The sequence below is a fragment of the Channa argus genome, chromosome 5 (assembly GCF_033026475.1).
Source record: "Channa argus isolate prfri chromosome 5, Channa argus male v1.0, whole genome shotgun sequence".
Classification (NCBI taxonomy): domain Eukaryota; kingdom Metazoa; phylum Chordata; class Actinopteri; order Anabantiformes; family Channidae; genus Channa; species Channa argus.
This window is the reverse complement of record NC_090201.1, coordinates 2377408-2480000: the sequence shown is the minus strand read 5'-3', so window position 1 is coordinate 2480000 and position 102593 is coordinate 2377408. Positions and strand designations below refer to the sequence as shown.

At 39.1% G+C, this 102593-nt stretch overlaps 7 protein-coding genes across 13 annotated transcripts in view; 6 read left to right on the top strand and 1 right to left on the bottom strand.

The window, feature by feature from the left end:
- cntn2 (contactin 2) overlaps window positions 1-19706 on the top strand; it is a 74163-nt gene extending 54457 nt beyond the window's left edge. For 2 of the 3 annotated variants that reach the window (XM_067503820.1, XM_067503821.1), the window contains 10 exons: window positions 1527-1647; window positions 3141-3299; window positions 3636-3785; window positions 4550-4620; window positions 5856-6090; window positions 6913-7028; window positions 7623-7809; window positions 8549-8661; window positions 10057-10225; window positions 14300-19706. In XM_067503820.1, the coding sequence (XP_067359921.1) occupies window positions 1527-1647; window positions 3141-3299; window positions 3636-3785; window positions 4550-4620; window positions 5856-6090; window positions 6913-7028; window positions 7623-7809; window positions 8549-8661; window positions 10057-10225; window positions 14300-14409 (1431 nt within the window). In that variant the 3' untranslated portion in view covers window positions 14410-19706. The remainder of the gene's footprint in view (window positions 1-1526; window positions 1648-3140; window positions 3300-3635; window positions 3786-4549; window positions 4621-5855; window positions 6091-6912; window positions 7029-7622; window positions 7810-8548; window positions 8662-10056; window positions 10226-14299) is intronic. The other variant, XM_067503822.1, reaches the window with a different exon arrangement.
- On the bottom strand, window positions 11495-14259 carry LOC137127197 (homeodomain-interacting protein kinase 2-like). Its single transcript, XM_067503851.1, has one exon. It carries the CDS (start codon window positions 13322-13324, stop codon window positions 12053-12055), a length of 1272 nt encoding a protein of 423 aa, XP_067359952.1. The 5' UTR covers window positions 13325-14259; the 3' UTR covers window positions 11495-12052.
- A 1329-nt stretch (window positions 19707-21035) lies between the features above and the next one.
- On the top strand, window positions 21036-25708 carry chia.1 (chitinase, acidic.1). The gene is made up of 12 exons (XM_067503849.1): window positions 21036-21165; window positions 21544-21583; window positions 21855-21884; window positions 21989-22193; window positions 22389-22445; window positions 22561-22726; window positions 23336-23460; window positions 23729-23852; window positions 23968-24150; window positions 24329-24445; window positions 24580-24706; window positions 25051-25708. Exons 2-12 carry the CDS (start codon window positions 21565-21567, stop codon window positions 25257-25259), a joined length of 1362 nt encoding a protein of 453 aa, XP_067359950.1. The 5' UTR covers window positions 21036-21165; window positions 21544-21564; the 3' UTR covers window positions 25260-25708.
- A 16690-nt stretch (window positions 25709-42398) lies between these two features.
- LOC137127194 (acidic mammalian chitinase-like) lies at window positions 42399-45984 on the top strand. 2 transcript variants are annotated; one of them, XM_067503847.1, is made up of 12 exons: window positions 42399-42456; window positions 42570-42618; window positions 42708-42734; window positions 42817-43021; window positions 43231-43287; window positions 43431-43596; window positions 43685-43809; window positions 43898-44021; window positions 44114-44296; window positions 44975-45091; window positions 45186-45318; window positions 45670-45984. In XM_067503847.1, the coding sequence occupies exons 2-12, from the start codon at window positions 42594-42596 to the stop codon at window positions 45915-45917; spliced, it is 1410 nt and encodes a 469-aa protein (XP_067359948.1). In that variant the 5' UTR covers window positions 42399-42456; window positions 42570-42593; the 3' UTR covers window positions 45918-45984. The 2 variants fall into 2 exon arrangements, with proteins under 2 accessions (XP_067359948.1, XP_067359949.1); XM_067503848.1 differs by lacking the exon at window positions 42399-42456 and having other exon boundaries at window positions 42546-42618.
- Window positions 45985-51700: 5716 nt separating this feature from the next.
- Window positions 51701-59276, top strand: arfrp1 (ADP-ribosylation factor related protein 1). Its single transcript, XM_067503869.1, has 7 exons — window positions 51701-52061; window positions 52951-53038; window positions 53143-53225; window positions 55266-55347; window positions 55565-55635; window positions 56806-56906; window positions 57828-59276. Exons 1-7 carry the CDS (start codon window positions 51969-51971, stop codon window positions 57913-57915), a joined length of 606 nt encoding a protein of 201 aa, XP_067359970.1. The 5' UTR covers window positions 51701-51968; the 3' UTR covers window positions 57916-59276.
- A 2176-nt stretch (window positions 59277-61452) lies between these two features.
- Window positions 61453-79870, top strand: stmn3 (stathmin-like 3). Of its 2 annotated transcripts, none has more exons than XM_067503870.1 (5): window positions 61453-61610; window positions 73443-73538; window positions 73649-73827; window positions 76322-76513; window positions 79562-79870. In XM_067503870.1, exons 1-5 carry the CDS (start codon window positions 61592-61594, stop codon window positions 79619-79621), a joined length of 546 nt encoding a protein of 181 aa, XP_067359971.1. In that variant the 5' UTR covers window positions 61453-61591; the 3' UTR covers window positions 79622-79870. The 2 variants fall into 2 exon arrangements, with proteins under 2 accessions (XP_067359971.1, XP_067359972.1); XM_067503871.1 differs by having other exon boundaries at window positions 76322-76517; window positions 79566-79870.
- Window positions 79871-82692: 2822 nt separating this feature from the next.
- Window positions 82693-100990, top strand: LOC137127184 (3'-5' exoribonuclease HELZ2-like). 3 transcript variants are annotated; one of them, XM_067503777.1, is made up of 19 exons: window positions 82693-82933; window positions 87403-87586; window positions 88130-88237; window positions 88756-89270; window positions 89385-90035; window positions 91337-92138; window positions 92270-92345; window positions 92495-95870; window positions 96008-96093; window positions 97067-97192; window positions 97265-97420; window positions 97504-97648; window positions 97738-97869; window positions 98196-98388; window positions 98666-98812; window positions 99104-99313; window positions 99410-99566; window positions 99866-100033; window positions 100127-100990. In XM_067503777.1, the coding sequence occupies exons 2-19, from the start codon at window positions 87473-87475 to the stop codon at window positions 100237-100239; spliced, it is 7275 nt and encodes a 2424-aa protein (XP_067359878.1). In that variant the 5' UTR covers window positions 82693-82933; window positions 87403-87472; the 3' UTR covers window positions 100240-100990. The 3 variants fall into 3 exon arrangements, with proteins under 3 accessions (XP_067359878.1, XP_067359876.1, XP_067359879.1); XM_067503775.1 differs by lacking the exon at window positions 82693-82933 and adding an exon at window positions 83005-85398; XM_067503778.1 differs by lacking the exon at window positions 82693-82933 and adding an exon at window positions 86046-87279.
- Window positions 100991-102593: the final 1603 nt, after the last annotated feature.

Sequence of the window (102593 nt, the reverse complement as noted above, 5' to 3'; positions counted from 1 at the left end):
ATTCTCACAAAAAGGGCTGTATTTAAATCACCATCTTCTTCTTCTTTTCCTTTCGGCTGCTCCCTTTCAGGGGTCGCCACAGCGAATCATGTGCCTCCATCTAACTCTATCCTCTGCATCCTCTTCACTCACACCAACTAACTTCATGTCCTCCCTCACTACATCCATAAATCTCCTCTTTGGTCTTCCTCTAGACCTCCTGCCTGGCAGCTCCAACCTCAGCATCCTTCTACCGATATATTCACAGTTTCTCCTCTGGACATGTCCAAACCACCTCAATCTGGCCTCTCTGACTTTATCTCCAAAACATCTAACAAGAGCTGTCCCTCTGATGTACTCATTCCTGATCCTGTCCATCCTCGTCACTCCCAAAGAGAACCTCAACGTAACCTTCATTTTACTGAATGTCTTGACGTAAAACTATTTCTCTTTGTTAAAGCCTCTAGATGGTCAAAGTCTTGACATTTTTCCAAAGTGACCATTTTGGGAGGTCTGCCCAATGTTTAGCTACTCTCCTGCTCGTCTCTCACACTTCAGACCTTAACAATACAGTTTCCTGATCATCTAGGCCTCCGCTCTCTCACTTTTAACAGTGTTTGTGTTACTTAGACTGTTTATTCTACTTCTAAAACTACGATTACTGTAACTTCTCAATGTCCCATCCCATTTGGAATTTCTGTGTGATGGTTCAGTATCTTCTTTTTTCATTCTCCTCATGATTTTGTTTCATACCTTCCAACACACACACATATGCCTTGTGAGTCCACCTTCAAAATAACATTCTCGTTTAAAATTAAGCCCTTTGACTCAGGACCTCACAGGAAAACCAAAAAATGGGATCAAAGCATGAGTCAGCAACAGGCTCTAGCCAGGTTGCTGAGAGACATGTCAACTTTTTAAAAATAAAAGCACCTGTCAAAAAATCCTTGTGAAAGCTTTTCTTATTTTTCTTCCTTTTTAGGTTTGGTTCTTTAAGCTTCTTTTTCTTTTTTACTATATTCTTTCTTCTTTGTCAATGTTTTACCTCCTCTTTGTTTGTTAATCTTAACTTCTTTTTGCTTTCTTCTTTTTTCATACCTACCATATCTTTCTTTCTTTCGTCTCTCCTTCTTTGCTCCTTATATGTTTCTGTCATCTTCTTCTGCTATCATTCAACTTTATTTTTGCTCCAATTTTACACCTTTAAATGTACAAACTCTTCATGCTTAGCAATGTCTGATCAATTGCTGTATTTAAGGTAGTGTATCAGCTCCCCTATGCAATTTCCACAGAAATTGCCTTTTCTAGCTCTGTAATCTGCACCTCAGCTTATGATGGTCTAGACTGTAAAGTTGTGCTGCAGTGTGTTTTAGTGTATTAAAAATTAATTTAGATGAAAGCTGTTGAACGTGTGATGAGGCCTCTCTGCTGAACTACAGTGGTAAAAAAGAGACATGGTCTTGTATTTTAACTTCCTCTAATAACTTATTGTGACTGTTGAACTAATTTGCTTGTTTCTGTCCATTGCTCTCTCTGTACCTTTTCAGAAGGAAAACATTGGGGATCTGTTGATTGTCAGTGCTCAGCTAAGTCAGGCAGGGATATACACCTGCACAGCTCAGACTGTGGTGGACAGTGCCTCTGCTTCAGCAAAACTAGTAGTTCGAGGTAAGATGAGCTAAAGCTTATATACTATCGCCTGACTAAAACATGACAGGATGCAAATTCATAGATACTGAACTAAATATGATTTTCTTTCTAATGCTACATTTCATTATTCCGAAACACAAAGTCCATGTAGATGTTGTCCAATGTGAATCCTTAGAACTCAGAGATCTTGGGCATGTGCTGTTGCCCGGTCATGGTACGAGGTACAAGGTCAACCACACGTTGTGGAATGAAGATACATGTCACCCAGTAGAGCATTATAATAAAATACACCATAATACTTAAAAATAATAAATACATTACAAACAGTAAAAACCACTATGACTAAATCTATAAAAACATTTACTAATAATGTAGACAATCAGAAAATATTTTCAGTCAAAGGCTGTGGAAAACATATGTTTTCTAGATTTAAATATATCCACATTTAGAGATAACAAATTCCAGTTACAGGCAGCTTGAAAATTAAAAGCAGATTCTCCGTGCCATCAGTTCACCATAACCCATCTCACTCCATGGGTCACTTGTTGTAAAACACACAAGTGTAGAGAGGTTTTGGAATATCAAAGCATATAAAAGTATATACAAATAACATAAGCAATCAGCTGATGGAAACACCAAAACACTTGATAGATTTGAATTGTGGAGGTAGTCAAAGATGTGCTGGGAAAATTCTGGGAAAGTCTAGAAAATGTCCATTTTCTGGCCCTTTGTGTGGAATGCTGGATACATGTTGGTCCTACGGAGCAGCAAAGGGCTGAAACTAGCTGGCAATCATAGTGGAGCTATAGCAACTAAAGGTTCAGCTATTTCCTTCAGAGCAAAAACTGAGCTAATACTCAGAGAGAATGCTGGACTTGTATATTTCTACTGTAGCTGCATATCTGCTGGATGTGGAAACTGTGGACCAGTTAATTTACTGACTCTACTTAAATGTTATGATACAGATGTAGTCATCTATTGTGCTGCCTGGTCTGTAAGTGGCCCTCAGCTCACACTCAGAGTTACAGCACCCTTTGCATGTGCAACTCATGCAATGTAATGTACCGTACCAGTCGAACTGTATTCGCACACCAATAAGATAATGTAGTAGATGATATATGTACAGTATAATGTTCAAGAAACATCAGAACAGTTACTTTTTTCTAAAGAATAAAGTTTCAAGGCAACAAATATGTAGCAATCCTACAGACAATTACTACTCAGACATGATGGCTCACTTTCAGTCTGAAGGTCGACTCCGGCCTGAAGTTGGCTCTAAAGTTGCATTTAAACTTAGTGTCTAGTTTTGCTGTCTGGGTGCACAATGCAGAGTTTCAGCCTCTATTTGTATTTTCTATGCATTTTACAGATTAAAATTAAATCTAGTACAGTCTTATTATACCCATGTAGTGACTCTCAATTCATTTGTACTGTTCTTAGCGTTAATCATCAGCACGGAGGTGCCCACTCAGCTTTTCTTGCAAACAGCTCCTTTTCCCATTTGTGTCCAGGCCCCCCAGGACCTCCTGGAGGTTTACTGGTGAAGAACGTGGCTGAGACATCGGTGGAACTCAGATGGAGTCGCGGCTATGACAACCACAGTCCCATCGGAAAATATGTCATCATGGGCCGATCATCACTGTCAGCAGAGTGGAAGAAGATGAGGACAGGTGTGTGTGTATGTGTGTGTAGAACTCCAGCAGCTGAAACTGAGTAAATTATAACTTCTCTACACATAAATAATTTTACCATATTAAAAAGAAATATTTATTAGTTAGATTTTTTAAAACCTGAATAATCTGACTTAATAAACACTAAGCACTAGCTTAAGTTGCACACTGTATCTTTAATATCTTTGTAAGTAAATATCACATGCTCTAAATGTGTCATGGACTTGTGGCATTATTATTGATATTTTAGAAACTGATTAATATTAGTGTATGCAGGGTATTGCTGATGCATTGCAGACATACAGTGACACCTGAATAAACACGTCTTCTCCCCAGACCCAGAGAACATCGAGGGGAACGCAGAGTCAGCTCGTGTTATAGGACTGATGCCCTGGATGGATTATGAATTCCAGGTCATTGCTAGCAACATTTTGGGCAGTGGAGAGCCCAGTATGTCCTCACACACCATCCGCACCCAACAAGCAGGTGAGGGGTCTCTCACACACACACAAGTGCACACACACATTTAAAGCCAAGTTTCCCTGTATGCAGCAGAGAGGGAGCAGACAGTACAGGTAAAAGTTACTCTTTAACTCAACCGGATCACATGAGTGCTCGTTCAGGTACCGGCGTAAAACACTCTGCAAATTAATGAGCTATGAGTATATTATCAAAACACTGAACAATGATCAGAAATCTGCAGAAAAGTAATAATTTCATCTCTGCCCACAGTTCCCCATCCAAGCCCGAAGTCACGAAAAGCTTGATGTGCTGCACTTAATGAACTAACTGTTCAACCTAATGTGCCACAGGTTCTGGTGGACACTGAGACAGTCACAGTCCAAAACCAGGAGGACAGGGATCAGTGATAGGGGCTGATTTCATGTTCATTCTTCTTTTCTGTTACAGTATTTAAACTAAACTGAATTGTTTCCTGAAGAAATGTAGATTGCACCACATTCCTTTAACTTGAATGGAACAAGCTTAAATTATATTGTAAAATGGTAAATGGTCTGCACTTATATAGCTCTTTTCTATGTATTGGTACCCAAAAGCATTTTACACTGCTTCCCATTCACCCATCCACACTCACAGTTGTGCATGTAAACACCCTGAATAACATGTCATTAACAAAACTTATGTGCCCTGTGGTGGAGCATCATTTGAGTGTTTTGTTGAATTCTACCTTTACACACAGCCTGTGGATCATATCATGTATATCATCTTGTGTCTATATATTTTGCTCTCAGCTCCCACAGTGGCCCCAAGTGGACTTGGAGGAGGAGGAGGAGACCACAATGAACTCATTATTACTTGGACAGTAAGTGGATGACTCAGAGTGGTTTGTGTGCAGCGTATGTGTGTTTTCTGCTTTCATAGTGTACGTTCATTCCTAGCATACAGAGCCACAGGTTAGCAAAAAGCCAAGTCAGTCTTAGTAACTGGAGTTTTTCAGTTAAGTGAAGGTACAGGGATTTTTGTTACACACATCACGGGTGAAACTAAAGTAGCAGAAACTCCCTGAAAAATCCCTGGATCCTACAGGTCCCACAGTGCATCTGTGAAGATTCTCAGACTACTTCCACAATAAGCCTGATACGTTCTAAAACCCTCAGAGAGTCGTTTCTGCATTTCCTGTACATCTACCACATTAAAATGCTATTAGACAGGAAAAAGGATAATTCCTTATACTGAGTACTGAGACTAACAACCAAGCCAGCCTCAGAAAAAATACGCTAGTTCCACAGTGCAGACAAAAACTTTCACAACATGGTTTTGTCATAGATCAAGCAGTGAATATTATTGAGTGCTAAGCAAACTTGGTCCATCCAGACCAAGCCTGCCTTTGAGATTAAAATGTGGCACTGCTGCCACCACCTGTTTGGGTACTGACATGCTGTAACAGGGTTTTCCCTGCACACACTGCAATGCCAAGGCAGCTGTCTTGAGATGCACTGGGAAAGCAAAGGCCCTTTTTAGTCTGGTTGGAAAGCCAGGTCCAGTAACAGATACTTTACATAATTCTGTCAATTATTTCTTTAATAACCTTTTGAATTCTAAGAGAATAACTTAAAAAATAAATAATGCAATAACAATAATAAGCCGAACTACAGACTGAGTAGTCGGAAATAAAATGTACAATAAATGACACGATTTTATTTTAAATGCTGACTGCAGCATTTTGATTTCTTTTGTTGTTCATTATTGATCAAAACTCAACTTTCTTGACTAACAGGCATATTAATATCATAAAATAAAAAGAAATTAAAGTAACCAAATAATAATAATAATTATAATAATAAAACAATATAATGAAAATAATAACACATTATTTGTATTTGGCTAGTTTGGTTTTGCAACATTAAATGTTTCTCAAGCTTGAAGTGATCCCAAATGTAGGCATTTTAGTAATTGGGTTACTCAGATTTCCTGAGTCCTAATACCCAATACACGAACTGACACTGGACATTTTATCATTCTGTCAGATTTTTGTTGGAACACACACATTTATCTTTTGAAAAGATCACATCTCGATTGTCTCCCTAATCCTACCAGCCCATGGCCAGAGAGTACCAGAATGGGGACAACTTTGGCTACGTCTTGGAATTCAGGAAGAAGGACACATCTTCATGGACAGTTGTGCGCATTCCTCACGTGGAGTCGTCCCGATACGTTTACTACAATGACAGCCTGACACCCTACAGTCCCTTTGAGGTGAAGATCAAAGCTTATAACCGCAGAGGAGAAGGACCATTCAGCCAGATCGCTGTGGTCCACTCTGCGGAGGAAGGTAAGTCTGTTTAACCACATTTCCCACTGAGCCACCCCTCAAAACACAGATGTCCTACACTGTCAACTGTCCCCGAACACCCCTAAACAGCACCCCATCACACATGAAATGTTGCTAAGAGTTGGCTAAGTTCATAGCTTCTGTGGAGGTGATGTGAAGCCTGTACACAAAGGAAAGCAAAAGACAGGAGGTGAGATATCTGACATTGTCATATAGAGACAATATAAGCTTTGTTTGATTTTATTTGATCGTGTTTCATTATTCCAGCTTTTTTAACTGGATAAGCTCACACACATTCAGGTGTCTCCAGGTTAACAGTGACAGCTTCCATTACTGCTGGTGTTTGAGTGATAAGACAGGAAGCCCTGATCTATTCTGTTGGTTTCAGGTAGTTTTCACATGTTCAAATACAAAAATTCAAATGAAGTGAATTAATGCTAATGATTTCCCACCACTAGCTACAATCCTGGTAAACTTTATACTACAAGGTACCTTGTGTATTTTAATATTTTAACATTTACAACAAAAGCCGGAGACATTTTATTTTGCTGTTGAAAATAAAATTATGATTTTTTTTTTGCAGAATATTAAAGAATATTAAATATTGAATTTGCTGCAAACCAACATTGAATTCAACCTCGTGCATTGGGATATGTAGTTAAGATTTGGTAGCAGACATGGTCTCTGTGTCCACCAGCAACATAATCTATCAACCACAAGTTTTGCTTAAAGTCAGCTCACATATTCCTTTAAGCCACTAGCAGACAGTCTGCGTAACATGTTGGATATTGTGACTTCTTGATCCTGGCTGTCTCCTCACAGAGCCAACAGTGGGACCATCAAGCATTAATGCCACAGCGCTGACTGCATTTGAGATCCAAGTTTCATGGGAGCCTGTCCAGCAACTCAGCGCCAACGGCATCCTCAGAGGATACGAGGTGACGAATTGCATTACTACACATCTGAATGTTTGTCCAACACAGTAGACTGTTCTTTACATTTAAACAGGGTAAATGACAGCTTTACCAATTTCCAAATGCCTTCCTGGGGCTCTAGTTTGGGGAGTTTCCCTCTGCATTCTCTATTAAAATAAATCTCTAATTCAGTCTGAAAACAGGTATTGTGACGACCAAGGTAGCATTTAGTAGTTTTATTACTGTTAGCACCTTGAACCTAATTGTTAGCATAGCAAGGCTCCACCCACTTATTTTTCACCTGAGTTTATTACTGTTTATTAGCAGTGTTTTTCTTTAGGGTTAGATTATACAACACTGTCAAACTTTGGTCTGAAAAACAAGGTTAGATAATTCACACACAGTCCTCTGACCTGTCATTAACGTTCTAATCTCTCAGTCCCAGCTCACCTCACCAATATGGATAGTTTTAATCCCCAAGCTCCTAACAAATGCAACTTTCTTTTTTGGTGCTGTGTTGGCTGATATGAGCCTTTTATTTTCCTATTGCTTCAGGGTTCACATACAGTGTTTCAGGTCAGGTTTTTAAATGTGTCTTGGCTTCACATCTGTCCTCAGATCCGGTACTGGCGGCAACATGAACGGGAAGCTGCAGCTGACCGAGTGAGGACAGCAGGATTGGAAACAACAGCTAGAGTGTCTGGACTCCGACCCAGCACTCGGTACCACGTCGCCGTACTGGCGTATAACAGTGCCGGCACTGGGCCGCCATCACCACGTGCTACCGTCACCACCAGAAAACCACGTACGGTCGCAGCATTCACACAGCATAATTCCCCCTATCACACACATTAACATGGGAGGGTTATTATTAACAAAAAATGCAGAGTATTATGCAAACTAACAGACTAAACCTTAAAGATTCAACAGGTTTGTTTCATTCATTTAGTCGGATGTGATTATCTAAAAAAAAACTTCTTTATTACTCTTTGCATATGTGAGCCACAGTGGTTCTTGAGAGATTCCCAATCCTTTAGAGTTGTTTCTATTTCTAGTCCCAAAACTAAATAAAGGAAATTTTTCCTCAATGGGTCCTTAGTACTACAAGATTTAATGACGATGGGTCACGTTACGTGAACTGCAGATGGGAAAAGAAACTGAACAAAGCACTGTGTGGTAAAGCCATTTGGTGAATCTTACTGTGCTCCAAATGTGGGGGATAAAATGTGGGTGTGAACATACCCTAATTCAGAGCAGCAGTCTCTCGTCTGACTGAAGCGACATCATCAAGTAGACACAGACCTGTCAAAATACATATCACACATCAATACACTGTGTTATAGTGTCACATGTAACTTCTCACTTGTTAGGCAGTCAGGTGGCTCAGTGGGTAGAGCATCAGGCTGGCATGTCTATGTAAATGACATCCATTCATGTTGGGTGTTTACCCACCTTTTAATAAAAAGCTTTTTATAAGAAAAACTCCCCTTCACGGTGCAGCTTGTCTGTTATTAGTTTTCAAATCATTTTTGTTTCTGTTTCAGCGCCTAATCGTCCCCCGGGCAATGTGTCATGGAAGACCGATGGCTCAGGGGTCACAGTGAGGTGGGACCATGTGAAGGCCATGCACAACGAGTCCGCTGTATTGGGCTACAAAGTGAGTGGTGTCTGACAGAAAATGCTATGTGCGTATTTGTTTTTAGTGTATTAGCAAAGCTTTACCAAAGCACTGACTTACAGCTGCAGTAACTAATAGGTTTGTCAATTTATCTCATTGTGGAAAGGTGCTGTTGACAAATCCTGCAAAGTCATCAAGAGTCATTGAACATCACTGACAGCAGTGCAGAGATATTTGCTTTTTGAGTGATGCTCATTCTTCTAACCAGTGAGAGAATTTTAGTGAGTTCTGCTGGATTATTAAGTTTATTTATTGTAATTTGATAATGACTAACACCTGAAAGGCTGTGCCAAGTGTGGCGGCGTGTAGCAGAAGGTGGGAGAGCATAAAAGAGCAGTTTAATGTAGTTTGGCACGGCAGAAGACATGTTACGGGTAAAAAGATCCTGCATTCAGAAAGTTACTTAAGTGAAAGTACAGTAGTCTTAGCTTAAGTACCAAAAGTAAAAGAACTTGTTATGCAGCTCATTTACTTCATCCCAACATTGCAGCTGGTAACAATGGAGCCAGTCTTTACAACCTCATATACTGATTATAAGTTTTGGATCTATTAATTATAATATGACTTTACATACAGCTGGGTAGCTGTACATACCACAGGCCAATAAGTCTTATCATACTGTATTTTGCTTTATTAATGTAAATTTGAAAAATAGCTTATAAGAAAAGCTTTCAAAATTTTTTATTGGAGTTTAAACACAACTTGAGGTGCGTGCTTCTCAGGTGTCCTGTTTTCCAGAGTTGTAATCAAATCTGAGGGCATTTGGCAGTTTGTCTTCTGCCAAGTCTGCTCATACCAAATCCACACAGCCCTGAAGAAGCAGGCTAACTGACTTTTACCTGGTCAACTGGTAAAATCTTAACAATACAAGAAAAACACAATGCAAAGGCCTTCTGTCACATCACACATCCAAGATTTATTGTTAGATTGATTAACTGAAGGACCTGCTCTTACTTATGTGAAAATTCTCATTTGAATGTTTGGCCTTCAGAGGCTTGAAGTACTTACAGAGTACTATGTAATGATTATGCTTAGTGGTTAAATAATCAAGATTCAATTTCATCTGTGTGCACATATAGCTGTCTCATAAAACATTTAATCTCATCTGTATGTGAGATATGGGAAGCAGTAAAAAGGCTGTATAACATTTTATAAACCTTGTACCAGCTTACATGAGGAAATCATGATAATCCAAAGATAAGTGCTGCAACAATGGTCCTTTCATTAGGACACAAACAGGACATTGCTGTATACTGATCAGTAAACAGCAACATTTTATATTGTGAGTATAATTCTCAGGTGATTACAACTGAAAATGTCTTGTACTGTAGAGGTCTGAACTAAACCCAGGGCTGGATGTGTTCTGTGCATCAGGTTCTTTACAAACATGAGGGTCAGACAGCCCTGAAAGTTCTGGACAAGACTAAGACATCAGTGGAGCTGCTGCTGCCAAAGGATAATGGTTACGTTGTGCTCGAGATTCGGTCCTGGGGAGAGGGTGGGGACGGCCCGGCACACGAGATCATTGTGTCCCGGGACTCAGGTGAGAAACCAGGCAACACACACCAGAGCCTTTTCTGTTTAAGAGTGATGTTTTAAAGTCAGTGACTGGAGGAAATGCACCAGATAGTGCTCGAGCTCAGCATCCACAACCCCATCATGGAACAGCCCTAAATCAATCCACTGCTCTCAGGCCACACTTGTAGTTGCCATTGGTGCCTGAGACATTTTTTACTTGGGCACCAACACAACCACTGTATCATTGGTTTGAAAAATCTTCAAATAATAGACAGATCAACAAATGCAGACAAATACAGCAGGAATTAAGAAGTCTACTGGTTTTAAAGATGCAGTGTGTAAGATGAAGTGGCATCTGGGGGTGAGGTTGCAATTTGCAACTACCCTGTTTCCCACAGGAGCCTCTGAGACTTGCTGCTCTCAGATAGGTGTCAGCTGAATGTTATGCAGTTCTCAGCTTTCTGTCAGCTCCCTTCCCCTGTTGCCTGATAGGGGGTGTATACATTCCAAAGTAACCACCCCCATTTAAGCCCAATTCATGCAATTCCAGGGCAGAGTATGGTTTTATTGTGATTATGTTCTAAAGCATAAATGGGGGCTTGGTGGCTCAAGGGGTAGAGCATTGGGTTGGGATATAGAAGGCAGCGGGATTGCAAAGACTTTGCGGGATTGCAAAGTCCAGCCACCAAGGGCAACCTTGGTGCCGGTCCCGAGCCTGAGCCTGGACGAAAATGGGACAAAAAAAAACAGACACAGAGCTAAGACCTGGATTCATGTAGCATTATTGTTCACAATGCGGATCACTGACATAAAAAAAAAAAGAGCTCCAGTACACTGAGCGTATATGATTTGACAGAAAGTTCAGATCATCACACACTCTGCAGTATTCTAACACTAATTACTTGTCCACCTGGGGCAATAACGAGGCGGAGGTTCACATTAGTAGAGGAGAGTCCAATACCTATAACATCTACACAGATTCTGTCGTGGATCACGCAGCAGTTTTAGGCTCCATCCTAAGCTCCTCCATCTGTACATATAATTTTTAACTTTGATCTCTGAACTTTTCACCTAAATGACTATTTCATTATAGAATAAAATTAGCACTTTCACTTTGTTGAATGTAACAACAAAAGGAACCAATCTTCTTCAATATGCATTTTTTTAAAAATATTTTTTTATTTTATGGAAAAATCCATCCATCCATCCATTTTCTGTCACCGCTTATCATATTTGGGTGGGGGGGGGTTGGGCTGGAGCATATCCCAGCTACTGTATCAAGCGAGAGGCGGAGTACACCCTGGACAGGTCTCCAGTCTACACTCACATATTTGCATTCACACTTACGGGCGCTTTCAGATTCACCAGTTTCACCAACATGCATGTTTTTGGACTGTGGGAGGAAACCGGAGTACCCGGAGGAAACCCACGCAAGCATGGGGACAACATGCAAACTCCACACAGAAAGGCCATGTGAACCTGCAACCTTCCAGCTACTTGTGAAAAATTAAAAGTTTAAATAAAAAAGCTAATTTCTGAAATTCACAGCCTGCAATAATATTACCAATAAGTTATTATATGTAGATGTTTTTTTTTTCTACCTATCATAAAGTCAAAGCTCTGCTGTGTCTGAGGTTCTATGTGCAGTGTTTGTGTCTGAACCGAGAAGAAGCTTGGTGGATTGAGTGAGTGGAGCTAATTTAAGGTGCATATTGCATGTTTCATGGAATTGATAATAGATAATTGCTATTGCAAAATGAATTGTCATTGAAATTATGAGCCCAGTACGATTCCTTATACAAAAACTCACCAAACTATAAGACCGATTATTAACTGGTCACTGAACCCGTCATCACAACTTTGTCACTGTTTTACTAGCTTTAAATGGACACCATAAGTGACACGGTCTGTAAGTTTGGAAATCACATACCGTATGGGGTGACTCTCGGTAACTTCTGCCTTGTACATTAGTTATATTGTCCCACGATTGATCCGCTGATTGATGCAAATTATACTGATTGGAAACCGTCATCAGCTGAGCAGCAATATCTAGGTATGAAGTAGTTTCACTTTTACCTGCTAGGTGAGCCAGTGTTATAAAGCTGTGATTCAGGGCCTCTCTGGGTCTAATTCTCTTGGAAGCGTTCACATTCAGAATGCACTTCAGGAGGTTTAGAAATGCTATCCTGTCTTCGAATTCGGGAGCGCTGGGTTTACTTGGGCCCGTTAGTACCACATCATCCAATGACTTCACCTTTTGGAAAAACTCGTGTGAAACTTGTGGGGTGTAACCAGTGAATGCTTGATATTCCTGCGGCGAGTTGAATCGGAAATTTGGATCAGCCAAGTCCCATTCCCAGGTAAAAAACATCCATGTGTAATCCCCCGCAGCCAGCAGATTCATATGTGGTTGCCCCAGCAGGTGGAGCATTACTTTTACCCAATTGTATTCACAGTTGTCCGGGAAGAGGAGGGCTGCAAAATACAGATTTGCCATAACACAGCCTAAGCTCCACATGTCAACTGCTGTAGATATAGGAAGGCCTAACGTTACCTCTGGCGCCCTGAATGGGAGAGGCTGCATAATTGTTCCAGGTTCCACTGTGCCCTCCGGACGAGCCAAACCAAAATCAATAAGTTTAATTTTGTATGGCTGTTGGCTGTGGTTGACTAGCATGATATTATCTAGTTTCAGGTCAGTATGAATAATTCCTAGATCTTTCAGGGCATCAAAGGCCACGAGGAGCTGGTGTGTTATTGGTCGTATTTCGTTCAGACTCATGGGCGCACGCTGTCTCTCCATCATCAGATCCCAGAGACTTTTGTCGAGCATTTCAAACACAAGACATGAGAAGTCCTCAAACCTGAAGCTCTCCATGAATTTCACAATGTTTTTTTTGTCCGGGTCAATAGTTTGGAGCTCTTTGAGTATTGCAATTTCATACGGTGTTTTGTTGTTAAAACTAGTTTTGTCGATTTTAACTGCAACGGTTGTGCAGGTTGCAAAGTCGAAACACTTAGCAACTTTACCGAAACAGCCTTCCCCAAGCACGTCCTTCACAAGGTAGCAAGAAGAATCACTACAAAGTGTCTGCACGTGAAATGGTGTCTGTACCTTTTCCATGTTCTTCTGTTGAGCTCTTCATAAAGTTGATGTATGATCTGAGGAAAGTAAAGCCATTAATTTTTTCCCCAAAAGCTGTAAAGGGAACTTGCCTTCTGTAATTTCATACAAATTGGGCAGTTGTGAAATGTCTCGTGGGCAATCATGCGACTAGGACAGTGTCTCAGCATACTATCTTATAAATGTGACTAAGATGATGTCTAAGGCCATGCGATGATGTCATCGTTCTATTTTGGGACATCAAAGTCACAATACAAACAAAGGCATCAAAGCAGAGATGACTAATTAGCTATATTTACAGCGTGACTTCTAATAAAATGTGTTTTTTGTTTGTTTGTTTTGTTTTTCTGGTGGCTGTGAGTTTTGTTTAGCTCCTGTCTACACAGTAAAGCAAGAAGCACCTTTGAAAATGAAAGTATTTTAAGTGCTCATACTGTAAACCTTTATCTATACTTTGTAAAAAGGTATTTTATGTTTTGTATGGACAGACTAAGACAGATCCAACATTCTGCTCCCAAAATAAGCTCTTATTGACTTCTCTTGCTTAAAGATGGGGCGAGAACTGAGAAGTGAGCTGACTCTCACCGCTTCTTATCGGGGGTTCAGTTTACACGCCAGGGTTGAGCACTGGTTTGACAGGAATTCAAATACCTAACAAGATGCTTTAGTGAAACCAATCAGGCGAGATGTTTCCCGCTAACTGCATTTTAAAAACAAGCCCTTCGTTTGGACACATGTTCAATGCAAGGAAAGGTGCTGAGTACATTGAAAACTTGATAGGGGTAATTACAGCGATTTTCCAATTGCAAACAGGCACCACTCAATACAGAAATACTCATCAAACCTCATTTGGCTGACAGGAGAAAGCTCCAGCCCTAGTTACATATGAACTATACAGAATCTGTAAATGTACCGAATGAGATGCAGATCATCACATTGTACATCACCAGTATTTTCTCTTTTTGTGTCTCACAGGAACTGGAATGATGGTGCAGAACGAGGCCTCGTCCACATTGTCCCATTACCCTCTGCACCTCCTCGCTGGCACGCTTCTCCTCACTCTTGTGTCTTTGTCAGGCCTGTGATCACAGCGCGTGACCTTTGGACTTTAAGACTAAAGCTCTCCTGTGTCTCAGTCAATGTAGTGGGTCGGGGTGGATTTCTGGTGAAGGGTTGTAAGCGCTGCAGGGATTGGAAGGGTGGGGGGAGGAAGGGTGGGGATTCACTTCACAAGTTTTTTATAATAAATACAAAGAAGGCCTTTTTTTAAAAGAAACATCTAGGGGGGTTGAAGGGCGGAGTGGGGGAGCCATATGTGGTGTCAGTAAAAACCCTGCCTTATGGGACCATCACATCTGTGGCTGACGCAGCTCAGACTGGTGTCCTCCAAGCTGTAGCTGGTGAAACACAGACTTCAGGTGTAAATTACTCATAGTATTAACAGTGTGTCTAACCTGTGTACATACAGTACAGTTGTACTTGTGGTGGTCTACCTGTTCACACTGAGAGCAACTGGACTGATGAGTCTGTGTGTTGAGCTGCACAGTTCATCTAGGATAATACAGCTCACCACTTCCTGTGGTATAGTCACAGTTCCCGCATCCTGAAAATGCAGATGTGACTTTACTTATGGAGTTTAATGAAGAACATTTTCATGTTTTTGTTCTTATCATTTCTTACTTTTTTCCTGTGTTTGCAAGTATACACATTTTGAAGTTGAATTTCACACAGTTTTAAGTGCTGCTGTAAGATGCAGATGTCATAGATGTACCAAAGGAGCACGGTGTGACAGACTGTGACAGACATGAAGAAAAAAATGCTTCCCATTTTGGTTAAGCAAACTGAGGTCGATGCAGATCCTGTGTTAGCTGTATGGTAAACATGCTAACTAGAGTTATGTTATAGACTTAGTTTAGGAAAAAAGCCATTACAGCTGAAAAGTGACTAATTTAATGCTCCTGTCCTAATGTCAGATACACACAACGCTGGTTAGTATGTACAGGCTGCCCCAGGACCACATGGCTCTCTGCTGTGGTGAAGAAGACAAAAGGCTTTGCTTTTAGCTAAAGGTAAAGGTTGTGAGAAACTGTGAGAAAAAAAACCACAGGACACACAGTTTAACGAACCGTGTAAAGTCATTCTCAGTACGACTGAGTGACCGTGAAGGTCCATCCAGTACAGTTTAAGGTTGACAATTCCAAAAAGCAAAAAACTAAAACAAAAAGCTTAAATATGTGGAATGTAATGATGTGGACATATTAAACAATTGCAGGGATATGATATTTAAAAAAAAAAAAACCCTTGTTACTAAAATTTGGACTCTGGATACGACATGCACGTAGAGGAAGCTCTTACTTAATAAACAAGATAGCAACAAAAAGCAATAACTAAACATAGGTAACATGCTGTAGTCAATGATAATCATCAGTGGAAGTGCTCAGACAGGATCATCAAATAAAGGTCTAATATTCAACGTGATGCATTAGAGCTTTAATGTCCATCGTTCAGCATCTTTATGCCTCACTGCATCACATGTTACAGTAGCTGTGTGGTCCAACGGTGCCAGAGAAGACAAACCCACATTTTCCCAAAATGTTAAGATACGTCCCTGTAAACTCTCCAGAAGAGCAGCGTTCACACGCGACAGTCATTCCAAAACTATACTGGACCTTTAAAACCACTTCAGAAATAGATGTTAAAAAATGTTACAGTGAGTCCCCCCCTGAGTGAAAAGGTCTTACAAGTCCTTGAAAATCATAATGAATGTTCAGTCATTAGACTCCTTCTGAGCATCTGCCCAGTTGAACTTCACAGTGTGAACACAGAGTACGAGTCACTCATTTCAGCTCCTGCTAGTGTCTGTGTGCTTGTGTGTGTTTTTACCTCAGCTGTAATTATAGCAAACTTACTGAACTGCATCACTGGTCCAAATGAATGTTTACGTTCTCAGATTTCCGCTTCATTCTGGGGGAGATGGGTGTAATTAGATATATGATTCTGTTTTTGCATTGGTTGTCTTCGAATAACTCTGACAAAAATGTCAAACTGTTTCTGTTTAGTGTTTACAGCATTTTACTGCAGCTGCTATTCCACTGATACGAAAAGGCCAAGGCAGCAGGAACAGATCGGTGGTAGAGATGAAAGAGTTGCTCACCACAGTTATCAGAGAGTACAGTGAACAGTGTCATATATCATGTCAGCGTGTATTAGCCCTTGTGTAACATGTGTAGTTGCAGTTTACAGGACAGGTGTGAGCTCCAGCAGACAGGCTAGTGGTCGTCTCCTTTCTACAAAGCAGGTCTGGTCAGCTTTTGTTGTCACGCCTTAAGGTGAATTTCCTCAGAACAATTTGCCGTCAAAAAACCCTTCCGCCTGGTTAAGTGGTTAAAGGGTTGATGGGGGATCTGATGCTTTGGGTTGGGCTTATCATCCAAGACTCAGGAACAACTGGAATACATGGTTGTGGTTTTCAGCAACTGCTGACGAAGTAGCTCGGTCCCACCGACGTCTGTGATAAATCTCCGTTGCAGATTTCCACTCTTCACCAGTGTGTGTGAGGTGCCACAAATTCAATTCGTGCCTGAATGTGTCCTTCACCAAGGGTCGAATTCTTTGCTCAAGTTGAAGTAAATATATGCTCTAAAATGTACAACTACTCCAAATACAACATAATTTAAACATTGTCGACCTCGATGCCGTTGACAAAATGAATGTACAATTCCAGTCCACATTTGTTCCACATGTGCCTGATATTTAAGGTTTCTTGTTAAGTTGAATTCATGTAGAGAAGCACATGTATCTTAGCACCTGTGAATAGATATAATTCCCATAGTACATTGCAAAGTAATACAGTTGCAGTCATGTCCAAATGACATATTAACCACCTCGTTAATATGTCATTTGAACTTTTGTTCTAGATCTTTGGGTTTTTTTTATTTAGCTCGTGCTTTAGTTGTGTCAGCTTTTCCCAATTCTTAACAATGTTAAAAAATAAATATAACAATAATTCCTCAACACTTTTCAGCACATGTAGTTTGATAACTTGGCAGGACGTTAGATTGTTTGCTAATCACCACGTTACCTGTTTGAAGCTACAACATGCAGCAGCTCCTTGCGAAAGAATTCGGGTTGAGCTGCACCAATAATTCAGAATAGGCAGTGTACTGCACATGAATAACAAGTCTGCAGTCAAAATCTCTTATCGATCATTGCTGCGTTTAGTCCCATCCCATGCTGCTCGACGAGCTCTCACCTGTATTCTAATCTGCCACTGTCCGATTTTACCTCACTACCCGATTTGACCACAGTTTGAAAAATTTGTCCCAACTCACAGCCATGTTTGGAGTTAACCTGCTTCTTGGATGGATTTGGGGCCAGGTGTCAAGTCCAAGAAAAAGCCAAAATCAGTGTGGGTTTTCAGAGAAATGTGTGAATAAGCTGGAGAGTTCTCTGTAAGCCATAAACTCTAGATACACGTTTCTTTAATACCATCATTCTTGTATATATTTATATTTGCATTTTGTATTTTGTTGCTACAGTATGTATTTAAATAATTTATTGGTCTGAAAAGCAACGTTTTTGTTTTACTCAGTATTGTTTCACGTTGCGAACCACTTGAATGAATGACGATTGTACAATGTTGTGCTTTATTTTATTAGGGAAATGTAACGTTTTATCATGTACCAAAACACTGCTCTTAGTCAACGACTGAACCTAACACCAGGGTGTAGGAAAAGCAGGCAAATGTAATTAAAGCTCAGCTTTAAGTTTTGCTTCTATTACTTGTGCTGTCAGTGTAGCCAACCTCTACAAAACTGTGGGTTTTGATTGAGTCGTCCATTATGATGTAAGTCTTGGTTCTGGGTTTGATCCCAGCTTCACTACTATATAACTAATATCAGCCATCGAAAACCAACCTGTATTTGTAAAATGGCTAAACATACAGGATAATGTTTTAATCTGTGGATGATTCATGTTCTGATGCAGTGGATGAATGAAGTGATACATTTTTGGCATAATCCAAGTTGCAATTGAATGATGGGCAAGTAAAGCCCCAGACTGTGATACAGCTAATCCAAGTTTGTCCTGCGTGTGTTTGGTAAAGTCACTAAAAGTGCTTCTGTTAAGGTTAGAAGACGACTGTGGTTTTAGGGTTAATGAACATGTTGTGTTGGACGTCACTGTTAACTTTTCTTAGTTAACCAGACCACAGTCCCTCTTTAACCTTAACCGAGTGCCGTGAGACTAAACACAAGGAAGTTCAGATATTTGCATCTACGTGGGAGCAGCTGCAGCTAGGTTGATAAGGCAGTTGTCCATGGACCACAGGGTCAGTGGTTCGATCCCTGGTTCCTGCTATATGTCAAAGTGTCTATGGGCTCACTATCAATATGTTTGCAACCTGCTATTTCCATTAATCAGTCCTTCCAGAACCTTTTTTTAAATTAATTTTTTTAATAGTTGCAGCTTAAAATGCTTAATTTTGCAACAGCTTTTCTAAAAAAATGTGACGCATGACAACATTTTTTACAACGCAAGGTCGGTGAAATTCCTGGAGGGACTTATTAACTATAAAAATATCTCCACTATATTATCTGAAAACATACTTTATAATTGTTTGCAGTTACGTCCTACATGAAAACATGTTCATTAACAGTTTTGTTTTATAGAAAGGTAATTTTTAGTAGACAAAGTTGCCAGAAACTAAACGTCTCAACCTGAATCTCTCTGAATCTACTTCGTTTGTCCACTGAGCTGTTGAACATTGTCCTGGTTTTTGTGCTTTACTTTGTACAAAAATATTTTCTCAATGCCTCTAGCGTTCATTGAAAAGCCATAAGTCATCTCTACGTGTGTCTGCACTGGCTGGTGTCATCGCTCACTTTCAGATGGTAACGGAGAGTCTGCGTGGTTTTTGCCTGGACTCAGATTCTTTGAACACTGTTGCCTTTGGGCCTTTTCAAAATTGTGATTGAATGGAAATGTGAGGGAGGGGTGGGAGGGGTGCCAATTGTAAATATGATTTAAAATAAATACACGGGATTGTATTTCAGCAGTGTGTGCATTTACTGTATTTACAGTTTTGTTTATTGATGTTGCCATATCCACAGTGTGACCAGTGGTATTGGATGGTGGATTGTATTATAGTGGTTGTGGAATGTTGTAGACAAAAGGTTCAAGAACCACAAATATACACAATTTATAGCAAAAGTAACAATAGTTTCATGAATGTATTTCTGTATGTTCACACTAGAAGAAACACTATGTGTTTAGCTTTTTAAAATGTTATTTTATACAAAAATATCCGTTTTTAGCCAACACACCATGCTTTATTTGTCAGGAGAGCTCTTCTTTAGATTAAATAAATTTAAAAGAAGCTTCATATTGTCTGGTTGTATAATTACAAATTCAGCCTGGCACTTTCGGAGTTAATCTAAAACCGGAGATTTTGCTATGCAGTGTCTGGTCTTATCTCAGTCATTCCAGCATCCAGACAACATTAACCAGTAATTGCTACAATGCTAAGTTTGAGCATCCAGACAAATGATCTACACAATCAAAAAATTGCCCACCACAACAGCACAAATGTCTTTTGGAAACAACACAGGCTCAGTGGACGGTTTACCCAAACCAATCTACTACTTACTGTGAGATGCTAATTTGCTTCATGTGTCTGATCAATTATAACACTAAACAAACTTGTCTTAGGCAAAAAAGTTAAGCAAACGTTTCTGTGAGGCTAAACCCTCCTCTGCAAGCTGTAACAATCTCCCATGTATTTCCTAATAGAAGAAAATAGGTTTGGTAAACTGTCTATTACTAGGATGCACCTCACTTGGTAGATTTAGAAATTTGCTGAACGATCTGAACAGCCTTGTAGTCTGTCACTAAATTTGTTGATTTTGCAGCACAAATTCAACATCTCATTAGTTTGAACATAACCCAGAACTTTTGTGACATTATCCTCCCTCACACCTGGTAGTATGTGTTCTGATTAAGCCCATCGTGGCTCCGTATAGACCACTGACTGACCAAAGCATCTCTCTGCATCTCTCAGATTTATTTTATTGGCATTTAGATCATTGCTGAAAATAAGCTTTGTAATAAACAGAAGTGTATGATTTATGATCATAGATAATTTATTATATTATAGTTGTTGTATTTCATGTCTTGCTAACTAAGCTTTACTGGTACGTAGCTGGACTTGATGACACACTGGTGAGCATGACACAATCAGTTCACAGCATAAGGGTTTATCCAGTATTCTGAAACCAGGGTACCAGGGAAACTTGCAAAACCTGCACAACAAACCGCAGATGTGTGTGCGTGTACACACACTTTATTACCAACAGCTGTTTGACTGCACACAAAACCGAAGAAATACAGTATACACACGGGATTAGTCAGCTTATATGAGTGTGTACGTCCAAAAATTAAAAACAGATATAAGCCCCATCATCCAACCTGAGGTCCTGAGGTTTGGCGTTCAGCAGGACCCAAAGCCAGATTCCCAGCAGGAAGCTGCAAGCTGACTTACAGTTACACCTTCATTATTCCTAATCATTATTTCCTGCAGTTGTGATTAGAGTTATTGCTGCTTGTGACTTTGACGTACGCTAGAAACTGAACTGATAGCTCAATTCCCAGCAAGTCTTGTCCTTACAAGGCTTTACTCATCAAACCTGGAAGTGGAGTGAGTAGGCACGTTGGCCAGACTCCCGCCATGCTGAGCTCTTATCGGCTGCACTTTGCCACCAGCTATTAGTTATTAATGAGTAAAATATAAATCCGACCAAACTCCACAAGGCTCTGGACTCTGCTTCTGTTCTTCTTGGAGAAAGGTAATGAGCTCATCACCACATCTAGATTTGTATCATATAACAGCATTAAACTTTTAAAAGTGGGCAGGAAGTGGTCGCGTTGTAATGGATTTACGAGCAGCTGCATGTAGACCTGCAGCTAAAATTTATTTCTGTATTACTCTTTCACTTTTTGTTAATCAGTGACTTGCATATATAAGTATGAACGGTTTCATTTAAAATACACAAAAGAATAAAGTGGCATCTTAAAATTATTTCGTTTTGACCTGAGAAGCTTTCACATAATTTACTGTTGACTAATTGATGTTAATTGAGTCGTTTCAGCAAACAGCTGCATGACAGATGTTCTTCCTCGTGTATTTGTATCATCTCATGTGAAACTATTTTATGATCATCCAGGGGTTCACTCCAGAGAGCACAATGGCAAGATTCCTCATAGGTAAATTCCTTCATTTAGATTTTAATGAATTCATCTTTTACTAAATCATTTATTACTCATTCATTTATTCATTCACCAATTTTAAATATATCCAGCTTCTTTGATGTTTTGTCACTAATTTAAGAATATATAGAATATTTAAAAGCAATTACAATTGTGCTGCTGTTGATAATATTGCTAATAAATATAAATGTAATGAATAAAATTGTCATGGGATGTAAATTGTCTAAATAACCCCTGTTTCTTTGTGTTTTATTTTTATTTTTTCCAGCACTGGGCGTTCTGCTTGTTCTGCAAATCGGTGAGCATCTGCTTTGAAACACAAGTGTTTTAGTCTTAGTCTTAGTTTCAGAGTAAAAGTACATTTAACATCTCATTGCTGCTGTGGCTTCTGTCCTCCGTCAGCCTCATCCAGTAAGCTGGTCTGCCATATGACCAACTGGGCCCAGTACAGGCCCGGCGGCGCCAAATTTACCTCAGAAAATGTCGACCCCTTCCTGTGCACCCACGTCATCTACTCTCTGGCCACCATCAACAGCTTCAACCAGATCGTTAACGTTGAGTGGAATGATGCGGAGCAGTACGGCAGACTCAACAGGCTTAAGAGTGTGTGAGTTGCCACCCAGGGTGTGAATAGTCAGCCAGTCTGGACTAGCTAGGCTTGACTCATCTATGGCTGTATTTTCTAAGTGAACACATTATTGGCACATAATTTAGACCATTAGAACCATTAATAAATAGGTGGTTCACAGTATGAGGATGAATAGACTCAATAAAGTTCAATGGAACTTTAACTGCCTTTCAGCAATCCTGATCTGAAGACCTTCCTGTCAGTTGGAGGCACAGTCAGTGGAATAAGCCCGTAAGTTCAAATGCGGAGCCAGTCTCCCCCCTCACATCCTTAATGCACACACTCGATTCAACATTGGTACTGAAACACCAGACCAGATGCCACAGTGGTTGCGCTGTCCCTCCAGGTTCATTGCTGTAGTTGCCAAGCCCGAGAGCCGTGCAGCCTTCATCAGGTCGGCCATCAGCTACCTGCGCACCCATAACTTTGATGGGCTGAACCTGGCCTGGGAGTATCCTGGACACAATGGCAGCCCACAGGGGGACAAGGAGAGGTTCACTCTGCTGGTCACGGTTAGTATGAGCCCCAGTTTGTAGTTTTTGTTTAAGTGGCTGCAAACATTCAGTATGGAACATACCATTTGCCAAAAGCATCTACATGTATCTGTAGAACATATTCTGTTAGCGTAGTAGCATTTTTTAGAACTGGAAACTATATTTTTTGTACAACAGTGGCTTTAATCAAAATAATGTGTTGGTTTCGGTGTTTCACTGGTGGATCCACGTACATTGCTAATGACCACAGTGCGACTGTAACTACCACCAGGCAGAGTAAATCCTACACTCGGTGCAGAGGCTTTCAAGAGCCTTCACCTGAAAAGTTCCTGCAGACTTCCATGGTCCCCACAAGCTGAATAAACCTACCAGACTGGTTATTCTTTGCTGTTTCCTCTATCGCCACCAGCACGTCGACATTTTTGTTTGATACTCTTATCAAGACATTCAAAGTCCGGTGGACGTAAACATGCCAACACACTAGACATGGTGAACACAGGAGGCCACACTACTCAACATACTACTAGTTCACCGGCACCAGTCAGTGTAATTAGAAACATAAACTCACTCAGTGTTTTGGTGATGGGGACAGACATAACCTGACAGGTGTGTCCTTCCTGCTTTCAGGAGCTGTCCAAGGCCTTTGAGGATGACGCCAAGGATAACAGGAAGACGCGGCTGCTGCTGTCAGCAAACGTTGCCGCAATTGTTCCCACCATTGACAGAGCCTATGAAGTCGACAAGATTTCACCGTAAGTTTCATTCCGCTGCACTTGGTGTGTGTTTACACTCAAACAAGTGAAGTATCTAGAAACTATCTTGCTCAAGGACACCTTGGAAGAAAATATGACAAGAAGTGAACATGGATTAACTCTGGTCACTAGACTATTTTCATCTGATATGTGTCTTGTTGTTTAGAGACAGAGAGGACTCTACCGTTACTGTTTAACCAAATCATATGTTCTTCACCAGTGGTAAAACATCTTCTGCTGCTAATCTCTAAAAAAAAATCTTCCACAGTCACTTTGACTTTATCAACATCCTGACGTATGACTTCCATGGAAGCTGGGAGGCTGTTACAGGACACAACAGTCCCTTGTACCGCAGCAGTGTGGACTCTGGCTCACACGTTCATCACAATATTGTAAGATGCACACAAAACTACACACGCTGGCAGTTTGTGCACGTAGGGGGTCACACCAAAACCCTTAAACTAAAAGTTCCACCTTCCTATTTTGTCTCCTTTACTTTGTCGTTAGAACTCTTCTGTGTCCCACTGGCTGAGTCTGGGAGCACCCGCTGAGAAGCTGCTGCTGGGTTTCCCCACCTATGGGCGAACCTACCGTCTTACCACAGGTGTTACCAGCGTGGGAGCACCAGCAAAGGGCCCTGCAGAAGCCGGACCCTACACTCGCACTGCCGGTTTTTGGGCCTATTATGAAGTAAAGCCATTCATTTAATGCTCATCTGCTGGAAGCCAGCGATTCCCTAAACAGATCCCAAATCATAAACGTATCTTGACATTGCGGTTGGAATAACGATGAACTCTAAATGTTTATATGAGTAGAACTGGTCCATCACACTTTGTGTCGTCTGAACAAACTGGTCTTGTGCTACCAGGTCTGTGACTTCATCCCCAGTGCTACCGTTGAATGGATCCCTGAGCAGAAGGTTCCATATGCCACATATGCCAGTTCCTGGGTGGGCTATGACGACAAGCGCAGCTTTTCTTCCAAGGTAAAGACGAGCTCCATTACTGCACCTATAACATAAGTCACACGCTTATGTAAAGTTCTTTTTTTCAGGATGAAACAATAGTAAGTTCCATAAACGGGTCAATAGCTACTGCAATTCATTAATTTTGTTTCTAGGTCCAGTGGATGACTGCAAACAACCTTGGTGGTGCTCATGTGTGGACTCTGGACATGGACGACTTCAGTGGATATTTCTGCTCTGCTGGAGCTTATCCTCTGATCAACCACCTTAGGATGTCCATGGGTAAATCACTGAAGCTCATCTCCACTGATGAAACTTCAAATAATACAAGTTGCCTTCCTGCATTTTATACATTGTTCATTTTAAAAGGAAGATTGTCTCTATCGTTGCAAGGTGCTGTAAAAGTTTTTATATTTTCTGGGGGAATCTTTGTTTCAATTCTGTTACAGTATGCAGTCAAACCCAGTGAATATTTTATATGCCTAGTCCTTATTTTCAGTGCTCATTTGTTTTTGAGTTTTGGGTTGTATGTGGTTGTGGCTGAAGTAGTCCGCTATGAAAGTTGCAAATGGCCCTGAGTATTTATGCTGTTCATAACATTTCTTTCACCACATCTGACCCTGCAGGCTTCCCCCCAAAGCCTACCACCACCCCAGGCCCCACCACCACCAGAGACCCTGCGGCAGACTTCTGCCGTGGCCGCCCTGATGGCCTGTATGCGAACTCCGCCGATAAGACCACCTACTTCCAGTGTTTCCAGGGAAACACCTTCCTGCACCACTGCCAGCCCGGCCTCATCTACTGGGACTCCTGCAAGTGCTGCGACTGGCCCTGAGTCACACAAACATGAACTACAACATACTTCAAACATCACTAAACTCAATCAACTGTACTGCTGTAAAATAGTTTCACTGCTTGCGCTGAGTAAGCTCATGGTGCTGGGTTCCATCAGGAACACAAATTAAACCAAAGAGAAATTTGTTGTGTCTTTGCAGCTGACTCACACGCTTTTCTAAACTAAATAAATACAATCAGATATTATTCTACAATCTGATGAAACACAAGTCTGAGGCCTGATTTCTTGTGCCTTTTTTCTTTTGTGTTGTATAACAAAGTGAATATTTTCTTTAAATTTTAAATGCAACTGCATAAATAGATTTTAAACTCAGCTCTCATGCATTTTGTTTATACTTTAAGTGAATGTGTAACTATTGCAAAAAGTGATGATGTAAACAAAATGGTCATATACTTAAACAAATAAAGATTTCTCACTTTCAACAATCACCTATACATTGTAAATTATTTGAAAATCATAACATTAATTTACATTTACTCCGTGTCCAAACGTTTTTTGTAAACGGGGTTTCTCTGTATTCACTACAAAATAAAACACTCAGCTGTGCTATTATTTTGAAAGAACCATAGTGGTACAGTAATGTATTTCACTTGCATCAGCTGCTTCGTTTACTCACCACAGTACCTGGCCTGTCACAAAGACATGATAACCTGTCTCTTCTCAGCCTATTTAAGCTGTGATACAATTTGTTTTGCATTTATTTATATTTCCTTTACATCAACGGTAAGTTCCTCCGTCAGCTAAATCATCGATCCAGTTGCAGCAGGCTTTGTTTTTCTGCACTACGGTACATTCACTTGGGGATTTCACCTGTATGTGCATATGTCACCAAACATGTACCTGTACATGGGTGAATGAACACATTCATATGAACATTATGAGCAGGTTAGTGTTGTTTGTAGTTTTCTCAGACTTGATTTTGAGAATGTCATTTACTAAGCAGGTAATGATTGGAAATAATAGCAATGTCAACAACATTGTTCCAAAAATGTGGCTGGACATTTGATCCTGCAGATGAAGGTGCACAGGTGTGGTGGACAAAGGTCAGCATGGGGAAAATGTCCACGCACAGAACGACGGCTTACTGAGGGTGGGGCTGTGCCGCTGCAGAACACACAGGCAGTGCTCATGCTGATCTTTGACCACCACACCCTTAAAAGTACCAGGTGGTGGATGTTCTGGATGATAGGCGACTATTTTAAAGCCGATTTGCTAAAGACTGAAGGTTCACGATCCATTTTTTTATTTTTTTTGCTGCTTGAGGAAACTGGAATCGTGACACGTGAAACACAATTTTATCATTCCGTTGTGTTCATCAGAGCCTATGAGCTGTACAAACACTTCACTTCCAGACACATTTGGATAAGACCCCATTTAACACCACAGCCATTTAAAGGCCTGTTGTATGAGGTACTGCAATGGGTGAATACAGAATATCATTAGGTAATGCATGGTTTTCGTGTACAACATGAAGGGTGTTGGTGGGTTGGTATAAAAGTTAAAGTGTTACCGAAAAGAGAAATGCTGGGGGTCTTTCTGACCAAGATTAGTTTGAGGCTTCTTTTGTGCTTAACTATTGAATACGGTACATCCATATATTAAAAAAGGAATTTTTAATTCATATTATTTAATTCAATTCACTCATATTTAATCTTTGGATTGAATTTTGCCCTTGTGTAATACATTTTTGGGGGGATTAGCAACAATCATTGTGCATTGTATCTGTGTAAAGTTCATCCTCTTTCAAATGCACAAAGACCTTGGATGATGGTACAGTTGATGATATAGTGATGAATGAATAAACTGAACCTTGAGCTTTTTATTCCATGTGATTCTGACTACTGAACTTTCCCTTGTCACATCACCCCACCAACCAAAACCCAACCCTACTGGGGAACCTACCAAAGTACACGCAGCCAAGTCAGGATATATAAGTAAAGGTATTTACTCAATCGAAACTAGTGTTATAACAACCATTATCTTGTTGGCCACTAGCCCCTGACCTTGAGACAGCTGATTCCTTTATAATTTAATTCAGACTAAGACAGCTCCTACAAAGTCTTTCCATAGGAGTCCGTCCCCTGCACAAGTAGATGTAGATACATGTGTGATCGACTAGATTTAAACAGGCTACAAACATTAGGGGCCTTGTTATTGGTGTAGAGGCAACTGTTTGGTTTAATTCCAAACTTAACACTGTTCTCTGACTCCAAAGTGGCCATGATGTGAATAGAAACTGAAATAATGATTTGTGTAGTTGCTTATGTCAGCTCCATGTTATTGGTCAATAAATTAGATGGTTGTGCAGAAACGATAGATCTATATCACCTGCACAGCTCACGCATGTTGCCTACTGCTGTTCACAAATGTCAGTTCACATAATACACATCAAATCCCAAATTAAAACTTATTCAATCAGAAAAATGAAAGATCTCCCAGACAAATCATGTCATCTAAATATTAACTAGAGGATAGTACATGGTAGTATTTAGCAGCATTCTTCCAACTGTCTGTCACACACTGTCAGGTCAGGAGTCAACAGCTGATCAGTCAATTAGCTTTCAGACATCACAGAAAAAACACGAACAGCTTTATCTAGATAAATGTTTATGAGGCACTGTGACTAACTGCTTTTGCAGCTCAGAGTGATAAGATCAGATCCTTCTTCTGTCTAAAGTGAAGAGATGTCCAGGACCTGGTGGCTGTTTTATTGTGAAACTGTTGTGGAAAATCCAAAACTTTACCCAGATACTGTCCAGCATCACACGCAAATCTGAGTTATATAAGTGTGTTATCAATTGAAAGATTAATCATTTATTTGTATTATCAAACAGGTTTTAATATTTACTAATTACAAGGCTTCTTAATGCTTATCTGCTTCAGCTTTTGATTATAAAGGGCAGATAAAGTAATGTAGATGTTAACAACACACACTTTGCACTTTTTTCTTGTTTCATTAAATCAAGTACATATTATTCCTACAGGAATCATCTTAAACATTTCACCGAGTGACTAACACCATTTCACTGTTATCTAGGTCCACAACTGTCTCCCATGTGTGTTGTATGTGTAAACAGCGTTATATGATGTTTATGATGTTCTGTAAAATTTTAATCCAATAAGAAGGCAGATTTGTGAATATATCTAAACCTGTATTTCACCCAAACCTTTATTTACACAAGTAACCATTATTATTATTATAATTATTATTATTATAACCATAATACACTTATTATTTTTATATTTTTATTTTATATATTATTTTTTTTTATTATTATTTTATTCATAATGCACGTTTCACACTAAAGTGCTGTTTAAAGACTGTTTAAACTGTTTTTGAAAATGTTTGCTTGTGTTAAATTTGAATCCAGCAACATGTTTCAAAGACGTTGGGACAGAACCACAACAGCTGTAGATGATGAAATTCCTATTGAATCCAATTTGACACTGACACCATTTCGTACAAGTTGTTAAACACAAATTTCTTCATAGAATGAAAATAATTTTTCTTGTTGCTGAGATGCTCTTTACTCAGGTAATTGGTCTGCACTTATATAGAAACTGTGGGACTGGTTTTCAAACAACTCTTCCAGTCTTTTGTTGCATGTTTTGAAAGGTGTTGCTCTATGAATTTCAAAATTAACAAAGATTTTTATGTTGTTTTTTTTTACATTTCTTTTTGGATAATTTGCAAAACATTGTATTTTGTTTTTATATACATTTTACACATTGGGAAGTCGCATTTCATTGACTAGCGACATAAAGCTTTATTTGTTGACTCCTATAGTAAAGGTGGAAACTAATTGTACATCTTGTACACTGGCCTGTGGCTTTTGTGATTGTGCATGTGATAAACGGAGGCTGTAGCTTGATTTTAATCTGTTCTAAAGCATATGACAATTAAAGCTTTAAATTGAAAATGCTGAGCTGTGTCTCTGTGGCAGTAATCAATAGTACAGAAGGTCACACTAACAGATGAGTGAGACACATTTGGTCTCGATGATCCTGCTGACTGACCTAATTACTGTGGAGGTGGTTCAGTAGCAAACACAGAGGTGGAATTATATTTTTAGACCTGATTACGAATATTGCCGTCCCAGCAAGAAAGTGTGCAGGTGTGTTTTTTGCTATAGTAGAACATTTCTCCAACGCACCTGTCACACACCCTGTTCATTTATTTTTAATTCAAAAATAGTTTCACTGTTGAATTTCCACACTAAATCCTTCTCTTTTGAATATATTTACAATGGACAGAACTTAGCAGCTTGAGTGACCTAATGACCTTTGACCTCATGTGAGACCCATATCTTATATTTTGGTTTGTTACACATATACCATACAGTAAACTGTAGCATATCACTATGAGGTCCAGTGTAACTTATCTTATTCCTTCGTGTACCTACAATATACTATACGTGTTATTACTGTCCCCCTTCCTTGGAGGACATCCTGTCCTGCTGATTGGAGTAATGCATATGATGTAAGACCCGGGAGGAACTAACACACATCGGTTCCCCTTTGTGATCCCGAGGTAAGTTAGAATACAGCAGTAACAGTTGTCTTCTTATTGATTGTAGAAATGTAGCACTTAAATGTTCGATTTGAGGGTGAAATTAAATAGACAAATCTGAATCAATGATTAAAAAAAATAGTACTTCCTGTATTTTCAGGGCTGCTTTTAGAGTTAGATTGTATGTAAAGGTTAAACTTGTGTGTCATCTGACATACACACTGTAAAAGTTGAGATTGGTGTGAAGTAATAGTTTTTAGAAATCTGAGTAAATGTTACATTACATTCATACATTAATATGATTCTGTCAGATTTGTCATTTGTCACATATGCGACCCTGAGATGCTCAAACACGTGTTGTCAATTGTATCTATATACAAACCCGATTCCAAAAAAGTTGGCACACTGTACAAATTGTGAATGAAAAAGGAATGCAATCATTTACAAATCTCATAAACTTATGTTTTATTCAGAATACAACATATTCAATGCCATTTTAATACCTGGATCCTTCTTCTACGCAGCCATGATGTTGTAATTGATGCAGTATGTGTACTGGCATTGTCATGTTGGAAAATGCAAAGTCTTCCCTGAAAGAGACGACGTCTGAATGGGAGCATGTGTTGTTCTAGAACTTGGATGTAGCTTTCAGCATTGATGGGGCCTTTCCAGATGTGGAAGCTGCCCTTGCTACACACACTCATGCAACCCCATACCATCAGAGATGCAGGATTCTGAACTGAGCGCTGATAACAACTTGGGTTGTCCTTGTCCTCTTTAGTCCGGATGACATGGCATCTCAGTTTTCCAAAAAGAACTTTTCCACAGAACAGTTTTCCACTTTGCCACAGTCCTTTTTAAATGAGCTTTGGCCCAGAGAAAACGCCTGAGCTTCTGGATCATGTTTAAATATGGCTTCTTTTTTGACCTATAGACTTTTAGCCGGCAACAGCAAATGTGACGGTGGATTGTGTTCACCGACAATGTTTTCTGGAAGTATTCTTGAGCCCATGTTGTGATTTCCATTCCACTAACTTTCCTGTATGTGATGCAGTGCCGTCTAAGGGCCCGAAGATCACGGGCATCCAAAATGGTTTTCTGGCCTTGACCCTTACGCACAGAGATTGTTCCAGATTCTCTGAATCTCTGGATGATATTATGCACTGTAGATGATGATAACTTCAAACTCTTTGCAACATTTCTCTGAGAAACTCCTTTCTGATATTGCTCCACTATTTTTCGCCACAGTATTGGGGGAATCTGTGATCCTCTGCCCATCTTGACTTCTGAGAGACACTGCCACTCTGAGAGGTTTTTTTTATTCCCAGTTTGTTCAGTGTGTCAACTTTTTTGGAATCCGGTTTGTATGTTAAATTATATATATTTTTAGCTGTGTAGCACCTGTGGTTAGTTAAATTTTTGAACTCTCGTTTGGTTTGAGCTCTTGTTTTGCATTGTGTTTTCACAGTGTGGCTATGCAGGATATTTTGGGGGCATGGTCACCAAGGCCTAATCGAAGGGAGTGTAACATTCATTTAGGTTTCATTTGTTTGTGATAATGCTACGATGCTAATTTGTAATTAACACAAGCAATTGTGTAGGAAAACTTGAATTATTGTTTGACCTGGTAAATGTAAGTCATATAGAAATGTTTGTTTAGTAAATGCAAACAGATTTTAACCACATCTTTATTAGACACAGACACTTAGAAAAAGAAAGCTTGTAAATTAAAGATGACTGTAGCATGACTTTATTATTGTAGCAAGTAAACTTCAGGCCTCAGTGCTTTATGACACCATGATGCTTCCACAACATGATACATTCAGTCTAAAAATGTTTAGTTTTTTACTTTCCTATTAGGCTTGTTCCTGGTAATGTGCCAGCTGGGTAAGTTATAACGGTCAGATGAACAGACTTATATTGACCCAATTTTAAACTGCAGTGTAAAATGTAATATTTAACATTTAGCTATATCTAATCTGTTTGATAAGCAACATTTTGTTAAGTCAAATATTCTATACTGTGTAAACATCTTAGCCTTAAAGAAGACGTTGGTGGCTGTTGGTGGATGGAACATAGCTCACTTAGTTTGCTTCTTTTAAAACATTTATATGATAGGAGCATGAAAATGAAATACTGTTAATTCACATATAAATGCCAGAACTTAAAAAAAAGTCTCAATATCAGCTGGAGGCAAACCCAGGAAAAACTAAGGTTAGGTATAAAGACTGATGGTATTGGAATTAGATCACATTGGAAACATGGTCCTCTGCTATGGTGTCCACCCCAGCCAACCATCAGACATTCATACAGTCTTCTATCAAATTCCCGAGGACTTGTGGGTACAATGGTGGGTCACAGACTTTTTATTTATTTGTTTATGTATTTAGATAAATTGTGATATTTTAACTTAATCTCAGTTTTTTTTTTTACTGAGTAGCTCAGTAAATAGTAATAATTTGTTTGGGGTCTGTAGAACTTGCAATAAATTCACTGGACACTTCAGGACTCTGTTTCACACTTCAAATGACAATGATGTCCTCATCCACTTTAACATGTTAAGGGTCACATCATCATGTTGGATTTTAGGCCCTTGTTTGTTGGACCATGAGACAAACAAGGGAATACAAACCAGAATATATTGGCCTCTGCTGTTACCTTTCACAGCATTGCTAACTTAATAGAAGTAGAAACCTTTACAACACACTGAAAACTCTTTTAGTAGATTAGAAGCACATGGGACAATCTGATGGCATGTTCATAATTATTTTTTCAGATCTTCACTGAGGTGCACTACCATTCACTGAATGAATAACCAGAAAGTTCTCTATGTCACCAAGATGAATGAGTGGGTGGGCTTTGACACCAGGGAGAGTTACAAGAACAAAGCAGGTGGGTTTGAGAGTATAGGCATAAAAGACATACAATTAATTGAACCATACTCTGGAGGGTATTTGTTTTCTGGGTCCATCCATAAGTCCAGTGCATGAAGGACGTGAAGTATGATAGTGTTTTTTTTTTTTTTTGGCCTTGAATCTGGATGACTTTAAAAGAGAGTTCTGTGGAAAAACAACACATGCTCTACTGTCCCACCCGCACAAGCTCATTGATGCTACTAGGTCTTCTGATTTTTTTTTATTAGCCAGTGGGGTCCCAGCTTACAGTGAAACAAAAATCATGTTGTTTAGACCTTAATGGGTTTGACATATTCTTGTCTTTCTATTTCTTTCATGTATCCCAGTGATATCTCCAGAAACCACAACTAAGAAACCTGGTGTTACTGCCACAGCACCCGTTTCTGCCAAACCTGTTGTTACCATTGCTGCAACAGCAGGAGGAGGATGGAGGGCTGTCCACCAAGTCCTCCATCCCTGTTCCAGGACATGACTTGTACAGACAATCCAAATCCAATCCAAACCAGCTTCTACCTGTGTGCAGGTGGACAAAGTAATCCGAAGAAGTCAGATGCCATGTATACGATGTAATTATTATCTCTAAGCATCTGCTTTAAAACATGGACAGGTGGAGGCACCTTCGCTGGGTCTTGCTCAGTGTGAGAGGCTGCTCTCAACTCCACTGGAAACAGAAACAGAGAAAGGGGAAGATGGTCGCTTCCTGGCTTATTTAGGGCCTGTCAATCACCGAGACTCTTAATTATACTCAGCGGGGATGTTCGGCATTTGTCAGCTGGATGCATTTTATGTTGCTCCTGCAAAAAGCACGAGATGCGTAGAGTGCTTCTCACTATGCAAAAGCATCATACAAAACACTTCACTCTCATTAAAAACAATTACAGAAAAGCTGCCTTAGACTGCTGTTGCACATTTTGTCTAATTAGGCCCTTAAACACCTCCTGGTTTGGAAATACACTCACTGCAGCTGACTCCACCCTATTTAGTGATGTCATTCTGTCCGGTACTATGAGGTAACGTCTGCTTTAAGTTGACATAATATGTAACAGCTAGACCAGTTCTTCAGGTTCTTCATCTTTATTGAAATAGTCCAAGTTAACCAACTCATTACCAAATACAAATCAAATCAAATTTTGGACAAGTAACTCAACACTCTACACAGTCAGTCACTTTAAAATCCAGGATTGAATATACTTTTTTTTTTTAACAAAACAATAATAACTGCACCATCACAGTAGAACATAGTATAAAGCATAGCAAAGAATAAATAGCACGTAATACATGACATTATATAATAATTGTAAATTAAATGGGTGTGTAAGTGCTAATAGTTCAGTATCTGACGGTTCTGCCAAAAGACAAGGAGGAAGTGGAGGTGGGACGACTGCTCGCCAGGTAGTGTTATCTCGCATTCATCATTCCCCGTCACCATATCACACATGCCCTTCAGCACTATATAAACAGCTTGGAAGAATGAAATGGGAGAAATAAAAACACTTTTGAATCAACATAACACTGACTTTAATGACTAAAGTAGGCCTGACTTCTGGAGAAAGTGATGCTAGTGCACATATGTTCCCAAGCAGTAAAATGTACATACATGTACCATATATTCATTTGATATTACAATTATCAAGTCAATAATACAATTTTTATTGAGGGAAATAAAAATCAATGATAAATGTGCACTCAAGTGGCAAGGTGCTAAATAATGCTTACAGCTAATACCAAACGGGTAGAAAATTAGTAGCCAATAGCCAATAATCTCACTTATTTTTTTGATAATGTAAAGCAGGTTTTTATCAGTAACAATTAGACAACGGCTAAAATCCTTAAACTCCAATAACACAGCAGTGCTCCACCTCAAACACCTCAAACATCTCAAACCAGAACCGCTTCAGTGCTCTGGCCAAATATTCTGTGAAGTGGTGCTGGAGCAGCTTGAGCAGCTTTCTTCAGGAGCATTTTCCCCATGTAGTGTGTTCTCTGATTGCATTATTTGCAACGTTCATCAAACCATTCAGGAAACCGTTTGCATTGCATTTAGTTATTCAGATTCTTACACTGACTGTCTGGTAGTAAACACCATGGCCGTAGCCATGAAGTCAGCCCTGGGCGGGGGAGCTGATGCACGTTAGACACTATTGTAAAAAATCTGCATCAGCCGCTCCAGGCCTGATTTTTAAACCCTTTCTATAACTATAACATCCGTAACAGAAAAACAGAATTCTATGCATTCTATCCTGTGATGAAGCTCCTCTTGCTACAGGCTATTTTTTAAGTTATTAAAAACAACTTGATCCTCTAAAAGTTGGACTCATATTATAGTAAATATAAAATATCAATTGCCTTTGATAAGCTGTTTTCCAACTGACTATAAACAAGAGGAGAAGAGAAGAAGGAAAAAAGTGTATTCAACCAGATCTTTTCTAAGTACAACTGTTTTTGATCATTTGAAAATTTCAAGCTTAATTTGCAAATTGAGGTCATATTCACACACATCATACTCCATCTTAATAGTTGCAAAAACATCCGTTAAGAAACAATCACACAGTAAACAGTGACCGATGTGCTATAATGACTTGAAGTAGGCTTCACAGCTTTCACCAGTACTGACTGGAAAAAAGTAAATATATTAGTGAACTGAAATTAACTTAAACTTCAGCTTTATTTTTTCAGACATTCTTGGAGCAGCAAAGCCGTCACTTTGAGAAGGTGGTGGAAAGCATAAAAACAACATTGTACCATGGTGAACAGAAGAATGTGAAAATGTAATAAACGCATGAATATAAAGCATGTGAAATGTTAAATAGAAAAAAAGAATCCTATTAAATGTCAAGGCTTCCAGGCTCATGCTGGAAAACAATAAAAAATATGCAAAAAAGACGTTTTGGAGAAAACTTCATAATTCAGTGGGAAGAGAAACAGAAATAGCTGAAGTTAAAATGTGTGATCAAAAGAATGAATGGAAAGGAAAAGGGACTATGGATGTCCTGTACTCAATGATACCAAAAATATGCAGTGACAGCTAAAAGGCAGAGATGTTGATACAAACGTGTTAAAGTTCATAGTTCTAATAGTGAGGAAGGCCAGCAGAGGATGTACACCCACCAGAGGAAGATGTAGAAAATATGTTAAACATTTACAAAAGCAGAACCCAAACATTTTCTGGGTAAAACCAAGAAATCAACTGACATTTTAGTTGAATTACTGTATATCATGAAGCTTGAGAGAAGGAAAAGTTGACACAGCTGGAAAAAAGCCACTGTACTTTCAATATACAAAACTAGAGAAAGACTGTACAGACCAAGGGAATTAAAGACTGTTTGCTTTCATTTTGCATATCTGCAAGATACTGGAGAAAAAGATCAATGAAACATTAACAGAATTGAATATAGATCAGAATATATCAGAATCGATTAAGCAGAGGCAGAAATACCACAGATCCTGCTTTATGTTTACAGCAGAAATAAGAAAGAAGTTCAGTGGCTATATATTTTTGTCATGCAGAAGATCTGTGAGGTGAAGGAAGAGGTATAAGGGGGAAGGGGCGACTGTGGCGCAGCAGGTAGAGCAGTCGTCCACTAATCTGGCAGTTGTTTGTTCGATCCCTGGTGTCACAGGTCAAAGTGTCCTTGAGCAAGCAATATTCATTTTCTTTTAGAAAAAGAATATTTTATTATGGAGGGTTTGTACATTTTCTGTTCAAAAACAATGGCCGTGTTTTTTCATGTTTTTTGGTGGCAAATTTAAACTTAGTATAGAATCAAAAAGAGGAAAGTGTGAAAGTGGCACTGTGGTGGGTGAAAGACGTTACATGCTTATAACCAGAAAATAAGTAACAAGTGTAAATAAGCATTAAACTTTAATTAATGAGATGTTTGTTGGATATAAAGAGGCTGCAATGAAAACAGCTTTGAGAACTATTTACAATATTTCAGATTAATAAAATCAATGGATATGTGGTGTTCAGTACCAGGCATTAAGATTAGGTTACGTTTCCATTCCATCAATTTCAACACCAACATTAGAAGTGGAAACGGGAGAATTTAACGAGGCTAATTTAAAGGGACTCAGTCAAGATCAAGAAACCCAAGATACAGTACAGTAAAACGCTGCTGGGGACAAAGCTTTGGATAGATAATAGATAAGAAAGTAAAAGAACTACAAACGTCTGATGCAACAGTACAATTATCTACAGTACAGCCTTGGATACTTCCTGACCCGACAGTAGACTTTAGCTTGCTTGATAAGAAAAACAAAGATAAGGATTTCATTTTATATCCAGAGACAAGAGGCTTATATAGAGAATAACTATTATAATGTTATATTATAATATAATATAATGTCAACTACTACTACTGGATTTACACAGGTACATAAAAGAATTCAGGTTATACATTTTTTATATAACATTATATATTTTAAGGGACCAGTTAGGGTTATCTGTACTAGGGAGATTCTGGCACTTTTATCAGCACTACAGTGAATTGAGGGAGCAAGACCTTTGAGGGTAATAATTTTTTTTTCTATATGTTGTTACTAGTAAGTCTGAAAGACAGAACAGATGGGAAAACAGCCTGATGGATCTGGAGTGTAACTTATGGATACCAGCAGATATAGGAAACCAACAAGATGATAAATATGCAATATGCCATGTTGACATAATATATTTGATTAAATCAGGAATGAAGCTTCATTTAGCAAAAACTAAAAGAAAGGTGGCAGAAACAGTGGAGGAGGCAAAAAAAATGTGAAAATGAATATACAAAATGAAAGGGAAAGTTGGTGAGAAGCACTGGGAGAAGCAGGGAAGAGGAGACCGGACAATTTGGGAAAAACCATCCTGAAAGGTGTAAAGAAAATCTGCAACGTGTGAAACAACACAGTACAAAATATGGTGATGAAATAGCAAAACTGATAAACAGTCTTAGGAAGATTAAGTTGAATTATGATTTACAAAATGTTTTAAAGCAGAATTCTGGAAAAAGATGTTATGTATGTTTACTTTGAACAATTAGAAGAATGAACTCAATAGAAGGAAGTTATGATCCACAGTCCATAGCAGTTGGTTGCAGTGATGCAGCGAAATGTTGAGAGCCAACTGCCATAAACTCAGGGAGAAGAAGAAGAAGAAGAAGAAGAAGAAGAAGAAGAAGAAGAAGAAGAAGAAGAAGAAGAAGAAGAAGAAGAAGAAGAAGAAGAAGAAGAAGAAGAAGAAGAAGAAGAAATAGAAGAGGAAGTTTCTGTAATATCTGTATTATACAGGAATGTACATGAAAATATGAAATATAATTGAACTAGATTGTTCCTGTCATGGAACAGTAAACGCATTAGTGTGAGATTTACTTTGTTGTGAAAGGAATTAACAACAAATTGTTATTTGTGAATACTTTTGCAGATTTGAAGCAGCCAATCGTGTGCTACAGATCAGGGCTCATAATTTTCCATACAGTACAGGTGTGTATATATGAATCATCCCTTAATTAACGGCGGGTGTGTTGACTTGTCACTTGTTTGTTCAACTAAACATTAAAATTACCTGCCTGAGAAATTCAACAACACACTACAGACGCATTGGCCATATTTTTTAATGTTTGGGAGGGAGGCGTGTTGTCCCTCACAGATTCAAAAGGATTGCACAGTAAGAGGCTTTTAATTTCTCAACAAAAGATCAAGTTCTGTTTTTCCATTATGTCAGTGAGCCAGTTTAATGCTTATGGGAGGAGAACGTTTGTTTTCTTTTAGCATTTGAAGGCAAAGCATCACTAGTCATAATAATAATTGGAGTAGGACACGTCCTCCGGGTCCTTGTGGCTGAAACGAAGATGAATCCAAACCAGATTTGCTGCTCCAAACAAAGCAGCAGTTTGAATAGTTGAACTCAACACTTTTGGGTGAGTGGGTGGGTCTCACATTCACATATTTGGAGACAGTGTAACTTAACTAACTCGCCGTCTGTGCAGAACTGAGTGCTGACTCCAAAAACCCCCAGCTAAGATGTGAACTTTAGAAGAGGCATTTCCTTCCATGTTTAGAAATGACATTAAGTTAATCTTCATTATTGGATGTCCTGAGTGTGAGTGTGTGACCCTGGCCATACGTTTGGCCCCTTCAGACTGACTGTACCACGTGGTTGCCATGGTACCACACTGCATGTGTTGGCTAATGCTGCACAGAAGGAAAGCGAATCATGTTCTTCATGTTCTAATTGAGCTGATTTTCACTAATAAACTTTTGGTTACATGTAGCTGCTGTTATAATATGGCACAATAATTGTGTCATAATCGCTTGCCAATAATTTGCCAATATGACAACGTAAAATTGACAGTTGAAGGCTATTTGAAAAGCAATGTATTTTAACAAAGTTCAAGTGATTTGAATCGTGCACAAAACATATAATTAATAAACTGATTGAAGAGAAAAGCTAATATTTTGGTGCATATCATGACCTGAATCAATACCCTACTAGTCAGCATAATATCATCTTAATACAAGCCTCAAATTTGTATTTTCTGTTTTCTAGGCCATGGTCCTTAAAAGCCACGTCAACACGCAAAAATCCCCAGATGATCAGAATCCCCAGGTAAACTGAACCACTGCCACGGTGCCAGCTTGGGCCAGGAAGCCAGGTTTCTCTTCAATTAAAATTGGGGCATAAAATGGTTCAGGCTGCTTGTGCCGTCAAGCAAGACAACAGGTGGAGTCTGGTACGACAACAAACAGAAAGTGATAAAACATTTAGGTGACAAGATATGATACAGAAATACATTGTTGAGCTTTAATTTGAATTTCTTGACCATTGTGTAAAACCAGGACAGTTAACAATTAACGGCAACATAACATCACACTTGACGTAGTGGTGGGCTGGTGTCAGGACTCTGTGGGCTATTTTTAAAAATGTCTTCCCTATTTGTACAACAAAGACAACTACAACCACTTCTCTCAGGTTAAACACATCTTACAGAAGCTCCTAGAAATAGGATTTATAGGTGGCTTCTTCTTTAAATATGCTTTAATAATAGAATTATTCCACCTCCACGTACCACATGTGTCGTCTATATCAATCTGTTCTATATGTCTTTGTATACTATAGTTCTCCGAGTGGTTTACCAGTGAATCCACGTATAATCAGCAAACAAACGTATAATGCACAGGATGAGAAATTAGGATAGAACTGCACAAGCTCCTGGAGCTGGAGTTCTGCCTGAAAATGTGAAATGTTTTGCTCCACAGGAGTTATTACAAGACGGTAATAAATGTGTTGCTACATCTGTGTTAGTCTTATCTCTTGGCACATACCAGAGAAAGATATAAAAACAATAACAGCTGATTACAGACATTCTATAAACATCTGTATGACTCAATTAAAGAAGCACGTTAAGTCTTTTCAGTTTTTAGTGTCCGTTTTCAGACCACATTCAATGGTGGCGTTGCATTTGATTTGTACGTGTATTTTACTGTACTATACTGTGCTGTATGTTCATTATTTAACATTTTACTGTTTTAATTCTGCATGTGCTGGCTACAATCTACTTAGTGAGAATTTGAACTGTTCTCTCTGCTTAGATCGAGCTCTAATTTCCTCATTGTGCTCCGCTCTGTGCAGCCCATCAGGGAGCCGTAGTCATCAAATTACAATAAATCAAATTGTTACAAAATCAAGCAGAACTTTGCTGGCCTTTTCTCTGATTGGTCAGAACGGTGAGCCTCCCTCAGAGCACTTTATAAGTAAATACCTTATGTGAACGTTTTGTAAATGTTGTGTCGTGCGAAGCTTCCACTGCACGTCTCCACATTACAATAAGCGTCGGTGCATATATCTATTACAGACATGCTGACTGTGTGATTAATGTGAAATGCTACTAGTTAATCAGCTGGTGCTTTTACTTTTACATCTCATACATTTCAGTGAATAAATGAAATAAGTGGGAAAGTATCCAGTGGAGCAAAATGTCCAAATTGTAAATGTATAAGTTTTAGTAACTAAAACATGAGCTTAAATAGTAATTACTGTACGTGCTAGCTACTGCGTATGACTGGTAAGACATCTCATTAGTTCTTCTATTTAATGATGTATGTGTCTTTTGTGTTCCATAAACAGAAATGCTATTTATATGTAGATTTGTTTCTTTGACAGAGAGCACACAGATACGTTTTTACCTACAACTGAGCGTAGCTTTTGGGATGACTGAGAATCTTCACAAATGGACAGATGGACAGATACATTTAGATACAAACTAGATTAAGAGAATCCCTTACGTATGGGATTGAAATGGATTATTTAACAATATTTTCTCACAGCTCTCTTCTGTCTGACCCTTTTCTAATAACATTTGAATTTACAATAATGGATTATACAGCAGTTAGGAATATATTTGAGTGTAGTTAAGTGTACTTATAGTTAAGTTAAGCTTCAGTGAAAAAGCTGTAAACAAATTTAAAGAAATTATTCTTTCATCATTTGCTTCATCATATGTTAATACAATGGAAAGTAGCCACCTTAATGTTTCTCCTGCACAAGTTGATTATCTTGTTGACAATTCTGCAGCTTCACTACATTCAATGGTCGACAGTGTTGCCCCTCTGAAAAAGAAGGCAGTAAACCAGAACAGGTGATCTCCATGGTATAGTTCACAAACACGCAACTGAAAACATGCAACGCAAAAGTTAGACAGGAAGTGAGATTCCAGGAATTTTCCAGAAACTGTGTTTCCAGTCTGCAGCTACTGGTCCTTCCAACCTGCCCGATGTTTTGTTGTTGCTTTTTGTTGCTCTTTTCTTTTCTCTCTCCACTTTCCACTCACCCCAACCGGTCGAGGCAGATGGCCGTCCACCCTGAGCCTGGTTCTGCTGGAGGTTTGTTCCGTTAAAGGGAGTTTTTCCTCTCCACTGTTGCCTAGTGCTTGCTCCAGGGGGAATTGTTGGGTTCTCTCTTTACATCGTTAACAAGAGATGCTAGTGAGGTTCTTAGTTCCTTAGAGGTCACCCTAAGGTTCCATATGAGCTCCTGGATACACATCTCTCTTTCTCTCTCATCTCTCTTTGCATGTCATGTGACACTAAGTGAATTATCATGAAAGTCGATTGTACATGTGTTGACTTTTTTTGTCTCCACTTCATTACGTGTGATTTTATTATTTGTGTCACACAGTGTTTTTGCCAGGATACACCATTCCCAGACTTATCTAATCCTAGAGGTCACTGATTATCGCTAAGCAAAAAAACAACAGCAACAAACCTGCATCTGGATGGCCAACGGTCATAGGCAGTGTTCAACAAAGGACAGATAATGAAATCAAAGGTGGTAACATGAGTCTGTAGCTGTTAGTTGCTGCATAGTACATCTCATTTATGTACATTTGCTTTTAATATACTTGTGTATAAATCAAATCCAGTTCATTGACAGCAGTAAAAATGTGACCCAATGGCATCAGTAACAATAAGATGCTCCTACAACTAGTAAAATATCATGACTATGATCCACAGTCATAGGTCATTTTTGCAGATTAATGACATGATAATGAGCAATGTGTCCACTGACCTAAATGTGTTACGTTCGGTCTGAGTAAATTATTGTCTACATATGGTTCAGACTGTGCATGATCTTATCAAAAGCGGCTCTAATAATTATCTCATTTATTGCCCATGTTCATCAAAGGCTGCTATACCTCCTCTTTTCTCTGTGCCACAGTCAGCTGTATAAAAGAGCAGACTTCGCAGCTGTTGCTTGGTCTCTCCATCCAGTCCCAAGGTGAGTTCACAAGAGAAAGTACTTCCTCATCATACAACTGTGAATGACTTTAGAAAGGTATTTTTTTAAAAACTGCTTTCATCACAGACTCTGGTGTTCATTTTGTCCTATAGCAAGCTGTGACAAGTCAAGTCAAGATGGCCAGGCTCACCATTCTAGCAGGTCTTTATTTTCATTTTACACTGCTTCTCTATGTCTTAGACTGATGTGTGCTTCTGTTTCTCTAACCCTTACTTTTTTAATCTCCTCAGGCTTATGTCTGCTGATATGTCACCTGGGTAAGCATAATTTAATCCGATGTCAAATTGCTCTGATCTCTAGAGAATCAATACTTTAAAAAACTTCTTTATTCCAACACAGGATCTGCAACCCAGATGGTGTGCTACTTCACCAACTGGTCCCAGTACAGACCTGGTGACGGCAAGTTTACACCCCAAGATGTGGACCCCTTCATTTGTACCACTCTTATCTATGCTTTCTCCATCATCAACCATAACAATGAGCTGGTTACCTATGAGTGGAATGATGACGTCCTCTACAAGTCTTTCAATTCTCTGAAGAACAAGTAAGTGGTGAGAGTTGAGTTGTCTTGTTATTGTGTGGATGTCAAGCAGTTGAACTAATCTGCAAAAGCTTAGTGCCTCAAAACTGAGGGTGTTACGTAGAGCAAAATGCAAATACACTACTTATACTTTACTTCACTAAGACTTACTTACAAGCAACTGCAAGGTTTTAGAACGTGTGGTAACTTTCTACTCTCCCCGGCGTTTGCAGGAATCCTCATTTGAAGACTCTGCTGGCTGTTGGTGGTTGGAACTTTGGCTCACCACAGTGAGTAACATTTTAAACCATAAACCATTTATCACTTTTTATGTTGTTTTCCAAAAACTGTGGGCTGCTAAAGGCTAAAGGCTGCGAGCCTACTTTATTTACAATACCCACATAGATTATTACATAGGTCAATGTCCCTGCAGGTTCTCTATCATGGTGTCTTCTTCAGCCAACCGTCAGAGATTCATCCAGTCTTCAATCAAATTTCTGAGGACTCATGGGTTTGATGGTCTGGATCTAGACTGGGAGTACCCTGGTTCCCGTGGAAGCCCCCCAGAGGACAAACAGAGGTTCACTCTGCTCTGCAGGGTGGGTGCAGATTTATTTCGCAGGTCACTGCTACGTAATGGTTTATCTCATGATCTTGAAAGTTTTGACTCTTTGGTGTGTTTTTCAGGAACTTGTTGCAGCCTTTGCAGAGGAGGCCAAGGCCACTGGAAACGCACAGCTTATGCTGACCGCTGCAGTGTCTGCTGGAAAGGGAACAATCGATGGTGGATATGAGATTGCAGAGATTGCCAAGTAAGTTTACTTTCTTGGGTAAATCTTGAAAAAGAAATTGGTTTTGCAATAATTGAAGCAATAAAATTTATATTTTCTCCATCTCTAGGGAACTGGACTTCATCAATGTGATGACCTATGACTTCCATGGAACTTGGGAACAGTTCACTGGACACAACAGCCCCCTGTTCCGTGGTTCCAAGGACTATGGTGACTTGATCTATTTTAATACAGTAAGTAGACCATTGGAACTGATTAAATGGAACTTGGAGAGTACATTTTAGATTTTGACTATACTTAACCTCTTCCTTTATTGTGTTTTTAGGACTATGCCATGAGGTATTGGAGAGACAACGGCACCCCAGTGGAGAAGCTCAGGATGGGTTTTGCCTCTTATGGTCGTACCTTTCGTCTGACCTCATCGAACTCTAGTGTTGGAGCCCCAGCTAGCGGCCCTGCATCAGCTGGTCCATACACACGTGAGGCTGGATTCTGGTCCTACTACGAGGTAAAGTTTGAATGAGGCTGGGGTAAGTCCGGTATGATATGGTGTACAGTATGCAGTGGGTTTAAAAAGTGTTTAGAAGGGATCAAATTACATTTCTTTCCAATAATCTACTTTTAAACCCATATAGTCAAAGTGATGACCCACTGCACATTTATAAAAAGAAAAGTTCCACTGGCTCAAATCTTCCTGGTGGATCCTTTCAAGCTCCATTACACTGGCTGGGAAGCATCTATGAACATCTGTTATTTACATGTCTTTCTATAGATGATCCCTGGGGTTTAAATCTAGTCTTTGGCTGGGCAACTGATCGACAGTCCGAGATTTTTTCCCAAATTCTCCCAAGAACAATCACAGATTTGTATTTATAGTTTGGTCACTTTATACTATCAAGATCTAGCTTAGAGAGATCCTTGCTGTTTTTAAAGTCAGTGTGGGCCTTTCTAAACCATGTCCAATTCATTCAGTTTGGTTCTGGTCCAGCCAAGTTCTACATACATCTCATATAAAGTTAAAGTATGCAAGGTCAACCTAATGGCCACACCAAAGGGTGTAAATAATTTTGTAAAAGAGATTTCAGTTTCATGTTGAATATAGTTGACTCAGGGGAGAAATAAAGGACAACTACTACTACTTTACTTTAATCGGCTTTAAAGTCTCATCATATTGTCTATGATCCAGATTTGTGGCTTTGTGAAGGACACCACCATTCAGTGGATTGAGGACCAGAAAGTCCCCTATGCCACCAAGAACAACGAGTGGGTGGGCTTTGATACCAAGGAGAGCTATGAGATTAAGGTAGGTGGTAGACAAATATTACATTTTTAACACATTCACAGTATATGTACAGTAAGACATTTACACTTAGTTCTACGTATTTTCTGCCCAATAGGTTCGCTACCTGCAGGAGCAGAAATTTGGTGGTGCCTTTGTTTGGGCCCTTGATTTGGATGACTTTGCTGGACGATTCTGTGGACAGGGCAAACATCCTCTGCTGTCACATCTCCGTAAACTCCTCAATATTGGTGGGTTTCTTTTTTCTCTTTTAGGACCCTTTTTATGTTAAGGTATGATTTAAGTTCTGATCAGATACTAGTGTGGACAACAGGTCTTTGATGTGATTGTGTACATTTTCAGTCAGGTGTTGCTACAAGTCATATTCTCCTATCTCATAAAGAAATAAGAAAATAAAAAATAAATACAAAACATTCATAATGGTATTTTACTTAGTCCTTTACTGCCTTAAAAAGGATGATGACAGAGTGATGACTATTGTAATGTGCTGGATTTTCATTATTCATGGTGAAAGACTTTTACATTTTCATTTGACTCCTTTAGAACAACTTTATAACATTTGTTCCCTTGTTCTCCTCCAGAGCTGCCTCCACTGCCCTCTACCACCACTCCTAAACCCGGTGCTAGCACCACATCCACAACCACCACTACCACTACCACCACCCATGCCCCAGGATCTGGGTTCTGCAATGGCAAAGCTGACGGTCTATACCCCCACCCAGACGACAAGGCCAGCTTCTATATGTGTGCTGCTGGAATCACACATGTCAGGCAATGTGGAACTGGCTCTGTCTTTAATGACAATTGCAAGTGCTGCGTCTGGCCGTGAGCCATGAGATGAGACAATGTGTACAACAACTGATGCAAAAGTCAGCTATTAAACAGGCTGTATTCACCTCCTGTATTCACTGTGTATATTATCATTTACCTCAATAAGTCTATCAGAGTATTGATACAATATATTTTCTTATGAAATATGTAGGATTTGGAGATTGCAAAATTATTGAAGACTTTTATAAATTGTTGAGTGCTGGCTCATCATTTCCATCTACTTCTTAATTTGAATCCGTTAGTTTTTGTTGTTTTTTTTCCCCCACAAATCTACATGTTTCCACAAAATTTAATGATCGAGATCAATTCTGTTGTTAGTATCATAAACAAACACACTCGCAGGCAAGCTATATTTCATAAATATTTTTTTGTATACAGTACATATTGTTGAAAAAAAAAAAACCTACCTTCCTACTGCATCAAATGAACTAAGCTCAGTGAATGAGACTAGCAGCTTACACCTTTGACTGCTCCAAGTCAGACTGCATTACATGTGTACAAACTGGTTTACTATTCATTTAGTGTTAAACACGGTTACATTCTTTGTCCTAAATTTACTCTATATGTAAGTGATTTAAAGTTATGGGTTAGACAACCAAAAATAAGTGTACATTTAAGTGGCAGTGCCCTTTACTGTAACAAATTGCCCGTAGAATTTGCAGTAATTACCTGGCAAAAAAGTTGCCAATAAATGCTTATCCAAAAGTAAAAAACAAAATTGACATTGCATTAGTTTCTCTTAGTTTCTTCTTCAAATAAATAAATAAAGTCACAGCTGCAACTAAACAAAACTTTTATTAAAAGTCAATAGTTTTACATAGCTTTAAGAACATGGCTCCTTTAAATCAATTAAATTCAAACCCAAGAATTTCTCCCTTGAGCAAGCCCTAGGCAGCAGTAGAGAAGAAAACCTCCCTTTAGTGGAAGAAACCTGCAGCGGAACCAGGCTCAGGGTGGTCGACCCGCTTTGCCATCTTGGAGCCACTGGCTGCATTGGTTCTAATTAAATACGTGAAATCACAAACTTGAATTAAAAAAAAAAATGTTTGACAAAACAGTGCTCTCAGCTGCTCTACATGAGAGCAAAATCCTTATGGTTGTACAAGAAAAGCTAACCGTTAAAAATTAAAAAACTGCAAAACATAAAAACATTGGACTGATAATTATTGGTAATACGATTTCAGTTATGCTGTCCATGAACAACTGCTTACCTTTTTTTAAATCTCAAAAATCAGGGTTAAAGAGATTAGGATTTGAAATTGACAACATTTGACTTTAAAAAATGGGTTTTATACAACCTGTGCCATACATTTCAGTACATAGTAGCTTAGACCCAAGCTTTCTGAATATGCAACCCAACCTTTCCTGCAGGCAGTGGTCACATTCCCTCTCAATTCCCGCAATGCTCTGCTGACAGAGCTACCAGCAGAACAACCAAACCCCTTCTGAAGATCCAAACAGGGTCAAAGCTCTTTCATTAACCTACAGACTGGTCTTGTCAACAGCACTTTCCTACATAAACAACCTCGTCCAGCTCTACAATCCCTCCCACCCACTGCGCTTTGCCAACGAACAGCATCTGGTCGTCCCTGCACCACACGATAAAAGATCCCAACAAAATCCATTCAGCTCATTGGGCCCACAAGGCAGAATGAGGTACAAACTATAAAATGAACTATAAAATAAATTGTAATTCAGTCCTAATTGTCCTCTCTTATACTTGCATCTCATGAAATTGAAACAATTGTTCTCATACCGATGTGACATCATGTTTTCTACTTGACTTGGATTTTTTTGTTGGCTTTGTACCTTACTTGTAAGCCATTTTGGATAAAGGCCGCTGATAAAGGCCATCAATAATGGTTGAGGATAGTGCACATACTTTCATTTAGTCCACAATAAAGAGGCTAGGGAACCTTGCACACTCATTGACAACGTTGTAAATTAATGACTGGAGTGACAAGGGTCAATGAGTCAATAACCACATGAGGCATTTTTGTGACAGATTTAGTGAGTGGAACGTGACAAACCCCCCTTGTACCCTTATGGTTCCTGTCTGCATTTCTACTGTCTACTAACAAACACAGGCAAAAATTTCCATTCCATTTCCAACTTCCATTTGAAGCTGGGGACAGACTGGGACATAAAAGCTGAAATTTCCCCATTCTGGCCTCATATCGGATTTCAGCTGTTTAGGAGTTCAGGTGTTCAGGTTTATTTTACCGTGGCCTTTTTCCACTTCATAATACAGTTCAAATGTTTTCAGTGGGTGACAGTCTGGACTTATTGTTTATTGTGATTTACTGCCACATTTGTGTTTTATTAGTGGCGGCTGTAGCTCAGTTGGTAAGGTAGTTTCAATCCCTGGTCCTGGCTATATGTCGAAGTGTCTCTGGGCAAGACACTGAACCCCTACCAGCCCGCTCCCCTCCCCAGCTGTGCAGTGCCAAGCTCGATGGAAATTGGCCAAATCAAAACTGCCAAATCAACACGCGGACAATGATCTGCTGTGAAGACCCTGAACTCAAGGGATGGGCCGAAAGGACAAAAACAACAACAACAAAAAATGTCATTAAAAACATCCTTTAAAACTTTGTGTTTTAATGGATGATCTGAATAAACAAAACGAAACTAAGATGTGAATCATGACAGATGGCCCCTGTTGGACATAGTTGTCTATAATTTCCATAAAGAATTTGCAGATTTTGATTCATCACATCCCAGGACAGTCTTTTACTTCACCTCAGTCCATTTTAAGGTAGTTTAATCTTTGGCAAATTAACTTCTCAGGTTATGAGCTCCATTTTCACACAAACTGTCCTTTTACTTTTACAGCCCATATAGGTTTCAAGTAATTTGCTAATCATTGTATTCCCTTTTTTTTAATTTTTTTTTTACATTTCCCCAGTTTCCTAACTTTCCTGGAAAGGGGTATGGATAACTTATCATATGATCTAGCCACCATAAATTAGGGGTTAACCTTTTTGTATGCTGGGTGAAGGTACTGTAACATGAGCTCTCACAGTGTAGTGATGTTACTCTGTATGCACAGTTTGTATATGTGAAAGATTGAGTTATCACACAGTAGGACAATACTTGGAATAGAGTACAAAAAGCTGAGGTGAATGCAGTAATTGTAAATATAATTGAGGGCTTCCATGTGTTATTTTGATTCTTCTAGTACATTGTGCAATATATATTGAAATATCACGCATTTTGCTACTGCTATGGCATAAATGTGTAGAACATGGAGATGATGTATAATTACACTCTAGTACTGTGTGCAAAGCAATGTTTGTTTGTTTTTTAGTAATCCAGAAAGATAGATTTTGATAACTGAAGACTTTACTCTCACTCAGAAAGAACAATGGATCTCAGATAGTTAATTCTTTGTTGTTATTTCCTTGTAAGATTCCTCCATCTGCTGACAGAAATGAAGAATGGCTGCAGAGAAACAATGTGTTCTTTTTCTGCCGTGTTTGCCAGTGCTTTTTTCAGCCAGTATGTTTTTATGTTTCAATGTCAGTTAAGTCTCAACAAACTGAAATAATTAATAGTTTAATGTATTATGTGCTGCAGCCCAATGCTGGTCAAGTTAATAATACTGACAGGTATACAGGTAGTCACAGTTTAGTTTCTTACATCTAGGAGTAGGAATAAGAGCCATTTATCAACATTTTTAACTTCAGAAATCACTCTTATTTCCACCAAAACGTGGGAGAGCTGGATGTGAGGTAACTGGCTAGAAGTAGCCAGGAGATGTTGTTCAGAGAGTAAGAAGTGCACAAAGTCTGTTGGAAAAGTGTTGTTTCTAACATTTAACAACATGGAGCTCAAACTCTTTAGACAGAATTCCCTTTTTTGACAGATCTAGTGAAAGGTGAACTTGCCTATGAAAGCGGGAGAAACCACTATAGTCATAACTTTGCCATTAAAATCACATCGATGACTCTTACTGCATCACAGAAACTGTGAAGATTCATTCATTTCCACCCCTGCATTAGTCAGTTACATCTACGACAAGCTGAACTTCAAACTATCAACTTTAGTGGCATTGTTGGAGTCATTGCAACAACTCTCATCATAATCATTGCCCCAAGTCCCAACGAAGACATGGAAATGGAAATGTTATAACAGGATGGAGATGTGCGGCATGCAAAGTTATAATTGACAGGGGACTCAAACATTTTTTTTTATCACTTCCAAGGTCAAAGGGAAATCAGTAGTGACTTGGCTAATAAATGTCGGAAACAACACTATATATATTAAAAAATCCACACTTGCCCCCTTCAGGGTCGATCCTCTACCAGAGGCCTGGGAGCTTGAGGTTCCCCCTAGGACTGCATTCTTCTGCTGGAGCCACTCTCCCAGTTATAGCGGGTTAGAGCACACAGTTTTCCCATTATCATGGGGACCTGTGCCTTGTGCCTGACAAGTGTCAGCTTTTAAGCAGAGCTGGGTGAAGTAACCCATAAGTGTGTCTATTGCTGGGATCTTACTGGGCCTAATAAGCCCTGTCAAACAGGAAATCCTGCGAAACAAACCAAACACTTTATGGATACCCGAGAGATAAAAATCCGATGGTAAGCAGCTGGGCAAAATTGATATTAAAACTGAGAAAAAGATAGCTAAAGCATTAACAAAGATTATGCTACAAGAAGATATAAACATTTATCTAGTAATGTTACTCCTGCACCAAACAGCTGGTTTTATCAAACAAATGTCACCAAATGCAAAATCTATCAAGATTCAAATTTGGAAATATCTTGGTTTGGAAATGCTATGCAGTCTAGCTTACTAGGCAAGAAAGGTGTGTCTCTTCACTTGTCTTAATATTACACACACAGGTAACTTGAAGATATAAGAAAATTGTGCTAAATAAACATACAGTTGCAAAAAATAGCTACTAGTGAGTTAAAAGACGTGTGGAGTCTTGTTAGTAGACTGTTGAAGCTACAAAATAAATAAATAAATACATAAACAGGACATTTTCATCATGAGTTTCTTCTTCAAATTACAAATAAATGGAAGTGTTTTCTCTCTCTCATCTCTTTCTCATCTCTAGCAATGCATGCTGGGAAAAATTTTTATGTTTATAGTTTCTGTCAATAACAACTAATTATATTAAATAAAACACATTTTAGTTGTAGTTGAAAAAGTTCGTGTATGTTTATTTACAATGTGCTGAGGAGAAGAGATGTTCGGTTATATCGTAACATCAAACGTTAAAGACTTCACTCGTGTGACCGACTTCTACCGGAAACAGGAAGTATCGTGTTGCCAAGGATACGAAGAGTCACACAGTCGGCTGCAAATTATATTTCGCTTTATAGTCTAGAGCGATGGGGCGAAAGCGAGGCTCATTTTACAGCCTATTTGTTGACATTTTGACAAACTAAAACCGCCGAATTATCTCTCGACAGTTTTACTGTAGAGCTTTGGAAGTATTAAAAAACTACTGTGATACTGAAGACGTCCTAAAAACCTGATTAATCTGAGGCAGGTTCTGAAACGTTCTCATATTCATGAGATCCCCACGTGCCTTATCTCGTAATTACGAGAAATAAGGTCTAATTTTTTTTTTCTTTGCTGAATGTAATGTGCCGCGCGGTACAAGTGAAAAGTTAGTTACTTTGTAACTTCTTCTGAAAAGTTCAGAAGAAAAAGAAGTAGAAGTAGAACATGGAGAAGGAGGAGGTTGTACTTCTACTCCAAACCAGACAGTGGCGGTAATGCGCCTTTTAGCTGGTCTGCCAATCGACAATTACCTGTGGGAGGAAAAGGAGGATTGTACTTCCTGGTTAAGTTACACGTATCGTCGCTGCAGTGTTTAGCTGTAAACTCGGACTTGTACTTATTTTGTTGACTTTCTTTTCTTTCTTTTTTTTTAAGAAAGTCGTTTTTATAGACGGTTGGTTTGCTTGTAGGATAATGACGCAGCAGTGGCGTGTGTCGCCGTGTTCGGTCTCATTTGTAGGTTAATAAATTTATCAACACAGGGAAAAGGAAGTAGCTAGCTACTTGTGTTGTTTACAGTTTCGAATCCAAAATGTATACTTTATTATCTGGATTGTATAAGTACATGTTCCAGAAGGACGAATACTGTGTGTTGATTCTGGGACTGGACAACGCCGGGAAAACGGTAACGTGTTTGCCACAATAGCAGCTGCTGCTTTTGTAGCTAAAAACAAACGACGTTAACGATTTCTAATGTGAATCCTACAGTATTAGAGTGGCACATGTAAAATTCTCGTTCCCCTTGGAAGTTGGCACTTTTTTTTTTTTTTTTTTTTTTTTTTTTGCATTTTCAACATTGAATCGTGGTTGATTTATTTTGACGTTGTTGTATATGTTTGTCAAAATAAGCCAAACTACATCAATAATTATTCAGAGTTGTAAATATAAAGGTGAAAACGTCCATGGGATTGTTTTCTATACCCACTGCATATGAATGGTATCAGATGATCTGGAGGAGATTTTTAGATCTGATTTGTGGATTGTAATTGTTTGGATGCTCAGACAACAATGGTTATTATCATCTCAGTTTGCTACTTCAGGAATCTTCAGATGATATGAACTAGACTAAATGTTTCTTCCAGATAATAATAATAATAATAATAATAATAATAATAATAATAATTCATTTCATGATGATGTTATGTAGAGCAGCGTTTCAGCTAGAAGTAGAGAGAGGGATGTTTAATGCATCTATAAGAAGTCCACATTTGTCTTTTGTGTTTTTCTGATTTCTTTCCCAGCTTATTTAGAGGCTTTGTGTACTTTTGACCATGTTCTTACTGTGGTCTTTCCCTTTTTTAGCTGTGATTTGTTTTTTATTTGTTTGTTTTTTGGATTAAAATATGAAGGTGTTTTTATATGAAAAGCTCTATTGTTTCATTCTCACAATTATTAATGAAAAGCTAAGAACTAATCTAATTTGCGTAGTTTAGGTGACCCTTTTTCTTCTGGAGTGTGTCATCTCCAAGGTGGGCTACGATATTTCTGATCACTAATCTTACTATTGTCGACAGACCTTTCTGGAACAGACCAAAACAAAGTTCAGTAAGAACTACAAGGGAATGAACTTATCAAAGATCACAACTACAGTTGGCTTGAACAGTAAGTGATTGTTCCACTATTTGTTCAGGGATGCTTCTGATGACGAGCATGTCAGAGCATGTTACTCCAAATGCTGATATGTGTAATTCTTGATTCTTTTGCAGTTGGTACCATAGATGTGGGCAAGGCTCGTCTAATGTTCTGGGATCTGGGGGGTCAGGAGGAGCTCCAGTCATTATGGGACAAGGTAAGTTCAAATGAAATACTAACAATATCTTAAAGGGGAACTTTCCAGCACCCTCAAACTGATAACATGTGCTTTATGACAGGCCGGATAAATCTGCATGTCTGGAAAAGTGTCCAAGACACATGTCTTTCTCACTTTCTTTCTCTTTTATTAATTATGTTGCCTTGTGCAGGGTTTGACATTAAGCTTTTTAGACGACTTGTCCTTCAGGCAAATAGCTGAGATGTTCTACTTGCCCGACAGCCAAACTTACTAATGTAAAATCTAAGCCATTTTCAACAGGGAAATAAAATACATCTTAAACATTTTAAATTGGTAGAAAAGCGCTATATAAGTGCAGACCATTTACCATTTAAAAGTACTTTGTGATTTTGTTGTTGTTACAGATATCATTTATATAGAGCTTCTGTTCTTTGCTCCAGAAATAGCATCAATTAGCACTGAACGATAAACAAAATGTGAAGCTACTTCTTTAATATTTTTCTACACTTTGTTCAGAACACAGATAATTTACATTGATACAGTACACATTTGACTGGCAGCTGCAGCTCAAGTCTGTAAAAGTTTATGAAGGGGATGATGATTCTTCAGAAAGATGGTGTAACATTATTATGACAAAGCGAGATGAAGGTTTTGACTGTAGCATGAATCCATGTTAAAAATGCTTCATGAAGTTTTGGTGAATTTAGTAAGGATGGGTAGGACTTGAAATCTCAGATTGTGGACATTTTATGATCAAAAAGGCTGCTCACAGCTCTACAATGATTTTACCTCCTCTGTGCAAGTTAATGTAGTTACTAAAATAACAGAAATACCAAGTGGCCGTCTGAAAGAAGAAAGTCACAAAGAGAAGTAGTGCTTTAAGAGATGTCAAGCACTAAGTTAAGTGTTTTTGTTTTTTTTTAAAAAAAACAAAAACAGCAAAAAGTAAAGTTAACGGTTACAATGTGCTTCGGCTGCCACCTTCTCTTTTTAAATTTGGTCACTTGTCAGCCTACAGCATAGATTCTCTTATTGCTATTCTTACCATTGCTGTTCTATTCCTTCCACACATTTTGGAATGCAGACATTTGTGAACAATACCATTAATTTAGAAAATGACTAAAGTTATACTTTTAAAAAAATTAATTAATAACACAACACACTGCGACTGTTGCGCAGGAGGTAGTGTGGTCATCCACCAGTCCCGCAGTTGTTGGTTTGATCCCGGTTCCTCCCTCCGGTCACATGTCAAAGTGTCCTTGAACCCCAACTTAGTTGCTCCCGGTGAGCGTTGGCCAGCTGCATAGCAGCTCCCCCCATCAGTGTGTGAGTGTGTGTGAATGGGTAAAAGGAGAACCAGTGGAAAGCGCTTTGAGTGCCAATTGGTAGAAAAGTGGTATATAAGTGCAGACCATTTACTTCCAACTACAGCATAGCTGCACAAACTACAACCTCCATAATGATCATGCATTAAGAAACAAAAAACAAACAAAAAACTAAGCTTCAAGAATGAGGCCTTTATATGGGCCTGTGGATTAGGCTGTGTGTCCCTATTGTAATAAAACACTGATATCTACTACAGCAATGTCACAATAAAGGCTGAATAATTTCCCCCTAATTTAAATGTAATATACAAATAAAGAAAAAAAACACTCTTCACTCTTAGTCGCTGTCCTTTGTCCGGTTGCAGTCTGTAGAACATTTCCAGAGAATATGACCTTTACATGCGTCATTGGAATGAGATATTCAACATCCTTATTTTTGCTTATTTGTGTATGTATATTTTTATTTTAAAGTGGAGATGGTAACTAGGCTATGTATGGACTCTGGAACACAGACTGAATCACTTCCAATGACAATTTACAAAGTGTTACCAACATTGCTCATAATACTTTTGCTTTAAGCTTGAAATATTTGTTTACCCTTTTAATTTTTTTTTCAGAGCATTGGGAATTTAATCTTGAAATCTCAGGTGTTTTTCTGGTTGTTATTCATATCATGATATCATTTTTTACCTGCTCTGATGTTGTGTTTTTGTGCCTTTTGTTTTATAAATAGTACTATGCTGAGTCCCACGGAGTCATCTATGTTATAGATTCAACTGATGAAAAGCGCCTGTCTGAATCAAAGGAGGCTTTTGGTGAGTAACACTGTTTATTAGGTGTGTGTGTGTGTGTGTGTGTGTGTGTGTACCTCTGTTTCATATAACTCGACCAAACTGTCACTGATTTACTCAGTAAAATAATTGATTTTTATTATTAATGCTCAGTTGTATTTTGTGACAAAATAGTAGTAATGTAACAAAGTGAGAAATAGTTGATGATTGTTAAGTCAATAATTTAACCAATTTTTTCCAGAGAATATGATCAGTAGTGAAGCATTAGAAGGCGTCCCTCTCCTTGTGCTGGCCAACAAGCAGGACGTACCGGTAATTTGTGATCTCTTTAATTTACAGTACTATGAGCATGTTAGGTTCATAATGATGAGTTTAAAAATACACTTAGATTAGTTGGTTTTGACCCTATGTCCCCACATGCAAGTCAACAATAACATCTTTCGTGAAAATGCAAAATGTTTTGTCGTTCAAGCTTCTTCGATGTTTGTTTTATCAGTGTAAATTTAAGGTTTCGGACGTAGGTTAGAGCTTTGTTAAAGAAGTAGGCAATGACAAAGACCAACTGCTGTGTGTGCTCACGTTGCCTTTTTTTCTGGGCCAACAAGTCGAGCTTGTATCGCTGCTTGTACTGTGTTCGCATTAGAGGAACATGGCAGAAACGCAAACTTCAAACAAAGCAGCTTTACCATTTTTACACCACTTTTCTGGTTTATAACTACTTCTTATCAAGGATATAGCTGATATTTTAACAAGTTACAAATGTACACGTTGTACTGGCATTGTTAATACTATGGTTTCTTCTCATGCCGTGATTTGCAAACCTGAACAACCACTAGTCTCTTACAGACGAGACTGATGTCAATTCATCGAACGTGCTGAATAGCAAACTGTGTGGGGTATAATGCAAAAACTAGGCTGACGGACCAACGGTCCAACATTAACTTACTGCTGACTGCTGGTTTATTTTGGCACAGCACGTAGACAAGACCAGTACTTTAAAAAAATGAATAAAATCAAATAAAAAAGCTAAACATGGAACATAATCATGGTAAATGGTCTGACCTTTTCTACCTATTGGTACTCAAAGCTTTACACTTCTCATTCACCCATTCGAACTCACAAGCACACACACACACACACACACACCGAAGGGGGAGCTGCTGTTTGTCTGTTTGTGATTTTTTTCATTAGTGATAAATCTAGTGATTATTTTCTCAACAATTTTAAAATCAACAACCTGTGCCAGTATTTAAAAACCCAAGTTACAAGACACAAGTGGCCTATTTCCTCCAACCAGCAAACCAAAACACAAAAATGTTCTGTTTAGATGACAAAGACAAACATTCAGATTCCAGAGCCTGAAACTGTTGAACTTTAGGCATCCTGGCTAATGGATTTCAGTTCTACATATCTCAGAGATACTGATTAGCATGGTCTTGTGTCGGTTTTGGCTTCAGGCATGTTCTGTGTCTCTATTCTCAGAACTGTTTGTCAGTTCCGGACATTAAAACCGCCTTCAGTGACTGTGCCCCAAAGATTGGCAAGAGAGACTGCTTGGTCCAGCCCTGTACTGCTCTCACAGGGTAAGACTGCTACTTTACATTACCCTTCACAGCTGTCTGCAGCCTTTTCTTAAGCACATGTGCTTTTGTAAAATGACAGTTGAGAATCTGGTTACACACTGCCGTGCAAAAGTATTCACAAAAAAAATTTACATTGAAACCACAAATGTAAATGTCTTTTATTGGGATTTTATGTGATAGACCAACACAAATTGGTACGTAATTGTGAAGTGAAAGGATAATGAGAAAAAGTTTTCAAAAATGTTTACCGATAAATTTCTGAAAAGTGCCTTCAGCCCCCTCTGCTCTGATACCACTAACTAAAAAAGTCACCTAATTAGTAAATAGAGTCCACCTGTGTGTAATTTAATCTCAGAATAAATACGTCCTCAAAGGTTTGTTTGAGAACATTAGTGAGCAAATGGCACCACGAAGTCCAAGGAACACAGCAGACAGGTCAGGGATAAAGTTGTGGAGTAGTTTAATGCAGGGTAGGTTATAAAAAAAAAAGATCCCAAGCTCTGAACATTTCAAGGAGCGCAGAACAATCCAAAAAATGAAAGCGTGTGGCACATCTGCAAACCTACCGAGACATGGCCGTCCACCTGAACTGACAGGCCGGACAAGGAGAGTATTAATCAGAGAAGGAGCCAAGAGGCCCATGGTAAAATTCAAAACCATTTATCATTTTCCATTCAGCTCACAATTATGTGCCACTTTGTGTTGGTCTATCCCATAAAATTCCAATAAAGTACATTTTTATTTGTGGTTGTGAAAATGATTAAAAGGCTATGAATACTTTTACAGGGCACTGTATAAATGACACTCTCACTGTCAGTAGCTGCTGTAAATATCCATGTTGATCATTATAGACATAATCTGTATCTGTCCTAAAGACTTTTGAATCCCAGCTGAAAGCATGTTCTTGTTCTTCACGTGCAGGGATGGGGTGAACGAAGGCATTGAGTGGATGGTGAAGTGTGTGGTCAGGAACATTCACAGACCCCCCAGACAGAAGGACATCACATAAATTCCCAGAACTGGTCATTCCCTCTTATTTTGGACATTCCCCTCGAGGACATTCCACAAGGAGCTAATGAACTCCCCTCTCTTGTTGTATTTGCTGTGACTTTTAGGAGGACAGAATAGACCGTGTGACAGTACGTATTTTATTCACCAAGCGTAACAACAGATCTGCTTTGAACACTTGTTAAAGCAGTGTTATGATTTCTTCTGCTTTGTGTCAGCAGCAGCCCCAGATTCTGGTGCTGGCTCGGGCTGCATGTGTGGGCACAGAGCCTCACTGACTGACATCCAGTGCACAAGTGCACTGAAACCTCACTTTGACTTATCATGCATCATAAAATAGAAAAGGTCTAGTAGAATGGTTCTCTGTTTGTTCTCCTCATTAGATAAACTGAACAGTGTTTGGTTCCCATGACTTTATATGACATTACAGACGAAGATGTGGATTCTCCATAAAGAGTGTAACTGCAGATAATGACGGGGTTTTTTTAACAGTAATTTGTACACAAGTCAGAACTGTCAATAATGATGTGTATATATTCATTTCTTAGTAAAAGATTAATAATATAGTATAACTTTGGTTATTTTCTAGCAAGCAAAGTTTAGTGTCAGCAGCCTGCATTAGCTTCTTCATCTGTTCTGTAGCCCTTTGTTGTCCAAAAACAAATGGAATTGAATCAAGGAAACATGTCACCTGGTGGACTGGTGTGTCTGGCTGAAGTGTTTTTAAATCGTTTTTGGACAACAGTGGGTTTTTCGGCATAGACAGTTAAGCCAACCCGAGCTGCAGACTGACACAACACTGTTGGTTTAACAACCAAAGTTATCATTCAAAATTAGTTTTTGCTAAGAAATCATAATGTCCTTTCGACTTTAAGTTTGCACTGTGAACTCTTCACTACATAAGAAACATTCAGTGCTTCACATTTTGATTAAATAATGTTTAAATCTTAATAATGTGAGCAAGTCATTTGAGAAGCACATGTCTCGAGGAAAAGGAAACCAGTAGCTGTCTTTTCTTTCCTTGTTCTGCAGACAGCACAGGATATAACCTGTGGGCCCTAACAGTGATGCAGCCACTAAAACAGCACCCTGGTCTTTTCATACTGTCTTAAAAAAAAGAGTTTGCAGTGGAAAGGCTGAATTCACTTTGGAGACGTTGGAGATGCAGTGACTCCGGTAATTTGCACAGTCACTGCAGATGTTTCAAAATGCAGAAACCTTAGCAAGCTGCTGAATCACTATATACCAGCAGTTTAACCAGGGATGGTTGAAGTGCTTAAAGAAATCCCGATATCCTCTTGCACATGTATGGTGGCTCATAATAAATGTTTGTCTTTAAAGAGTCATCTGGGATGTTTGAAATGTGTAGCTCTGTCTTATTTTAACGAACATATAAATCCAGTGGTGTCGAGCCTTTGTTATATTTGTGTGCTGCACCCCAGTACAAAGCTTAGGGTTATTAATTATGTTTTTGACAGGAAAAAAACGAATGCACAGGTATTACAAAATGTGACATGGACGACAGAAGAGTGGCAGAAGATCTTAGTGAAACATTAAGCAAAAATGGAACTGATCTGGAAGTAAAAAGCGTACAGGCACAAGGTTAGTCCTTGTCTGTACTCATGTCCCCGTGGTGTCTCAGGACATTAGAGTGCATGCGTCCACTAGTTTAACAGATTGTTTTTCTCTAGCTGCTTTTGTGTAAGTGCCATCTCAGTTTGGCCCTGAACCAACCTGTATAATCCTTATGAAAAGTATTCTTGTTGCTAAAAGCAGTTTGGCCTTGAGATGGCACAATTACACATATAATTTATAAGTAGCTTCCCTTTCTGGAAACGCTATGTAAGTGGTGTCACAGGAAACTGCCTGCAGACCAAAGGACAGTAGGAGACGGTATTAGATTACAACATGTACATCCTTTCTTCTGTCTGTGCACATGTCTCTTCAACACACTATCATTCAGCCAAAAGCCAAACACACTGCCTCACAGCTACCAGGTCCCTCGTTCAAATCCCCGGCCGTAGGTTTGGATGTGAGTGTCAGTGTTTTCTGTCTGTGTGTTGGCCCTGAGATGGACTGGAGACCTGTCCAGTATATATGTGCCCCCCTCCTGTGTTTAATATAATGGATGAATGGAGTTAGACAACAGCCTCTCGCTGTAATATGCTTCAACTTCACACTGACTATTTTCTCTGCATGTCATAGACAGTTCAGAACCTCCTATTCATTTCCTAAGCTTTTGGTCTTGGTTTGTTAAGAGATATAACCCCTTGTATTGTTATTGTGGTAAGCAGGAAGCGATGGTCCATTTTAAATTCTAATGTGCCTCCCCTCCTCTGCACCTGTCTCATTTCTCTCAGTGTTAGATCAATGCAGTGTCTGGTGCTTTGATATTTCATTGATCAACACTAATTATGCCTAAGAGACAGCAGGCTGAACTAATAAATGAGGGAAAAAAAACGGGCGGAGCTGGATCGTGTCATGTGCTTTTGCCTTCTCCTGCTACCATCTTTGTTATGCACTGGATATTTAACCAACCCTTTCCACCATGTTTTCACATGCACTCTGCACATTTCCAATCTGTAGTCTAATACTGATTCAATATTAATATTGAGGAAAATTCATTTTTACAAAATTATACCATAAATCATATTTATGAATTATTTAGAAAGATTTACATTTTCTATAGGAACAAATGGCAAAGATGGCCGCCGCCTTATCTGCTACTTTGAAATTTGATATCATATTGTACATTCGATCCACTGGATTTATTTGATAATGTATATACAGTTTCCTTTCAGAGTCAGATATTAAAGCAGAAAACAGTGAAATCGTTTGACTTAATTGATCTACGGTGTAAAATATACAAGCTACTTTTTTGACTTTTAGACATGGGTGGAAGAGCAAAATGGGCTTGGACAGACCCAGGGCCCAGAGAAGTCTATGTATGGAGTTTGAATTCATATTTCATATTTGAAAAGAAAAGATGTAAAATGACCACAAAGACACACATGAAGACCTGAAAGCCACAAATAAGGACCAAAAACTACTGTAGATAAAAAATTAAGAGACACTTGATGACCGAAAAGACAGAATGACACCAAAAAAAAAGAAGGAAAATCATCACAATTATTTAAAGAAAAAGACCAGAATTAGACATAAAATTACTATGATAGACGGGACAGTTATCTGTAGTTATGTTCTCTTTTAGTCTGTGGGTCTTATATACGTAGTCCCCCGACTTGTAACAGCCCAGGGACACATTTCCTGATGATCTGTCCATGCTGTTAGATACTGATTCAAAAAGTCTTCCTTAAGGTTTTCCTCCCGTCAGCTATTGGACAGTAATTGAAATAGCAGAAATAGCACACTAATAATTAATGCTTCCAGAAAATGATAATAAAACAACTTAGCACCTAAACACAGGTTTTTGATTATGGAATTTAAACTACGTAAAAACTGTTATATACCTCGATGCATTTCACTTATTTCGTTCAAATATCTACCCTTTGTTCATGGGCACAGATACACGCCATCTCTCTCTCTTTCTCTCTCTCTCCCCATCTCCCCCTCCCTCCTCTGTCTGCTTCATCCTTTCACTCTGACTCCTCCACATTCTCTCCTCTTCTCCGCCCAGCAGCATCCTCTGGCTCTCTGCTCCCTCACTGTTAGCAACGATGACCAGCACAGTATCAGGTAAGAAAATCTGTTCTGCATCAGGATGTTATTCTGTCGAAAATATGTGTGTGCAGCAATGGTGGGGAGGGACTGTATAGTCTCAAGCAGAATATTTAATAATACGGAGGATGGAGAGGATGTGTGTGTATCTGTGTGATTGTCATGGCAACAGGGCTTTTTCTTCTCTCATTGTGCCAGAGCTGAAGACATTTACATAGTCCCATGCAGATGGGAAGAAGATTCATCCAGGAAGGCAACAGTACTTATTAAGCATTTCTTCCTCTTTCTAACGTGACCACTGCTTATTTAACATCACCTTACTGATGCAAATATTAAAAGCAATTCTCTTAGTACCATCCTGATGACGCTTTACTTAAAAATGGGAGAACAAAAGGGACAAAATCACCGTTGTGGCAATTATTACAGCTTTGTCTCAGTACTGACATTCGAAGGTAAAGTTTTCAAAATTAGGAAGCTGAAAATGTAGTAGTTTAATTATAAGTTTAAGATGCTTTTTTTTAAATTCAAGTTCAGTATGCAGTAAATCTCCAGTGTTTTATGCAGAAGAAACCTGGCAACAAATTCCAGAAACACAAAATGGGGCCAGGGCATCCACTCACTTGAACTTTAGTCTCCTGTAGGAAAGTCCTTGGCTCTGTTGACCTGTCCTCCTCATTACAAACGTTCCTTGTCGCCCCACTGAATTACTTTACATTGGTGGTTTGTTCCTGCTATAAAAACAGATAGGAGGGGTATTTTACAGCTGGACAGTCACATTTGAGTTTTGTAAGGTGTTGCCCATATTTTTTTAGTCAATGGGATCCCAAAAAAATACATTAAGCAATTAAAAAGGGCATGTTTATGCAATAATTAGAATTTATATTATATTCAAGGTCTCTGTTGAAATAGGGTTGCATGATTCCTTATGATGATCGATTTAAAAAGTCCTTATTTTATTTATCATAGTCAAGCGGGTGAATTGGCCGTTTCATTTGCTTTAAGGCCCCGCCCCCTGAGGCCACTTCGTTCTGATTGGCCAGATTGTAGATGTCTTCCTGTTGGTGAACTTTATTTAACAACTGCTTATGGCATTGTCAAGGCAAAACATCAAGCTGCAACAATATATGTTCATTTATGCATTTGAGTTAATACATAGTTAAATATATAGATATTTATTTAAATAAATTACTATTTCTTTTTCAATCCTCCCATTCCTCCATTATCTGTCACCGCTTGTCGCATTTGGCTTTAAAAGTTAAGATTATTTAATTCTTTTACAAAGACTGAGAACAGTGCTCTAACATTCATGACTCGACATCTGTGAATATACTGTTTGGCCACAATAATTAGAAAAACGTGATTGATGATGATGATCATCACCCTTTTCTTACACTTTCTTTCCCAATATCCATTTGCTAAGTGGGCCCACATCCTCGCTGTGTAGTCTTTTTCTGGCACAGAGCCTTTTAAATCGGCTCTAAAGTAGATTTTCGACATATTAAAGTAGAAAGCTTCAAAGGTTTTAAACATTTCTCTTCTTTTGCAGCAGACCTGTAAATAATGTATCAAAAGCTGCACGCTCTCCAGCTCCATAAGGGAGTCATTGCCCTGTTCTTTGGCTCACCGATGCCTCCCTTTTTGTACATGCTTAACGTGCCTCTCTGATGCATGCACGCAGATCATTACCTGCCACTGTTATGGCCTCTACAGACAATGGAAGACAGGACATTTGCTTGGGAGAAGAATAGTAGGCAGAAACTCACAGTTGTCAATGTGTTAATGAAGGCAGCACGAAGCCCGTGGCATGAAGGCTGAATATGTGAAATGGAGCACAGTAGTCCAGCTCTGACATGAGATTTGATTACTGACATAATTCTACCCTGCGCTGCACATTCAGCCATTTTGAGGGCTGAGTGCAGGACCAGAGGTGACTGTGCAGATAAATCTCGACTGGAGCTTTGCTAAGTTACCTTGGCCTGCTTCAGACTCACACTGTGAAATGTGTGGATCCCTACACTGAGCTGCCTACTAACAGTGACTCAGACACTGGGATGACATTAGCCATAGGTTGTGTAGCTGTCCGATAATTTACTCAATCCAGGAGATGCATCGTTGATGCAAGATTGATCTATCGTATTTGTTTCTCTGGTGTGTTCAGGGCTGAGCTGAAGCCTTTTTCATGGTTTTAACATCTGTATAAAAATAAGTGTCTTGAGCCACTGTCCTTTTGTCCCTTAGTTGATGGTTTTACTTAAGTTGCCATTGTGGGTTATGCTAGAAAATCCAACTACATGTTTATAGAGGACAGCTGAAGGCATGGTGAATAGAAGGGGGGGAGAAAGGGGTAGGGAACACAATAATTGTTGTGTTGTGGTGCTGTAATGAAAGCATTCATTGTGTTGCACCTCACTGTATAGGAACTGCGTTAGCAATGTAATAAAATACTTAAGGCAACAGCCTGCAAAGCCTGCTGACATGCTCATCTCCACACAGCTTACCAATCGCTGTGTGAAGTGGGTGTAAATGTCACAGTTTAAATTAGGGAAACTCAAAGAAAGTTCTACTGGTCCCCTAAATGACAAAACTCCAGCTCTGCTTAGTGTAAACCTGTCTGCAATGAACGTCTTAGTTAGCCACTGTATGTTTGCACAATGAGATTTTACATATAAAACCAAACAATGAAATATAGGAAAAGTCAAGAAGCCATAGGCTTATACCATATGTACAGTAAAAATGTCAAATGTAATCAGGGAGTAATACGTTATTTAGGGCTGAACGTAGAAGCTTCCCTCCAGCTGCATTTAAGGGAAATAAAATCATGTGATCCAAACTTTATTCACAGTTTATTTATTTATTCACAGTCCACAAATATAATAAGATGTGGTTAATGAATTAACAATTGAGGTTTTTTTGACAGACAAGCCACAGCTGGCAGGTGGATTCAAACCATGGCCTTTTTTAGGAGCACTAACCGCTTCACCACCATGTCACTGTTAATGCTACAGTATGTGACTTTAAATAGATTTGTGTTTGTGCTTTCACTCCATCATTAGTCAGTGAAGAGGCAGGCTTACTCGTGTCCGGTGGTCCAAAAACGGTCCACTCCAGATATCGTCGTATGACGTTGTATGACTGAACATTTAGTCCCACGTTCCAGTTGAGCTGATAACTAAATCATTCCACAGTACGTGTCCCACAAATCAATTCCAGTGAACAAGGTAAGAAACCGTGAACCTCCACAGCTACACACTTAAGCTTTCACCGCTACCCTGTAGCCCTCCACAGCCTGCTCATTCATTCTTTCGCTCCCCCCAACTCTCAACAAAACATCTGGTTTGGCAAAGGCAAAGTCAAACCTTTCCAGGCAAAGTCTTCAAAGGCATTAATGACATCGTAAGTACGCTTATACATTCACTTCCCAATCCAACCGACCCCACAATACGCAACACGAACAAAAAGAGAGGAGGGGTTGCACCGTTTTGTTTATTATAATTTAATGTTGACTTATATACCTGAAGTGTTAGGCACAGTCTAGCAGAGCGTAGCAGACTAAAGTGGATTGATTTCCAGTCTCCTGTTGCCAGCTGAAGTTGCACCAAGTAGCTTTAAAGAAAAGCGTGATAACCATTACGCTTGGTCTTCTGTGTCAGCAGGTATTTCTCTTGCAGTGTAGTTTAACTGGTTTGTCATATTGTTACAGCTAACAATTTTTTTACGATGCTGATAAAAAGATTTATGACCAAACAGGCCTGCTGGGTACAATAGTAGCAGTTTGAAAATTAACAGAAATGTAAATAATAATAATGCTAAAAACCCTGAGTTATAAAGCCCTGTGTGTATCACAATGTGAAACATGTTGATGTATATTAGGTGCTTTTCATATTCATTCTTGGAAGTAAAAGCCGAGAAGCCACTAAGCGCACACATCTCTGACTCAGACAGAAGATTGCTGTATATGACTTTGATAAAATGATGATATAATAATCAAATGTATTTAGTGGTGTGCTGCAGCTCCATTATCCAGACTCTGTGGGCAGAAATACATAGGCTGCTGGCTGCAGCAGATTTCTTGTTTCTATGAAGAAGAAAGTCTTCTTCTCCGTTGTGCTGCTGTGTCATGTCTGAGACGGAGACGTTACATAAGAAAACAGCAGCGGCTTAATAATACATGAGCTTATGTTGAAAGCACAAATCCCAATCTCCCCATCATGTCCCTAAGACATGGGACATGAAGGGACATGAACGTCCACGGGAAGAAGGTTTCACAGCATTACATCATAACCTGCCCACTTTCTAAATTTGTGCTGCAGCTACAAAGCTCGTTCTGCCAATGACAACATCTGCGTGGAGAAACATCCACCCTAGTGAGTCAGTTCATCTAATATTCATCGCCCAGGACTTGTTGCATAACAGAGACACAGCACCTCAGTCCCACCAAGAATTCTGTGGATTCTGTGTGCTGCAGTCACACACCCTGCCTGTTGAACGAAACACTGCATGTAAATGGCCTTCTGCATTTGATTGGCACCTGCTCTACTGAACAGCAGAGGGCGTGTTTGGACTAGTAAACCTAGAACCGGGGGTCAATAAACCCAGGATTATAAATTCTAAAGACTTGTTCTTGTTTATCTGCGTTTTCTAGTTGTTTTATTTTGTTTTAGGCTTTCAGTTTGAGCCTCTGTGACTCTTGTGAGTGACAAATACGGATCACTTTCTCCTCAAATAAATGAGATTGATTTATTTTTTAGAGAGCTGCTGGGATCAACTTCAAGGCATGAAGGACTCGACCCAAAGAAGCCGCTAAAGATCCTGACTAACATTGTTATTGTTGAATGCAGGTGTTGTGTTTGTAGTCCCCAGGTATCTTCCATGATGTCACTTCGGCAAACCCTACAGGGTCCATGACTGTTTTTATTAACAGGCTCACACACACACACAGAGGAAGAAGCCTTCTGGTGAGATTGTTTTGTTTTGCAGCCATGGCACAGACAAGGACAAGGACAAATTAATTGCAGGGTCACTTGGGGACGAGCCTCACTAAAAACCGTTCCGGAGGACGATTCCAATAGGAAGTCAGAGGAATACGAATATGTGCACTCCAGTTTCAGACACTTTGTGGACAAGTTAGATATGTGAAAACGAGATAAAGTAGTGGTTTGCAGTGGTGGGCGGGGCTTAGCTTACACTACGTGCTCCAATCAGGATTTGACAACATTTGACTCCGAATCTGCTGACACATGCTGGGCTGTTTGGTTACTGTCTGTCCTATTTCATCAATACACACCTACCTGATGAAGCTGAGTAGCTGAGTTTATGCATTTTTAAATTCTTTGAAAATCAGTAAATAAATCTAAAGCATCTCATTCACTCTCCTGTTGTTTCTGTGGATATTCATTTGTGCGGTAATTTGTTAAGATCCCTGAGAATTACCCTGCGAACAGTCTCTTAGGAGACGAACATGTTGATGCTGGAGGCAGAAAAGACTAAACAGGTTAGACCTGATGCTATCATCACAGTCTACCTATGACTATGTCCTCAGCCTGTCAAATGATGGTGGGATTGTAATATTTGAATGTTCCACAGCATCCATCCATCCATTATCTGGAACCGCTAGTCCTGTTCAGGGTGGCAAAGAGCTGGAGTCTATCCCAGCTGTCACTGGGTGGGAGGCCACTTCTGACAGTCCCCAGTCTATTTCAGGGCCAACACAGAGACAGACAAACAACCATTCACACTCACATTCAAACTCACAGGCAATTTATATTCACCAGTTAACCTAACATGCATGTGTTTGGACTGTGGGAGGAAACTGGAGCACCTGGAGGAAAGGATGCAGACTCCACACAGAGAGGGTGCAGCCATAATTGCTGAGCATGTTTCGAAAGGGTGAATGCAGCTATATCTTAAGCACCTCATTACACTTTTGGTGTTTGTTCAGTTTAGCTGTCATTGTTGGTTACAACACAGTCAGATGACTGCTCCCAAACCACGTCAATACATGTTGTTAGAAAATGTTTGTTGCTAAAACCGTATATGTGAGTAAGTAGTAGTAAATTTAAACTGAGGCATCATTAAATGTTGTTGGACAAATTCCTTTAACATAATTAAAAGGAAACCAAATAAATGAAAGAAAATGTAGAAACCGATTAAATAAGGTGTTGGGATGCAATTCACAGAAAAGTGCCAAGAACTACATGCAAACAGTCTTGAAGCATGCTGGGTTAACTCTGGGCCAGAATGCAGAATGCAACTAATAAGTTTTACACGTTCATTTTCACAGGTGAGCTGGCAAGGAAGGTTCCTGGAGGACAAATTCCTGGTTTCTTAAGACCTAAAAAAAAAAAAACATATTTCCTCTTATGGCCCAAAAGAGTTTGTGGTTTCACTGGTTTGAGTCACTAAGCAAATACAACCACTAAGCTACTTCAAATGCAGTTAGACTAGATGGTTCACATACGCAAAGCTCACTACTCCCCAATACTGCATATACAGTAAAGTTGTTAGTACTAATAAATTATACTAATACTAAGAAATGTGTTTGTGTTCACTGGACGAAAGTTGTTTTAAAATGAAAAAAAAAAACTGTCTTAAGGTTTAGAAATTATAAACTCAGTTGGAACATCTCTGCAACCACAGTATTACTGAAAAGCTACTCTAGCTGCTCGTAAAGTGAACCTGTTCTTGTGTATGTCTGTATTCAAAAAGCTGTGAACAGTGTCAGTCTCTATTCTTTCTTGCACTTGCATCTAATGGAATGTAACACTTCTGATGTTTTCCCCTTGAATTAGATTTTTGCTGCCTTTTGCTTCACTTGCAAGTCGCTTTGGATAAAAGCAGTTGTGAAATGACTAAATGTAAATGCACTGTATTAGTGGTTTGTCTTTCATTCCCCAACTGTCGGCATATCTGGGCTTGTTACATGCCACTGCTGGAAGCCTTTGGTGCACAGTTGGAGAATTCCACATTTAACATTTAAAGCTGGCTTCAGAATCATAAGATAATTGATAATTAAAATAATAATAAATGATAATTGATTTTATTTCAATTCTTACTCAGAAGACAGAAAAGGTCTTCTCACCATGTTTTTCTATCCACATTGTGTCTGGTAACTTGAACACGGTTGTGTGTTTTGATTAATGGTGTTTCCTTGGTGTTATTTTTTTTTTTTTTTTTTTTTTTTTGCATTCCTTCCGAGGTTTCTCATGCCTCCCTTTAAGATTTTCTAAGCCCCTTCTAAAGTTGCAAAGATGCATAAAGGAGGGAAGTTACTCACACCCTCTGATTGGTTGTAAATTGTGACAAACTCAGCACTGGTGTGTGTGTGTGTGTGACAGAACTCAACCTGCTTCATCTTCCAATGCTAGAAAGTTGTTTCTAACCCTATAGTTTGTTCTACTTATGACATTAAATTTTCTTCTATTTTCCAGATGTTTGTTCCAGATGACAGACCTCTGTCTTTTCACTATAAACACACCACATTGCTGTTTTTTTTTCCTAAGTAGATTTTGGTTCTTTAGGCATTTTTCCTCTGTAACTGTCCATCATGTTTCTTTTTACTCAGGTTTGTCCCGTAATGTCAGTGGAGGAGAAGTTCACGTGCTGTATTCTATGTTCTTGCTGTTCCAATACTTTTGAATGGGACTGTGCACTGATTTCCTTCTTTGTTTTCAGACATTACTCATTATTGAATGCAAAAACAGGAGAAAAATGTGAAGCATTTGTCTGGTTGTGATGCTGCTAATATTGCGTTGGCACACCTGTGAGGTGACGGCTAAAGCTGCTGAATGTGACCAGCAGAACGGTGGTGATAGTGAAACTGAGCCACAGCAGGCACCATGATGGTCTCAAGTATTTTCTTTACCATGATACAATTGTGTAATTTCCCATTTTGCAGATGTTGTACTAAAGTGTAACCAAGTGTAACTGTACTGTGGTGCTGAGGTTTTATGGGTCAGTTGCAAATATACATGCATTGATTTAGCAAGAAAATCACATTGGGGAAATTTTGTGAATCTATTAAGGATCATAATGCAATGGGTTCATCAGTTCTGCAAATACACCCAAACTGCAGCTGAGGAAGGGCAGAGAATTATTAGAGGATTATACACATTCTTGTTGGCAATTGTTGTAACATGTGATCATTGCATCTCTGAGAAATGTTCTATTTCCTGGTGAGTTTTTTTTCCTGCTCACTTGATTGTACTTTGATCTCTGGAATGCGGCTTCATTGTCTTTTACTTAAAGGTGGGGAACAGGTTCGGCCATCGTTTTCCTGGGCCATGATGTTGATAGTTTTGCATTTAGAAATTCTTCATGATTCAAACGAATTCAAAAAATCCAGAAACAAATAGTAGAGACTTGGGTTCGCGGTGAACAACAGCAGCTCAAATACAACAACATAACTGAGTTTCTAACACGAGTTGCATTGCTCTCTTTTATTTTATTTCTTTTTTCTTAGCCATGCAGTTGGATATGAGTCTCTTCAACCAATAACTGTGCAGTCATGTGACTTATGGCATTATTATATTGCATTCATGTGAAAAAGACTCAAGTCCAAAACAATACACACAGGACTAAGTGTCCATAGAAACATTAGCACAAAACAAGACTGCTGTGGAGGAAGTAAAGCGAATCATGAGCTCAGACAGAGGACTGAGGTCACGTTTGTTTTGGCCGACTGGCATCAGCTATTGGCTTGATCCTGAACAATGACAGTGACAATGAGTTATTCACAGCTGTACAGCAACTAACATCCAGTTATATTAATGGCTATTTTATAACCGAATTATTTTTCATGTCTGTTCATAAAGGTCTAAATCTCTATATCTGACAGAGATGTCATTAATTTTGATAATATTTGTTTATAACCCAAATTTCAATCTAGTTATTCTTGAGATGTTTGACTGAAATGTGAACAACTGAGTAGGATGACCCTCCTTAAAACAGACATCTGGATGACAGCAGATGTATAGGTTGCACAGTAATCTTCACATATAAGTAAAATAAAGGGCTTTTATTGCTCATTTTACATGCAAGGTGTCCAACCAAATTGCATGAGCTGACCAGAAGGAGGGTTGGGCACTAATGCACATATGATGCTGGTTTTCGAACTGAACACTAGCTACTAGTGGGGTGATCCCTCTCCTCTTCAGCCCACAGTTTACCTTACAGAATTTGAAATAGTTTCTTCTTTATAGTCCTGCTTTTTCCTTTGCATTGCAGAGTTTGAACACGCGTTTGTGGATGCAACAGTGGTTTCAGATTTGTTTCTGAGCCCAGGTAGTGATTTCCACCCAAGCATCACATCATCAGGACCATTCAGTACTGGTTTTTGGCTCCGCCCCTTGTGTATAGAAAAGAATTACCCCCTCTGGTGATTTCACATTATATGTATATATTTTACAACTTTGAATTATAGGGTTTGTATAAGTATTCAACCTTCTTGTAAAGTCCCACAGTTAAATGAAGATCACCTGAGTGCAGTGAATGTGTTTAAATCATGGTAGCAGTAACTAAAAGGTCGTTTAAAGGTACTTCGACTACTGAGATATTTATACATAGAGGGGTTTCTTTACTGTATTACTGCAATAAAACCCACATATTGTAACACAGTTATTATCTTAGTTTGGTTTGATGTTTCCTGTGTCACCATTAATGAGCATGTAGGGAGTCAAATGTGCTCTTGCCTTGAAGATTGTTTGAATACAATAGTTTTTTTTTTTTTGCCCTGCTACTACACTGTACTGGAAGATCTTTTATATCCACTATCTGGTATTCAGTGCATCTCCCACTATTGTGCTGAGAAATTCATTATTAATGGCACAGTGAAGCACAATGAATGAGGAAGTATGTATGTTTGCATGACTTTAGGATGGGGATGTATTGTAAAGAAGAATTACAGATGTACTCATAACTATTATGGTTCATCCATACAAATACCACGTATTACCTAATTAATAGTAACCTGATAAAACAGGATGTGTAATCCAAAAATTAAAAATGAAACCAAGACACTGAACCCCAAGTTGCTCCCGGTTGGTCAAGTGTGTGAAGGTGTGTGAATGTGTGTATGAGAAGCAACATTGTAAAGTGCTTTGGAGAAAAGCAAAGGCCATTTACCAATGTGATTTATTCTTGATAGATGAAGTTTATATATTTTCAAAACTTTATTATATTATCACATTGAAAATGAAACCTCAATTAACCTTTGCACAAAAGAGGAATGTGTCTGAAAACAACATTTTTCCAACTGGGCACCTGTTATGGGCAACAGTGCATGAAATATTATGTTTTACCAGGTCTTGTGACCATGTGCTGTTTTAATTGCACAGTAAACCTGTTACAGCTGATGCGGTGAGTCCTGGCTGATGACATATCAACAGCCAAAAAACAACGAAATGAAAACAAACCACAAGTTTTGGGTATTTGGAGTTTCAGCGTCGGCCTCCATTTTTCAGTTGCTAAAAACAGCAAAGTCCCCGTCAATGACACCTTTCGGCCGAGACACAGGCGACACGAGCCGATGCAGACGTGCGTCTTCCTCCCTGCTAGTTCTTCCACATCAGTTTAGTGTGTGACAGGCCTTAGCAGAACATATCAAAGTCAGTGAAATGTGACTTTGACTTAACAGCAAAACCATTTGTGTCTGAATAAAAGTTTCAATTTGTCCTAGTTGTGTGTTAGTTAACAACTTTGTCATCACACGAAATGTCTTCATACCATATTTCCCAAGTGCTAGATTGGAAGAGTTGAACCACTAATTGGTTTGTTTACTATGGTAGATGAAGATAAATAAAGGTGGACTTTGGAATAAGAGCGGGTCCAACAGAGCAAACACAGCTGGTCTGAACACTAAATATTACCTAATGAAATCATTTTTAAACAAACTGGTTGTTTCCCAGTCTTTGACAGAACCGAAGGAAAGTCACATCCTATATCATCTGCCATCATTACCTCTCTCTCAATCACGTCTACAAACAAAATGCTTGTTACTGAAAACCGGTCATATTTAGACCCTAACAGAATATGACCATGGACAAACTCGGTTTCTAACACATGCTCATCTCACAGCATCCGAAAATTAAGTCTCTTAGTTTTTCCTAGTTTTCTAGGAGACTTTTACACTTTAACTTCTATGCCATTGCTTTAGGCGTCAAATGTTGTATTCACTGCAAAAGCCCCGTGGATCACCAACACAAAGGGGAACATAAGTGTCAGCATGTATCCCTGAAGGGAGCGGACAAAGCATCAGGAATGACGATGGGCTGCTGTTTCCTGCAGTTGTTTGACTAAGTCTTTTAAGTGCTGCCTATTCACCACAGATACACATTGGGAGCAATTTGGGCTTCTGGCTTTTGCCCAGGACCACTTCACCACATGGACAAGGGGCCTTGGGAATCAAACTGACAACTCTCAAATAGCGATGCTCTATTATTAACTAAAAGTGGTATTGAGTCGGACTTTTTTGGGTCCCTGCTTCCGTTTTTTTGGAGATGCGCACGACAATGGTAAATGAGTAAAAGTTCCTCAGTGTAGCATTATCTAGTTGTATCAATACACACAAATGTCACGAGTTGCAAGAGTTTGTAGTCTCACAGAGGCTCCATTGTTCAGACAGCTTCAAGCACACAAGTGTAGCAACTTGTCTAGAAGGGCAGAGAACTTGTTGGTGTGTAAAGGGGCTCAGTGGAAGAAAATCAGTCAGTGATGCACGTGACACACAGAAGTACAAAAACTTACATGTTATACTTATATATAATCTCCAGGCAGGACTGTGACTGCCTCACCACAGTTTATTGTTATTTGTGTCTAAATTTTTTCACGTTTCTTCCCTTTTATCTTCTGTAACAGCCTATGCAGACAAGATCAAGGAGATGTCCATGCTGTCTCTGCTCTGCTCCTGCTTCCACAAACAGCCACATCCCAACCTTCTCTACCAGTATGGAGGTCAGTATAGTTTGCAGCATGCTAAAGGCTATTCGTGGTCTGTTCCTCAGACTCAGAAACCAACAAACAAACAAAGTTGTGATTTTCCGTCGTTTTTCTGTCTGCATCAGATCTGGAGGTGAAGGGCCTGAACAAGCGAACATCGGGACAGTCGTTTGAAGTGATCCTGAAGGATCCCGATCAGTCTGGGGACAAAACGGAGCCTAATTTCCTGCCCTCCCCACCAAAGAGGGAGGTGTCCCTCGAGGAGCTCCAGAAGAGACTGGAGGCTGCTGAGGAGAGGAGGAAGGTAGGCAGTCATCACAGTGTGGTCCCAGCATAGAAGTACCACTGTTAATAAGTAGGGGAGACTGGGAATAGTAGTAGTACTTGTCTCACCTATCACTAAAACCTCATTAGACTTAACAAAATTGAGTTAGTCGTGATACAACATCCTCTTTGATGGACAGGTCACGTTGAGTAAACACAGGACTGACCTATGATACGGTCGACATGGGTAATCACTTGGGGCACTAAATGCTAGTGGGTGCACCATGCAAATTCTATTTTCACTGATGGAGTTTGAGCATAGTAATGTAGTTCATCCATAGTCATTCCTCCTGCTTCAGTAGGTTCTGTCTGTTTCAGCTTCACAGCACTGGCACTGTGTCTCTGTCTGACCAACCAGAATGCAGCTCCTCTTCACCAAGCAGCATGATGGATGTTTGTCTCCAGTGTGTTTGAGAGCGGGACAGAGCACAATTACACACTGACACAGCAGCATTTACAATCTGCAATACAGTGATTTGGGTTCAGGGCTTTTTTCTGCATCATTAAAACTGTCACTGCATTTTTATTTCCAGCAGAAACAAAATATTGCCTCCTCTGTAGAATTACACTGTTTATTTAACAGTGTAGAATTTCTTTCTTAGATGCACTACCTATGCAAAGTGACTTTATTGCAAGCACAGGGTCCAATCAGAGGTCAGAACCAGCCCCCGTGTAAGCATGTTTTTATTTGACAGGGCACAGTAAAAGTCTGAAAGTGATTTACATAGACTCAACACAGGGACACAGCTACTCCACAGGAGGATCTGGATTTAGTATGTAAAAAAGGTTGGACACTGGACCTAGTTTAATGAGGTGGCATTAAACCCACATAGACATAATTTGATAGATCTACTATATTAACACTCGTACAGTGAGTTCAGCAGCCTTCAGACCTTAACATGCAGAACTGTGACCTTGACAATATCTGTTGCAGCCAAAATATTCTCATTCTTATTACTAAAACTTCACAACTTGTTCTCCAAATACCTTGTGGATAAGTAAAAGATGTAAGGATATATTATGCTGCCTTTATTTTGGCTGCACACTCAGATTACAAAGGACGATGGTTTAAAGGGACTGATGGATTTTTAGCTTCTGCTTAGAGAATATATTGAACTTCATTATCAGAAGTGAAAGTCTCCTGATATCAGTCTTTTAGCCAAAAGCAGAGATGTTTTTTAATACATGGGAAGCAGAGGGAAGGTTTATTACAATCATATATTCCACAACCTGGAACCATAGGATGCCCACTGACAATGGGTGAAGTCGCTCTTTTAAACAGTCACATCTCCTCCTCCCTGAGTAAACAAGTTGTACAGCAGCACTCTACACGTAGAGCAGCTCATTCTATTGTTATGGTGGATAATGATGATGATGATGATGATGATGCTGAACAGGTTTGTTGAACGTACAGTAATTGCCACGTCACATACCAGATACCGTTGAGAAGATTTTGAAATGACTGCAAGCTGAGCCACTGCCCTCTGACCACGAAATGTTTACCACAGGGCTTGTTTAAGATCTGAACCAACTCTAATTCTCATTCATTCCAAGATCTGCTGGACCTTTTCCCCCATAGTTATTGCAATATTCACTGCAATATCAGATTTTAATTAGAAAAAGACTGGAAAGCAGGACTTTTCAGCAGCTGTTGCAAATATAGGAAATGGGATAAAACATAATGTATCGAAGGAAAAACAATATCAGGATGATCTTGAAATGAGTGAGACAATTAAAATAAAACATCCAACACAAGAGTTACAGTACAACATAGAAATACAGGTAAAATAAATCTGTCAAATCCACATTATTTATTAAAACTAAATCACTAATTAAGAAACAAGTTGCACTGAGCAGAATATGCTGGAAACAATTTTCCAAACACGAGCGCAGTACAGCAAGTCACTACACTCCCTAAAGCGGATGATGATGGAGCAATTACTGTGGGAGTTTGCTGCAACATCAGTGAGTGGTGTGTTTTTATTTCAATGTGGCACGAGTCCAAAAGTAATGGAAAATGTAAAGGTCAACTTGTTCGTGTCATCAAGTTGACAGGAAACTACAGTCACAGTAAAATAATGACACTGTTCGCAGTTTCTGTGTTTTCTGTATAAATTTGGTTATAAAATGTGATTTGATCTTCACCAGAGCCACAAATACCAAAGAACACAATATTTCTAAGCTGATAAAACGCAGACAGCCATGATCTTTTATGACTTTATTGAACAAAGCAGTTATACATAGAAAGTGAAAAAAGTAATAAGAGATAAAAGTAATTCTGCATGGTGCCTTTGGAATGATGTTGGCTCCATTCCGCCTTCTCTATTCTCGTTTCATTGATTGTGCACCAGGTTTGCTAACAGCTGACATCAGAAGCTCCAATGCTGCCATTACTTTTTTCTAACAACACTTTGAATGGTCAATGGGTGTCATTCTCTCTGTCCACAACATGTGCACCCTCCACTCCGTTGTAGTCCCAGGAGGCCCTGGTGCTGAAGCAGCTGGCCAAGAAGAGGGAGCACGTGCAGGAGGTTCTTTACAAGGCACGTGAAGAGAACAACAACTTCAGCAGGAAGACAGAGGAGCAGCTCATCCAAAAGATGGAGGCCAGCAAGGAGAACCGGGAGGCCCACCTCAACGCTCTCAAACAGCGATTGCAAAAGAAAGCAAGTGCTCCCCAATTCTGTGATAATGTCTGAATTCATATTAGTATCCTTTATTTTCTTTCCAGCATGATCCTACTACATACTACACACAGTCGCACAACCACAACAAATCAAGATCACCTTCGGTGTGCTCAGAATCTTAATTAATGTTAATTAAAATATGTAAGAGTTAAGTATGATTTTGTATATCCAAAACTGAGAGAGTGGTGAGGTAAAAACCACTGCTAACCCAGAGGAACATCAAGGCTCAGAAGTTTTTGATGAGTCAAAGGCTGAACTGCTTGGATGACGAGGGTGCTGTTACTTGAGGTGTAACCGCACACTGTGTGTGAGCTGTAAGTTGAGCTCAGAATGAATCTGTAACTGCTTATACTGTTAAGGGTCAAAGGTCAAATTAGACTCCCTAACTAACTGGACTGCATGTCTTTGGACTGTGGCAGGAAACAAGAGTAACTGGAGGAATCCCAAGCCAGCAGAACATGCTAACTACCCACAGAGAGTTGAACCTAAACCCACCACCAGTGTTGCCATATGAACAGTAATCTAACTTTAATGTAAGAGTTTACTAGAGGTTGGTCAACCAAAAGTTTTAGTTACCCATAAATAAAGAAAATCCATCCCACTCACGTGTTCATCACACTTTCAGTTACTGCTTGTCTCATCCACTGACTCTGTTTCTGTTTCAGTTCCAATGAAGTGAAACAGAAGACAAACAATGAAGACTTCGTATTTTTTACCCACTTTACTGTTGGTGCTGTCAAGAAGTCTTCAAATTACCATCTGTTTTTAAACTACATTTGTCTATAAACTTAAACTACCATAGGTAGTAGTACAAAAAAATGTTTTTGCATTATTCAAGCTACTGTCAGTGATGGAACCAGGTGATTTTTATAAAATGTGATACACTGTCTGCAGAGTTGGTAGAAGTACAAAAACCCAATACTCTAGAAAAATTGCAGGTATTGGCTCAAAAAACTTTGCACTACAAGAACCACTTCAGATCTTTTAAAAATGTACTTCAAAGTACATAAGTACTTAAAAGATTATCCATATTTGAAATAAAGTAAAAAGGTACAAAGGTAAAGGAAAAAACCTTAAAAAAAAAAAAAGAGATTATGGTGATGATGGCAAAACGTGTACAGTAATTAATAATGGGGGTCAAAGTTCATTTATGTGCTGGTGGTTAACTGATAATAACTGATGATAATACATCAGGATTTATTAGTGCATCATATTTTTATAGTAAACCACCAGGTTGTATAAATGTCATGGCTCATTTTTGTAAAATGTTGTGTGTTTGCTGCAAATGTGGCATCAAGAGAGCCTTTCACTTCCTGGGTGTGGTGGCAAGACTTTAGCCAGCCTCTACAACCTCCCTACAGAGATTAGATACATGTTTTGCTGTCTCTACTGCAAATATAGTTTTAATATAAAAAAACGTATTGAAAAACCCAGTGTAATAATAAAATTGACAGTTACTACTCAAACGAAGTACTATGATAAGTTGCAGTGCACTTTGCTACAGAAATTGTTGGCAGTGGTTTTTACAGAACATACATATGCCATTAATTTAAACATAATCTAAAATTCTCAAAGCCGAAAGGGTCATTTTTCTGCAGAATTTCTACGGTGATGGCATTGCATTGTTTTTTTTATCCAGTTTGTTTGACGCTGGCCCTGACACGTCATACAAAAAGACATCTTGACAAAAATCAGTACACACAAAAATGTCTCGGCTCGTGGAAAAAGGCTGATACCTATGGAACTATACCTTTATCCAATTCTAGAAACGTCATGTCACATCTGCCAATGCAATGTCCATGCACCACTCGTGCCATCATTCGGTTTTAGGTAGTTCCCTTTTCCTCCAGCTCTCTGTGTCTGCAATGGCTTTTTGGTACTTCCTCATGACAGCATGACATTAGGTCAAACACTTATTCCACATTATGTTTCAAATGCTATAATACACATTGTTCATTCTCTACATGTGATTCATTTTGATTATTTGACAAATCAGAACAACAGAATCATTTTAACTTCCCTGTAAGTGGCACAATCATAATCACAGATCTTCATGGATGCACTTCCTCAATTATTAACCTTACTCACACGTTCTTCTTTTAATCAATCTATTTCAAAATCAACCTTCTTGTGTAGATTCCTCTTCTCTTGTTATCAGATCCACAGTGTTGCTGCTCTGCATCATGGGCATCAAGTCATCCAGGTATTTCACACGGAGTAATCAAAATACACAATTCAGTGAGACAAGGAAACTGCATAGGCCTATTTCCCAGCAGATATGTGGACTTAGTAGTAAATAAGTGTGAGAAAATGGATGGATAGACTCAAATAAGCAAATTGCAAATCATGTCAAAACAAACATTATATAATGGGACCATCCCGTCATAAAAGTTGTTCTTTTATAACTCATGACTCAGAATTTGGACACATGTAGCTTTGTTTCCATAAACTTTGACTTAAAACATATGGAGATTAATATCTGAAGATCAGGAGCAGGACCACACCTCAAACATCCCCCTCCGGTCTGTTTTCCATAAATACCCTTCTGCCTTGATCCTCACAGCATTCTCCTCTTTTGCACCCTCCTCTGTTTCTGTTGGTTTCTTTCTCCAATCTAATGTCTACATAGGGTCCGAGGGGTGGGTTGCGCATGGACCCTGACCTTCCCAAACCATAGTTGTCCTGGCTCATGGTTCAACTCAGCAGATGCTACTTATACATTTTGTCCTCAGAGCGTGTGTTCATGTTGGCTATAACTCTGAATGAGGCACTGTGTGTTGTGCCGAATATCCAAGAACATTAAAAGTACACGTTTGAATGCAATCAAAGCCTGATATTTGAACTACTGCAAACAACGTTTCTGAAACCCTCATTGTCTGTGTGTTTGCAGTTTCAACACCTGAGTAATCAACTGAGACAAACAAAAAAAAATTCCGTAGAAACCCCACCTCCTGTCACCGTTTTAGTCAGATATGTGTGAAACAGAATGAAACTTTTTTTTTTCTTTGTTTTTCATTATTTCTACAGGAAGTCCATGCTGCTGAAGTACGCAGGAACAAGGAAGGTCAGGCTGAGCTCTCAGGCTGAACTTGTTTTACACACCCTGGCACAGGATTCCACTTCCACTGGATTCTATAATCGTCTACGTGCCAATGATTTCCAGTTGTTCACTATTCACTAATATCATCCTGCAGTTTCAGAACTCAAACCCAAATAATGCTCCTCATCTGTTTGTTTTGCGGTAAACTACACACATTAGAAAGTGCAGATGCATCGTCTGATAGCAAGTACAGTCAAGTACAGGTCAAATAAAAAGTCATATCTTGAGCCAAACAAGCTTTGTTGGGTTTCTCTTGCGCCAAAGGTTTTGCTCAACATTGAGCTACTTTGTCTGACAATTAAAACATCAGTGAACTGCACAGTTGCAGTTTGAGCTACAGGAAGTTAGTTATCTAGGCCACAGATCAGTGAAGTACAGTAAATGTAAAGTACATTTACTTTATCACCATACCTAAGTACAAAAGTATTGCTACTTTACTTGAGTATTTACATTTTCTGCCTCTTCATACTTTGACTTATACTACATTAGGCAAATATAATACCTATGCTCCACTACAATTATCAAAGAACTCTATAGTTACCGGCTACTTTTCATTTTCAGGTTATCATAACAAAATACAGTATATCAGAAGACCCTGATCTGAAATTCATGGAGCTATCCAGCAGTGCATAAAGTTTTACTGAAATTATTATTTGATTTAAAACATAATCACCCAAACAACGTAAAGGCTCCATCATTACCAGCTGCAGCATTAAAGTGACGCATAAATGCATTAGTAATTATAATCCAATAATATCACATTCACTCATGTGAACTGAGACATCAGAATAAAGAGTACTTTTACTTTGGTTACCTTAGGTTTTTTTTTTTTTTTTTAGATGCTACCATTACTAAAGTAAAGATTTGAACGCAGGGCATTTAATTGTTTCTACATTGTGGGAGCTTCGGTATGAAATCGCTTCAATAGGAGCACAGGAAAGCACACGCAGTAAAAGGTAACAACTACATTAACTTCTATGCAGGGGAAAGGGGAGATGAACTGTGATGAGATGAAGAGGCTTGCTGTCCAGGAGCATGCAGCAGAACAACAAAACCAAACTGGAAGGGAAATTGCTCCCCTGTACACAGGACAGGAGAGCAGGTGAAAATAATCAGGCGGATGACACCAAAGACAGAAAGTAGGCTGAGGGGGCTACAAAATCAAATCTGGAAACAGGAAGTGCAGCTGGAGAAAACGGGGACTAGCTAAACACAGGGAACAGAATCAAGTGGGATAATTTGAAGTGGTTTTTACATAGCATCAATTCACAGCAAAGTCATCTCAAGGCACTTTACAGAATAAAGTCAGGACTATAAATCTGTATAGAGAGAACCCAACAATTCCCCCTTGAACAAGCACTAGGCAACAGTGGAGAGGAAAGACTCCGTTTAACGGAACAAACCTCCAGCAGAACCAGGCTCAGGGTGGACGGCCATCTGCCTCGACGGGTTGGGGTGAGTGGAAAGTGAAGAGAGAAAAAAAAAGAGCAACAAAAAACAACAACAAGACATTGGGCTGGTTGGTAGGACCAGTACATACGCAGAAAGGGACAGAAGTAGCCCTGCACCCTGAATGTGAAATGGTCTTTTGGGATAATACAGCACTATGAAGCCTTTAAGATATGATGGAGCTTGTTTGCAAGTCTCTTGCCAATTTTAAGTTGATACTGCTGCTGCAAAATGTTGGATTAATTGGAAGCCTTTAATCTATCCATTTATCTAAGTATAGTACTTGCATACTATACAAAATACACTTGTATTTCACTGTAATATTTGCATTTTACTTTACTCTTATATAAATCGAATTGTCCTTTTTCTTCACTACTTTTCTTCACTCTTTGTTTAGTTACTAGTTGCTTCCTAAAGGTGCAGATTCCTATTTTCTAAAATACAGTGTTTGTTTAGCTCACAGCTGCCACAGTGTGAGAAGTGGGGTAAACCCTGGGGCAGGTTTCCAGTCTCTAACAGGGCCAACACAGAGACACACACAGGCAGACAAACCTTCACCCTCACATTCACACCTATGGGTAATTGTATCTCTTACATACATGGGAAGCAATGCAGGCAAAGGAAGAACATTCAAACTCCACACAGAAAGGCCACAGTACTCGAACCCACGACCTTCTAGCTGCGAGGCGCCAGTGCTGACCCCTTCTCCACCTCTGGAAGATTTAAACTCGACGGACACAAACAAGCCTGTGTGCCAGTGAGGAAAATCACATGCAAATCATCGGTATCTGAGTGAACTGCTCCAATGTTCATTAGCAGGCAGCTGTATCATAGAGGCAGTAGAGAACTGGAAGAATTCAAGCTGAGTAAAAAACCATTATGATTAATCTCCAGTTTAATAAAACGCCCAACTTAGTCTAAAAATGAGACTCGTTTCCTCATTTCTAACCGAAACATATTTTCAAGGAGCAAGTAGGTTATGGCTGCTGTGAGGGATGACGGATGCTTTACCCTGTGAATCCTGATGTTCTTATTAAATGATCCCTTCTTTTAATAAACAAATCATTGTTTCCACTCAGTGATAAAACATATTCTGGATCTACTTACTCCAGTGGCTCAGGGAAGTGATATACTTAAGAGTGTAACATTGAAAGCTGAGCTCTGCAGCCATTTCAACCTGTATTATCAGAGATGGTAAGTACCGTTTTCATTTTATATCACACAACAAAATGTGTTGCTGAAAGAAATTGTTAAACTTTTTATTTCATAATAACCTAGAGAGAAAGTTGTACTTACAAGTGTAGTCAGTGGATACTTTGCAGTATAATAAATGATGCAACTAATAATCATGTACTATTATACATGAAGCAGATGGCAACTTCACTTTTGTCAGACGCTGTTTTTGTTCCATATTTTTCCAATAATTACTATATCTTATTATGCAAGGTTTTCTTATATGTTTGAAAGCTTGTGATGATGATGACAAGGAAATGACTGCAGAAATGAGGAAACCAGAGCACTTGTGTGTGGCCACCCTGTGTGTGTAAGAGGTAGAGGTATGGGGGTGTAGTCCAAAGAGCGCGTGCCTATCATTTTAAACCGATTCTGACGCAAAATATTAGAAACGAAACTTAAGTGAGGCAGGCCGTCAGAAGGGAGCGAGTGCACTGACATAAAGGCGGAAAAGACAGGCTGCAGCTGTGCTCCGGTTCAGGGAGGGTTCATGTTTTTCCCCAGTCCGACACCTCAGAGCAGGAGTCCACACGGTGCTGCAAGATCCCATCTCAGTCTCAGGTTACTGGCTGCACTTCATCCCATCACAGGCTTCATGAAGAGCGGATCACTTTACGGTGAGGAGTGAATATTATTATTGTTGTTGTTGTTGTTATTATTATTATTGTTGTTGTTGTTATTAGCATCAGTAGATGTATTTTTAGTAGTATTTAGTTTTGATATTATGTTAGTAGTAGTGGTTATATGCTTCTTTTTGTTCTTCTGATACAGAATCTAGCAGTAGAAATCGCGGTATCGTTCAATAATAAACGCGGACAATTGTGTAGAAATTTTTTTTTTTAATCACTAAATAGATGGATTATATGATTTTTTTTTTTCTTAATCAGTTGCTGCATTACGTGCATTTTATTGCAAACAAGCGTTCAAAAGTTGGCTCTAATATCCCAGTATAGTAACTAGGGTCAGGATGTCTGACTTCAGTCTGCCTCTGGTTGGTCCTGGCATTAGATTAAAGTTGCACAACTGCGCCATCTGCTGGGTTGTTTCCATGTAAACAACCTTAAAGTATAGGAACATCTCGTGATCACACACTGATGGTTTCAACAGGAGGGTGGTGGTAATATGTTGGTGGAGAGGCATCACCCAGAGCATCTGAGCTTCCTGTGTGTGGGGCCTTGTAGCTGCAGACTGCTGACATCAGTCCAACACAACACTGAAACCACACTGTGGCTAAATGTCTGATGTTCTTCTGCTGCTGTTGATCTTCTGTAAAAACAGAGCGTTAGTTTGAATACAGTTGGATACACATCGGTTAGAAACTCCATACTCAAAAGTGTGTGTACTTACATAAAGTACTTCACTACAAGAAAAGTTCCATTTCAAATTCTTAAGTTAAGCTGATATTTTAATTTCAAGCTCTAAACTTTACTTTAAGTACAAAATTTAAAAAGTGTTTTAAACAGTTCTGACTTTGATACTGTTGATAACAGAAATGTGCAAGTTCATGAAATTTGATAAAATGTAACATTTGTTCAGTTGATGTTCTGGTTTTTTTTAAATTGTATTATTGTATTATTAGTGTTAGTACAGAGACCTGATGTGGAGCTGATTTTAATATTTTGTATACTGACAGCTGCTTCGTACAGTAAGTCAAAGTAAAGTTCACATAAAATAGAAAACCCTCAGCTAAATATAGGAAGCTCAAAACTGTACTTAAGTACAATAATAACTAGTAACAATCAAATATAAGTTTGCATGCTAGCTAGTAGATAGGAACAGCGACACAGTAAACTAACCACTTGAACAAGTACATGTCAAGTGTGCAGGAAGGAGTAAGCAGACGTTGGGAAATTAGAAGTCATGTGGTAATGTACTCATCCAAAACAAGTCAGTGGACTAAACCATTCAAACTTTCAGTGTGTCAATGCAGTTTGCAAAGAACAAGCTTTGTGTGTAACTACTTTGTAGAGAACTCTGGTTGCACACACCACAAGAACCGATGCACCTTTGCCAGAAGTGAAGAGGAAGCTGCAGTGTGGAATTTTGTAAAGCGCTACAGATTAGACCACGTGCTTCTCTGTAACCTTGTAGCTCAGTCTGAGAGAGGTGCTGATCAGGATAGTAATGTGGAACCTCTGCATGGCCTCTTAGCAACATTAGATTTGAAAGCTGTGTGTGATCTGTGCTCCACTAAGAAAAAGGAGATAACATATACAGTTCAGTCCGTCAGTCACAAGTGTAGTAGAAATCTCCTCTTAGCCAAAGGTAAAGTATCTGATGAATGGAGGCCTGTCTCTGAGAGACCTACAAGTGGAAACTTTGGTCGAAATGTCTTTTACCAAGTGTGTGACTTCTTTGATGAGGACACTGGATGTAGACGACACGGGCAGGGATGCACTTATGCCAGAAGCTTTGAAGAGGCAACCGTGTGGAACTACGTTAGAGATAACAAAATAGATAAAGATAAGTTGATCGAACTTGTAATGCAGCCTGAGGCTGATTTGTTAACGCCAGAAAGTGCCGCTAGAAGCATCCTCCAACACTTTTTAGGTGAATTCATCGAGTTCTGTAAAGTCTGCTTTCATGATAGTCCATCGAAACTGACAACCAAAAGGTGGAATGATCATTGCTCAGCCGATGCAGCTCACAAATGGGACCCAGTCTTATTCCATCACCTGTCAGAAAGTGGTAGGAAGGACACCTTCTACCCGTTGCGCCCTCTTCCCCAGAACTGTCAGTTCGAGTACTGCAGTCATGTTATTGAAGGCAAGTCCTGCTGGCATAAGGCCGGCCACTGCCAGTCGGCTCACAGCGAGGTGGAGATGGTGGTGTGGAAAGCAGAGCGCAGCGGGCTCGCCGTTCGCCCTTACCTCCTTCAGCTGAGTCAGCACGAGCAAAAAGAGCCGAGACAGGTCACCATGTACTGCAAAGTGTGCCTCCTGGTCCTGTCCTCCCCAGAGAAGTTCTACAAGCACTGCTCCTCTTTAGAGCATGCTCACTTACTCGCTCAGGACACCACCACCCGCTGGAGAGGACGGCAGCCGCCACATAACCGCAGAGCTGAGTTTTGGCTGTGCGACAGGTAAAACAACATTGCTTCTTTATGCAGGTTTTGTCACCAAACCGTAGTTTCATACACATTCTTTACTATGTCTTTATCTCACCGAGCTTTATTGAGCTATTTCACAGGTTCTCTTTTACCCAGTGTGATGGATAAGAGATTCTCTACTGGAGAATTTAATTGTGCCAACATTAAACCAAAACCAGAAGAAACTGTGCAATTCCTGGAGAACCATTTTAAAAGGACTGGTTCACGAATTTAAGTGCGTTTTAAAAGCCTTCCTGCTATTAAAACATGGCTTTAACAGATGCTTCTCATGTGTATTAAGTAATGGGGCTCAGTATCCACACGCCTCCATCTGTGCAAAAGTATATTAAATTATGCATCAAAATCAATTATGTGCAAAATGTCCTGTTTTTGTTAGTGTGTGTCTATTGTGGCTCAATGGGAAAAAAACCAAAAGGTGGAATTTTAGGCTAAAAAGATTTGGGAAGTGGATTTGTTAAATGACGGTTTTAAGACATACAGTACATCAGGGCAGTGTAATATATGTTGCAACAGAGTCACAATAAATTACAAACACTCAAAGAGCTACTTGTTACAGTCAGGATTAGTTTTTAGGGTGGACCAAAGTGCAACCGGAGAGGGGGGGGGGGGGCTTTATTTATGATAAACACATTTAAAAAAACAAAAAAACAAAACACAACTAACCCACTCAGTCCTATAAAAGGAGGACAAAACTGGAATAATCTCAGAGGGATGACAACAAAAAGCTAGTAATAAGGAATTAACTCAGATTTAGGTACTGAGGAATTTAACGAGTGCTAAACAGACAAACCAGAAGGCAGAGAGGAAGATAAACTTGGATTTAACAGGCAGTAACCAAAAAACTGGGGACAATGAAATTAACAAATACAAGTCCTTAAAACAAAGCACAGAAACCTAAGCATAAACCAGGGGGGTAGATACTCAGAGCCTCATAAGGAGAACTGAACATAAACCCAACAAGGATGAGGCAATTAAACCAAGGAGGGAGGCAGTGATCTAACAGGAACTAACAAAAACACTGAAAAAGCTCAATAAGCACGTAACACTTTAATTAAACCCACACAAATAATACAAGACACAGAATGAGAACCAAGGTTTCGTCTTTTTGTGTGATTTGTTGACATCGCTTTCCTTATTCTACGGAACAAATGTGGGTCCCAATTCATTATTTTAGCCACTTTAATTTCTTGTTTTGAACTGTTGAACTCAGACACAATGATATACACAACATACATTTTTAATAAACAAAAATTCCAAAAAAGATTTATAAATGCAAGATAAAAAATACACATACTGTACACTTTGTCCTTTGTTTTTTTGTTCTTTTCCCTTCTCTGTGCCTTGTTCTGTCGACCAGAACCACCATTCTGGTCACTGTATGTATTGGAAAATGTGTGTTGTCACTCTGTGGAGTGTTAACAATATCATTATCTGTTTCCTGTCAGTTTTATTTACACTGATCGCATGAGTTCAGGGTCACCACAGCAGATCATTTGTCGGGATGTTGATGGTTTTTACACCACAAGCCCTTACTGATGCATCCATTGCCAATTTCTTCCGAACTTGGGACCAGCACTGCAGCGCTGGGGATGGGGACGAACAGGGGCTGTTGGGGGTTTAGTATGTTGCCCAGGGAAACTTCGACATGTGGTTGTCAGTGCACTTTCTCTTGCTCGGGCAGTTATCAGTTAAATATGTCTCAGGGCACTTTTTCTTAATACATATACAGAAATAAACACATAATGTATAGCGATATTTTTGCCTTCTTCACATTTTTACATCTTTACATTAAGGTGTTTGAAATCTTCCATTCTAGATCTTAAGTAACACCACCGAAAGTGAAGAAGAAATCTTGTGAGAAACATTTGGTTATCGTTTTAATACTGTTTGTACTCTTTCAAAGTGCTGTACTGTATCCTATGATTGACATACAAAGTTTGCTGTATCACACTGGTAAAAATCGACATTTCATTCTAGACCCAAAACATGTGAGTACGGCAACCAGTGCCCAAAAGCTCATTCCTTCGAAGAGCTCCAGGAGTGGGTGATGCGAGCTGAAGAAGAGAAGGAGATCAGACACAACGTTGAAGCCCAGGGTCTCATGTCTTATAATGAAAGGCTCCTAGAGGAATACAAGAGGAGCAGCAACGAAGTGCACATCGTAAGTAATTGAATATTTAGTCTCATTACATTTCAATCCTGTTGTAGATTGTTAATTTGACACAGTGGCACAGGGGAGTCTCTGAATCCTGCATTGGTTTAGACATATCCCTTCACCATGTCATAGCAAATGTTGTGATTCCCCCGAAGAATAAACTGCAAACACGTACACAATTACAGCGATACATATCAAACAACAAATATCCAATGGAAACATGTTTCCATTATCCAGTGCTAAATAAAAACTTCACAGGGTTATCCACACTCTCTTACAGAACTCATAAAATACTGGAGACACTCATTTCTGAATAGTATTAAAGTACTCACAACATGGATAAATGGACCCTAACAATACACTGATCAGCCACAACGTTAATACCGGTGGTCTTAATAATGTAATGGAGGACAAGGTTCAGCAAAGCCACACTGAGCCCCAGAAAATGAGGCTACACAAACCAACATACATTTTACTACATTCATGTTTATAATTGAATCCATTTATTCTAAATCTGCATTTTAATTGGCTGTTTCAAACACTGAATAGATATCTGAACAAGTTGATGATGTCAGCATCTCTTGTGACGGAGAGTTAACTTTGGAATGTGAGCAGATCAACACAAAACTGAAATGGAACTTCCACATTGAAACAGAGGTAAGTTTTTCATTTGAATTTGATAAATCAGATAGTCAGACATACTGATCCTCTGAGCTTTAATATGAAGCGTGATTAGTGGGTTATCCAGCTACCTTCAGGTTAACTCAGAAAAACTGGCTCATTCAGAGAAAATGTTCCTGGTAACCTACTGTGTGTTGTAATCTCATTTATAAATCTATGATTAGCAGAAGCTGTACTGTAGTGAGCAGAGAGAGAAATGCCAGTAATCTTTTTTGCTCTTTTTTCCTATCTCACAATCCGAGTCAGAATCATTCAAGTGGTCAGATAGCTACAAACGCTCCAAATGGCTGGACTGGGGCACAATCTCAGATAACATTGAGAGAATAAGAGCAGATGCCCTGAAGTTAAATCTTATGTTTAACCATTAGCCACTTAGCTGCTCTGCACCCTCTTACTTCTGTTTTTGCCAGTGTGGTGTAGACCTTATCATCCTCAAGTTTTTTTTTCTTTTATTTGCCAGAAACGTTAAAATGGTTCTGTTTGTTAATATACAGAGACAGCTTGTTCATGTGGCACTGCTGAAGCAGGAACCAGGAGCTTTATTCACCCTTAAAGATACCAGTTTGGTTCCTTGCATCTACTCTAAAGGTGACATCTTTCTCACTGAAGACGTGGCCTACGATATCACCGTGTCTTTCACATCCATCAACCCAGGCCTGTACGAGCAATGGTTAGTGCTAGATTTTGACATGAGACCGGTGCTCTTGAAGAAACTCAGAGTAAGAGTAGGGCAGGCGGCATTGGATGAGGCTGAAGAACAGACTATGAACCGTGGAGCTACCTTTCAAAGTGCTGAGCGTTGGCATCGAGGGAACAGGGTTATCATCCCATGTTTGTCCAGGAAAGAAGAACAGGAGGAGCTGTTAAAGGAGTACAAGCCTCCTCAAATTAGCTTTTCATATAAATCCTCCCACAACAGCAAAACACCTCTGAACAATGAGAACTACAAAGAAAGGATGCACCACTTCCTGTACAATGAGGAACGTGCAGAAGACCAGGTTGTTTCAAGGTAACGTACTTATTGCACAGTTTGTCTTTTCTGATGTTCACAATTGGTACATATTTACAAAATGTGTACACATCTGCTAAACAATGTCCACATTTTTCCTCCTATTGACTTTAGGTTAAATTGCTGTGGAGAAATCCGAACACTGGAAGTCTTGAACAGCACACAGTTTGGCGTAATGATGGATCCTCTGATAGCTCGTCACGGAGAACTATACTGTGCTGTCTTGATTCCTTGTCAGCTGACACCAGACACCCCTGAGGGACTGGCACTAAAACGAAGCATCCAGTCTTGTTTGATTGCCCCGTTACCTTCAAGTAGTCAAACCTCCAAGGTCTATGAAGCCACCATTCTGCGAGACAAGTCAAGCGAGAACATTATGTATTTGCAGCTCTCTAAACAATGCTGCTCCGATCTTCAGCTAAAAAACAAGGCATCGTATCAAATGGAGGTCCAGTTTCAGCTAAACCGCCACAACTTCTGCATCATGCACAAGGCTATAGACATGCTTCCTGACACAAAGAGAGTTCTCCCAGACCTAAAAAACTGTGAAGTCCCGGTGAATAACATTCACTTTCAGAACCTAAACGCAAAACAGCAGTCAGCAATCGACTTTATCACAGGGAATCCAGTTGTTAAAAGATTTGTGGCACCACTTCTCATTTATGGACCATTTGGAACTGGAAAGACATTCACCCTTGCTACAGCAGCCAGAGAGCTTTGTAAGCAGCCTGACAACAAAGTGCTTATCTGCACCTACACCAACAGGTAAGACATTCTGCATACATACATAATACAAAAAAATACTGATGTATTTATTGATTTATATACAGTCCCCTTAATGCAAAAAGAAGTTTAGAATTTCAGCTTTTATTAGATGTTATTTACACCTAGAACATACCGTCAGTACCCCCTTGTTTTGAAATGGCAAAAAGATTCAAACAAATACTTTTTTTTAATCAATATAATATTTGCACATTTTTGCACACTTCTAAATTAGCATCATTGTACTACAGTTTTGTTCATTTACATACACTTGTTTTTGTTTTTTGTTTTTTGCTAATCAGAAGTTTAAAAAACAAGACCAAGAAGTTGAAAATGTTGTATGTAAATGTAGTAATTGATTCATCAATTAATGGGGGCCTGGTGGCACAGTGCTCACCGCTGCCTTCTTCATCCCATCCCCAATGCTCCACCACTGAGCCACCAGGCCCCCTTGATCAATCAAATAAAAATGTACAACTTCAATATTAAGTTGATGAACAACATTCTTTGTTTTAATCTTTTTGCCATTTCAAAATGGAAATACTCCATAGTAGTAATAATAAATAATAATAAAGCATTTTTTTATATAAAATCATTCAAACAACTGAGCTAAAGTATTTTTATTTATTTATTGTGCTGTCCCCAATCAACATACAGAGATGTCTGGTTGATTGCCAGCCTGCAGCCTGGGTTAGACATATGTCTTCATCCAAAAAAGTGTGGTCAACATAAATATTGTTGACACTGATATGTTTGGCTGTAATTCCACCAGTGATGTCACACATGCACACTTGACTGGCTGCAGTCAATGTTTGTTCAAAGTACTTGAACACACATTTTGGAATGTAGACATTTTACATTCAGATGAGCAGCATGTCTGTCTCTCCCAGTGTCTCCCTTCAGTCTCATCTTTAGCAAGTGAATAATTTAGCTCTGCATTTCTTACTACTAATGGCTGCTTTTCTTCACAACTCCCATAATGCTTCAGCTGATATTGCTTTTCTGCACCGATCGGTTCTGTGTATTTGTTCAGTACAAGAATAGTTTCTGTCAAGGTTTAAATATCGTCAAATAAAAGCTGAAATTCTAAACTTTCATGTCATATTCCTCTCGTGATCTCTTAACCCAAATGTGTGTACAGCAAAAACAAATGTCCATAGAGGACTGTACTCCCTCATTAAGTTTGGGTTACAATAAAAGTGTTGAACTAGGCTTTGGTTTTTTTTAAGCTGCACTGTTATAAAGAAAGTTTTAATGTGACACCAACATGTACATTTCTCCCTGACACCTTTGTTTCCTTTCAGCTCTGCAGATCTGTATGTCAGAGAGCACTTCCACCCATTCATTGGCAAGAAAAATGATGAGATTAGGCCAATTCGAATAAAAGCGAACAAGGGACAAGGGATTTCTTTGCTTGCCACAGATGAGATTACTTTGAAATACTGTTTACTTTCGGACAATAAAACAAGGTTTCTACAACCTACAAAAGCCGCCCTGGACAGCCACAAAATAGTCATAACTACAACAACGATGGCAAGACATATTCAGGACCTAAAGCTTCAGGAGGGATACTTCACCCACATTTTAATTGATGAAGCCTCTCAGATGCTGGAATGTGAAGCCTTGATGGCTCTTGGTCTTGCGGGGCCAAACACTAGAGTGGTTTTAGCTGGAGATCACATGCAAATGGGACCTAAGCTTTTCTCTGTGGATGATCATCACCGTTCAAATCACACACTGCTAAATCGTTTGTTCCACTACTATCAAGGCCAAAAGTGTGATGCCGCCCAGAAGAGTAGAATCATTTTCAGTGAAAACTACCGCTCCACTAAGGAAATTGTAGAATTTGTGTCCACCAATTTCTATGTTGGTAAGAATGATGTTATCAAAGCTACTGGAAATATTCCAGCACCTGCAAGTGGTCATGCCCTCAAGTTTCATCATGTTAGAGGAGAATGCGTCTTGGACACTGTGTCTATGTCTTGGTATAACAAAGAAGAGGTTGCCAAAGTGGCCGAGGCGGCAAAAGAAATTATTGAACACTGGCCCTCGACCTGGGGGAAAATGGACCAAAGCGCCATCTGTGTCTTATCAGAGGGATTTCAGGTAAAAAGAACATTAATTACGTTAATAATACCATGAACATTTCTTTGAGAGTGTTGTGATCACACATAAAAATGTCACATATATAGTCATATTTGGAATATTTTAATAAACTCAACTTTTTTGTTTCACAGATTTGGAAAATAAGGACTTTCTTTTCAAGAAGAGGCCTAGCTAAAGTCCATGTGGAGAATCTTGCAAACGTGCAAGGTAATTTTAATTTATCTAAGATGATGATTATCATCCTATTGTTTTAGTTTAGCTTAGTAACCCGCACACGTGGCTAATTTTGAATAGATTTTGATATAAATGAATTATTATTTTCATTTCACATAAAAGTCGTCTTCCTCTGTCAACAGGGAAACAGTTCAGGGCAGTCATAATAACATCTGTGCAAACACGTGAAAGCCTAAAGAAATGTCACCTGTCTGGTCTGGAGTTGTTCAATGATGCCCGTGTGCTAAACACTGCAATGACCAGGGCGCAGTCCCAGGTGGTTGTGGTTGGAGATGCTGCTGCCCTCTGTTGCTTTGGGAAGTGCTCAGGAATCTGGAAGAGTTACATTGAACACTGCATCAACAACAACAGCGTTGCACCGCAGCATTACACCAAGGATTTCTTTGAGAAAGAAGTTATGGAAACAGCCAGGTTTCAAAAGCCTGAACAGGTGAATGAGAGCAACAGCGATGCAATTCTTCAAGAGCTGAAAGATGAATATGAACAGCTCAAAACAGAATATATTTCTGATGAAGAGGACTTGGAAGACTTTGATCACCACAAGTCAAGATCATTCGTAAATCACACTGATGCTGACACAGAGCTTTCAGAGTTATGTAAAAAATACCCAAAGCTCTACAAGCGAGGAAAGTTGGTCAGGGAGACGTATAACAGAGGTTATGTCATACCATTTTGTAACCCCTGCAAACGTATAAGCATTAAGGGAAGAAGAAGCCTGGGTAAGGCCTTCACGGGAGATGAAGTGGTCTTGCAATCAGCAAAGGTTCTCAGTGTCACCAAGAAAGCTGAATCAGCCCGTGTACTTATTTGCCTTCTTGAGGATGAGGATCACAGCAAACCGAGACTTTCTGAAAATAGATTTGTCAGAAGAATGTTGATTCCGATCAAAAAATCAGAGCCCAAAGTATGCATATTGATCAGCAAGGACAAACGTAACTTCATTCCAATATGGGAGCAAACCTATGGAGAGTGGACAATTTCAGCATATGAACGTCTTAATGAAAAGCTCAAAAAGAACAATGTATTCATGGTGCAAGTGATTAAATGGGAAGAACGTTTTTCTTTTCCACTGGGGTTTGTCACAGGCATTCTTCCAGTCGGACGTTCATTCGTTGAAAGTCTAATGATCCTGAATGAAGAGTTCAAAGTTGCACCCAGTACATTTAAATCAAAGACTTTTTCATGGACAGATGAAGATGAGACATACAGGCAGGACTTACGTGAAGTAATCACTTTCACCGTTGATCCAGAAGGAGCAAAAGACTTGGATGATGCCATCAGTGTCAGAGAAACTGAAGACACATATGAGTTGGGAGTCCATATTGCAGATGTGGCAAGCTTTGTGATTCCAGGTGGTAAATTAGATGAGGAGGCAAGACAACAGGGGGCTACATATTACGGCAGCAGGGAAAAACACAATCACATGTTCCACGAAGACTTGAGCACTGGATACTTCAGTCTTCTGCAAGGTCAAGATCGCAGGGTGGTATCATTAATGCTCAAAGTAAACAAAGGAACAAATGAGATTATTGGAAATCCCGAATTCCAGTTGTCAATGATCAAATCTGACAAGCAATTGTCCTACAAAGAGGCAGAAGAGATTATTTCTAAAGGATATCAAAGAAAACCTGACTTTAGCAACATAGACGGCTGTGTCTCAGTGGCTTATTGTTTTGCCAAAACTCAGAGGAAGATTAGGCTTGTGGACTGGGCTTATTCTCAGTCCGATGCTGACAGACTGCCTGGAAAGCGCAAGGCCCATCTGATGATTGAAGAGTTGAGTGTGTTATTCAACACATTTGCGTCTGAAGCTTTGATTGACTCAGCAAAAACCAGGTATTGCACACCCCTTCGTTGTCAGCAAAAACCAAATCCTGAAAAGATGGAAGACTTCAAGGTGATATGCAAAGAATGGATACCCCTGTCTTTTAAAGTAAGGCACAAAGTAGACCACGAGGAGCAAGTCCCAAACTGTAAAAACTTCTGCATACTCACCGAAGTGTGGAAGGATATCCAGTCAGCTGCTAGAGAACATGATATTGACAAACTGGTGGACCTGGTTGCTGCAGATGACATCCACCCTATGCTCCAGCCAGTCGTTGATCAGTTCAGAAGGTGCTCTAGTAAAGCGTACATCATCCGTTCCAAATCCTCTCCCGAAGCAGAGGTAGGGCATTATTCTCTTAATGTTACGTTCTACACGCAAGCGACCTCACCAATACGACGTTACATGGACATCATCTTGCAGAGACTTTTGCACTCTTTCATATGTAACAGGGATGTCCAATACACTCGCGAAGATATTACGAGTCTCTGCACTCAGTTTGAGGACAAGCTCAAGGATGCCAAGGAATATGAACAAAAGGCTGAGCAGATCTCTTATGCAGTGAGCATGAAAAAGCAAAGTGCTTCAAAGCTAGCTTTTGTTGTTCGTGCAGATGCTGACCAAGACTGTTTTGCGCTCTCATTTCCTTTTAACAAGAACATATTTGCAGATAGTGTATCAATTATGTACAAAGAGTTACAATTAGAGGACCAACCATTTTACGATGAGACACATCGCTGCATCGTTCTTCAATGGAGAAGACGCATTTACGCAGCTGACTACAAGCAAATTCACCAAGAGTTGAACATGCTGCCAGACTGTGGTTCTTGTGTTGAGCTTCCACTGACAATATGGAAAGACACCATTAAAGCCATTGATGAAGAAAACTGGGATGATGCAAAGTCTCTTATAATGAGAACTGACACAAAGCAACTGGAAGAACAAAATATTCTTCCACAATCGTCTGAGGTAACTCACTTCAAGACTAATGGATGTACTGAAGAAAAAGACAATATACGAGTGCACAATGTTGACATCAGCCTCCAATTGAAACCAGGTGACACCCTTAAGGTTCAAATGACTTCAGTAATAAAACGAGGTTATCACATGCCTGCTGTTCAGTTGGTGTACATCAAACCGAAGTTTGAGGTCTGTGTGGATCATGTCCACAGCTCTATCCTATGCTTCTCCAGATTTGCAGATAATCCTTCGAGGACTTTTTATAGTGACACAGACGAGTACATACGGATCTGGAAACCATTGTGTGAGATGGAATCTGCTGCCTCTGCAGTAGATGAAAGCGAAGGCATAGTCATTGAGAACCTGGTGGTAAACTTCAGACAGGCGCAGGAATTCAATCTAACAGGGAGCTTCTTCTTACCCAAGACATGGGTCAACGATTGGGCCATTGAATGTAACCTTGCAAAGTGCCTACTCTGTATACGGAAAAGAGGTCTGAAGTTGACATCTACTATGGAACATTCCGCAGTGGTGGACCCAAGAGAGTTCACATGGGTGGCTCATGGCATCACAAAGAAAGCAGAAGAGAGAGATACGGGAAGTAATGTGGAGTTCTATGTCAATCATCTGCCAATGGAAACCATTCCTGATTGTGTCTTTGAGAAAAACACATCTTTTACTGTTGAAATAATCCCAAAGCTTCTGCCTGACATGTAAGTTCAAGTGCAACTCGTTTTGAACTTGTACAGTAGTTTAATCTATACAGTATTATTTGTAGTAACATTGAGTTTACATGTTGAATAACACATTTTCTCTTTTTGTTGATTGTTTTTTTTTGTTCATTTTTTAGCCGGAAAGAGGAGGCTGTAGTCAGAGTTACATCTGCATGTCATCTTGTCCAGACCATAGCGCTGGGAAAACAATTCCGAAAAGAAGGTAGGTCTATTACTTAACAAGAAATACCATCCACTTGTTAAGTGTGACATAACGTAAGACTTTCAACTCAAACAAAATCATTAGAGGGTTTCAAAAACTAACAACAATGACAAAGGCAAAGGCAATTTAATGGCGAGAAAAAGGCGACGTAGCGACAACTGTTAATAAGTAAAGATTATCTGCCATGATCAGGCTGAGGCCTTTTAAACTGCAATAACGCTGAATGTAAATGAAAATGGAAAACAGTTTTAGTGAAAGGACTAATGCTCAAAAATTAAATAAGGCTAATCCTAGTTACCCTGAAATGTTGTAAAGTATGATGACCCATCTGTTTGTTTTAGGAAAAATTAGGAAAATTTAGATTTTATTTGTTGCAGTTGGGTTGGGTTATAGTAGATATAGGCTGTTTGATGTTTTGTATGAATATGTAATTTCTTACTATAGCGGTTAAATTATTAGACTACTTAAACAGTGCTTCCCTGATTCCCCACAAACACAATCTTTGAAGGATGAGGCGTTAAATGTGATCTACGGAAGCCGAGACAGTAATTTGGATTTTGCTAAATTATCATGTTATCTGGAGAAAATGAACTTTGTTTTTCTGAGATAACAAGATAAATATACTGTTGTCACAAGATAATGGCACGACAGGCTGAGACCCTTTAAACTGCTATAACACTAAATGTAAATGAAAATGGAAAACAGTTTTAATGAAAATATAATATTATCCACGGTCATTGTCAGCTTCCGTACTGAGCCTTATTGAACTAAGGAAAATAAATTGAAGTTTAGCCCATGAAACAGGATTATCACACGGGTATGTCATCATTAACAAGTCATCCAGAACTGAAAACCCAGAACACATTTTGTACATTCCAGCATTTTGTGATTCCATTGTTTTTCTTTTGTTTGCAATGAAAATAATTTGAAATTTGTAAGGTCAATTAAACTTTTTTTTTTTTTCTATTTACAGTAAAAGCAAGGTGGCACTTGGTGAGAGGACAGCTACCAAATGGACTGCCAGACCTTAACCAGAGTCAGCGTAAGGCTGTGGATAAAGCTCTGAATAATCCCTTCACACTCATACAGGGACCACCCGGTAAGATGAAGAACTTGGATTCACACAGGTGTTTAATGTTTTCTGCAAAGGCTTAAACCCATTTTCTCGTAGGAACTGGAAAGACAGTAGTTGGAGTGTACATAGTGTACCGTTTCTTTGAGCTCAACTCTGAAAACCCAAGGATATTTGATGACCCAAAGGATGCAAGCAAGAAGCAAGTTATTCTGTACTGTGGCCCATCCAACAAGTCTGTTGATGTTGTAGCAGGTACGGTTCTTTGTGTCCCTACTGAATTTCAATTACATTTTATGTAATAAAATGACTTATCTTGTGCTGTGTTTTCTTTACAGAGTACCTGTTGGGGTGTAAAGAAAGTCCAAAGCCTCTTAGAGTCTACGGCCAACAAGTAGAGATGCTTGATTACCCCTTTCCAGACTCCATGCTTCAGTTTTCCAGGAGGACACTCCGCCAAGATCGTTCCAAGCCAGAACTCAAGTATTGCTATGCAAGTTGATGACAAATGGTTTTGAAAACGTTCCTAGATTTAACATTTATTAATACTGTCTTATTTTGCATGGCTTTAGGAGTATCACCCTGCATCACCGCATGCGCCAGGACCAAAATCCTTATTCGCATCAAATAAGAGTTTTTGATGAACGCGTTCTTCTTGCAAGAGACAAAAAAGGAGAAGAGCTGACTGATCTAGAATTGAAAGAGTAAGTTCAGGTGAACTATTAGCTGCATGAAAATAATCATGTTTTATTTTTTGAAAGGATTTTACTTCATCTTTAAGTTCTCTTTCAAGTCCAAAATTCTACTTTATTATTTTGAGTGAAACCAAATATATTATTTAGAAAGATATAAGATAAGGTATAATTTTCACCTTTGTGATGCTTTTCAAAATTTGATTTGCGAAATCAAAACAATTAGGTTTTTTTTTTCATTATTTTATATCTTTAATATGTTTCCACATCTAATCCAGGAGAAAAGAAAGAAGAAAAAGAACACAAAGCAATAACTGAATTTTCTTTTCTCCTCCTAGATACAAAAAACTGCTCAGAGAAGCTCGGACATATGAGCTTGAAAGGCATGACATCATACTGTGCACATGTACACAGTCTTCCACACCGAGTTTGACTAAAACTGTCAGTGCACGCCAGATCCTAATTGATGAATGTGCAATGGCTACTGAACCCCAGGCCCTGATTCCATTGGTCTGCAATAAACCAGAAAAGGTGTGCTTTTCATTTAATGGCCAAAGGCCAATCTAAATCTAAATATTAAAAAAAGGAATAATTATCATTAAAATAAAGATTTCTTTAGCTCATGCATTCCCCCCGAACAACCAAGCCTTAACGATTTGAATGCACGGGTTTGCCAAGTGCTGATTGCCCGCTTAACAGCAAGCTACAGGATTCAGATTCAGAAGTTTTTCCGAACTAACTGCATGAAAACCTAGCTGATGTTAGTCCCTCTGATTATTGTAGTCATGTCTTTCAATTTCAATTCCAGGTTGTTTTAATTGGCGACCACAAACAGTTACGACCCATTGTGAAGAATGAGCATGTGAGAAAGCTGGGGATGGCCAAGTCTCTGTTTGAACGCTACTATAATATCCATGAGAACAGGACAGTGATGCTGGACACCCAGTACAGAATGGTGAGGGCATTATATACACATTGGGTATAAACAAATGGGTAATTTAAATTCATGTGAGTTTAAGATTTTTTATATTGGTACATGATTTCTTACTGTAGCAATAGAGAATGTAAAGTTACTTCATACTGTATTAACTATGGGGGGACTGGGGCACCATCTTGTAAGGTCAGTGCTGCAGTGTCTACAAGGGGTTTAAAAATGTAACAAGGTGTGATGGTTCTCTGTTATATGACAATATCTGTGTTTCACATTTCATTTTAACTAACAATCATCAATTACATAAACTTACAGCATAAGGACATTTGCGCGCTTCCGTCTGACGAATTTTATGAGGGAAAACTAAAAACCGGTGTGGAGCAGCCGAGCAGCGTCCTGTGTGTTCAGAAAAAGACAATGCCAATTGTTTTCGGGCACATCAAAGGAAAGACCATCAGGCTGGTTGTCAACACAGCCAAGGGCAATGAGAACTCGAAAGCAAACCAGGAGGAGAGAATCAAAGTGGTAGTGTATTGCTGTTCTTTGTTTTTTAGCCTGCATTCAGTGACATTATTCAATTTTTGCTTTCAAATATGTGATTTAAATGTGGTTCTTTTGCAGATCGCCATTGCTGAAAAGCTGGTGCACAACGCAAAAATTGACCAGCAGAGTATCGTGATTCTGTCGCCCTATAATGCCCAAGTATCAGAAATCAGAGATGAGCTGAAGAGGAAGAAAATGGACGAAATCACAGTTACCACAATCACTAAAAGCCAAGGTGACAGTGCACCTCTCCGCTACACAACATCATGGGGACGTTGGGGTATTGGGATGTTTTGCTGAGAACAAGATATGTTGCATCTCAGGGCTATACACATTTAATTCATTTTTTACTTTTTACATGTTTTTGTCATTATGAATTTATAGATTTTTGCCACGAAGACAATATTTGTATGTAGGACGTGTATTGTCCCATTCTATCAGAAATCAGTAAACTACTGTTTTATTGCATATCACAATGTACTTCTGTCTCCTTTGTTGTAAAATTAATATGACATGCAAGATTGTGTCTTCTAGGAAGTGAATGGCGTTACGTCATCATATCTACAGTTTGCTCTCTGCCAAGTGAAGCGATTGAGAAGGAACCAGACAGAGCTTGGCTGTCCAAAAATCTGGGCTTTGTAGGTGATCCAAACCAGATCAATGTGGGCATCACCAGGGCCAAGGAAGGACTGTGCATCATAGGTGAGATTTTGCAGCTCATTGCCTTTTTCAGCCTCAAATCTCCAGCCCTATGTTGCTTAAATACATAACTCAAATGTTTCTGTCCTCTTAAAGGGGACCAAGAGTTGCTGAAATGCAGCACAACTTGGAGGAAGCTCCTGTCCCACTACCAGCTTCACAAAGCAGTCACAAATGCCGACGACATTACAGTGCAGGATGCCAAATAGCCGAACTGCCGTGTTCTTTGGTGAAGATTTTATACAAGCAACAATTCCAAGCATCATCCACTTGCAAAACAGCATGACTTCATGAAATATACATCATTTTTTTGTTGATTATCTTATTACCTTTTTTGTATTCTTTTTGACAGTTTTTATAGTAGATTTTAATAATTTTGTATCATATTTGACACTGATTTACATACACTCTAACATATAGACATAAATAGCAAATTCTACAATTTCTATACCTACTGTATTTAGAACTGTAGTCTTAGATTTGAGCATTTAAATTACTTTTTATCATTTTTCATTGGTACTACCATTTAAATATTGTATTTAAGAGATATGTTTTATCACACAGTGCTGAGTTTAAGTGTGGACAGCTGACAGAATGCAGCTCTTGTTTAGATCTTAATTTTCTTTTTATGTATATTTGATATGGAGACTTACCTCTGTATGTATATCAGCTGAAATTAGCCTGTTTACAAATGAATGAGTCCATGTTTGTATTATACCAAAGGACAGCTGGTCTTAACACGTTTGCTGTCTTACTTTTTACATTTTTTAAATGTTTGACCTTTGTTATCATGTTTTTTGATACATTCCAACATAAATGTATATTCAAGAATTAGCTTTAAAAAAATTTTAAAGGCTTTGTTTTCTGTGATTTAAAAAAAAAATGTTTTATATTCTGTGATTGTAGTAAATGTGTGTACAATGGCGCAAAACAATAAAATGGATTTATTTATGGTTGTAATTTTGTTCTTAAGTGGAGATTATGGGAGTATTAAAGATACAGTATTGAAGCCATGTTGCTTGATAACATCAGAAGCAGCTTTTTCAACCAGAACAGAGAAATCATTTGTGTGCCACAAACAATATTATCGTACGACAAGACAATTTTTAATAAAGGGGACACATTTTGAAAATGAAAAGGTATTACACTCAGATAATATATATAATAATAATATATAGATAATATACTGCCTATTTGTGGTTCCCAACATTTTCTTTTAGGGAATTCCTTTCTATCATTGAGTAAACTGAAAACCGGATTTTTAATATTATATTTCATACAAACAGTAACTGTGCAGGGCAACTGATTAACATTCAAGATTCAAATAACTCTATTCATCCCATGGGGATATTGCGTTGCCTTGTTAGGCTGCTCTCCACATGAAAAGTAGAAAAGAAAGGAAAAGCACCTCAACCAAACATAAGAGAAACCACAAAGACAAGAAAATAACTACAAACGACTGAAATAAAACTATACACAAAATAAGATAAATGAGGAAAAAAAAAATTTACCTTAAAATAAAATTAGTAAATAAAGTAGAAAAATCAGATTGTCCATTTAGATCTGTCAGTCCCCCTCCTTTTTACAAGGGGGAAGATTGAACAGTTTAATGGCCACTGGGAGAAAGCATTCAATTCAATTCAACTAAAAATATATATTGTCAATTCACAACAAAGTCATCTAAAGGCAATTATAGAGAGAATGTATAGAGAGAATTCAATAATTCCCCCTTGAGCAAGCCCTAGGCAACAGTGGAGAGGAAAAACTCCCTTTAAGGGAAGAAACCTTCAGCAAAACCATGCTCAAGGTGGGCGGCCACCTGCCTTGATCGGTTGGGGCGAGTGGAAAGTAGAGAGGGAAAGAAAAGAGCAACAAAAAGCAACAACAAAACATCGAGCAGGTTGTTAGGACCAGTAGCTGCACACTGGAAAACAGCTTCAAAGCCGGGGGACACCTGCAGAAAGAGAGAAAGACAACTATGGGAGAAAACACACAAAGTTAATATACAGTGGTGACAATTGCAGGGTGGGAGGTGAGGAGATAGGGACAAGAGGACTAAAGGAGCCCAGTGCATCGGGGGTGGGTCCCCCAGCAGTCTAAGCCTATAGCAGCATAACTATAACTAACTATAAGCTTTATCAAAGAGGAAGGTTTTAAGCCTAGACTTAAGAGTAGAGAGGGTGTCTGCTTCCAGAATCTGAACTGGGAGCTGGTTCCACAAGAGAGGAGCTTGATAGCTAAAGGCTCTGCCTCCCATTCTACTTTTGGAAATTCTGGGAACCACAAGTAGGCCTGCATTCTGAGATGGAAGTGGTCTACTGGGATGATATGGTGCTATGAGGTCTTCTATATATGATGGAACCTGACCATTCAGAGCTTTATATGTAAGAAGCAGGGTTTTAAATTCTATCCTGGATTTAATGGGAAGCCAATGGATGGAAACTAGGGAAGGAGAAATATGATCTCTCTTGCTGCAGCATTTTGGATTAATTGCAGGCTCTTTACAGAGTTACTGGGGCATCCTGAAAGTAGAGAATTACAGTAGTCCAACCTAGAGGTAACA

Bases quoted from the DNA above. Each gene is read 5' to 3' on its own strand.
- LOC137127197 (XM_067503851.1), bottom strand. From the start codon at position 13,324: ATGGAAAAGGTACAGACACCATTTCACGTGCAGACACTTTGTAGTGAT.
- chia.1 (XM_067503849.1), top strand. The intron at 23,461-23,728 runs GTAAGTTTCATT...AATCTTCCACAG, and splicing joins GAAGTCGACAAGATTTCACC to TCACTTTGACTTTATCAACA. The intron at 24,151-24,328 runs GTAAAGCCATTC...TTGTGCTACCAG, and splicing joins GTTTTTGGGCCTATTATGAA to GTCTGTGACTTCATCCCCAG.
- LOC137127194 (XM_067503847.1), top strand. From the start codon at position 42,594: ATGGCCAGGCTCACCATTCTAGCAG. The intron at 43,810-43,897 runs GTAAGTTTACTT...CTCCATCTCTAG, and splicing joins GAGATTGCAGAGATTGCCAA to GGAACTGGACTTCATCAATG. The intron at 44,297-44,974 runs GTAAAGTTTGAA...TCTATGATCCAG, and splicing joins GATTCTGGTCCTACTACGAG to ATTTGTGGCTTTGTGAAGGA.
- arfrp1 (XM_067503869.1), top strand. From the start codon at position 51,969: ATGTATACTTTATTATCTGGATTGTATAAGTACATGTTCCAGAAGGAC. The intron at 53,226-55,265 runs GTAAGTTCAAAT...TTTTATAAATAG, and splicing joins TCCAGTCATTATGGGACAAG to TACTATGCTGAGTCCCACGG. The intron at 55,636-56,805 runs GTAATTTGTGAT...CTCTATTCTCAG, and splicing joins CCAACAAGCAGGACGTACCG to AACTGTTTGTCAGTTCCGGA.
- stmn3 (XM_067503870.1), top strand. The intron at 73,539-73,648 runs GTCAGTATAGTT...TGTCTGCATCAG, and splicing joins CCTTCTCTACCAGTATGGAG to ATCTGGAGGTGAAGGGCCTG. The intron at 76,514-79,561 runs GCAAGTGCTCCC...TTATTTCTACAG, and splicing joins AACAGCGATTGCAAAAGAAA to GAAGTCCATGCTGCTGAAGT.
- LOC137127184 (XM_067503775.1), top strand. From the start codon at position 84,128: ATGTCAAGTGTGCAGGAAGGAGTAAGCAGACGTTGGGAAATTAGAAGT. The intron at 90,036-91,336 runs GTAAGACATTCT...GTTTCCTTTCAG, and splicing joins ATCTGCACCTACACCAACAG to CTCTGCAGATCTGTATGTCA. The intron at 98,813-99,103 runs GTGAGGGCATTA...ATAAACTTACAG, and splicing joins TGGACACCCAGTACAGAATG to CATAAGGACATTTGCGCGCT.